This window comes from Parambassis ranga, chromosome 4 (genome assembly GCF_900634625.1).
Source record: "Parambassis ranga chromosome 4, fParRan2.1, whole genome shotgun sequence".
In the NCBI taxonomy this organism is placed as follows: Eukaryota; Metazoa; Chordata; class Actinopteri; family Ambassidae; genus Parambassis; species Parambassis ranga.
Window position 1 is genome coordinate 12829938 of NC_041025.1, and position 142814 is coordinate 12972751.

A 142814-nucleotide genomic window follows, 5' to 3' on the forward strand; every position below is an offset into this window, starting at 1 on the left:
AAGATGAAACACCTTCAGCTCAGAATGAGTTAAGTACTGTGTGTCTTGTTATTGATCAGGTGCGGTTGCCCTTGTTGTCAGAGGTAACAGCAGCCTCTTCATGACTGTCGGTTCAGTGGTCTGCTCCAGTTTACACACATGTACCTTATATCTGTCCTGTTCCCTGTGCTGTGTGTTGTTCAAGTCAGTGGAGTTTAGTCTGTGCCGCCCTCAGTCAATGTCTTTACCACGGCTTTCTTTGTCCCCCTCTTCCTCTTTTCAAGAATTCAAGAATTTCCCCTAGGGGATAAATAAAGTAAATTTCTGATTCTGATTCTGATTCTTCTCCTCCTCTTCCTATTTGTGTCTTCAAGTGTCTCTCCTCGGTGCACATAGGTGGTCCCCAGAATGCTGTGTGTGTAGTCTCACAGGATACCTCTTTTATTATTGTCATTTTTATTGCCGATGAATATGCTGATGTATTAATTTTTGGGATATGTTGTGTATACGTTGTGTTGAGAAGGCGGTGTGTATGCAGACGGCAGGTGTATATGTGTGTTTGTACAGTCCAGAAACCCCAAAAACCTGCAACCCACAGAGATCGCTTCATCCCTCACACTGGATCCAAATGTGCCATTATCTTTATGTATCACAAATATCAAGACACACACACACAGACACACACAGAGAAATACATGCATATTGTACAGGATCAAAAATGTGCCATGACTAAATGAACGCTTGACAATTTATTTTTTCTATGTTTTCAAAGGAGAGCCAAGTAGTGACATGTAAAGAAAATGTTGCAATGATATGAAAATAAAAATCTTGCTGTGTGTAAATTATTCAACAATTAACTGTTTATATTAAAATTATGAATAAAATTATTGGAGAATATGTTTGTTCATGTATTCTGTTATGATGATGATCATTATGATGAGTGTATTATCAGGAAGTACATAAAACAGTAATATCTTACACATCATGTCATAAGATTATTATGTTTATCCTGAGTGAATCATTCTTCTGATTGATTTTTCATCTATGTGTTGATTGTTTGGTAAAATACATACTACTCTAGTACTTTAGCATTACATTATCTGATCTATGTCTTCCTCATGCTAAGCTAAATACAAAGCCTGTCCATGGTGGCTAATCGTCTCTTAACAGTTATCATGGGCAGCAGTGGCTCAGTGGTAGAGCAGCGTTTCGACCCCAGCTCCTCCCTAGTCATTGTGTGTCCTGGGGCAAGGCAGTTTGGCCACATTGCCTCCAGTGTACTCACTGGTATATGAATGAATCAGCGGTGCCATAGGCGCACCTTGGCAGCCATGTGTCTGTGGCTACATCTGTAGTTTACCACTGCCACTATGTAAATGCGGTGTGAATGAATAATGCATTGCAATGTAAAGTGTCTTTGAGTGTCCTAAAAAGCGCTATATAAGTTTGATGTATTATTATTCTTATCAATCCATGTTCTTAACTTGCTTTGGTCTGTACTACACAGAGGGGGCTGCAGCCTATCCCAGCTGTCAATGTGCAAGAGGGGGGGGGGGGTTCACCCTGGACAGTCCATCACAGGGCCAAAACAGACAGACAAACAGCCAGGTGGCTCCTATGGTGACATGCATGTCTTTGGTTTGTGAGATGAAGCTGGATACCTTCCTGGCCGGACTCCAACCAGGAACCTGATGCTGCTTGATAAGGATAAAATGACAGTTACTGTAGAAATCATAGTTAGCTGTTCTTACATTTTTATGAAGTAATTGCCACTTTAAACTGTTACATCAATGTTTTTATTTAGGTGTGAACACTTTATAAACGTATTGTTGTATATGTTTGCAGCTTCCTGCTGCTCCATCCCCCTTCACAAACCTGTGTTCCTCTTAACTCAAAGCTGTGCAGTGGAGCATGAAGCTGCCATGTGAAGATGCAAAAGTCGGACTAAAGAGAGTCCCAACATGATAATTATGTCTTAAGGTTTAGTTCAGCAGGTGCTGTAAACACATTTACAAGCCACAAAGTCAAAGGTTTACTGTGAATGGGTCACTCATTGTCTGTAGATAACTTTGTTTGAAAACATGTGTGGTTGCACTTTAAACATGTTTCACGGCAGCAGCTGAGTGTGAAACTGGCTGTGTGGTGAGCTGTTCAGCTGCACAGAACGAGAAAAAGAGGAAGCTGCGCTGCTGAGGTCCCACGGCTGCTGGGCTGTCTGCCGTCAGTGTGAGGAGCAGCCTGGCGTTCTGTACGGCCTGATCTGATCTGAAGGACTCAGAGCCGTCACTTCTTCTTCTGTTTATTTTGACGAACACCTGTTACATCATGTGAGTAGAGTTCATGTTGCTTGTTCAAGCTTTTATGACATCCCAGTTTATTCTTATGAGTTGTTTATGTGAAATGATGTGGGGGTGTCAGTGCAGTGCAGTTGTGTGCCAGTGCTCGGCTCCCCTGTCTGTGGGAAAGTGAGGAGAGCTTTCCACTTGATGTGCAGCGAGCTGAACTTGACAGTCATCCGTACTTACAGTGGTGCAAATTTAAGAAGCACAAATGGTTGCAGGAACTGTCAGGCTCTGCGTCTGTGTCTGCAGCAGGCAGAGAGGAGCCCAGGTCTCGCTGCTCTGAACTCCTTTCTGTAAGCGTGTTTTTAGAAACTTCAGACGAGGGGGTCTGTGTGAGTCAGATCAGAAGAAAAACTGCATGTTTCATTGCCCTGTTCTTTCATTGCGTACACACTTCCTTCTCTTTTTCTGTTTCTGCACTGTTTCCCTAAAACCCTCACATCTTGAAACTGCTGTGAAACAAGTAAAAATGCCTTTCTCAGTGTTGGCTGCATTCTGACATTTGCTTTATAAAATGCTTGGCTTTGTCATAACGTTCATCACAGCTGCCCATAAACAGTAAGAGTCAGTATTTAAAGATGAAAAAGCAGAATTACATATAAAAAAACAGAACAATATTACTTCTCCTCACTCCTGGTTTTAGTGTAACTCTGCTTGTTACGCTGTAACTTTCAGAATGTCCAAAGCAATTAGCTTCATCCTCCCAGCCTCTATTTCTCTTCCTTCCTCTCTTCCCACTGTCATCTTTTTTTCCATTTTGGCCTCCCCTCTCTCTCTCTCTCTCTTAGAGTTTAATCCTCAGCCAGCAGCTCGCTGGTCCTAGTCTTCATCTCTCTCTCTCTCTCTCTCTCTCTCTCTCTCTCTCTCTCTCTCTCTCCCCTCCCTCCTTTCACCTCCTTCTTCCTCTCGCTGGGTGCCAGAGCTCCACTGTGAGTGAGCTCTATATTTTGAGCTGGCCTCCCCCCTCTGCACTGCTCCCATGGCGGACTCCCCTCTAAACAACTCCTGGCCGTCCTTCTCCAAACTCTGGATGAAGAGATGGTCCTTCAAGAGAGGTAATCCACACTGAGGCTCTGTTTCAGGCTTGTTGGATGGCACAGAGTGTAGACGAACACAGGTGTTTGTGTGTGTGCTTTTCTGCTCTGGTTTTTCTCGTGTTCTGGACTCTATTTAGTTAATCTCACAAAGGTGTTTTTAGCATGTTGACCTGTTTGAGGTTTGTGGTCAGTGACTGTGTGTCACTGCAGAGGTCAGTGAGTCATTTCATTGGTTATGTAAAGTGTGAAGATGCAGAAACCACCGTGCATCACTAAATTCAGAAAGAAACCTGTAGACATACTACTAGATTGATCCACACTCTAATATCTCCAGCATTTGAAGGGTTAATGAGCTGTATAGGCTGCTGTTTCTTTCATTTTGCATTGAGCCTGTGTAGCTCACACTTTGAAACAGTACTCGAGTGAATTCCTGATCAAAGAGGAATCTGTGAGACGACAGTTGTTTTGATGTGCGCTTCGACCACAGATCTAACGGCCTCTGTGTTCTGTTTTCACCTACACACCCTCAGCATCTGTCACACACACACACACACACACTTGGACTCCAGTCAACCCTAAATGTTCAGCCACAGCTTTAATCTATAAAACATTTTGACCCTAAATAAGATATATATTTTTTTAATATTGATTAATGTGTTTATGTTGGATGTGTTATGACTGAGGGTTATTTTGGCATCTGTGGTTTTTTAGTTGAGCAACAGTGTGTGTGTGTATGTCACATCAGCACCGCAGCACTGTGGTGTCTCGTGAAAATCTACAGACACCTTTTGTGTGTTATACATATTGTAATAAAATAACCAGTGACCTCATCACACGAGGCCCACTGCCTACTGTTCCTCTTGTGATTATCATGAAGTGTTGCACACATACGTAGCCTGAGCGTTCTGGAAACCACATGCCCTCATTTCCTCCCATCACATTGTTTCTACAGTGTCTTCCTTTAAACAAAAGCTTAAAACACACCGTTTATGGAGGGTTACTGTAAACTTGTTACTGATTACATCCCTGAAATGTTAATGCTAATGATTCTGCTAGGATACTGAAAGTGACTAATACATGATCAATACTTAATTACTTACATTTATTACATAATATTATTGTGTTTCTCGAACCAGAGTTTTACAATTTTGAGACACTGAACATAGTTGATCGATAGAAATATATCAAATATATGTAAATTTGGTGGTTTCATAGCTAGATCTGCTAAGCACTGCTGATTGACAGTCTGCTAACATATCAGCTAAGAACTTACCCTGCTTTGCTATGAAGCAGTTTGACCAGGAAGTATCCTACAATTATAGCATTTTTTTATTTTACAGTAACTTATGCAGACTTCTTTTTTAAAATGTGTATTTTGATGATCATCAATCAAACTTGTAACTGTAATAAACATCTGCTTACCAAGCTAACTACTATGCTACCAGATCTAACAGGCTGTAGCCATAGAATAGACCAACATCAAACCTGTTATACAAAGTACATGAATGACTTAGTGGGACACTTTAAAAAAGATTTAGCTAGGTGTTGAAGTGTTTATGTGATTTATTATTTTTAGTTTCAGAGTCAGCGCACCATTCATTATGTGGAGAAAACGGCTGACTCTGACACACACACACACACACATACACTTACCTGAGGCCACATGCAGAGGCACACTGATGCTTCATCCTTGTGTCACGTCTCAGGAGAAATGAGAGGCCGACCATAAAAGGCCACAGCGATTCTCAGCATCACTGCAGTGTCTCCACTGGGTGTCTTAGTTTACACTTAACACAAGTGTGACTTGGATGCAAACAAAAGTCTCCCTCCACAGGGACACTGCCACCCCTGCAGCCTCAGCCGGTGATTTAGTAATATAGAAAAGTAGATGTACAGTGTGTCTGTGTGTGTGTTTATATGAGAGCATCTCTGGCTGTCGCACTGAAGACTGAAGACAGGAGGGGGGGCTGCTGCTGGTTTATAGCAGGACGTGGTGCAAGACTCGGTCTGCAGTTTATCTCACTGAACAGCTGAGGTCTCTTACTCAAAAGTCATTGTTTGTCAGCAACAGTGAAATAGATGATGAGAGAGCCATTGATCTCACAGAGCGTCTAAACTAAATGTTCTCACAGAAAGAAGGTTAGTTAGCAAATGAGGCTTTATTTTTGCAGAAGGTCTCTGATACAAATCTAGAAAAACAACATGAGTTTCCTGGCAGAAATGTGTTCAGTGGTGAACCACCCCTCAGGTTACTGTCACACAGTTTGCATGAAGAACCTTTACAGCGAATCCATCCTGTAATGAGACCAAACTGAGAATGTAAGAACAACAGTAGTAAAAACACAAGTGTGTGATGCCCACTAAAGGTCAACAAATGAACTTTTTCCTAGAACTCAATGCATTTGATACATAAGCACACAAAGTTAACCTTTAAATCTGCATTATAAAAACACCTTTTATATTTAAAACAATATACAATGCCTGATCCATTTTGAACAGCATCCAACTATTTCACATTCAGACTTGCTGCTGAAGGATTAGCTGGTGAACATAGCTCTGTGTTTAGCAGCTAAAGAGCCGGGTATTTTCTTCTGGAGTTGTTAGAGCCCAAAAATAGGAATAAAATGTCAGATTAATGTTAAATGATTGATAAAATTGGCTTCTGCTTTATCATGGGGACAAGTTAGCAGCCTAAGGCTGTGATATCAGGAGTAGAGGGCTGAGCCACACAGTTAGCCAGTGTTTGTCCTCAAACTTTCTGCATTATCAATCTAATTTAGGCCCCTCACTCATCAATGATACATCATTCAGCTAACAACAATATATGATTTGCCATGATTTGTTTTTGTTTGTTGTTTTTGGTGATCACTTGATGAAAACTGAAGTAGCTTCAAAGACAAATCGCTTCATGATGCAGGGAACATTTTAATCCCATTTTTAGCTGCACATATTACTCAATGTAACGTTTTGTTTGCCAGCTCATCTCTCACTTCCTTCACTCCTAATGTCACAGACTTTATGTGACGTATACATGTTGGGTCATAGAGATGAACCCTCACTGGCTTGCATGTTTGAGGAGGGTGAGTCTGGTCCTGGGGAGCCAGGCTGGCCTAGGCTAAAACTTCACACGGAGCGTCCTTTGTGAAAGATTATGTAACCTGTTGTAGCTCTGACATATTTATATTTATCTAGGTACATTATTTTTGAACCTTGAAGTGTCCCACACTCACCTCTGCTCTGCAGGGCTCCGTCACACAGCGTGAGCCCACTACAGTGTATTATACAGTATTATTTACCACAGGCAGCCTCTCAGGCTGCTGAAAGCTCAGTGAGGGAATAATCTCCAGCTCTGCACTACTGACATGGAGACTAATGCTGGCTCACTGAGCAGTTGCTAGTGGTGACGGTGGTTTGTGGCATTATGTGAATCAAGGAATCTGTTTATGCAGTGGAAATGTAAAGGAGCTTTGAGTGGGAGGCTGGAGCAGGGCCTGCAACTTATCCCATTCTGCACAAAACTGTTTCAAGTGTTTACACAGGTGTTAAGATACAGTTCTGTTTTTCTTTGTCTCTAATTATTTACTAATCTAACTAACAAAAATCCCATTTGTGTTTTTTATTTTGTTTTCGCAGCATCCGAATGCAAGCCATGTAATCAGCCCAGTGGGCCTCCCAGTGCCCAGCTCAGTGTGCAGCCTCCAGCTGCCAGTGGAGAAGGATCCTCCTCCTCATTATCCCCTGCTTCTGTCACTGAACATGTCTTCTTTGGTAACACCAGTGATGACCAGGTACAGCTCTGAATTCAGTGTGTTGATGATCTTCTGTTCTTTAACATTTACACAACCTTCTTGCCTCTCTCTAACTTCTCTCTTGCAGGATGCATGTTCAGTAGTCAGCGACTACGACTGCCCCTGTGTGGAGGTGTGCAGCAGTGTGGAGGACCTGCAGGGCCTCAGCCCCTCTCTCAGAGACTCTGAATATTTCAAGGACTTGGAAGGAAGTGCACTTACGTCCACAGTGACCACAATCCTAGAAAACAAAACCCGGACTCCCCTGAGCACGCTCCCCCCACAGGTCCACCTGCCACCGTTCCCTTTCTATAAACAGCCAGCAGAGGAACCTGCTCGCAGCTTCGTGGTCACTCAGGTTGATCCTAAGTTGTTGCCCGGTTGTATCATTGACAGCAGTGACGCTGTAGGTCCTGCAGTGGGCCTGAGCTTGACAATTAATCTGAATGGACTATTGGGATCAATGGATACAGCCAAACCAATAACAAGACAGGAGGGAGCGATGGAGCAGGACTCAGTGGAGTTAGAAGGAGAGACCGAACTGGACAGCTTTCCCATTCTAGTCAGATCCATGTCAACATCCCGGAGACACAGCTGGGGCATACCTGTGTCCCCCATTAACTTGGGGAGGAGGTAAGAAGGATGTCACACAAACATGGCGGCCTCAGCTTGTTACTGAGCTGAGTGCTGGTAGTTTTGGTGGTCACTGAAGCTACTTTAGGTTGTGAAAGTGAACAGTGCACCAAAATACTGTGAGAAACAAAACCATAAACAGACATCGTAGAGTGCCAGAGCTCAAATGTTAACCCCCTCTGCTGTGTGTGAGCTAGACTCAGCCTGGATACCACAGCGATGGACAGCGACGGAGACAGAGAGGACGATGAGGAGCGACAGAATCGTCTCTTCCAGGCCTCAGAATGCACTGGAGACGAGTTGGATGGTCCCAGCCACAAGGTAACCTGTCCAAGGGTCATAAAGCTGTGAAGCAAAGCAAACAGTGCTTTTCACATTGGTGTTCAGTCAGTCTCCTCCGATAAGATGCTCTGTTACAAGTCACAGGCATAAGTAATTCCATAACACCACTGGATAGAAAACATTACTCAAACAGGGGTAACTGGCACTATATTAGTAACACACTCTGGAGTAACACACTGTGGGACTGAGTCAGAATAAGTTGCAGTGCCGACATGTCATCCAGTGCAGTGCAGCTCGCTTAATGTGTTATTTGGAAGATAATGTTAATCTGTGTTGACAATAAGAAAACTGTGGACTTGTCCTTTATGGAATAACCAGACAGCCGGCCATAACTTGATACTAAACAGCTAAACGCAGAGATATATATTAACCTCACTTTTTACAGCATAATAAAGGCCAGCCTGTGTATGATGTGTCTTCATGCAGGTCATGTGTCTGCTGTGTGTTGGTGTTAGGACAGATTAGATGTGCATGTGTGTTTATTCTTCACCGCTTTCAGGCCAGCCGTGTTCCTGGCAGGCATCTGTATTCCCGCACAGACATCATCGCCACGGATGAATGTTCTCGTGCCGCGCACATTTCTCGTGTCGTACAGACATCCAAACAGGCTGCGAGAGCGGCAGGAGGTGAGGAGGAGCGTGTGTGTGTGTGTGTGTGTAACACTCTGCAGCCTGCTGATTTCATATGTTCGCCTGTCTGTCCTGCAGCCGAAGAGTTTGACCCTGAAGAAAACCTACATTCTACTGAAGGTCAGAGTCACATGTGAGTACATCATCATCATCATCATCATCATCATCATCATCATTAGTGGCCCTTTAGTATATCAAAGTCAGAACAGTGCAGGTTTAAAGAATAAGTGCAGGCTGAACACAGTACAGTAGTGCACATACTGTTCTGTTGTTGTAAAGTCTGGTCCCTAACTCCCACATAGCACACACACAGGGGCTTTCCCCATTCTCTCCTGACATTTCTGCTACATGTCATGTGTCCGCAGCCTCCCCCTCCCATATTTCTCTGTCTCCCACCTCCTTAGATGGCCCCTTTAGTGTGTGTGTGTAGTACTATTCTGGCAATTGTGTGGATGCAGCAGCAGACAGGAGGAGGATTCTTCTCTAAATCACAGTTTGACACCCAACTCCCAGAAGTCTCTCCTCTCCTCTCCTCCCCTCTCCTCTCCTCTCCTCCCCTCTCCTCTCCTCTCCTCTCCTCTCCTCTCCTCTCCTCTCCTCTCCTCTCCTCTCCTCTCCTCACAGTCACCACTCAGTCTCAGTGTCTTGTTTGTCTTAGGCTGATGGTACAGAAAGTTCTGCAGGAGCTAAAGCTGTACCATGGGTAAGTAGACAGAGAGGGAGGTCCGTGTGCTCCTCAGCAGCAGATCTGTGGCCAGTGACCATGTGTGTGCACTGCATGTTTTTCAGCATGTTTACTTGCATAATGCACACTGTCAATGCTGCTGTAAAGGTTCAGTGGAGGATTTTTAATGTAACAAAATCACAGTTCCACTACCCAACCCACCCTCACTCACTCTCACACTGTTTTTGCTGCACATCTGTCATGTTTGTTGCTGGTTTATATTTGGACCACTCTCTCACATTGAAGCCGACACATGAGCTGGTATCATTGTCCGTCACAGAGTGAAGCAGAGCATCACCAGTGCAGACACCAAAGATTCAGGAAGTGTCACTTGGTATGAGTTCCTCTCTAATGAGTAAGTACTGCCCTTATACCATTGTTCTCTTTCTCTGACGTTGTGCACATAAAATTCACATTTATGAATGTTTTCAATAGAAAAAGTTTGCATGTTTTATGACCATCTTTAAAAACACCATGTGGTAAACATCAAACATCAACACAGTGAAAGCTGCTCTTGGTTCTGCAATTGTGTGGTTTGTTTTTATCCAAATATAACTAACTTTTCTGCACTTTTCATGATGCATGTCAGTGTTACCAAGTGGGGAATTAATGGGTTTCTATTGACCTTGTTTTGTGGTGATAGGAAGTACATGAACTCAAGTACTATTAATTTACATGGGTATTTTTTTATTTTATGCTACTTCATACTTCCACTTATTTCTAGAATAAGGATTTGACACGCTGTTAAAATTAAAAGTTAAATTAAAGGACATTTCAGATGTTTGAATATTGCTCCACTAAATACTAAGCTTGTAAAACATTCACACTATAATGATGCAATATTATACATAGGCCAGGATCAAACCAGCTCTTTTACCTTATCCTGTCTGCTAACAGGCATGTACATCAGGTGGGACTGTTCATGCTGCTGGCATGTTGTATTAAGTTAATGGTACTGAACAGATTTAAGAGTAACAGATAAGTAACAGATGTGTTCTCTTCTTCTCCTAGGAATGATGAAGAGGAGGATCGTGCAGAGAAGGTGGAGAAAGGCACCAAAGTGAAGAGGAAGCTCAGCTCTCTGAGGAACAGGATGACTGGCTCCTTCAATAAAGATAAAGTAAAGCCATACCACCAGCCATTTTTAGTTTATGCTGAGATGTTCTGCTCTACAGTTTCACACAGAAACTTCTGTGCTTCAGTCACTGCCCTCTTCAGTATTTTTCTAACATTACAAAAACAAACTATAAACAACTCACTGCTGCACACACAGCACCTTAATCTACTTATGCAAACCCTATTACATATCCGGCCTCTGACACAGTTTTGTGATGTCACACACATCCATGCAGTGTTTGTGCCACACTCATGTGTTTGCTTTCTTCTTCCTCTGCAGGGTAAGAACCGTGAGAAGGAGCAGCAGAAAGAGAAGATGAAGGATAAGGGCAGGGAGCCCCGAGAGAAAGTTAGCAGCAGCAGCATCAACGGGCACCTGTTGGAGCCGGGCTCCTTCTCCAGCTGTGCCACCTGCTCACTGTGCAGCAAGACTCTGCAGAAAAAGCATGGCCTGCAGTGCATGAGTGAGTAACAGCCACAGTCACAGGTGCACCCACGCTTTCCCTCATCCGGACACACCCGTGCACAGGTGCTGCGCTCATCTGTTTATACCTCAGTTACTGCATGCAGGCTCACTCACACAGACACACACATGCGAGACACAAAAAGTAAAGCTTGAATTCACTTAACATCCTGTGTGGCAGATTACAGCAGATTACAGCATCTGAGGGCATTTTTGTCCTGGATTTTATAGCTGAGATCATGACAGTATTCACCATTCTCCAGACTTCTCCAGAGACAAGTCCACAGGTTTCTCTTTAAGGTTGATGCCACACTGATCTTATCTTTATTCCATGTAAGAGTTGTTTTATTCTGATGTGTTACCTTCATGTGTTAGTAGTTCATGGGAATTTAAAGCACGGCATGAATTATATGTCACATTTCCTGTGTGCGCTATTACCACAGTGTCATGCACAGCTTCACAGTTTAACACCTCTCTCCAGTGCAGCCTACAGGTCAACAAGACATACAGTATAAAACGGCTTACCTGGTACAGGAAGTGATAGGATGAAGAAAATGGAAAAAAGGTTGGAAAAGGTTCAGTGGTTGTCTAGAGTTGACCTAAGATGTAAATGAACATGCAGACATATCAATAACAGATGTTCAATAAAATGAATGACAAAAAAAAGACTAGCTTGGACTGTAGAAAAAGTTTCATAATCCAGACTTTAGGTTAACATATGGCATTCCAATTAGTTTTTGCCAATAAGGTTTTAATTGGACAGTCTCTCTTTTTTGAGTATATATCAGGTGTTAATGGCTGTACATTGAAGTCTAGCTGTAGCAGAACAAAAAGTCCCAAAAAATGTGCAGACAAAGATTTTAAAAACATTTAAAGTCAGTGTAACGTTAAGTATTTAATAAATGTCGTCAAAACCAGCAGCAATTTGATGTCACAAAGTTAATGATCATGTATTGGTGGGCAGTTGAATCTGCGCTTTATGTTATTTATTTTTTGAAGATATCAAAAAACAATCATCAGTCTAATATTCAAACTTAGGACTGTCCACACACACACACAGCAATTCTTTAGTGTAACTCCAAACCTCTGATTGTTGGTATTTATTGTTTATTAAAATTAAACTTAGTGTCACTCTGTCAAGTGTAATACAGTTAATAATTAGTTACAGTTTTACATGATTGTTTTTCTATTTAGACAAGCGATGTAAAGTGATGCCTTTAAACTCCCACTTAGTATTTTTTTTTCATTGTGACACACACACACACACACAGTCTAGTCAACTGTGTGGACTTTTGCAACACGTCTGTTGACATTACTGTAATTCAGTGACTGTCTTCTCATAAACCATGTGGTATGTCAGGAGAATTTCACATCACCAAATAAAGGTTTCCCACAGAGAACAGGGAAACAGCACTGGTCTCAGTATTAGTGCCATTTTTCCCTCACCACCCTTGAACCTTTGGATCATTCGGAGGAGTGCAGGGATGAGGATGCAGTCCTCCTTTGCTTTCACTTCATTATTTCATGGCTGTGACCTCTGGGTCATAATGTGTCCAGAATATTTATAAACCCTGCAGCCTGGCAGCGGGGGGGATGTAACGTATGATTGTTTTTAATAGTTTGCTTATTAAACAAAGCTGCTCTGGCATATTTCACAAAGCAGTGCACCACACATTGAGTTTGATTCAGCTCGGGCTGCTTCTTTGTTACATTGAGCAGGAGACAATAACACATCTCTCTGATACATTTCCCATTCATCCAATTACAAATCCTACATTTTGACACTTGTCGCGTTGTTGGTACAAAGAGACAGGCGTGAGAAAACAAGTGAGTGTCCCTTTAATTTGAACCGAGCCCTGTGGGGATTCAGCCGAGAATCAGCCTGTGGAATGCGTCGTTTGTATGCCAGAGATTGTTCCCAGTGGAGAGCAGGACACCAAACTGGACAAAACCAAGAACGTGTGAGACGTGTTGCTGTGGATCTCAGTGGCTGATTTGAGTTTACGGACAGACTACAGTTACTTTCGCAGGCAGCTTATTGAGACAAACCCGAGTCTTGCTGGAACGGTAAGAAGCAGCTACTATAGCGGGGTCAGGTGGATAACTCCCGTTGTTCCACTCAATGGACTTTTCAGACATCACTGGCGCTAGCAAGCAAGCTAAACGCTAATAATGACCAACCGAACGTTTGTACAGAATTGGTTGTGTTATGTCAGATTTGAATTACTGTGCAAGTAAGGAAATGGAACACTTTAACTTTCTATGGTATTTAACCCACACTAAAGTGGCCCAGATGGGATCTCAATTACTCTTAACGTTTTGCTAACTGGCTATTAGCTTTGTGACGCTAGCGTGTTTGCCTTTGTAGCGCTTCTATTTGAAAAACAAGGTTAGTTGGGTAAGCAGTTAGCTTTAATTAGCTAAAGTGATAAAAACAACAACACGGAGCGTTGCCTGTTTGTGGTATTTGGATGTTTCACAACTTTACATGGGTGTGACCCGGTGTGCCGTTTGTGGAGCTTGTTTTGGCTGCTGATTGTAGACTTGCATGAAGCTCAACAGGTGATGCTAACTTAGCTTAGCTAAAGTTAGCTTTCAAGATAACGGCTGTACATTTCAGCCTGACATCATATATTACCCATAATAAGTCATTCCAGTGTGGCATTAATTGCATTCAAAGTTTTAGAATCAGTATGTAGTGTTTATTTGCCAGTGTATTACAGTCTGTTGTTTCTACCTTTTAGTTGCTTCAGAGACTGCGGCAGCTACGTACTGTATGTCAGTATTATGAAACCTCATGAACATTGATGTGCTTAATGTTTTTTCTTGAGAGTCAAATTCTCGCCATTCCTGAGCCGGGCAGGTGATTCCATTTGCCAGCACTTTATTAGCATCAGGCAAAAGGAATGTCCTAGGCTGAGGGGTGACCATTCAGCCTGTCCCCCATCACTCCCCTCTCTCTGTGTTCCTATGACTGAGCTTTCTCTCCCCATCTGACTGGGTCACATGGTGCTAATTGTGCTTGGCAGGTCTGCCAGTGCATAACAGCCCACTCCACTAACTTCGGGTCTCACCCACCTCAGCCTGTTAGCACACTGCTTTTCCATGCATCACTGCTCTGCCTTCCAGCTTGCATGGCCCTCTTTGCTGCCTGTCTACTACAAGACTGAAGGTTTTGACTTTCTCAGTGTCTCTCTTGTAGATTGCCCACACCTATAAACTGTTATCAGACATTTCTTGTGGTATGTAATGGCCCAGTTAGTCCTGTGAAGGACACAAGTACCATAAAGAGGTGTGTCACTATGTTTTGGGGGTGTTTTTTGAGTGAAAAAGTGACTGACAGAGATGTTTCACTTCTCTGTGTAAACAGCTCGCTGAGCCCCAGTTCCTCATGTTTCATTAGATGATGTAATTGCTTGGCTGGTCATTAAAGTGTTTGCCTCAAGTGTTTTTGTTGCAATTGTCTCTGAGAGTTCAGAGTGGCTTTTTGTATGTAGGAAGTGATGTCAGTTTTTGGCTGTGTGTATGAAAGTAATACACCTTTTTAAAACAGTTGTGACCTCTTTTCTTTTGGTTGGTTGGTTCAGATATTTGCAGTTTTTCATTGAACTGCAGAGGGTTAATGTAGGAACACATAACATGTTTTAGCCTAACCTGGTTATTGAATCCTTCCTGTACTTAGTTTAAGCTCAGACGAGAGAAAGGTATGGAGGAACACATCGCTGCAAGTATCGCTGTAAGATGACCGAAGGCAATACATTGGCTTTAGAGAGTGGTGGCCATTTTTGTATATTGTGAGTGACTCACTCAAGTGTACACCACAAATGGCGTACTTCTTACTTGATAGGGTATTTACCAGTCAGCAGATGCTGGGTGTGGTGGTGGTTTTGATGGGGGCTGAGTGTCTTGTGGATCAGCAGCTGACATGAGCTAGTAACTGGAACTTATCACATTGCTGTCAGAGCTGGTCAGCTCTCACCCACTACATCCATGTCCCTGATAGAACATCATCAGATACTCATTCCTGAACCATGCGTGCATGGATCTGATGGTTTTGACTTATTTTCTGTTGCTGCTTTGGCATATTTTTTTAACCCTGGGTACAAACATCAAGGTAGTCTGTAGCTACAGGGAGTGCAAGATAAGCTCAGTGATATCAGTGAACAGAAAACACAGTGTTCTTGCTTATCTTGGATTAATTTTTTACTTCCTCTAAGCAAAACTTCCTTTTAAATGCAGTGTGAGTTTAATCACCCCTATTACACATTCCTTAAAGATACGACTTACGTTGGGGTTCTGCAGTGCAGTAACACAGATTTTTACTCCATCTAGATCTGCTTACTTGTTAGGTCTGCTTATCTTTTCCTGTTCTTAGCAATACTTTCCCCAGCCTAGGAGATGTAGACTTTGATGGTTTGTTTTACTTCTTGTCTCTTATCTTAAATAGCCAGGCAAGTAGAGAGATGTGTTTTCTAGGTATAGTTCAAACTGTATGTATATAAGATTTGTTTCTCAAATCACATTTTATTTTTTATTTGCACATGATGGATTTGTGCATCCGGTTATGTCCAGTCTGTCTACACAGGATGCTGTGCTAACTACAGTCTCTCACCAAAGCGCTACCAGACAATGTATGTTGGTGTCTGTACACAGATTTTTCTCCATGTTGTCCTCCTTGGCACTCTGCAAGGTTTGCTTTTGCTTTTTTTAAAAATTTTATTTATATATATTTATCGCCATAGAGGCCAAGAGACACCAGAGATACACATAAGTGATCATTTGTGTCATTGAACAGTAAGATGAATATTTGTCTTTGTGTCCATTGTACCAGTGCACAGAAGGGGAGTTTTACAGTATGCTATGCTGTACAGCAGTTAGTGGAAGTTGCTAGTATGGCATATGTTTACATTGTGTTGCTCACAGGACGGGAGTGTCCACTTTTGTCAACAAGCCATACAACAGTCACTACACTGCTGTCGTCATGCCCCTTGTACCATGGTGAATGGTGGTGGTGTTAAAACTGAGACAGGCTTTTTTCTTAACATAGTCGTGGTATTGATGTTTGTGTATGTTTTTAACTAACTAAAACAAAACATGAAGATGCCCTTCATTTATTAGGACATACTCTGAATACTTCATTGTCAACCAATAAGTGACACTCTGACACACTTCTGATCTCACAACTTTTCTCTCTTCTTGTATTATCTTTAACAAATGACCTATTCTTGGCAGTTTTCTTCTCACTAGTTACTGCAAGGTTTTTCAAGAAGCAGCTCTCATGTCAGCGTCTGTATGCTTTTGTTTTTCTTGTCTAGTGCAGCCTGCTTTTCCCTTGCTTTGCATATTGATACCTTAATTTGTTTGGAGAGCTGAATCCCTGAGGAGAGGCTTCTCTTGCTTCCCTTATACAGTATGCAGCCAGGCTGTGAGATTGAATATATTCACTCCACCACTGTTTTTTTTTCTTTCCAGTAACTGAGAAGGCCATGGTAGGGAGAACTTACTTCCCGCAGTATGTTTTTCCATAACAAATCGGATTTGTGTTTGTGCGTATCAGCTGACTTACAATCAGTCATTTCATCTACATCAGACGGCAGTGGCTCGGTTTTCCATACAGGGAGGAAAAGCAGACAAAAAGCGACAGCTATGTGACCTGCCTACTGTGGGTGTTTATGTCACGTAGGCGTAAAGAAATGGAAGCCACAGGTTTTAAGCCACAGAGATATTGCTGCACTAGTCTCATGAAGCCTGAAGTTATTCTTCTACTGTGTCATGAGAAGACACATATTTGACATTGTGAGTGTGTGCAGGCAACAGAACAATGATCCCTCCAGCCTGTTTCTTTGTCTGGGTTAAATCACTGCCTTGAGGAGCTGTTAAGCAGTTTTAAAATGTTAAAGTTGGTTTACTGTTTTATTGTTCTCAGCCATAGAGAAGCCCTCACAGTTGCCTTTGTATACTGTACACAACAGGTCCAGTAAGACTAATGTTGCACTGACTCCAAGTTCCTGTCCTGCTGTTTTTCAGATTGTGCTGTGAACGTTCACAAGAGCTGCAAGTCTCTGCTGGGTGAGTGCACCAGCAGCAAGAATAAGGTAAACATGACACTGGAACATAGAAAAACAAGGACCCAGGCTATGGTGTGGTCACACTCAAATGCACACATTTGCATGACCAGATGAGGAAAGAAAAATAGCCTTGTTAACAGTCTTAAACTGTAAAAACAAGAGTGCAATTTTTAAGTTTTGTAATCTGTCAGTCAGATAATAAAAATGGCATCTGTATTTTCTCTACAGAGAGAATCTCTGCCAAGGCCTGGCTCATCAGGATCTCCTAACCTTGGTAAGCCAAACACTTCACAACAGATCATTTTCACTATAGAGAATGCATTGATGGATGTCAAGTGCCTTCATGTCTAATTTAAAAGGAGTTGGCCCCACTAGCAGCTCACAAACATGGACCTAATCTGTAGATGGACTAATCTTTCTCTTACACTACGTGTGTGTCTCTTTAAGGGTTTAGTCTAGATCTCGGTGGTGTAGGTGTGTGTCTGCCTACAGACTGAGTGTAGAGAGGGAGATTGGCTTCCAACAGGCAGCAGAAAAAGGTGATGATTAGCCATTGTTAAGAACAGTCGGGTGATTTACTTCTGGCTTACTTCTTGTCCAAAGATTTTCAAAAACAAAAAGCAGATCAATACAGATTATTAAAAAAAAAAAAGCTTTAGTTTCTACTTTATAGAGGGTTACATTAAATGCAATTTCACTTTTTAAAATGATTTGGATCCTATACATTACAGATGAACAATAACAATAAAAGTTTTCTGGTAAGTGGTATTGTCTGGTGATCAAAAGTTGATTTAGCTCATTTGTCTTTGACCTGAAGCTTAGAAATGCATCGCAGAGATACAGTGTTGTGCTGGGTGACATGGTTCCTCATTATGACAAATATAGGCTCTATAGTTTGTACCTTTCTAGTTTGCCATACACAGTACCAGGGTCATGAAGAAGACAGATCAAAAGCTCCAACCTCTTCCTCTAAAACGGATTAAAAACCTTTACATCACATCATGCAGGCCTCGGAGAAAGTAGTAGAAAAATCAGACTTGATTTGTTGATCATAATGAAACAGATCAACCTAAGCTTTAGTGGAGTAGTCTCTTAATAAATATGCAGCTTGCTTTTATTCATCAAAATTAATTATAGCAGATGGCCCATCATAAAACAATTCAATCAATGCTAATTGTAAGATTCAGCAGGTCCAGTTGCATGTGACTGAACTCATGGGAGACCTGAGCAGCAGCAGCAGCTTAAGTTAATCTCCTGTAGCAGTTGTTATTACCCTCTGAACAGCTGGAGCCCTGTCAGCCACACCTGATTTCTCCTCATGTCTTGCTCCAGCCAATCAGTAGCTTGTGTAGGGGGCCAGGAAGACAAGGAGCAGAAAGAAGTCAGGGTTCAGAATGTGTGAGAACTATTAAAGGGCGAGCATTTTCCAGAAGTTACCACAAAGGGCCACAAAGGTCTGGGTGGGTTGCATATAAAACCAGGCTATCCTCTGTTTGACCTTCTGCAGTAACATCAACATTGCGACAAAGACTTTTGAATTTTGACCTTGGACACCAGATTATTTCAGTCCTTCTGTCAGTCTTTGGAGTTTGAGACAGTCGTCATGGAGCTAGATCTGGCTAAAAACACTAGCCAGATAACGGGGACTTACAATACTTGCTCCAAGACTGTTAAAACAGCCTCCCCGTCTTTCTCTGCCTCATCATGGGGTCTGTCTGGACGCTTAGGGGTGCGGGTGTTGATGCACCGCGACATGATCACCTGCCGATTTTTTCGATCCCTGCCTCGATCTTGGCTAAAGAAATACTGCCGTGGACATGGACTTGAATCAAAAAGCTCATCCTCTTCTCCTCTTCGCTGGTCATCTTCTCCATTCTCCCTCTCCTCTCCTCATTTGTCCTCTGTCCCCTCTCGCTTCCGCCGTTCACCTGTTTCTCATCTTTCTTTCCCAGCACTAAAAGACCGGGAGAGAGAGCGGGATCAGGCAGGCCCAACTGCATCTCTGGATGGCCACCGAGGACTTCTCAGCGCCTCAGGCATGACCATTAGTCCGTGGGGACCTAGCATACATTCAGCTGCCACCCATAATACCAGCTCCACTACTGCCCCTTACTCCAGCCTTGGCCAGAGCCTCCGTCACCACAACAGCTCTGGGTGAGTACCTCTGCCTTAAAAGTAAGATTTTATGGTCCTTCATCTACTCCAAGCCTGTTTGTGATCTTTTTCGTTTTTGACGACTAGCCTATTCAAAACACTGCTGCTATGCGACAGGATTTGTTGAATAGATCAAAAAACTCTACAAAAGTGAGCAGTCTTCCTCTCAAATCTATAATGTAGTTTTTCTGCTGTATATGCAGAATATTTTTAGCTCAAATACTATGCTCTCTGTGCTGTCTAAGATGGGTATTTATAGGTGACGTTAAAGGCAACCTGTCTTTTCTAATATAGTGGTCTTTGAAACTGAATCTAGATGTTTCTCTGCTGCGTTGCTAACAAACAAAGTGTGTGAGGGAGGTGGAAAGGGAGGCACAAAGACAAAAGGTAGACGAGCAAACGACAGTCATAATGCAGATTGGAATAAGAAAGAAGGGAAGACACATGCTAGGCCTGTACATGAACCTTTTGGTTCCTGTGTTCATATAATCTATAAGCAGATAGTAGAGATTAGGTTGTATTAGTTTCAGCATGTATGCCACTCTGGACCTATGGTTGTCTTCCTTCAGATCCCTCCCTGGTGAGATGGATGAGACTGATGCTCTCCGCTCCAAACGCTGCAATGAAGATGCCATTTCCCTTGCTCCCTCAACCACAGAGACCATCATTGTAGAAGGTGAGCTGTGAGCAAGTCTAAAGTTGAACTTTACTGTTTTAGTCTGAGACACTGTTTTTAGATGAAGCTGCCTTTTCTCAGACTGTTGAGGCTGCTGCGGTCTGTTTGCCTTCAGGGAGTTTTTATTAATCCAGAGAGGAGTATGTGTGGAGATGGGTGACCTCACTTTGTTTGATTAAGCAGGAGTGTCTGGAAGAGAGATATATGCTTACTGGACAGTACTGGCCCATTTATTTATTTATTTTCCATGTTCCTGGTGTTAATGATCATATTGGACACGCCCTTACTGTGAAAGCACTAAAGCATGTACGGTGTGGAAGAAACGTTTAATTCTATTTTCATCACATTAAGATATTTTCATTTATATTAATGTCTCGTCAAGATTTATCACATGGCAGGACAGAAATTAGGGTTTTGAGCAAAAAAGCTTTATATTTCAGGCAGTAAAATGTTTGTTTGAAAGAGAATCTTAATTCTCTCAGTTCATATTCCTGCATTACTGTCTCCAGGCATCATTTTAAGCCTTGCCAAAACACAAAAACACAAACATGAAGTCAGCAGCAAACTATGCTTAAACTTGGATCCTCTGCACAGTATTTAGAAGTGTTTTTTTAGTTAATCATCTCTTGAACTATCTGCTAAGGCTTTCTGAGGACCCGATGTGTCTGTTGTCATTACAGAGGTACTTATTTGTTCACTGTTTGAGATACTAGTGAGTACCAGTGGGCATTTTTCTGCTAAACTTTAACTCCGACCTGTCTGACCTAAACATAGGCCCCTCAAATAACTCACAGCAGATGAGTTGTTGTTGTATTTTAGTGCTGTGTGTTCTTTTTTTGATGCCTTGGCTCTTGCCTCTCGTCAGATGCTCACTATGCAGCAGTGCGGGCTGATCTGGAGTCTGATGCCCACGGCTTGGAGGCGGAGTCATGGAGTTTAGCAGTTGACCAGCAGTATGTAAAGAAGCACTCCAAAGAAATGGTGAAGAGACAGGATGTGATATATGGTAAGGGTCATTTCTACCTATTCACACATGTATCTGTTCAATCTGTCACCATCAGTTGACACATCATTGGATGGTGATGGTGGTTTTACACAACATGCACGTATGTCATTTACAGAGCTGATGCAGACAGAGATGCACCACGTGCGAACACTGAAGATAATGATGCGTGTGTATGTACGAGAGTTGAAAGAGAACCTCCAGATGGACTCAGGCAGGCTCGACTGTCTGTTCCCCCGCTTGGAAAACCTCCTCGAGCTACACACACATTTCCTGTCTCGCCTCAAAGAGCGGCGGCGAGAAAACCTTGCCTCGCCCAGTGACAGGAACTACACCATCAACAGACTTGCAGACATTCTGATCACACAGGTAAGGGCGTTGACGTATGTTCAACAGGAACACACATGCACAACATGATATATTACTTTATGTGAGGGAAATTATCCAATTGCACCACAGGATTCTTTGCAGCCTGGCTGACAGTTTCTTTGTTCTTTCAGTTCTCAGGTGAAATAGGAGAGAGAATGAAGGAATGTTATGGAGATTTTTGCAGTCACCACCCTGAAGCTGTCAGCTACTACAAAGAACAGCTTCAGAACAACAAAAAGTTCCAGAACATCATACGGGTAATCCTCCGTGTGTTCAGCTGTATGGTATTTGTATACACTTGCAGTGAGTTTAAAGTAACATGGATTTTTTTTTCTTCTCAGAAAATCAAAAACCTATCCATCGTGCGGCGGTTAGGAGTGACAGAGTGCATTTTGTTGGTGACACAGCGGATTACAAAGTACCCAGTACTAGTGGAGCGCATTCTGCACAACACTGAAGGTCGCTTTGCTAAATAAATCACAGTTGCCTTCCAAGTCTGTCTAGTAAAGAGGAGGTTCATTCTTTCATCTTTTTTGTCTTTAGTGGCTACAGAAGAGTATGAGGACCTTACTCGGGCACTGGGTCTGATTAAAAACACCATTGTACAGGTGGACGCGTTGGTTAATCTCCACGAGAAGAACTCTCGACTCCAAGACATACACAACAAGATGGAGCCAAAGGCATTGGGAAAAATCAAAGATGGCCGCGTGTTTCGTAGGGAGGATCTCGCACAGGGCAGGAGACGACTCCTTCATGAGGGTACAGTCAGCTGGAAAGCTGCTTCTGGCAGACTCAAAGGTATAACATGGCATGAAAAAAACATGTTCTGTTCCTGTTATTTAATTGTATATAACAGTTATCATTTGCCTTTTTTAAAGGTGTATTTATTGATTGTGTTTTCTTTTAAAGATATTCTTGCGGTGCTCCTGTCAGATGTTTTGCTTTTGCTGCAAGAGAAGGATCAGCGATACGTGTTTGCTACAGTGGTGAGTGATTGATCTTAATTTTACTGTCATTATGCCACATGAAAAACACAATACATAATGTATATCAAATAGGAATGTACTAATTGTGTGTGGGAACTGCAATGTCATTGATTTTACCACATTCAATACTGTTTAACAAGCAGTATTTACACTTTTTTCTTTCTCTACTTGTTTTAATCCACACAGGACAACAAGCCTTCAGTGATATCTCTCCAGAAGCTCATAGTTAGAGAGGTGGCCCATGAGGAGAAAGCCATGTTTCTCATCTGTGCCTCTTCTAATGAGCCAGAGATGTATGAGATCCACACCACCTCCAAAGAGGAGCGAAACACATGGATGACACACATACGGCAAGCTGTCGAGAGGTCAGACAGATTTTGTGAGACACTTGTTTTGCCAGCATACATTGGTATAAAAATGTGAAATACTCTGTAAATATTTCACACACTGTGGAAACTGTACATAAAATGTACAGTAATATAATATGTAACTGCATGGTTGACCAAAATAAAACAAAGAATAGAAATGTTACTCATCTTCCCTTGTCTCTCCACCTCCCTACCTTCCCTGGCTTCCTTTAGCTGTCCTCACACAGAGGAGCGGCTGTTCAGTGAGGAAGAAGAGACAAGAGTTTCCAGGTTAAAAGACTTTCAAGGTAACTACAGTTCAATTATGCCCAGACACAAAGAAATAACCTTAAATATCATGCATCATAGACCACAAGGAGGTGCTAATAGCCTGCATTCGTTTGCTGCATAAGTTGTACCTAAAATGTGGGTTGTTGTTTTACAATGAAAGCCGCTATAAGGATTTCCCAGAAATGATCTAGTGAATCATGCTTCATTTCTAAGGCATCAATCTATTTAACGTTTCACTTGGTAGAGCGACTGAGCCAAAAGGATTCCGTGATTGTCCAGGCTCTTACCGAGAAGCTGCAGCTGTTTGCAGACATGGCAGAGTCTGTGACAGGTCTTGAGGATGCAGCTTCACATTCTCGACTGCTTCTCCGAGGAGACACCTCAGACCTCCACCAGGGGGAGGCCCTGCTCAAGGGAGCCATTACTGAGGGTAGGATAATGCATCTGCTTTAAAGCCAAGGCATGGCAGGCTGGCAGAGATAGAAATATTGTTGTTACAGTTTTCATGGTCTGTCTGTCTCGCCTTAGTGGAGAACCTCCAGAACCTGCTGCAGTCTGGAGTGAGGGGGGAGGCTCCCTCTCGGTTGGATGAAGGTAGTGGGGTTTTGCCTAGGAGAGCAGACACTTTTGGGGGCTACGACAGCAGCCCCACCATCTTCAGTAAGAGTGAGTCCACCACATATCATGCCCTGAGGAAGCCTGCCATCTAATGGAATTTCAGTTGTATTTCACTGACTTTTGTCTCAATATTAACTATTAACTATGAAAAATAAAATAGATCTTTCCTGAATACTTTTCAATTGATTTTTTTATAAACCATCCTGATATTTTTAAGGGTGTAGGTACAGTTTCATATAGTATATACATGTATGTGTTTATATATGTTTTCTGTGTATTTGAGTCAGTTTTAATTGTTTGTGATTTTTGTTGCTTTGTGTGTGTTTCTGTGTGTGTGTTTGGTGTGTTGTGTGTGTGTGTGTGTGTGTGCCAGATGGCAGTGTGAAGAAGAACTTTTCTGGCGAGTCCAGAAACAGAGACCGGAGCCAAAGAGCCAGCTCTGACCCTCAGCTCAAAGACCTCTGTGGCAGCCACACCCTGGAGCAGACGGTATGGACACTCACACATACAGAACATCTTAAGATGAGTCACAGTGTTATTTCCTGTAAATAGTAATAAGCAGACCAAAGTCATTTGGAAAGTTTCCATGTATTGATGGTTACTGTAACCCTGTTCTCGCAGATCACCTCATTTGTTTATAAATAGATAAAGCCTCATGAACAGAGGTGTGATCATTAATTTAATTCCAGTGAAAATCCTTATTAGTAATCAGGCCGATATAACAACATGTTGCTGACATATTTAGTGTGTTTAACCAAAGCTGCTGTTTGTTTTCATATTGATTCATACAACATTTGCTATGGTGTATGTATTATTTTATTTCTCAGCTCTCATGTTTGATTGTACAAACTTGCCATACAGAATAACACTGTAACTGTTCAGTGGAGTCTCTTTTGGATGTTAAGTGTGTTCCAAGGTGGACAGGTGTGTAATGTGCTCCGTGTGTTTGATTTGTTGCTCAGGTTGATGAGACCTGCTGCTCTCCTGCCAGATGGAACCGCATCTGGTCTAACTCCTTCCCTGAGGCTGAGGTAAGCTTCTCCTCTCTTGTCTGTGCTACACAGGACTGTTGGATTTGATATTCATAGCCATGGCTTCTGAACTGCACAGATGCACCCACAAGATGTCTGCTAATCCAGTGAAATGTTGCATTGTTTTGGTGATGCTGGTGGTTATTTGTTTATGATAACTATGCCTGTTCTTTGACTTTCTAGTTCTTTGACAGAGTGCTGATGCTCTCCCAGAGACTATACAGTCTGCAGGTAACATGTCCCCTCTGCTATTTATTCTCTGATGCATGACATTTAATTAAAAAATCACTCAGTATTGTAAAACACTGTTATTTTATGGCATTTTCTTTCATTCCTTTGTCATCCCATCAGGCAATCATATCACAGCAGGACAGTCACATTGAACTGCAGCGGGTCTCATTGACAGAGCGAGCCTCCCTGCCCAGCCGTCACAGAGGCAACGTGCTCCTGGAGCAAGAGAAGCAGCGGACTCTAGCCCTGCAAAGAGAAGAGCTGGCCAGCTTCCACAAGCTGCAGTCCCAGCACAGGCAGGAGCAGCAGCGCTGGGAGAAGGAGAAAGAAAGACACCGCCAGCAAGTGGATGCTACTGAGGCCAAACTACGACAAAGGGAGGAGGAGTGCAAACGGCTGGAGGTGAAGAGTTGTCTTAGCTGACAAATGGCAGTATAAGTATACACATGTTAAAGGATGAATAAGAATTGGGGCTCCATTTGTCAATGCCTGATTGACTCATTAGATGGAAAAAGGGAAAAAGGTAAACTTTACAATAATGCTTCTTTTGTTTGAATGAAGGAATATCTGACCAAGGAGAGAGAGGAGCTGGACCGGCAGAGAGAGATGTACCAGCAGGACCTGGAGAGATTGAGAGAATCCACAAAAACTGTGGAGAAAGAAAAGGAACGCCTGGAAAACCTGAAGAAGGCCAAGAGGAAGACAATTGAGGTAATACAGATTAGGGAGACAATTTTGAGATGAGGATAAGATGAGGATTCATCAAAATGATATAAAAAGAGATAGCAGATGTATTTGGGGTTCAAATTATGCAACACTGGGTGTTTGTTTACATGGATGTTTGGTCGACATGTTTCTCTGCACACTCAATACATCAGCAGATGGCAGTCATGTGGCCACACAGACAAGAAAACTATAGAGAGATATTGTTTTTTATAGACAGTTTTTTTGACAGTGTGAGGTTTGGACGGTTATTAAAAAAGCGTTTTCACCTCTTTAAAGTTGTGTGCAGGATAGATAAAATGATAACAAGGTAATACCAGAAGCACATTAGCATTCAGGTGGCACTCGGGATAAAGAATAACAAGGGACTTTCCAATCTCTCTGTCTTTGTCCTTATTTCACTGTCTCTTTTTCAAACCTTTATGTACCTTGGCTCTCCTTTTTTGTTCCTGGGCATGACTCATGTACCCACGCTCTTTTAGATACAGGAGTATCTGAAAGTGCCATGTGTGTTGTGTTGCACTACATCCATAGTGAGATTATGTTACATTCACATCTAGCAGTGTTTTTTTTCTTCTTTACATAAATGAAAGTCAATGCATGAAGATGGAAGTGATGTCTGTTTCCTTCTCCTTTCTTGTCACATACAAGAATGATATTTTTAGTGTTTTCTTCATAGGTCTATATTACTTCATATTTACATAGTAAAGAAGTGAAAACATGAATATAGTTGTGCTTTGAAGTTTCCTACTCTAATTCCCCTCTTTCATGGAAAAGTGCTAGTGATAAACATGTGGGGAACTGAATACATTTCTTAGAATCTACCTAGGTATGGAGCAGCCATCCTCTCTCTCTGTCTCTACCTCCCTTTACCTCTTTCTTCCTTTTCCTCCTTGTTTTCTTACTCGTATGCTCCGTTCTCTCCTTACAGTACAATGCAGGCCATTGTTTGTGAGTTTCATGGGAGAGGAGCTCTGAGAAAGATACACTGACTGTAATTTCATGCCTGGTGCTAACAGATCTGTCAAAGAGTTACAGTAAAGTTACTTAATATCAGCCTTTAGTGTTTTCAAAGGCCTGTATCAACACCTACAGTTTGGTTGATTGGCATTCTCTGTGACAAGCTGAGGAGAGGTAAGGGTTACAGTGAAGCCTGTGAAGGGTTATCTTGATACTGACTTTATCTTTTCTATCAAACCAGAGAAAAACACAGACTGATGCTCAATCCCCAAATCCTTTAGGCTTGTGGTGGTGGTCATTTCAAAGACTGGGTAGCAGCCCAGTCCTTTCTGTGGGAAAAGTGAAGCTGATTGAAGTGAAGTTACTATTCAGCTAGAAACAAGTAGAGAAATTATTAGGGTAAAAAGAAGACAAATGTTTGAGAAATAACTTTAATGTTATGATTTGTCACCACCCTGTCTTCTAGCTGTTAATGTTACATGACATACCTGCATTGTAGATCATACAGGGTCTCCTGGGCTTTCTGTCATTGTCCAATAAAAATGTGTTACAGTTTATTCAAGAATAAGCCAGGTGGATTTAATCTTAACCTATCCAAGTCAGCCAGTACACTTCAAAAGTCCTTGTCCATGACATCCACTGCACTCGTACTAAGAGATGCCATTAAGACTGATTCCTTGAAGAACATCAGGCTTTGAAGCCCCAAAGACACAAAAACTCCGTATCCCTAGTTAAAGTACGTAGCTTTAAGCTTGATATTTAGCTGACTCACACAAGTGACTCTGTCATCAGAAGGAATGTCACACCATCTTATTGTTCATTCTGACTCATGCTTTTATATATAAGAAGGCCAAAACCTGCTTTCTGTTTGATCACCGTCTCCAATTATGTCAGTAGCGTCTCTCTTCTGTCTGACATTAATACCCGACTGGTCCATCTCTTCATGCTGCAAAGTAACTGACAAATGACATGCAACTGCATTGCATATGTTTTAATGCTTATCAAGCCATCTTGTCTGGTGACCTAGCTGCCATCCCTTTTTCAGTGTCATCCCAAAAATTTCATGTTAACTAGACCTGTCAGTGCCTTGGTCCTCTGAACCTTAACTTAAAATGTACACAAACATAACCAGCTGACATGAATTATTGTACTTATCATGTCAATATAGGCTACAGAAGGCCTGTGAGTTGTATCTGGAATACTCACAGTGACCTTATTTTGCAAAACTGTCAAGCCTCAGGCTGAATTGACTTGATCTTTTGTGATGAGTAATGCCCCTCTAATTACACAGGCCCGCACCAACAGACTGATGTTAAATACAATTTCTGTGCAGGTTGTTTGTTACATGAACGAGAGAGAAGCCCTCAATTAGATGATCACATTATTAGTCATGCTTATAATACATGTTTTGTACATGCATACTGGTTGTATTTGTCAGAGTTCTGTGCTGCGTGCTTTGCTTGTGGGGCTGTTTTGGCTGTGGTGGTGGAAGATTTGGAAGTGGCTTGTTCCCCCTCCTCATCAAACACATCAAACAGTCTTTTCCTTAGCTGCAACCACAGCATCTGTTCCAGGCTCTGGGCCAGCCTGATATCAACAGACATTTAATCACCAACACCCAAAATTAAGACTCATCAGCAAACCCAGAGAGCTATGATTAGACTTCATAAAAGAGACTCCCTCCGTGTGTGTGTGTGTTTCAGAACATATGTGAGCAAAACTTGTGCTAGTTGTGACATGTTCTGACTTCAGAGGAGCTTTTCTTTCATCTGTTATCTCATCTGATCGGACTTGATTTTACTGGCTCTGACCCAGGACAAAACCTTGGGTGTGATTGCACGATAGTCTCAAGAAACCAGACTTATAAAGCACATGCACCATCAAGGTTGTAGCTGGAATTTGGAGTAAAAACATGACAAACTCAATAACATTTACGCCAAGTGTGTTGAATGAAAACAAACCTTAAGAGTGGAAACTGGGCAACAAGGTCAAAGGTTCATTCCCAGGCTTGTAAGAACATCTTGAGGACATCAATAATATATAATGAACCACTGCTTTTCCTTTAGACAAGGCACTCAACAACTGATTGTTTTTTTACTTCACAGCAGTAAAACCGAGTTACTGCCTGATGTGAGTAGCTATATGAACATGACAGAATACTGCTAAAACATGGGGAAACAGTGCAAAAGCCATGACAAATGTTAAATTGTTGCTCGTAAAACGGTGACCTGTATCTGTGAGTTATCTCTTTCCTTCCGTGGCCCTTTGTGATTTACAGTGCTGTTGTCTCACTGTGTCCAAAATCACTCCAATAAATAACTCTTGGCTCATCAACAACCTCACCATGTACACACAGGTAAATAACCTGTGACTGTCTTCTTCTATAATCAGCTGATAGCAGTTGTTTTGCTGAGCTAAGATGGAACTTCAAGCTTGAGGACATATTTTCTCTAAGCCATCTGTCACTGCAGCTATTCCCCACCTGTTAGCTGTACACTGTAAGCAAAGCTGTTGGACGAAATGTTGTGAAATTGCTCATAGGTGAAGTTAATCATTTCCATTTTCAGTGATAAGTACTTTCATTGAGGTGCATTTGTTTTGAGTCTTGGTATTTTTTTAAGACTCATTCGATAAGCATGTTAAGTGATTTAATTTAATTGTGTGATGCTTCAGTAGTCACGGTCATTTAAGAGTAATCAGTTAAATAACCAGATAAAATGGTTGACAAATGATGTTTAAATAGAGTTTGATTTTGTATTGACATTTTTAGCCTGCAGTGTTTGCTGATCTCATTTAATGTGGATCAAAACTGCACATGACCCATAGAAACCCCTTTTAGGTCAAAGTTTTAGTTTCCTTTCTGGTGAGATTTCCCCCCAACAAGAATCTCCTTCCTGGTGATGTCCATTGTGTACAGACAACACATTGTGCAGTGTTAGTTGAGATACATGTGATATTAGGGTATCCAGGCAGTTTTCAGAATGAGAGGAACCTGGCTGTATAATTAGCCCATCCAAACCTGTTATTACCAGAACCCTCTGGAAGGCAGCCAGTTCTAATTGTTTATGTGCTGTTAGTCAGAGCTCTTTGTGCTCTACAGCTTCTGCGCGGTTTACTGCTTGGGAAACCTGCTGTTTATGTTGCTGACAGCCGATCATGGTGTTCTGGGAACAATGGCACATCTGTGTACCAAGATGAGTGCTGAAAGACGAGAAATTATAGAAGGGTATAGAAGAAGAAGGAGAGGTCAAACTGACTTTCCTAACCATGGAGCCCCTCTCTGCCTCAGGTCATCCTCTCATGGTTTGCTGTTACAGCTGGAGGAAGTCAGTCTCCAGTCACAGTAAGATGAGTCTGCCCTTCATGCCTTCTAAAACAGAGCCATCATGCATTCCCCATTGTCACAGGTAATCTTCATCATTATCATCATTTTCATCAATCATATAGCATGAGGATAGAATACCAAGCAGATTATTGGCAGATGACCGACTTTACTTTCAGTCAAAACAAAGAAGGAAATTGGGGTAATGTAATGTATTGTGCCATAGTGAGATTATTTAAAATTAGTTACAGATCAGAACAAGGAAGTCTGTTCACAGATGTCCTTTCAAACATGGGAAAGATGTGTAGTGCAGGAATGTTGGTCCCCTGGCTGTTATTAACTCAAAGTATTATGTGGTTGTACACAGATTCTGAGCAGTCTAAAGTGTGTACTCATACAGATGTACTGTATATAATCTTATCCTCCAATAGTTATGTTTTGACTCCTTTTGTTTAATGTGTTAAAAATATCCTTCTGCGCTATTATTGAAGGGATTAAGGAAGTTTGGTGGTTCAGAAGTTCTTACAATAGCACACTAAAGGGATGCTTTTTATAGTCCTTGTAATGCAACACGCGGGATTACTAAAACCAACACTACGCCACCCTATTGTTGCAAAAATCCTCCTGGTCAATCTTCCTGAATGCAGGTTGGCCGCTAATGTTGACTGAATGTCTAGATCGTCTTTCCTTAGCTCTGGTAATTAAGTGGACAATGCAGTCAGTGTCTTCGTGCACTGATGTCATGAGAGCCATTTTCTTGTTCCGCGGCTTGTCTAACAGTCCTGAATGTTTTGTTAGACACGCCTTTATGTGCACAGGGACTATTAAGGGTTTTATGTTTCTCATTTTGTGTGTGTGTGTGTGTATACATTGTCCTTGAGCTTCTTGGAAAAAAAACTCAAAAGCTTGTACCAAACAAACCAAAGTGCATGCTCAGCAGAAAGAGTCCCATGTGTTTCTGATTCTTTCCTTAAATATCCAGCGTTTCAACAGATTTCGTTTCTGTAATGGCCCAGAGATTTATAGTGTGTGGGCATCTGTGTGACTTCTGTACTCTGAAGAAGCTGTTTAATGGCCTCACACATAATGCACATTAAAGTGCTCACAGTACACACCATCCACAGATTCCTTTAGGTTTCCAAATGAATCTGACCACAGATATGGATAATTACAGTGCACAGTTGGAAAGCCATCCTTTGAACTTGAATGCTGAATTTGAAGTCTTTTCAGATGATGTTTGCAGCAAGAAGACGATTCAGCTACTGCCTAGCAAATAACAGAGTCTTTTCCCTCCTCCAGGTCGCTCCTCTGTCTGGTTCTCTGAATGGGGAGCTCCTTGCATCCTCTGGCCTCAGCAGCTCCGCTGGCATCTCCGACTTACCTATGCCTCAGAAGCCCCTGGTACGCGCCAGCCTGTCAGTAGCACCAGCCGACTATACAGAGCGCCCGGAGGTGATGTTTTGGCGGGAAGCGAGCTCCTCCACTCTGCCACTAAAAACAGAAGTGCCCCTCCATCTCTTCAGCACTACCAACCAGCAGCACAAACCAGTCGGGGTGCAGCAGCAGATTCCCACCAAGCTGGCTGCAATCAACAGTGGGAAAGGGAAAGGAGGCAAGAGTGGCAAAGCTTCACATCGCACAGACAGCTCTGGTAAGCCAATGATAATAATTCAGTTTTCTAGCAAGAGCAATGCTAGGTAAGCTAACCCCTCAAGTGTCCCCTCAATACAACCTTTTTAAAAATGGTTTGGGAGCATTGCATTGATGCTTCCCCCTCTCCTGCAGTTGATGTTTATCAGTGCAGTACACAGTGTGTCAAAAGGGATTTTCGTGCTTGACATCAGCTTGACCCGTTCACCCTCGTTAGATGCACATTAGCCGTTTAAATTAGGGCAGCCCCCTGACTTATCAAATAGTGGTCTGAAAGATGCCAGTGCAATCTAATTTTACTATTGAATCACCTTCTGTCTCTGTTTGCGTCTTGTTTGTTTTTTGCTCCCTTCCCTCTCCTCCTCCTCCTGCTCTCAGCCTCTGTGGACATGAAGCAGATGCTCCCACTGAAACTGGCCACCAAAGAGGAAAACACCCTCAAGGCCAAGCGCTCCATCAGCCCCCACCAGCAGCTCCCACTGTCGGCCCCTCCTCAGTCCCACTCCCTGCATCATCATGCAGGTATCCACTGCTTGATACAGTATTAATTTTGGTTCTCACAGACACAAACACAAGACACATGCATTCTCCACCTGGGCGAACCTGACCCCACCCAATCACATTCCTCTCTAATGCTTGCTTTCAGGCCCAGTCTCACCCTGTGTAAACACCTATCAATTTCACATGCTTCACTATGATTAATGGCATACTGTACTGCTGAAACAGACATTTTAACACTTTAATCCTGTTTTCTCACAATAACAGCTAACAAAGACCTTGGCAGGATTTCATATGACAGATTACAGTGACAATGAGTAATCCCAGCTGTATTAAAATGGCTACAATGACTAATCTGTTGACTTACATGATATCTTTAGAGTAAACCATTGTTATCTAATAACCTTTCCTTTATGTCTGACAGATCAGCTGAGTCCTCCAGACAGCGCTGGTCCGGACGCCCAGCCCACCTCCTCCATCAGCACCTCCCATCCTCCGAATGTTCAGAAGCCCCCTATCCCTCCTTTGCAGTCCCATCTTCAGTCTTCTGGCATGGCTCCCCACTCACAGAGCACTGGATCTCTCCAGTTCCAGTCTCACATGCAGCCACAGGGCCTACCTGCTAACGCCCAGGTAAATGTTCCCGGGCTGAGCCACAGCGTCACTATGCCCGCAGCCTACAAGATCACTGCAGAAGACCTCAATAAGGAGGATGTCATCTTTTTCTGAACCCTAGCCTGTTGCTCTTTGATCAAGCACTGATTCCAAAACAAAAAAAAAAGAATATTATTTGCTAAACTCCAATCAAACATAAGACTCATTGAGAGGATAATGTGATGCAGATGTCAGTAGGTACAAACCGCACTGCCACATCACATTAAACTGCCAATAATAGTTTAGTTTTATTTAACCGTTTGTTTTTACAGGGAGGGAAACTTTAGGGGAGAGTATGGAGAACTCTACTTATAAGGTTTAAATGAAGTTGTACAAATCCAAAGACACTGGCTGCAAAAAGACATGACTTGAAGGAAACATTATGAAAGAGAACAATTATACCAGTCGGACATGAAAAGTGTGAAGTGCAGTGTTGGAGTCCTGGCCTTAACCATGTACTACTGCTGGACCTGCAGCCAACATGAAAAGATTCACAGGAACTCACAGCTGAACCAACTCCAAACACAAAAACACACTCTGCTCGATGTTTCATTTGCACAGTGTAAATACTCCATTCCAGACTAATGAATGAACTTGTATGGGCAGAATGGGTTTGTGTGGATTTACAGCTGCCATAGTTATAAAGTTTGATTTTGTTATTTGTCTTAATCAGTCTTATTAGAGAAGGTTTAAACTGTGTATAGTGTCACTGCTGGATGTGAAACTTGGTCTGACCTTAACAATACTTCATTTCAAGTAAGGGAAAGTTTGGTTTGCAGCAGATTGTTTTTATTTTATGTTTTTTCTAATTCATGCGCAACGAGACAAACTCAGAAAGTCCGTCTTTGTACCTGTTCTTACAGTCCTTTAGTATATTTCAACACTTTTTCAAGTACATGCAGTTTGCATGTACTTTTGTGTAGATTTGAGTAGGTACTGCAGCATTACATTTTTAAAGTGCAGGAGACTCTGCAGACATAAAGGTCTTTATTGAGTTTGTCTCTCATGCATTGCATTTCATAAAAAGGCATCCCTTTGAAGACATACAATTATGAAACATTTCTGTCAGTATTTTAATTCAAGTGTTTTGAGCTTACTTTTCATTTAATAACATTTCATGCTGATTTGAGAAAAATACTTTAAGCAGCTTCAGTTTAATGAACAGTGACTACTTGTGAAGAGCAGCTGTGCACGAATCTGCTCAGTTCATCTTCCAATGTGTTTTGTTCGGTGGGGACAAATATTGAACCATGAATGCAGAAGGAAATGAACAATGGCTACCCGAGGACAGTAATAAATCTTCCATCACATGTACTGTACATCATACTGAGACTGCAGCGTAGTACACAGAACTGAAGTAGTTTCAAGGGTATTCTTTAACAATTAAATCAGCGCAGTCCTGCTTTAAACGTGTGACAAGTTGTGCTTTTGACAGTCTACGTGACTGGACCTCAGCTTTGTAAACTTGCCAGGAAGGGTTCATTATAGCTAACCGGTACATGTTTTGGAAAAAAACATATGAAGATGTCAGTTTTAATTAAGGTCAGGAGCTCTCATTAACTGTGTGTTTTATTGATTTCTGATGACATTTCATTAGCTGGGTCCTAACTCTCTGTGCCTGACAGAAAAGCAATACTCTGACAGGCACAGCAATCCTGACTGTCGTCTTACATTTCAGCGTTTGTCTTCACAAAAGACGTATTGAGATGTCCATCCCATTCTTCTTCTCTGTGTACACTTAGGTCCCTTTAAATCATGAAGTGGGGAACACATCTGTGTGTTCTGTGTAGGGAAGGAAACGAGTCAGGAGAGCTTTTTATCTTTGTCCAAATTCACCTGTGTTCTTTGTGTATATTATGTATATTATTGTACATACCGTGTGTGTGTGTGTGTGTGTGAGAGAGAGAGAGATCTTCTGCATTTGTCGTCCTCCTCCTTCACATTCTTGTTTTAGCAACAATCATCCAAAAAGCTGGATGTCCATACATGTATACCGTACACATATGGGTGTGTATGTACGGTACAGTTCCCTCTCGGGCTCTCCTGAAACCACTCATCACTGCTGTGTATGAATGAACAGAAGTTCAAAGGTGTTTATATTTTGTCTGTGTTGTAGCATTGAAGTCAAGGTGCACTGTCTGCCTGCTCTTTTGGGTTTTGTGAGCGACGTTTCACCCGCATTATGTAGCAGTCAAACAACTAAATCACCTGCTAGTTTCTGTTGGTTAAACCAAAGAGACCTTCAGCTGACTGAGTTCTTCTCTGTGCTCTTACATGACGAATACCGTGCTGGTTGTGTGGTCCTCCACAGTGTTATTACATGTAAAAACATCCTGCAGGGAGTGTCCAAAACAGCTGTGTGTACAGCATATTGTTAGTCCAGCTCATATCCTGAGTTAGAGCTGTGGATGTGTTGGAGTCCCCGTAAGACGCATGAACATTAACAATAAATCAGTGAGGTGCAACAGTTTCTGTCTTACAGTGACAAACACAACTTATGTGTGAGATTTTTTATTATCAGACCGCAACATATTTCACACCCACTCCTCGCGGTCTTTAAGTTCAGCCTTTACGTTCAGTTCGGCACTAAGCACACAATGCTAAAAATGCTGTTCGACAAAGCTCCTACAGATCTCCATGACGACAGATGAAAATCTATGTGCTGATGAGGACCATGTCTGGTGGATCTGGAGTAATTTAGGAGTAATTCCCTGCTTTCTGTGACATTTCCATGGGACCATGTTCCTGTATTTTCAACAACAGGAAAACTGGTGTAAGAGCACTTTAGTTGTGTGACACCACAGCTTACGGTCTTAAAAGTTGCTTTGTGGTAAAAAAGAAATGCTTCACTTGTTTTTTCTTTTTGCTGTTTTATCATTTGGATGCCAGTCATTCACTTCACTGTGTATTTGTGCGCATGTCTGTGTGTGTGTGTGCATCGAACACACACTCACACACCTGTCGGACCTATAATGTGTAAATAATCATGAACATGTTGTGTTTCCTCAGCCATTTTTACACTAGTCACTTTGGATAGTAGCATACTTGAAGGGGAAAATGAATGTTTATAATGCCTATTATAATTTTATTATTATTATTGTCAGTGAACTATTATTTACCAAGTGCTGTAGCACACAGCTAAACTGATTTTTGTGCTGTTTTATTTTATTCACTGCGCAACATTAGAAAGACCTGTGGACACAAACTGCTGCCTTAGAGGACTTTAGTAATAAAATGTTTTAAATTCTTTTCTATGACTTTTTTTGACGTTTTGAATCGGTTTGTATCATTCCACTAAATCTGTATTTGTTCTCTTTTAGCTACCACGTGAGTGTGTGGCATATAATTCTGCCTCATTATTTGGATTTCTGTTCACTGCTCATCAAAATAATCCTGACCACCCAATTAGCTTGCAGCCTTGCTGTTTCTCAGTGTCTAGGAGGTGCAGTAACGGTGTTATTGACCCTGTGTTTAGACAGCTTAATAACCGTCTATTCCCAGACAAAGCTCTATTTTCAGGTGTTGTGGTTGTGGCTGTTGAATCCCTCGCTAACAGCAGGCCCGCCGGGTTCCTGCCTTATTGTCATTCTGGCTGGGAAGACGCTACAGTAGTGGCCAGTTTTTATTGTCTGCTGTCATTAGTGGCTTTCCTCTGTCTCCTCTCAACAATTATTTTTCCAGCCTGCTTCCCCCATGGAGGGAAGCTGCGTTTATACTCCCGTCTTTTTTGTTTCTGTGTCATTCCTTCCACTGCTCTGCCCATTTCATGTCTCCCTGTCGCTCCCTTCTCTCATCCGGCGTCTCCAGCCCACCTCAACTCGACCGCCTTGCAGCTCGGAGGCGTTTTATGTAATGCAGTTTGCAGGAAGTCAGGAGTCTGAGCTTCAGTTTTTTTGTGTCGGAGGCTGTTCTTCACCACAAAGTTAAACAAATAGATTCTCCACAAAGCCGGGCGTGCAGACAAACGTCCCTGTAGGCCCATAAAACGCGGAGACAAATTCCAATTTGATGGACTCTGTGTCAGCGGTTGTTTCGTTTGTTTTTGCTCCTCCATTTAGATTTAACAGCCCGGTACTTTGGTACTCTGCTGTTTGGAGTAAACCATTAAGATATTCAAAATGAATCAGACTGTTTTGTAATATAATGTTGTGTGTTAGTGTGCTGCCATTGTCCAACTATATTCAACTGTCAGGCTGTTTTGGTAGTAAAAAAAAAAGTCACAGGATGACCGATTCATCCTAAGAGAGAGACATGAATATTTTATTAAAATGCTTGTAAATCCTTCACATTTGACACAAAGCCGCAAACATGCCATCCCAAGAGTCTGTTTAAACGATGACCTTTAAAGGCCAGGAAGTGGTATTTTGTTAAAAAAGACACAGTAAGACAGACGTCACAGACAAAACTCACACCACTGCTGTCATAACAGATCTTGTAGAGCTCTTACTGAACCTCACGTGGCTGCAGAGCTCTACATGTTTCTAATACCTTGTACTTTGTTCTGAAAAGTGGTTTTACATCAAATAGTTCTTTAAAAACTACATCTTTCCCTACATGCAAATATTTTGCAATATTATCTTTTAAGTGCAGAAGATCAGACTGATGAACTGATACTATCATGGACACATGCTGCCTGCAGGACTCAGGTTAACCTTAGATATACAACAAACAACTTCAATTTGCAGAAACATAAATAAGCTTGCATCTTTCGGCCTGCTGTGGGGCCACATCCCCTTGATTGGGAAGCCTTGACTGTAAACCTGCCTCCTCGGTGACCTCCAGCTTCTTGTAAAGGAATGTGCTCGCTGTTTATCTGAGAGTTGTTTCGTTGCTGCTGGCTGCCACAAGGCTCCTCTTGTTGAAAAAAAAGACACAAAGAAGACTATCTGTCCTCTTTTCAAACACCCAAGGTGATAACAGGAAGACAGCCAGCAGTAAAACCCGTCTCTGAGCCAAGGCCGCTTCAGACTGCTTACATAACATCCTCGGCAGGCTGCCGTGTTTTCTGGAAAATATATCTCATATATGTTTCCGGATAAAGTATTTTAAATTTCTAATGGTTGGAGCCATTAATCAGTGATAAAGAGGAGAACAGCATCCATTTATGACACAAAATATTTCTCATGGGCTGAAAACGTTGATTTCCTGCCTGGAAGTTTTGCTTTGCATGAATGAGAATCATCTTTCCTCCAACCTGCTCAGCTGATTTCCCATCAACAAAGGAAGTGCCTGTGTGTGGGGGGTGGGGGCAATGGTGAAAAGCCCCACAGAAGAAAGCTTGTGCCAGAGTAGAAATCAGATCAGGAGGGCAGCCATTGTTCTGCCAGAAGAGACGCTTCAGGTGAATTGAAAAGAGAGAGGTGGAGGATAAAGGAAGCGTGCTCTGTGCTGGCTCGCCCCTTTGTGATTTGCATTTTGTCAGCTGTAGCCCAGTGACTGACTCGTCCGTCCAGTTCTCTTCCTGTGTGCTGATTACAGTGAATCAGGATGAATGGCGACTATTGTGGGAGATCAGCCAGTTCCACAGAAGAGTAAACATTGGAGTCTCGTGTTGTCGTTTCTATTTGAGGTTAACAACATTTAGTCCAGCATACCAGGAAAACTTAGATGAGAAGAACAGTTTAGTATCATTTCATCAAGTTTGATACCATGATTAAGTACCTACATGGGGTGGGTGAACGGAGTTTGATGCCTATTTGAGTAAACAAGCACATTTTACATCTTAATTTAGTTAAATTAGGATGTAAAATTCCCTATAATTAACAAAGCTAAACACATTAAACTGGCGTGTTACTTTCTGTTAAGCATTAGATGTGATTTTGTTTGTCTGAGCCACTTTTAAGGACTCAATCTAAACTCGGTTGTGCCTCACTCACTCCATTCCTTACAGTTTTAACAGGTTAAAATGCAAAAATACAGTTATTTATTTTGTGGCCTCCAGCCATCTGCAGGAGCCTTTGAGTTTCTCATATATTTGCACACATGCAGCAGCTGGATCCATACAGATGTCTCTGAAGCTACAGGGAGTCAATTAGTGTGTAATTTTAAATTATTCTGAACATACAGACAGAATCTCTGATTGATGATCTTACAACAGATTCTTTAATTTAGGCAGAACTTTCACACAGAGACAGTTATATTGATGTCGATTTTCAGCAGGTCCAGGTTTGCTGTTTATACCATCCTTTATGCTAAGCTAAGCTAACAGGTGGCTGTTTTTTCCATCTATCTTTTAGCACAACAACCATTTCCAAATGATTAAACTCAAGCTGAGTTTATGTGGATGGGTTAGTTTTGCAGTTGCTTGATCACCTCCCTACATTTTAAAGGTGATTGTCTGTCTGTGATGTTTTCCAAAATATAATCTGAGGGACGTCCTCAGCTTTAAGCGTTTTCTGTCTGCTTCTCAGGATGCTGTATTGTTTAAGGCTGATGCAGTGTGGGAGGTCTCTGTGGTATTTCCAGAGAATTAGAAGGAACTTCACTCATTCACACACATTCAAACATATTGTTGGTACCCTGAAGTTAAACACTGGGGGTGCCAAGACAAACAGCCTCCTGGCATTGAGCACGGAAAACACTCCTCATGTCAGAATATGGAGCAATTTAATTTGCTAGGTCTCCTCCTGGAAAGACCCGGGAACTCCGTGTAAAAGTTTCTTGCCATCATCAAAGTTTTTGTTTGAAAGTCTGGGGAATATGTGCACTGCTTTCAAGAAAATGGCATGAAGAAGTGGAAACTTGATGACACAGAGTGGAGGGAAGCGAAGGGCCTGAGGAGAGCCCTTCAATGCACACCGTGATGAGAGTAAAAAAGGAGCTGCGAGCGGCTGTCACTACATCAGGTAAACCACGTGCACTGCTGCTGATGGTGCACTTAAACCTACCCAGAGGAGCTCTCTGCAAGGATTGGTTGTGTCTTTCGGAGAATGTAGCCTGAGGTGGTGCACTTTACTCCACTATGGCTCCTTCAGCATCAGTAAAAGCAGCAGAAGTTTCTATATCTAAAGAAGATCATTTCATGTCCCATATCTGTGTGCATCTGTAACTTTGACGACTGCCTCTTTGATAGTCTTTTATAACTGTCATATAAGCTGATAAAGGCTGCCAGACCAGAAGGATCCTGCACACAGCCTCCTCTGCACATCCTTGTTTTATCTTGGAAAGAGCAGATCGCAGCGGTGCACTCAGTACAAGTAGCTCTACTCTACAGGGGGGGATCTAAACACAGCCTCCCTAAATTTGGGAGCTGGAACAGAGCAGTCGGCCGCCTCCCACCAGAGCTGGCAGGGTTGGATGGATGTCTGGGCCTGCTGTTGATGGCAGGATGGGGGGAGGAGCGGGGGAGTGGAGGACGCTTGCCAGAAGAGCAAAAGGCCACTAACTGCTGCGATGCCAAACACCAGAATAAGACAAAGCAGGCAGGGTTAGTGTGCCAGCACAGAAGAAGAAAAACATTTAAATGTGAAAGTCCTTTTATACAATCACTGAGAGGTCTGTACGGTTTGAAGACAAACAAGTGGAAAAAAAGGTTTTTTTTTTATAGGTAAACATCTCCATACTGTTCACAAAGTTCTCCAAAATCATGACTAAACATGTGCTACACTCTGCATGGAATATTGATTCAATCCTGGTACATACAGTTATATTGGAAAAAAATATCCTAACTTTATCCATAAATACAGCAGGCAGGTTCATTGTTTAAGTCAACTGAACAGCCACATTTCCCTCTGTAGCAGAATCTGAAACTTTAAACACTGTTGGGATGTTAAATGTATTTTAATGCCTCACTTCGGTTCAGGGTGTAATTAATAAAATATTATTTTGTAGAATGACCATAACATCTCTTCGTCTGTTTCTCTCAGTTTGAATCTCTCAGTCATGTGCTGAGGTTCTCATCACCTACAGAGGAGAAACTGCTGCTGCCAGTGAAATTACACATGGTGCACTCACACACACACACACACACACACACTGCAGGTCTTTCTTTTTTTATCCACCTATCTTATTTCAGACCATTTAACTTGTCAAAGATTCTTGGCAAAGTGTTGAAGTGCATTAAGAAGGATAATATGTTAATGTGACTTAACTTCCAATGAAAGCTCTGTCATCTACTGTAACCTGCTCCAGAACCTGTTCCACCACAAAGGAAGGCTATTGTTCACATGCAGAAAATCTCTTCCTGCCTCCTTTATTCTCTTCTTTATCTGTCTTTTAATTAACTTTCCCTTTGGCCCTCTGGGAACTGTTGTCTGCAGCCAATCAGGGCACAGCGGTTCGCCTTTGAAAACAACAAACAAACGCTTCTACATTTCACCTACAACCTGCAACAATGAAGCCCAGCTACAATCATCTCTTCACTCCAGTGTCATCATAAATCTTTCAGCGTGTTGATCTTGCTCTCTGCCTCCTCTTGACTGGGAAATGTGTTTTTGTGAGTGAGGAGCAGCAGACTGAGGCTCTATGGGGAGTTTGAAGATGAGATGTTGGTCATGATGTGGCAGTGTCTCCCCTTGTTGTCTTAGCTATGCTCTCTGTCTGTCTGTGTACATAAAAAGGGCGTGTGTGTGTGTGTGTTAACACAGCGTGTGTCTGCTTCATTAGTTTTGTGCTGCTCTCTGAATGAGGAGGGAGGACGACACACGTCAACTCCAGACAGAGACAGATGCTGCTGACACGTCCGAGCTTCCCTCTATTGTATTATTCATCCTCAGTGTCACATCTCATCTGAAGTAGTCAGCCGGACACAGCTCAACAGAAGGGGCCATCTCAAACACACACTCCTGCTTGTGGCTTATTTTCATAATTCTGTTCACTGTGACTTTCTGCATGAGCCACAGGGCGGGTTTACATCTGCCACACTCCGGCTCAGAGGCCTCCTCATCAGGCTCTGGATGTGGCTTTTGAAGTTTTTTTTTTTCTCTGAGCGAAAAGGGGCTTTAGGAGAAGTGTGGGGGGATGTAGCTGTGTGTGTGACTGTGTGTGTGTGTGTGTGTCACCTCAGGCTACATATCAAACCCCTTCATGCCACCCCAACCTTCAGCAACCCCCACTCTGAGCCTCACTCTAACCCAACTGGGAATTAATCTCTGTTTTATTAATGAGAGTCAGAGGAAGCAGCAATTATACTAAAAAAATCTCCTACACAATAACAAAGAGCTTTGCTGTGACAGAGAGGAAGAGAAATGTTGTACCTCGTGAATAAAAGTATGCCAGGCTTGTCTGGAATGTCCGCTGGCCGGGCTCTGCTCTGCCCACAGTCTTTGCTCATCAGTGGACGAAGCCTTTGTGTGCTTTTCCTGTGAATGAAGCTGTCCTCGTGTTGACTTTGTGATGCGATTGGAGATCACGGTGGATCTTCTACCACAGCGGTGCATATTTCAGATGGTTCTCCCACCTTTGTTTGCATGGCAGAGGAGGAGAGGCATCCTAAAAATGTGACTACGCATTCATGAAAATGTGGGTGGCAGTGGGAAAATTACACAGATTCCTTCAAAAAGAAATCTGTTATTATAATGTAGGAAAAATCATCCCATTACAAAAAGGAGTTTATCAATAACAATCATCATGACGATGTCTCTGCAGACAGATCATAGCGTAATATGTGAGGGTCACCAGTGCTCACAGCAATGAAGGGTCCCACGAAGAGTCTATGCTGACACAAGTGCACATCCACCAAGTAACATAATTTTTATGTTATTATATTTTAATTTATGGGTTCCACACAGATGTATTTACATGCACCACTATTCTGCCTGTTCATGTAACAAGAGCTGAAACATTAAGCCAAAAACTAAACATATTCAGTTATGTATCTGTGACTTCAGGAAGAGAAAAAGAAAACAAGTGTTCCTGTTCATCATCACGGCTACGTGGAATTTGAATCCGCAGGCAAATAGCAGTAAAGCAGCAGATGTTTGTTTGCAAGTTGGAGCCTGAGTGTGAGTGCAAGGCAGTGAATACACGGAGCAGAGCAGATCTCATCAAAGGCATCAGTGCTGAACAATCAACTCTCTGACTGTCAAGACCATTGTGAGTCTGCCAGAACCAGAATGCTCCACTCCGCTCCTCTCCTCTCCTCTCCCTGTAATTTACTGGGTAATTATTCCATTGTGAAAACAGCTATTACTGAATCCTGGCAGGCCTGAGAGCACTCTCCTGTCACAATGCTCACATTTCATTCTCTGTGTCAAAGCCACAGGTCCTCACAGCACACACAGTCAAAAACAGAACCAGTGACATTCATCTGGTGTGTGTGTGTGTGTGAGAGAGAGAGAGAGAGAAAGAGAGAGTCCAGCAGGTTGTTGAAACAAGTCTCTACCTCGTTATCCACTTTGATTGTAAGTTGACACCTCTGCCTCAAGTTATTTTAATTATACAACAGTATAATCTTCACACACAAAGTTCAGTTGTCAAATTGTCTCTTGTGTTATCCTTACAATAGACTGGTGACCTGTGTAGTGCGCCTCCTACTTCTTGCCCATTGAAAGCTGAATGAAACATTCACTTTCGATTAAATATAATGAATATTTGCCACCATATTCATGATTATAGCAGATTTAAAACTCTTTCCTGTCACTGCCAGAGTTTTAGGTCTGTGTTTTCCTCCTGGTGCTCTGACTTGTCAGCTCCTGTGTGCCCCCTCCACACACACGCACACACACACACACACCTCATGCTCAGACAGCAGACACAGGACAACCCCTGCATTCGCTCCAGTGGTTAGACCGTCTGACTGACTGTCTGTCTCACACTCTGTTTACTCCTCATTTGGTCAGCTCTGAAAGCTTAGAGCTCCAGCCAGCAGAGATGCCCACAGCCAGACAGAGGGGAAGACATTCAACACCACCAGCCACACAGACACAAAGGAGCAGTGGTTTTTTTTAAGTTTTGTGGTGTTTTTAGTACAATGAAATGACGTCAATCTGAAAGTGAGAATGAGAAATAAAACTGATGTTCACAGAGCTTTGCAGTCAGGGGGAATCGTGGAGAGAGGTTTCAGTTGTATTCTACACATCCTCTGTCTGAAGACTTTCAGTTAATATAAGATGTGTAAACAAATGCTGCCAGATATAAATGGACACTTGAGAAGTAAACAGTTTTTTCTGTCAGATCAGATCAGGCCAGAAGGTCTTTATTGATCCACCACTGCGGGGTTGCCTTCTGCAGCCACCTCCAGCCCCCCCGGGGAAGCTGAGACGAGGTCGATTCTCGTCTCATCAAGGCCCCCCTCCCTGTCCAGGACAGGCGGAGGCCCCAGCTGGGGTCTCAGCTCAGCAGACACACGCCGATATTTGGGTGGACAGGCAACGCTCCTGTCCGTTCCACCTCGTTGCCTCTTTTCTTATTCACAAGAAGCTGTAACAGCTCATCCCCCTGCTTCACTCACAAACACACGACCACGGCATAAATTCATAAGCACACAGGAAGCACAAAGCTGCACAGACACCCCCTCATATCCTCCCATCCACAATCCAAATGAGTAATCCAAATGATTGTGGCAGTTTGGCCCCCGCCCTCCCACCTTCCTTTTTTGGCAGCTTGTGTGGTTCTTTTGTCTTCAGCGGACCTTCAAATGTCTATTTATTTGTGCTGGTTTAATTGTGTTGTCGGCAAGATCTGTTTGAAATTGCTCAGTTTGCAGATTTTACATCACAATGAGGCATTGACTGACCAGCTCATCCGGCTGTCCAGTGCCAGGTCTCCTTTTCAGAAGGGAGTGTTTCATCTCTTTATGTGTGTCTGCTTTGTATTTAAAAAATCCATAAATTAACCTTTCTATGAATCCCGGTACTAACGCTGGCACAAACACGTCCACATGCTTGACTAGACATAACCCGTTACAGGCATGATGTCATGGCTGCGGAGGGAGATTTTTTTGGGCCGCCTTTTGTTTACGTCCAATTAGCTGTGCACTTTGAAGTTTGTTCGGCTGTCTTTGAACAGATTGAACAAAGCTGCTGCATTATGTCACATTTATATGGAAGACCCTGCAGATGTTATGCAATTTGATGCTCAAATCAAAAACAAATCAAATTTGATGTTTTTTTGCACTTGGTCTTAAACTTTATCTCAATTTTATGTGAGTATCTGGCCCAGCTGACAGTTCTTGTGTTTTTGGATTCTGCTGCTGCTCGTCCCCTTTGGGGGACCAGTGGGTCCTGAGTCTATAGATGCTAAGAAAAACTTGAACATTGATTCTCCTACACTGTGGTCAACAAGCTACATAAGTTTTCAACATTTTGCAACTAATGTTTGTAATAGAAAATGTGTCTGTTTACTGATTAGCACAGAAAATAAATACTTTTAATAAGGCATGTGTGAATCTCCATGATCAAGTTTGTCCACACATCAGGTGAGCTGGTGGATACACTTATAAATAAGAGGCCACATTTAGCGGTGGTGGTGAGCTGATATCTGCCGGCCAATCAGAGCAGAGGCCGCTCCAGCTTCCTGTTTTTACAGGAAACATGTAAACATGCATCTATTGCACACTGACTCATACCGTCTTTATGGTCTAAATGCCTCTGTATATTTGCATCTGTTGCTGGCACCCAGCATCTAACTCTATTCCCATTAAGGCCTCTGTGTTGATTCTACTCATTGTCTTTTTATTTAGTACCCTATGTTTATACTTTTTTTTATGCATGTGTGTTTAATGTCTATCTAATCTATCTAGCTTTTAAAGCAAATGATGCACCCTTTGGAGTAAACAGAAAGTAACATTTGGGTTAAAGTAGTTATTTTACCTCAAACCAGAGGTTTTAGTGTCACATGACCAAATGATGTCACATGACCTTGTCAGCTGGTACATTTCATGATCCTTTGTTTAAAAAGTTGCTTCCCTCCATCTTCTGATAACCACTGTAAAGGTGAGGAGTTGAATTTCCTCACTCTGTTTTATTAGCATGTTTATGGAGAGTGGCTGGTTGGACAGCAGTTTTAGTGTCTTTGTTTGATGTATATTTCCCCGCCTATAGCCAAGCCTAAATTATCAGTCAGTGGTTGATATTTTCCTTGCAACTGTGATGGCAATATTGCTGCTAATATTGTTTTTCTGTCACATAAGTAAAAAGAAGGATGATTGGCATTGTTTTTTCTGCAAGATGGTCATGAAACTCTGAGGACACTTTCTATAGACAGAAATTCCCCTTACTGCATGCATTGTCTTGGTCTTGCTAAGCTAGCGCCACCATTTAGTAAGCGTGTTTGTGTGTGCACGCTATAGACAGCAGAACGCGTTCTACTTAAGTATTAGCTGTCTGTAGTGACCATTGATGGATAGTGCACACTGTCCCCATAAAATAAATGTGAATCCTTTTCCTTTGTGTTTACAGGTTAGATGTCTTAATTTATCAAGTAAAAACCAAAGTAAAACTAAATGAAAACATCGTCTAATGAAATGTCCTGACCTGCATTAAGTGACATTTTGGCTTATGACTATAGAAAATATATTGTGATTAATGGCAGCCACTTTATGGAAACTTTAAACTGCAACACTCATTATCAAGTTTACAGCCATTTAGAACATTGTAAAATATTCATTATTCATCAGCCTGTCTGTGGAAATGTTCATTTGGTATTCAAATTACTCAGAGCACAACCTGCAAATGAATTACAAAACACTGAGTAGGCTGTATTCCTTAGTGTCTCTTCAGCATTTTATTTTACCCTCACTTCCTCCTCCTCTGTCTGAAACACACACACACACACACAGATATGCTGTAGAATATCTTCCAAAAAACACCCTCAGGGTGAGTTATCTTACTTCCACAGAGGCAGTGGAGAAAGAAATAGATGTAAGACTTGAGTGAGGATGAGAAAAGAGCAAATGTTGAATTTTTGGTTTCCCATCTATCAGAGCAGGTGATAGTCTGCAGCCTGGAGGAGGCGCAGAAAAGGCTGAGCAGAGAGTTTCTTCAATGTTTCAGTCTCATCAGACCATAAAACTGAGCCTCTTTATTGATTACAGAACAGATCCATGAAATGTTTAGTACAGTGTGTTTTTTTCTATTGGTTAATGTACCCTGAGCCTACTTCAGAGTTTTGAAGTTTTCTTTTTTAAATCATCTGTTGGCAGGTCCTCTGAGGACACCTTCAATGGATTTACCTTGAAAATAAGGAGAGGTGGATTATTTGGAAACCGCAGCAGTGATGGCTCTGCAGCTTCATCACAAACGTCTTTAAACTTCCAGCCCGCGTATATTCCTCTCTGGGTCTCCTCCCTGCCCGACTACACAAATGTGCCAACCAGTCGTCTTCCCGTCCGACGCCCATCCAGTCTGGTCTGCACCCGTTCTTCACATAGACGCTGGCAGCTGCAGTGTGTGAGGTATGGCAGAGCATCACCTGACCAACAGCGAGCAGCATTAGCACATTCTTGGAGGTTTGAGGGCTACAACGTATGTGTGCACATGGTGAGAGCCAGACACTGAATTTTCATCTCAGTGAATCTTCAGACAGGAGGAAGGAGACGGGTGTTACTGCTAACCACTCCTAACCTGAAGGTATTTGAAGCATGTACCTGTGTGATTATATGGCTGCCCCACACTGTTTAATGACACTGAATTACAGTTCTCTGGAAAACAGGACAAACTGCAGAATATGGTTTTCACCAAGATGATATTTATTGACAAGTTATGAGCTGGAGATGAAGTAACAGACTGTGTATCAGTACAAGCTTCTTATGTCTGTGTATCTGTTGTATACTTTGATATATTGGAGAACAAATGATTTCTGAAAGAGAAGCGACAATTTGCTACAAAAAGGCTTTGATTATTCACACTACCCAAACTGGGTTAAGACAAAGATACAAAATTAAGACCATTATGAGAATTCTTTGTACAAACTGTGCAAAATCAAAGGCTTCTACAAATTAATCATAGAGCAAATATACAAACAATACACGCAAAAGACTTCCATTGAAGAATAAAAACATTACAGCTACAAAGCTAACTAGTTAGGACACACACAAGTTTTGTTATTTAAATCCACAATTAACACTTAGCTATTCAGGTTTTGGCAATATTTATGTTTTCAATATACTTGGCAAAAACAACGTAAGGAAAATAAAATGAGCGCTTTCTATAAAATAGTACATTCACAAAAGGAAATCAGATGTAACCCTTCCTCGAACAAATACAGGCTAAAATATACACAACCCTGAGACACAAAAATAACAGAACAGAAAAGTATCTCCTTCAAGCTGTGATGGGCCACATTTTTTTGCGAACTTGTATTTTAAGCTGAGGAGAAAGATACGAATTTAGCTCACCAAAATTGAGGGAAGCCCAAGTCCAAAAAGTCTAAAAATACAGACAGGAAGATTGTTTCTGTGCACAAAATCATACACTTCCCCAAATGTCATCTCTCTTCTCTGTACAACCGACACACCAGAGGTTTAATTTAGTCGATCAGCAGTCCGAACACATGACACCTGAGTCAGGAGGGAGAGAAACCACAACACTTCCACAGTGAAACGTGTCTGTTAAGCAATGTTCAGGTTGAATGATGGAGAGAGTTGAGCAGTGCAGGGCTGATAAAAGTCACAGTAGCTTATTTTCCCCAGAGGTGAAAAGCTGGCAGGATTTCAGCTCACATGTTATAGAGAGGCGACTGTGAGGTCCCCCGCAGCACACATGGCAACGAGTCCAGCTCACACACGGGGCTAACATGGGAAAGTTACACAAGAAGTACAAGTAAACAGATCAGGTGGAAAGAGGCCGCAGACTTCCAGTCTATGTGCTGTTTCCAGGACCTTCGCTCCTGCTGCAGCTGAAGTTAATGTGAATAAGACTGGACGGGGCAAACACACAGACCCCTTCCTCTTTCCTCGGAGACACATGCCCGCATACCAGACGCCACGGCTCATCTGGGGAGAAGAGACAGAGGGAGATTAATGTTTAGGTCCTGTGAACTCTGCTGTACAAAGAGCCTGTATGTATGTGAAAGCCGGCCACATGACCAAAGAGGTGGCCTGGACATTCTCAGGGAGTGGAGAGGAACGCAGAGACTTCAGTCCTCCGGGCTACACATCAGCTTATCACCATGCCATTTTATTAGGCTTACCCACATAGCATTAATAATGCCTCAGGACGGGGCATTATTTAACCAAAGTCCTCCAAGCATGTGGGATTAAGCTCCTCGGGCCATTTGTGTCGCTGGGTAATAAATATCTGAAGGGACCCCACAGTTGCATAAGCTGTTCTGGACTCAGATAAGAACACATATTCCAAAACCATCTGCTTCATCCGCATATAATTCATGCTGAACGGGGGCTTCTTATGGTTCAAATTCCTCTAACACTGTAATGAATTCTTTTGGAATCTCTCATTTTCAGCTTTTTCTGCCACCAAAGATAACTCAGCGTCTAATTTTCTTTGCCTGCTGTTAAGGAGGAATGTTCCGCTGGATGTTTACGGGGGGCTGAGAGTAACCTGAACAGCATGTTTCCCTTCAATTTGCATATATTTTTTTTAAGATGATGATAACTCAGCCCAACTCCTCTGTAGTAAAGAGGAAGACAGTTAACATTCAGGCTCTGCTGGGGTTTGTTTGGATAACCTAATGAGCTCTCATTTCCATGGCTGACAAAGCCAGCTGATACTACAGAAGCCCTCAATGATCCATCTGTTACAGTTGTGAATGCATCGCCTGAAGCGTGACAGACAGACAGCAGCAACAAGAGGTGACTGAGCAAGCTTCAAAGTACAAATATGAAAAGACTCACATCTACTTTTTCCTGTTGCCAAATGAAGTTATGCATACAGCTATACAGCCTAGGAACAAGTTACAAGTTCAGAGCCAACACAAAAACATACACAACACAGCTTTTCAGGTTTTTAGGAAGCATGCTTGCACAGATTCACTTGATACTAGTCTTATTTCAATGAGCTGCAGCCTGCTCTGTCCATGTATTGCACAATCCAACTATAGGCAACACTTGCAGTAACATTACTGCAGCTCAGCCAGCCTGATCAAAGCAACAGTACCAACAGAGGCCTGATGTGAAGTTTCCACTGCTCGCTCTCTCCCTCTCTGTGCATGTGCATGGGTCACTGCCTGCACTCTGAGTTCTACTGTTTCTGGTCCCTCTGAAGTGCAGATGATGATGAGCATGGCTCTGAAACTTCAACGTGGTCTGCTCAATAAGCTGCATTAGAAAGACTGTCATCTGTCTCCACTGCAGTAGACTGGAGTTTAGGTGTTTTATTCCCCACTGTAGAAATTGTGCCATTTTTGCATCTACCAGGATCACAAGACATAACATGTCATGCATTGACTTGATAGTATTTCTCCATTTTCAAAGCAGGCTACTTTAAAACAGCCTGACAGTAGAAGTTCCCAGTTTTTCCTGCCAACAGAGTAATAAACTTTTTCTTGTCCTTTGAGTGCTGTTTAAGGGTTATTTAGCTGCCTTTTCAGGGTAGTTTAGGTAACTCTGGGCGACTAAGTTGTAGATTGATAACTTGCTGTCCAATAAACACCTTGGTAAAACGTTAGCAGTGTAAACAGGAGATCTAACGGAGGCCGAGAAAAAAAGCGAGAAAACACTCCGACTGCTGGTATGAATACAAACAGATAATAAGCCCTTCAATGCTTGTTGTTGTTTTTGGTAGAGCTCTATGGTGGGTATAGCTTTTCTCAGGAGAAACTGTCTGAAAGTTAGGTTGTGTTGTACAAGTCTATTCCCCAGAGAAACACTGTGACCTACAAAGGTTATGTACCATCATCGTCACTACATCCATCAAACAACACCCTGCCTGTCTCACATAATCAGACTTCAGCTCGCTCAGCCACAGTAAGGATCTTGCTGTCACCAGGAATGAGTCCCAGACTGTCTCAAAGCCTCGTCATTATTACCTGTCATGTCAAGGTGCATTATGTGCGACAATGAGCTGTATCAGTTACAGTGTTGACCTTTCACCTATATGTACACAAAGTCATCCTGATTTGCATTCAAACTTGGTCTCTGAATGCAAATTACTGTATAAATAAGTAAATTATCAAGGTGTGTGTGTGTGTGTTGACTGCAGGAGCCAGTGTGCTGCTGTTAGGGAGCAGGGTGTCTACGCGTCCTTCAACAGACCGAACAGATGGTCTGGGACTGTATAAAATGATTGGATCTGGTGCTCTGAGTTTTAGCAAGTCTGTCAAAGTTCAACAAAAGAGAATAACAAACTAATTTTAAACTTTCACACACTGCATATTTCAACACAAGATTTTAGACATTTTATCATCTATTTTTGAGTTGAGTCTTGCCGCTTGGCTCACATCTGCATCTTCTAGAGGCCCAATTACCCACAAAGTCTCCAACTCAAGCCCAGTCCCCCTTTCTTTAGCTGTCCCTTGTGTGCAACAAGGGCTGTGCCATGTTTACTAATGACCACCTACAACTCCACTGTATTGACCAGCGTATGAATCACAGTCACTTCATTTACATGAGTTTGCATTGTTTTCCAGGCACACGAGAAGGACTCCAGGATGAGCTCAGAGTCTCTCAGTCAGGATAATGAGGCATTTCTTGATGGACCCAAGCAGAAACTCAGAACAAAGAGCATCTCTGTGGATTTAAATAACCGCCACTTCAGTAATACTTCAAAAATTACGTAATTCAGATTAATTACAAGGCGGACGCACCCTGTCCTACCCCAGCTGGCTTTCTGAGGAGGCCCTTGTAACTGTATGACAGCTCGTCTCTTTTTAAGGGTGTAATCAAATTAGTCTGGGTGATTATTCAGCCATTTTAAGCATCGTCTTCACTTTTCCTTTTTGTTACACTCAGCATGGAGAAAAGACCAATAAAAACTCCATTAGGTTTATGCAAATTTGATCCGCCGTGCTGAGGGCTGTAATGTGGCAGATTGATTACTCAAGGGACCGGAGACGAAGTGTGCATGCACGTGCTAACTTTAACTGTGTATGTGTGCGTCTGAGCTGAGGAGGGAGGGGGGGAGACGTTGTTGTACACAGATGCCACAATAAAAGCCTCATTCAGCTTCATTCCTGGTGGCCCTCACAGCGTGGCATTAATAAAACATTAGTATTGAGTGACTGGGGGCCTTTGCACTCCTCCTCCCTGATCCCACTGTGACCTTTCCATTTTACAGCAGCTGTCTGGGGATGCAGAGAGCCCGCCAAGCGGTCCCTCCATGGCCCCTGACCTCTCCAGGTGTACCCTATCACACAAAGCCGTACCCACCTCATAAGAGCTTCGTTTGAAGCCGTTAAAAAGGAGAATGCGGCGTATGTGTGATTTTTTATTTTATTTTTGGGGCGGGGGGGATAATGGAGGAGGGGTAAGGAGGGAGGGGACAAAGGCTCAAGCAGATAACAGGCATATCAGAGCCATTATAGTTCAGTGGTTAAAGGAGAGAGGGAGACTGCTAAACTTTTGCATGGATCTCTGGTTTCATCCTGTCTGCCTCTAGTCTGGTACCAACTACTGACCCGCCTCTGCCCTGATGCCATTCTGCTTACTATTTCCAAAACACACACACACACTGAAAATCCTACTTGTGACCATAAATGCAGCGCAGGGAAAATTTTTCAAAATTAGGAATTAAATTCCGATTAGTTCTGCATGTTTTAGGGCTGGCTGTGGATGTTAAAAGGCTATTTACTCCCATCTGCACCATAACAAATACGACCCATAATGTTTTAACATTTACAAATACTTTTCCATCCACAGTGGGTTCTGGCTTGGCCCTGGAGTCTGTGGTTAGTCACATCTGCTGGAAACGCACAGGGCAACAAACTGTACAGTAGGTGGTGACAAAAAGAACAAGAACGTCTGGTAATCCCATACAGTCCACGCACGCTGAGCTCACAAGGCAACATTAACAAATCTTTACTAATGGGAATGCAGGCCACACCTTCATTCCTCCCAAATTAGAGTAAGGATCGCTGGCTTTTTAAAGGCTTGGTCATGCCAGCAATGTGACTGCCTCTGTCTGTGCGTGTGTCTGAGTATGAGTGGAAAACGAGTGGTTTTACAACTGCGTAAAACTCACAATACTACTAGTGAATACTTGAACAGCTGACTGGTGGTTTTCGGCAACAACAAAACCAAAGGGGAAAAGAACACACACACAAACTCTCCAGCTGAAGGTTGACAGCCTCGGGAGCAATGTATTTTTAGACAGGAGTTAGTCTCGGCTGCCAAATGGTGGAAAATATAGCTTTGCTTCTCCTGGTCTTACTAGCTCTCCACTTTATCTCCTCCTGTGTGTGTGGCTTCTCCGTCTCTTTGTTGCCACTTAACTCTTTCTCTCAACCCCCACCACATCTTGGGTAAAGAAGAGAATGTTGGTCAGAGTGAGGGCAGGAAGTCTGTTGACAAGCTGAGCTGGAAACCTGAGCTTTTTCCATCTCTGCTGTAATTAAACATAAAGGCAGTCGGTGGCGGGATGGTGGTTACCGTAGCTGCGAGAGTTCATAAAGATGCAGCGTCTTGATCTTTCACAGTCAGCCTGTCTGTCTCCATCTTGGCACAAAAACTCTTGGCTGCACCGTGAACACTGCGGCCCATACCAGCAGCCACATAATGCTAAGCCCCCAGCTCCATCATCTCCAGCTGTTTACTGTAGACACAAGTTACACATAAGCCTTCTGCTTCTCACTTGCTTCCGCTTAGCTTTGCTTTCCAACTCATTGGCAGTGCAGAGGAGCAGGATTTGCCCAAACTGCATCCCTGTCTGTCACAGAATATGAAGCAATAATGAGAAACACTCTGTTGCCTTTTGGCATCAGTATTTCAGAAATGAATGCGAACAGCAGTACACATGGAAACACTGCACATTTGTGACTTGTTTTGTGTCACACCACTGAGTAAAAAGTTACAAAAAACAAAGATTAGGTGGAGGAGTGTTTAAAACAACTTTAAGAAAATGGGACCGGGTGGCAGGTATGTTGGCACAAAGACAGTTGTTGGTTTTAGTAGGTACACCTCTGTCCAGAGCAGCATGCTAAAGGCTACTGGCTGTAGCATCATACTGTTTTTACTCTGTCAGTGTAATCAGTGTATATATGCAGACTATTGCTTCATGTGTAGGTGTTTATTTTCCTTGATGGCAGACAAGAACTTAATAAAAACAAAGCCACATTAAACCTTCGAGCCTGTAGGACAAACCAGTCCTTTGTGAAAGCTCTCTTTAATAAAGGTCTGTCTCATTTCTTCTCCTTTAATTTCCCTAATAACCACAACCCAACAATAAAAAGATGCAGCGATGCAAGATGCAGAGCAGAGTCTGAACTTAATGACGACTACAGGATTCTTTTGCAGTGAATAAATCACGAACACAGCTTATGCCTCTAACCTGACATTTAAAACTACTCCTACCACCACAGAACACATGTAGAAACAACCTGCGAAACTCTCAAATATCACCGCATTTCCTCCACCTGCTCTCATTTCAGCTACTAGCCTCCATGTGCAAAAAACAGAGAACACCTCAGGAAGCTGTATCACCTCTTATCTCGCATGAAACTGTGAAAACTGCCACCTGTCTTTCCCTCAGGCAGACTGAGCCAAGCAATTCTTCTGAGGTCTGGTACATTTCAGTCAATCATCCTTTCATACCCCGGAGAGGGCACCGTCTTTTCCTTTCTGCTTCTTCCGCTCCTGAATTCCTGATAAGATAACTGATCTAACTTTATTTAAAAAAAAAAAAAGAGCTTCTGTCAGCACATTTGGAACTGAATCTGGTTTTATTTGTACCTTTGTTTTAAATCATGTTTAAAAAAAGGTTAAAAAACTGTATTAACAAGTACAGTGGTTTAGGGGTAAACTTTAGTTTCAATCATATAAGAGGTTGAAATGTTAAGTGTTGTACTCGCATACAGCACACAAGCTAATAAAAGGTGTTCCAGATCTTATCTAAAGCTTACTAAATGAGACACCACGTGTCACTTCACCTTTTATAGCTCACAAATGTTTCAAAGTACTGACTCATGACAGGCTGTCAGTTAGCTCCGAGCCTTAGCCCTGCAGAGCAGCCTGGCTGCCTGCCTTTCTGTAGAAGTACAAGCACGGACCTGATCCCTGGCTTTCCAAACTCCTCCTGTCAGGGACAGAGGTGCTGCTTTGTAGCTCTGGCTCTGTAATTATCAGCACCGCTGACATTCCTCCTGCTCTCCAAAACAGGACTCCACCGTGTTTATTCAACACCCAGCCGTCACAGCAGCTAGATAATGTTCAACCACTGTAACCACTAGCAACCCTGAAAACAGCGAGGGGTTTTAAACCGGTCTCCTCCGGTTCAAAATGGCTTTCACCTGGGCCTCTAAACTATGCAGCAATGTGGTTTGAGTTAATTTAAGATCTTCTTGTTTCTATAAAGTGAGCTCCCATAAATTACGTGACAATATAAGAGACGCTCTGAATAGCACATGACTGACATTGTGTTTGTTTGTGTCAGTTTAAGGAAGCTACAATTACTCACCGAGAAACCTCAGAGTCAGTGCTCCTCTAGGCTGAGAGGTACTTCCATGTGCTGACGAAGGCAGTGGGAATGAGCGAGTAGGGCACACTGGTCACACTGTCCCAGGAGTCTGATGATGGATCGTAACAGTCTAGCGTCTTACACCTCTGCGCCCCAAAGTACCCTCCAACCACATACAGTTTGTTTCCCGACGCCACTGCGTGACAGCTGATCCTCTTGGCTGTTACATCGCCAAACTTTGACCACTGGTACGTCTCACTGTTGAACCGATATGCAGAGCTGGCTGAAAATTCAGTGTCCCCTCCAATCACCACGACATGGTTGCCAACCACAGCCGCCGCAGTGTATCGCCACAGCTGTGGACAGGCAGCTGGTACTGACCACCGGTTCTGACAGGGGTCAAAGCACTGCACCTTGGGGTATTTGTCTCTGTTCACACTGGTGCCCCCAAAGGCGAACAGTTTGTTTTTGGCACCGACGACAGCAGCGTTGCTCACCCCTTCTCGGAGTGGAGCTACCAGGGTCCATTTATTGGTCTGAGGGTCGTACTGTTCCACCTGTTTGAGGGAGACAGACGGAGATGCAGGGAAGGATCCTGCGAGAGAAGTGTGTCCTCCCACAACATACAGCATGTGGTCAAGCTCTGCAGAACCGTGTCCAAATCTGGCCACCAACATCGGCGCTGCTTTGGACCACTCATCGTGTAATGTGTCGTAGACCCAGACATCTTTGGAGGCTCCATTCTCAGAGCCACGCCCTCCAGTAACATAAACCTGAGACACAAGGGCAGAAGTTACAATCTGGGGTCATCCTCAGCATGTTTAAAAAAACAGCACAAGTTTAAAAACAGATGGCATACATACCTTACAACCGATAGCACAAGCACTGCACTCCTTCCTGGGGCTGGGGATGTCTGTTTTCGGAGTGATTTCCTTGGTCTTATTATCAATCATGTAGACTTTATCACACATAAAGGTCTGTCCTCCCAGCAGCAGCAGGGCCTGGCTCACTTTTCTTGGCCGTGCACAGAACCCTGTTACAATGCCATCGTTCTGGAGGATCCTCATCTTACACCGCACGGCGTCTTCAACGATCTCTCTGCCCACCTTGTGGCACATCACCAGCTCCTCCGAGGCGACGTTCTTTAGCAGGTACGACTCTGGCAGCAGTGCCAGGCGGACGCAGCGCAACAGCTCAGGCAGCTCACTGTGCCTCCGCTCCATGTCTGCCTTCACCCAGTCAATAACAGCCTCGTACACAAGGCTCTCATCCTCCACCTCCAGCTCCTCACTCAGGATCAGCTCCTGGACTTTGTCTCTGGGCAGGCTGAGGAAGTCTTCTGTCCTAAAGAGAGTGGCAAAGTTTGCCAGGCACATCCTCCAGGACAGCTCGTATAGTCTCTGGCACTGGTGGGCGTCTGACAACAGCATCATCCCCAGACAGTTAGACTGGTGGAGGTTCTTTTCTAGAAACTCTGCTGCTGCGTCTCTGATGTCGTGGAACTGAAGCATGTCTCCAGCCTCGAGGAGCGACTCTGCATTTTCCTCATTGATGATGACACGGGCCGAGTAGGCGTAGTCGAGCAACAGCTCCAGGACCTCCGGATGAAGAGAGTCGTGGAAGTTGACATCTGCATCGCGGCTCTCCCTGAGCCCGCCGCTGAACATGGCTTCAAAATAGCGGCTGCAGGAGGCCAGGACGGCCCGGTGACACGGGAAGGAGCGGTTGCCAGCCTTCAGCACGACATCTGTGAAGACTTTTCTCTTACGCAACAAGTTGAGTTGCGTCAACAGGCTGTCGGCATGAGACGTCTTGTGGAATAGCTGGATATTCATGGAGCCGGAGCTGGAGCGAGACTTTCTGTTTTCGTGGTTGCTGACAGACATCTTGAAAACAAGAAGAGAAGTTACTTAAACAGGTGGACAGGGAGAGAGGGACATCATAAATATCACACTAGCTCCTTTGATGTGAACAAACCCCTCCCATTTTATGATTGAACAAAAATCAATGTGGATGAATGGCCCAACAGAGAAATAAAACATATCAGCAACGGAAATGGACTTCAGACTTGGGAGAGAGATGAAAGAGGATCTGATATGAAGCGCTCCCACCAGAACAACAGTCTGTGTACGCAGAGATTTACACGATGAAAACATTCATCAGTGTCAAATGTGAGATAACAAATGAGCCACATTAGGACAATCTTTCAGCAGTGAGGTAAAGAAGGAGCAACACCTGGGTGTGTTGTCCTGTATCAAACAGCTTTCCACCCCTATAAACATTTCAGGGCTGTGAGTCACCTCACAGCAGAGCCAATAAATTCCTGCCAGCCTGTTCTGTTCCTCAGCTGGCTCACATACAAGATGGTGCCAAAGGCAAAGCTTTCAAGCCCACATATGATGTGACACCTCAGACCAGCTCCTTAAAGATAAAATTATGTAACCACAGAGCAACAGATACAACCATCACTTCTCTTTTGATCGTGTTTGGAGGGTTTGGAAAGGCGCTGCGCAAAGTGGGAGGATATAATAAGATTCATGTATTTGGATTTAAATAAATTCTAGTTAATAACGAGGCTAAAATTTCTATTTTATTTGTTTGCTATGATGATGGCAGGAGCGCAGCGGACTGACAAAGACTCTACACAACTTGAAAACGACCAAATAAATATCTTCCGCTTAAAAGCCCCCATTGTTTCAAAGGAGATATATTTAAGTCGGCTATTCAATCCCACTGAAAAGGGCCGGTGGACTTCCGTGGAGGGACTCAGCGTGAAATCCAATTCGTTTTGTGCAGTAAATGTGAAACTCTGGTCAGCACTTCAGCATGCGCTCAACTTTCCTCCCAAGTTAGCTGCAAACACCCAGACAGCTACAAACACCCGAGGATCCTGAAACCCACCCAACCCTTCCAGTTACGCATAAACACGCACAAATCTCTGATCGATACTTTCTCAGGAGGAAATCGTCTCAATGCTCACCTTGATAGCAGCGGGACTTAACCCGGGTTCCTTTATCTGGGCTACAAACTTGCTCCCGTCGCCGATTAGTTTGAAGTTGTGGGAAAATTCAGACAAATCCCGAGTTTAAAAGCGCATCACGTCCTAAACTGTGTGGTAACAGGTCAGCCATCAGTCCGAGCGGCGGACTTTAAGACGTTTTACGCGCAGAAGCCGACAACAAAGAGACAAAGTATAAAGTTAGTGTCTTTGTGGTGGTGGAGCCACGCAGCCTGCAGGAGAGCAACGAGCACAGAAAGAGCCGAGGAAGAGCTGCTGTTCAGCCAGGCTCCTCCTCCTCCTCCTCCTCCTCCTGCTGCTGCTGCTGCAGGGCACCAATGAGCTGAAACACCACCGCAAAGCCTTCCTTTATTCTCCATCCAACTGCAGTCAATGTCTAGTATTATTGTCAGGAATCATTGCTATAAATCAACAGAAAAAAACACCTGTCACTACCTGGTTCACCCACCTGCAGCCCGACACAGAAAAACCTCTAATTATCAGTAAAATGCTCAATTTATTCTATCTTTAAGGCAAAAAGACAAAAGACTAAAATAATCCGACAGAGCACCAACACAACACAGTGCCACATATACTAAAGGGTACAAAAGGCCCAAGAAAATACATTTGTTTGTCATTGAAAACTTTTTTATTCATACATGATCTTTTTGTGTATAAAACATGAATCATGTGACATACATATGTGTCAACATGACTGCATTTTAGCTACAAATATTATTTAAACATCGCATAAACATTAATGGGTAAAACAATAGATTTTCTTTGAGGTAAATAACACAACAACAGGATAAAAATACCACCACCGACATGATGGAACAATCCATTTGTTGTGGTGCTGTGAGTGACTTTGGCTTAAACTGATGCCGGGTGATGATTTAAAACAGTGAATTCAGTCTTAATTACCAGGATTTTAAACCACGGTCACAAAATGAGAGGATATACATAAGAAAGCACTGACCGATGGCCTGTAGCAGTGATGATGAAGGTCTGGAGGCCATCCAACACACACGTCCCAACCCTGACACAGAACCAGAAACCTCACAGAGTAGAATTATTTAGATTTTTCATGTCATTTTTTATTTAATCAACCATTGTAATTTTTAATCTAAATGTCTGAATGTTGCATCAAAGGCACCAACACACTGCAGAGTGTGAAAATCCTGATGAGAGATCCTTCAGTGAAACAGTTTTGTTGGTTTAAAAGTTGTAAACATATAAGATATACATATATATAATATATACATACATCAGCCAAATTCACAAAGAAACTATTCATATCAGAATATTGATCAGCATGGCATATAAACAAGTGATCATATGATGGCAGGTCAATGAGTCCTGCAGGACCATGAGATCATTGTTTTTGTTTTTGTTGTATTTTTGCTCAGCTGAATTCCAGGAATTTTCTGAAGGATTTAAGTACTCGTGAGGTTTACAGGAATTTATCAAGAATGTCTCTGTGTTCCAGGCAGCCTATCAGGACAAGAATCAGGTCAGTTAAGAATCAGCTAAGTCAGCCGGCCGCACACATACAAGGACAGTCCAGACAGCCTAAAACACGACACAACGCAGACGCTGCAAAGTTGCTGTTGAGGTTTTTTATCCAGTATCCAAATACTTTGTTGGCACATATCCGAACATGTCTACAGGTGTGACTGATGACATTATAATGGCCTGTTTAGGTGTGTCAGGCAAGCAGCTTCTCATACTGTGTCAATACTGGGAACTTTCCAAGAAATCATGACTATTAAAAAGATCATAGAAAGTACATGGATTTTTTAATTATTTGCTAGTAGTTTTAAGTATTTTTTTTATGTATTCTTAGTATTGTGCTTAAACAACAGAGGTTCTCTGGGGTTGTTTACTGTTAACCCAGTCACACTGACTAGAAGAGCCTGTCTGTGACTGAACTCCAGGCGGAAGCCTTGTGTCTCAGGTTCCCCCTCCTCCCTCTCTCTGCCTGTTTTTCACTCCCTCTTACTGTCACTCAGCAGCTGCTTTTGAAGATTAAACACTGCTGCTGTTTCTCAGCTGTCAAAGTTTGTGTGGACAAGTGTGTGTATGTTTTTTTTGAGTCATCTTTGCATTTATATCTCAAGTTACCAAATGTCTTGAAAGTCCTGGAGTAAACACTGACAGTCTGCTCTAACCTCAAAATTTGACACCAGTAAACAAACTCGTTGGTTTTTCTCATAACCATTGTGCATGTTGAAGCCTCCTTTGTAGCCCGTCCAGGCCAAATGCTTTCATACACACAAGTGTGCCTAAAGGAGATTAAGAATTTAAGCAGATTAGATTAATGAACTCATGATTGTAATCTAGGGTTAATTCATTTTGCTGCACTTTAACCTCCCCTTCCCCCTCATGGCCGCATGGCTTGAAGCCAAACATGTCTGAGGACTGTATGTGTGTGTGTCTGTGCTGCAAGCATTGTATAACTGGTCATTAAATACTGTTAGGCAGGCACGCCACTAATCAGACCCCCCACAATTATTCTTCAACGGCCCCAGCATTGCAGCAAAGGGCTGTGTTTAGATGACAGTAACCGTCACTTCATTGTTGCCAGCAGACTCACTTATACCACATATTTGTTCGCTCTAAGCAGGTGGTCTCCTCAGTGAGGTCATCCTGTCTGAAACACAAGTTGAGGGGGTCCTTGGAGGGGGTCGTCCTTTAACACACCCAGGGCCTCGACAACAAACAGTGCAAAGGTTCCGATGACTTTCTATTTCTGTAGTCCATTGCTGCTCGCTATGTTGTTTTAGTGTGAGATTGACTCTTTTAATTGTTTTATTTTTCCATTAGGACAAGATGGTGCAAAGAGGACATGTGTTTATTTTTTTTTTTTTTTTTTTTAAACCTCCTGCTGTGTAGGATTGGGACAAAACTCTTGTTCAATACATGTCTAAGAAAAATAGGTCATGTTTCTATAAGAAATATCAATGTATTTTTTAATAGTTATGTGTTGCACGTTTTAAAAGAGCTCAAATTACAGTCCACATTCATAGTCAGAGATTTAGACCTGAGGGTATATTCACTGGAATATATCGCCACCGTGTGGCAAACGTGCCCGGAGCACTGCTGCATGCAACAGAGCGCAGACCACAAATCCTCTTTTAACACGTAAAGACAATTACTGTCTACATTATCAATGGCCTTAATGTTATTTAATAATACACCTGTCTATACTGGACTGTCCCTCTCACCCGCTCCACACTGTGCTGACCAGCTACAGTCAGGCGCTTGTTCAGCAACAGACTCCGACTCCCACGATGCACCACTGAGAGACACAGGAAGTCATTCCTGCCCGTCTCAATCAGACTACTGAACTCTATATCTAACTATAACAGTAACTCAGACACTGTACATTCATACTGGTATATTCATGTCATGCTCTTTACTATGTGAAGGTTTTTTATACAATAGTAAATATGTTCTTATTCTTTAGATACAACTCAGGGATAGGTATTTAGATATTTATTATATATTTCAATTTCATCTTTGATTTCTATTTGTCTCTAACAAAAAAGAATTTCCCCTTGGGGATAAATAAAGGAATTCTGATTCTGATTCTGATTCTGTCTTCACGGCTCTTTAATTCTATTCTATTCTATTCTATTCAAGTCAGTGGTACACTTTGTTTAAGATTTACTTATGTCTGCTAAGTGTTTTTGTTCATTTTGTTTATTTGGTGATTATCTACTACTACTATTAAACTCGGACAAGACTGAGGTCATTGTTTTTGGACCTAAACATCTCAGAACTAGATTATCAGATAATACTTTCTCTCTGGATGGAATTACTTTGGCCTCCTGTGAGGAACCTCAGAGTTATCTTTGATCAAGACATGTCGTTTGTCTCTCATATTAAACAGATCTCCAAGACCGCTTTCTTTCACCTGCGTAATATTGCTAAGATCAGGAGCATCCTCTCTCAGAGTGATGCTGAAAAGCTCATCCATGCTTTTGTCACTTCAAGACTGGACTACTGCAACTCATTATTGTCTGGATGTCCACATTACTCCATCAACAGTCTGCAGCTGATCCTGAATGCAGCAGCTGGAGTTCTGACAGGAAGCAGCCAAAGGGATCAAATCTCTCCTGTTCTAGACTTAAAACTTTTCTGTTTAGTAAGGCGTATAGTTAGCCTTAAACATAGTGTGTAGAGCTGGTAGGTATAGTTACAGTTACTGAGCCACAGGTATAACAGGTGTCATAGGGCTGATAAAATCTTAACTTTTAGCACAGCTATGCTGCTATAGGCCTATGCTGTAGGGGGGCACAAACATGATCCACTGAGCAGTTTTCCTCTCACCCTCTGACCTCTCCTCTACTCTCATTAGTCTGGCTAAAAAATACACAAAATATACAAAATATACAAAAATAATAAAACAATATAAGTCACCAGGTTTGAGCATCAGATGTAAAGATGAAATGCAACTGACAACAGAATGGTTTGCATATCCTGTATGTTTTAAGAGTTAATTCTACGTATTCTGGTGGTTAGAAAGCTCATACTAATATACCATGCCAATACTTTGACCATCTATCAAGCAGCTTGAGTTGCATTTTAGCACAAAAACCATGCAGGATGTGTTTTGTGTCTGCAAAGAGCTGAAGTCAGTAAAGAGGATCTAGGTGTATAAATCTCAATGTGTGCCAGCGACAGGTGAAGTGTAGTGGAGAAGTTAGTGACACATGTTCCATCGCCAAGTGATAATTTATCTGCTAGAGACAACAGATGAAGCAAATAATATCACACAAGCCAAACTCTCCTGGAAAGTTAAAAAAGATGGTACTGTGACACTATAATAGTTATAATCTCACGTTTGCTTTCTTTTTTTCATCAACTAACGATTTTTTCGAGTCAATAGGGCCAGAGGCTTTTTGTAGCCGCATTTCCTTCATTTCTTAGCGCCTGCCGTCTCTACTCACTAGAAACTACATTTCCCATGATTCAGCTTCTGCGGAAATGACGTGTCCTGTTTTCCGCTTCTGTCAAGGGCAACGAACACTAACGTTAGCTAACAGCGACTGACTGCACGTGTGTCGAAAGAATCGTAGAAAAGCCGAAGTTTTGGTAACAGTATCGATAGAAATGGACAGCTTCGGTTCAGATTTCTCAGCAGGAGGTTCGGGCGGTAAAATGGACACCGGCACAATCATGGAGCAAGTGAAAGTCCAGATCGCGGTGGCTAACGCACAGGAGCTTCTGCAGGTAAATGAATGGGGAAAGTAGCAGTCCTGAGCCTTCGGACCGAATGTGCGAAATGTTAACTGCAGCAAAGTTTACTGAGAAGATATTTGTCGATCTTGTCAACATGGAGACGGCCGGCATTATTTAATGATATGTGGCTCATAGACGTTCACCAGCAGTCACTGACACTCTCTGAAACCAGATGTACTTTTGACCCTGACTGTTCAAACTTTGTATTCCCTCATAGGACAAAAAAGAGTTAGTAATAAAGTACAACATGTTTTGTGTTTCAGAGAATGACAGACAAATGTTTCAAGAAGTGCATAGGTAAACCTGGGAGCACACTGGACAACTCTGAGCAGGTATGTGATGACCCCCAAATGTGCAGATTTTAAAAGTTAAAATCTATGACTGGCACTGACTGTATGCATTTGTCTCTGCACTTGTCGAAACGTGTGGTTTTCAGCTGTATTTCTCAGTCTATTTATGCTCTTTTGTTGTTTATCCTTTCTGTCCCTTACAGAAATGTATTGCCATGTGCATGGACCGGTATATGGATGCCTGGAACACCGTGTCCCGAACATACAACTCCAGGTTGCAGAGGGAAAGAGCTCACATGTGAACATCCATCTCACCCGTACCTTTCCTCAGGCTGCTGCTTACAGCGAGGACCAGCACAGTGCTCCACTGGAGGTGTATTATGGCAGCAGCACCAGTCTGCTGTGGTACCTCACACATACAGGCGGGCGGAGCCTGTGGACTTCAGCCATTACATTGTCTTTGTGGACATTTTTATTTTTGCTCTAAGAACAGTTTATTGAGTTGTATCTTGTGTTAGAAATGTATTCTGCGTGCCCTTTTCAGGATTATTGGAAACTCCTAGTTGAACGATTAACCCCTTGTGCCCCCTGGATAAGAGATTATGAAAGAAATGATGCTGCAGCACCATGGCCTCCATTTACTGCAGTGTTACTAACATAATTTACTCACTCTTAACTGAAGTTCAGTGCTTCCCGTGCCTGTACAATTAGGATACATGGTTGCCATAACTGTTAGGAGAATGCTTATCAGTCAAAACAAATGCCCCTTAAAACACTGTTTGTATGTCTTTATGTGAATGTGCTCAGAGAAACTAAACATTTGCCACCATTGGGGAGGAGGAGGAGCAGCCAGAGTGTTTTCACAGCTGTGAATCTGACATTCACAAGCCTCCAATCAGTCCTATATCAAAGTACACCTGGAGAACAAAACTGTTTTGTCTGAGCATGTTTTCTAGTTGTCACTCTATCTGCTGCCCTCCACAGTAGTGGGCTTGTTTCGGTGGGGTCAGACTTGCTCTAGACTGAAAGGTACTGCACCTTTTCAGCTCTGTGTGCACAGTTTGTCAAACGTCTGGGAAACTCAGACTCAGACTTTCCTGCTGATTTTGTGATGCAAAGTAAAAGCCAGAAAAGCCTCATTTGCTGTGTGTTTGTGTGAGAGACAAAGAACTATGGTAGTTTTCATAAAGAAATAAACCAATCTTGAAACATCAGGTCACTCTCATTAATGAAACATGAATACCTTCATCAAGCTCAATCCAGAAAACCAATGTTTCAAAAACAACCATTTTCTAATAGAAACAAATGTACCCATTAATGAACCACATATATTCTCAACCCCTCACAAAATGAAAAAAATACATGAACAGTGTGTTTACCAGCCAGGAAAATAAATAACTGCAATAAATACTCATGCATGTGTTAGCTGACTGTCCATTGACCACAGTTCAGGATTTTGTCTTGTATGTTCCCAGATCGGATGATTGCACAGTACTCCAAACAGCACCCATAACCAGCAGGTCACACAGGTCAGCACTGCGTAAACTGAGTGTGTGCTTGACATTTAGCATGACTCCGGTCCTTGTACAGTACATTACAGTACAGTTTTGTGGAAAAGATGCAACATTAAAAAACTCCACTGTATCCACATGGTTTGTTATTTCTCTGCAGCTCCAGTTTTTTCTTCTCCTTCAGAAAGGTATGTATGTTGAGATCCATTTCCTGGCAGATGTCACACGGGTGTAAACCCCTGGATAACCGCTTCGCCCACATCCGTGTCCCCAGCTGGTCACTCCAGCAATAAACCACTGGCCAGAGAGCTGACGACAAGTCAGCGGGCCTCCAGAGTCTCCCTAGATGATTGAAAAGGAAGGAAAGTTCAACAGTCTAGTTATTGGATTTAAAATTAAAAATACTTATGTTGAGCCTCCATTAAATAAAGGGGAATACAATATTTAAGGAGGAGGCAGAGGAGAAAGTAAGACAGAGCAGGTACAAAGAGAATGTCACTTGGATCGCTGCTGAGATGCCAGGTGCTCTGACCGAGACAGGAATGCATGTGGGTTCCCTTACATAAGAAGATTACAGAAAAGGAGCAGGCGAGGAGGGGGTCTGTAGTTTTAGAAGCAGGAACATACATCTCCATGCAATAAGCATGTCACACAGCATTGCAGCCATATTGCTTTGGTTTTCCACATTAAAAAGGCTGTTTCAAAACCTTCATATATCTACACACCTTTACTTTTTTCCAAAGGCAAGTCCTAGAAACCTTTAAAGAGTAAAGGGCAAGATTTACTTTGCTCTGACCTGGTTAACCATCCACTGTAAAAAGATGTATCGGAGCCATGGCCCTATTTCCCAGAGCCTGAGCACTAGTGTAATCTTTGTCCACAATCTTTGCTTCTCAGAAGCTGCCGAGACTGTGCCATCCAGATGTCCAGCCCATTTCCTGACTGGGAATGAGCTATTTGTGTCACACAGAGTGCTGCACAGCTTCTTACCAAGCAGGTGTCCCTGCCTCCTTCCATGAATCCAGCACACATCATGTTAGGAGTCAGAACGTTCCCATATGACTGCTGGCAGTCCACCTGGTCAATGATGTTCACCGCAGCTTTCTGCAGCAGGTTGGTCAGGGAACCTGTGGAAATGAATAATATCACTTTTTTCCTGATACTGTAGGCAGTACACAGACACAGGATCTGGTGTCAGTGGGAGTCCACAGTTCATCTCTCACCTCCTTCCCTCATGGATCCCCAGCCTGTGATGTAGCACTCTGCGTTCTTCAGGAAGTGGTGCACTGGTGAGGGCAGACAGACAGACTGGATGGTGTAAGACATGGGGGCTGGGACTGCCAGCTCCAGCAGAGCCACGTCATGGTCCATGTTGGTACCATTGAAAGCTGGGTGGATGATCACCCTCTGGATGGGAATGACCAGGGCTCCCACCCCAGATCTTAGTACAGATCCCAAGCTCACAGCCCAGTTAATGGGACTTTGGTCACTATAGATGTGAAGTAAGATAGAACGCTGTCAGTAGCAGTGAGTAGAATGGAGGTGATTTATATTTAGCTGTATATAATACCTTTTGAAGCAGTGTGCTGCAGTCAGTAACCACTTATTGTGAATCAATGTGGCGCCACAGCGGTGAAGCCTCTGGTACTGAAGACTCCCAATCCATGGCCATTCCCCTCTACGAGCTGTTACTCCACCCACAATCCTCTGGGAACCCAGCGCAGGGCGCAAACCGCAGTCTGAAAGAGGAACACACCTCAGGTCCATTCATGTCCTTTAAATCAAACACACACCGTTCTTCATGAAACTTTATTTACCACAGTTCCTTTCGTCCGCCCTGTTGGGGCAGTCAGAGACTCCATCACACTCGGGGTTAACCTTGCTGATGCAGGAAGTTGAGCTGCACTGGAAGTTTCCACTGCAGTTCACAACTATACATGAAGAACAGATCAACATCAACGTGATACTGTGTATACTGTATAACTAAGTAGTTTCTATGCTGGCATTACCAGGTAGTGCTAGAGCTGACGACACATCCATGGCAACGGTTCTGGGTGCTGGCACATTATTAAAGGTCACTTCTGTCACAGGAACTGGCACAGTGGGAACATACTGAATATAGTCCTGGACCAGGCTGGGGTCTGTGTGGCTCAGAATCCAGTTGCGTAGCCTGGTAACACGGGAATAAACTCCAGGTCTGTTGACTTGGGCACAGCCCACTCCCCAACTCACCACTCCGGCCAGGAAGAACCGCCCCGGGGCCCCCTCACACACCAGAGGCCCTCCAGAGTCACCCTGCATGACACACATGATTTTTTATTCAGAAGCAGAAAAGCCCTCTGTCCTGACTGACAGGATATATATTATAGTGAATGGTCTGTGTGCATCAGTTGGTAAAGAGTAAATATGAATCTTGGCAAAGTAATTCCACATTTTCTTCCTGTAATATAACCAACATACAGCATGTGAAAATAAGAAACAAAGCCAGCAGGCTTCTATTTATAAGGTGGGAACAGTGTTAACACAGAGGTTTATAGTTTCACTGTAGAATAGAAGAAGAGATGTTCCGTGTATGTATACACACATTTTCCCCTCACAACAATAATGTATTGTATGAACATGTAAGATGATATCTTATGTTACTGTACACACCTTACGTGAACTGTTATTACAGAGCGGTGGAAAATCCACTGACCTGACATGAGTCCACTTTGCCCTGCAGGAATCCAGCACACATCATATTGTGAGTAACAGCACCTCTGTACACTGAGGACTTATTGCACACCTTGGAGTCAATGATCTTCACCAATGCTTTCTGCAGCATGGAAGGAACCTCAGCTGAATGACACAGGACAAATGAATCCCAATTACATACACTGATCAGATTTTAACATGCAGTTCAAATGCAGAGCAATAATGTTACAGAACACAACAGTCTAAATTCGTTTGTTGTGCAGACTCACTGTTAAACTGGTGCAAAGCCCCCCAACCTGACACCATGCAGCTCTGACCGGGCACAAACACATGAGACAGGGAGGGCAAGCAGACAGGTTGGATGCGAGAGCTGAAGGTGAGAGAAGTCTCCAGCTCCAGCACCGTCACATCGTTGTCATTGGTCATGGGGTTGTAGTCTGGAGACACAATTAGCGACTTGATGTTAATTATTTTGGCCTCCAGCTCCTCGCCGCTCACCAGCTGTGCTCCGACCAGTGCCGTCCACTCTCTGGGGTCATTGTCCCTAAAAATTGCAAAAGTGTACATTTATTATTTATTACCTCATGCTCGCTCTCTTTTTGTTGTTAAAATTAGCAAAAAATAAATAATAATAATAATAATAAATAAACTGGAGCCTTTGCTCTCAAGGAAAACACTATTTTATCCTACATCCCTAAAAAGAAAAGGAACAACTGCAGCTGCCTACCTCTCAAAGCAGTGTGCTGCACTGACCAGCCAGCGTTCACTGATAACAGAAGCTCCACAGGTGTGCCGCCCATGCAGCCTCAGGCTGACCTGCCATGGCAGCTCTCCTTGCCGAGCGTCCTCGCCACCCACCACACGACTCCCCATGGCAGGGCGTGTACCACAGGCTGAGTGGGACCATGACAGAATATAATAAATTTACAATAACATAAAGCAGGTAATACCACAGCTTCTCTGTGTCAGTAAATTCTTTTTCAATGTTGCTGCTATGAAAAATATTTCAATTGTAGTTTGAGCAATCATTCACCACAATGAGCTTCATCTGATCCATCTGCACAGTCAGGGGTGAAGTCACACTCTGGATTTATTTTGGTGACACATTCTCCATTGTCACAGGTGAAAGCATTGTCAGGACATCTGGCTACAGAGCCCACACAAGAAAAAACAGTCACATGAAGGCTGGAAAACAAGGTATAAGCACTAAGGGAATAAATAAGAACATTTTTAAAGGGAAACTCAACGTGTGTTTTATTAAATATTCAGTTGTCAGTATCTCCAATTAGAGAGTTTTCTTTTTTGTTGTGAGATAACTTACCTATCATCTCATCTCCAATAACATAGAATGACTTCCCACTTGCTCCTGAGGAAGTAGGTGGAAAAACCATTAGATAACCTGATGACTATAAAGGAACTGGGACAACACATTGTCATAACTGTGTCCTATTTTTGTCACTCACACACTCACACACACCCACAGACAGTCAACTGATGACAGTATGGATGTAGTACCCAGTACAACGATAGCGCTGATCTGTCCAAACCCTGGCACCTCCAGTGGGTTCCCGTGCATCACTGAGCTGAGCCCTGCTCTCAGCAAGTCCTGAACAAAGTTGTCTGAATACTGCTGGATCTTGGACACCCTGAAGACCAGTCTGAATGTTGCCATCACGTCACCATTAATGTTACTGGGAAGAAAAATCCTATCAGTTTAATGCTTTTTGTTGTTTTATTAAAATACTTCAGCTTTCACTTACCCATAGGCAACAATACTGCAGTCAACATAGTGATGTGATATAGCTGAGGCAGTGAAGACATTTTTAATCTGAAAAAAAGGGAAAATTGCCTTTTTAACATCTTTTAATAGGAAAGATTTTGCTTGTTGTCAATCAGCACCAACCTTGGACTGTAAAACCGAGGACAGTACAATGGAGAAACCGGAGTTCTCATCCTGCAGGGCAACATCATACTTCAGACCTTTCAGCTGCACCGTCTCCATGAAATAATGCTGCTCCTGCACCAAGTATGCTGCCAGTAAAGGGGGAGAGACAGTTAGTGCTCAAGGAGGTGGCATCCTTAAGCTCTTTACTCGATCACTTATTTACAAATTAAAAGCACCGTGGTGTGCAGACTGACCTATAACAAGGCCTACAAAGATGCCAATAATTAGGAACAAAATGAGGAAGATTATAGGGTAGCTCCTTGAGCAGGCAGAGCTGGAGGGCGCAGAAGATGCTCCTGAAGGCGACCAAGTCCCTCCTCCACCTCCTCCCCCATCCTTCTTCACCTCCATGTTGGATTCAGAACACCAACCTCACAACTCACATGAAGCTGTCTTCAGTATCATAATGCCTGACAGATAAAGTGATTCAGGCCTGATCAAAAAGAAAGAACAGAAAACATAAAAATCCCTTTAAGTCCCTAAGTCCCTTCTCTCACTACGGTGAGCTGTAGCTTCAGTTTTGTTGTCACAATAAAAGAATCCAAAACAAATATTTTAATCGTCCCATGAAGCTCAACCTAAAGAAAGTTATTCTATGACATCAGATTTCGACTCTCTATAACATTGAAAACAGCATTTCAAGGCGCGCTCACAAGAGCTGGAGGTAACCCAGAGGAAAAGTCTCAGAGACATCAACTGCAACATTTCCACTAGCAGAGCTGGCTGACATTGTGTGTTGCGGTTGTGCGTAAAAGAGACCAAAGAGGCCATGTTGCTTGGCATTCACACACATCAAGTGTGGAAAAAGATCACTATTAAAAAAAGCAAACTGTCCTTCTACACTTCTACAGATTATCTGGACGAGGAGGACATTTAGTGGACCTGTGCGTTACGCACAGTGACTCCAGGTGCATCACGCTGTGCGGCGTCAAACAATACAGGCTTTATGTTCTGAAGTAGACTCACTCACCTCTTTCTTCTCTCATTGCTGTGACATTCACGATACGTTTAAGTTCTCGGCGGACACAAGAATAAGAGATAACACCGATGGAGGACGAGGCTACAGGGCTGAGCGGTCCGCTATTTGTTCCACCAGCCAAGGGGCGTGCCGCGTCCGAGCCGCGGGGATCTCACCTTTTCTGTTTACTTGAAGAAATCTACTCGGCTCCAGAAAGCCTCGACCGAGCCTCCTTCCATCCGTCTTGATCCCTTTGGTCACACCCCTATGTGCACAGGCATTTCTTATGTCACCTCAGAGCTTCCATTGTCTCCACATGAATAATAAACACCCGCTAAACCTTCATTACATCGAAATGGATCCAAGAACTGATGTTAGAAGCGCTGCTGAGTGGAGCTCAGTACTCCCCTTATGCGCTGTGCTCCATTGACACAGTGACTGAGCAGCAGAGGAGGGGCGAAGCCTGAAGGAATCCTGCCTTTTTTATTCCTGACTCCCAAGTCCCGGCCTCACAACACCTGGCAAACCATGGGGGTGCTTTCAGTGGGACACTCCAACCAGTTCAGGTGCCTTTCTCTGACTTAATTAATCTACCGCACTTTAGCTGGCTGTGAGAGAGGGAGTGACATTAAAAAAACAGCTCATTACGCACAGTATCACCACATATTTTACACTCAAAGGACTGTATGTGGTAATTTAAACTGGGTGCCTTATTCAAGATGCATTGTTCATAAAAAAAAACCACAGAAACCAAGTGCTTTTTCGGTTGAATTCAACACCTAAATGTAGTGTTTGTCTAATGTTCAAATGTCCAAATCTCTCAAAGGAACAACCAAACCAAAGGTAAATAAGTTTACTGAGACTATCCCCCCCACCCTGCTTAAAGCTGTTAATACCACTGTCCCTCTATCAGTATGCAGACAGCCAACACACTTTTTCAAAAATCACAAATTAGAAAAAAAGATCCAGTGAATATGGCATTGGTCAGGAAATTACAAGGATGACAGTAACTATATGCTAATTTTCCCAACATTTCCTTACAATAATTTAATGTTGACCAGGTTAGATAGACAGTGTATATATTTCAGACTAACTGTACAAGATTCAAGCTGATCTGTTTAACACAACTGCAGTGGAGCTAACCAAATAATCAAAACGATTGTTTTACAATGTTGTCACCCACAGATCCTCATACTACAAGAACAAAACGTACATGGTCCAGCATCCTTTACGTTATTTTCCACTTTATTTTTTTTTATCAAAACAAAGAACAATAAAAATGTTGTAGATAAAAAGAAAATTTTACTGTTAACACTTCCCAGACTTGTGGACTCCTCAAACACAAATCTTTGTAAATTTGTACACCACATACAGAAATAAAAGTGAAGTGCATTCAATGACGTTTTGCTGATGAACACAAGACAGCTGCTTTGTTGTATGAACTGCTACAGTTATTATTAAAAATAAATGTACAAAAAAGAAAGAAAATCATGTGCATGGTGAGTGTATGTGTGTGTGTGTACAGCTTGCGTGTTAGCCATCCTGCTGCTGTATGAAGGGGTTTGGAATGGCCTCCATGCCATCCTGAGGACAGATTAGCACAACGGAGGTTCCTCTGCAGACCACCAGCCCCAGCTGCCTGGTGTCTTCTGTCAGCTTCAGCTGGTCATCTGGATCTGAATACATGAGAGAAACAGGGAACACATTCAAAGTCCACATTTAAAGGAACGTGTAAAATGTGCCCACCAGCATGTGCCACAAAGTCACATTCAGCCTTCAAAGGATAGAGCCACAGAGTTCAGGCACAAATGTGTGTTTCAGACCTTAATGACAAGAACTACAGCAGGAGCTGAAAGCTGAATCTAATCACACAGTGTTGCCTTAAATCAGCAAATCTGCTGCAAAAGCTGTAACTCCTACAACATGATTTAGGATGTGTAAATATCAATCCGAACAATTATCCACTGAATTTAAAGTCCTTTAACTTTTATGGATACGTTATTCTGGAAATACACATATTTAAAACACAACTGCAGTTGCAGTTGCAATCTAGACTTTACTCAGCTACAATCGCCTTTTTCCACTGTATCCTGTGGGGTTGGGAAACACAAATAACATGGAACAAATGTACTAGTACGTTTGTTAACAATGGGTTTTTGTCACATAAAGCACAAACTGAACCAGTCACTACTGCATTACCTTCTCTTTAACACATTATCGACCGTGTCTGAGTGCTTGTATCCACTTACCGCGCATATACTCGATTGTGCCGTCCAGCACCAGGTTCAACAGAGGATCAAACCCTTTCAGGACACCGCTGGCTGGGAGGGAAAGACATATCCGAGCATTAGTTAGAATAGATTCAATTGACGAACCACAAACTACACGAGTAAACTACAACCAACCTTCTCGTCCTCCTTGAAACTTCACACGAATCGTCTTGTCGATGTATTTGGACAAGTCGAATATGCTCTCCTTTTTCTTCTTTTCTTTATCCTGCACAGAGCAGAAACACGGCGTTTGTTCACACACGCATGCAAGCTAACAGCACACAAACTCAGCCGGAGCTTAGCTTAGCATGGCTAGCTACGTTAGCAAATAGGAGAAAACGGGGTAAAGTAATTTCGTATACCTGTTCAATACCTCGGGTCATGATTGGTATAAACAGTTACTGTCTAACAACAAACCAGATACTATATACGGATTAATAGGAAAAGAGATGTCTGAATAAGAGCAAAATTCATACGGACTCACCGCCATGTTAGCTGTTTGACACGGAAGTTAAACTTTGACCTCAGAAGGTTCCACCAATCAAATCGTCGAGCGCCGTCAGTGACGTCGCCAGTATGTTTGGTATCAGTTTATTGGCTTCTATAACATGTCAGTGATGTTTAGTTTAGTACTTTAACAGCAGTTTAACAGCGTTAAATTATACATCTTTGTCATCCTGGTGTTATAATTAGCATCTCGTGGACCCTTTTCCTGGGTGTGTTCAGCCAGCAGTCGGTCAGAGGGAAACTATTAATAACTGTAGTTGGTGTGTTGTGTAGCAGAGGAAGGACGGGACACTCGACATGGCTGACACTGAGCTGAAACCAAAAAGCTTTAGACTGACACTTTCTTCAGAGCAAATAAACAGAGTAGAAGAGGATGAAGAGGGTGTGGGGGTAATCCCTGATACTGTTCTGCAGGTAGAAGGAGAGCATTTCTATGTCAGTCGTCAACTTCTGGCCCACCAGAGCCCCTACTTCAGGGCTCTTTTCTTTGGCTGTGGTGTGGAGAGCAACAAGAGGCAGGTAGAGATCAGAGGTGTTTGTTTGCAGCACTTCACAGTCTTAATGAACTACACTAAGACGTACAGCCTAAATTTAGACAGAGAAAACGTTCTGGGGATCCTTGTGACTGCAGACTTTTTACAGCTGGAGCGAGCCAGACTGCTGTGCTGCAAGTTTTTAGAGCGTGAGCTGCACCTCAGTAACTGTCTGGGAATGATGGCGTACGCCTGGCAGTTGGGCTGCACTCAGCTGTACACAGCAGCACGGCTGGTGGCGCTCACACATTTTTCTGCTATCTCCACTGAAGAGGATTTTCTGTCCCTTTCAAAGGACGCCTTAGCAGATCTACTCGCCAGTGATGACCTGGGCATTCATAAAGACGACCAGGCCCTGGAGGCCATCCTACACTGGGTGTCCTTTGACCCTAAACGAGAAGAACATTTTCTGGAGCTTGTAGAGCTGGTGAGGCCTGAGACTCTATCGCTATCATTTATCACTGAACTTTTGACCAGAATGAAAAGCTCTGACCCCAGAGCCAAGCTCATCAGCAAGCTGAACGAACACTTCCCAGCATCCTGGTCCATGGGCCGGTCATTGAGGAGGACCAGGGCCAGAGAGACCGTCTACATCCTGGGCGGGCCTCATGACCAGGAACAACAGGCTCTGTACCAGTTTCACCCGCTCAGTGGTCGGTGGCAGGACTGTGCACCTCTTCAGAGGAGGAACCTCACACAGTACTCTGTGGCTGCAGTAGGTAGGATGCAGTGTGTAAATGCAGAGGTTTCCCTACTAGAAAAGATAACATAACACACGCTATGTACATCTGATGTATTGTTTCATTATGCAGGAGACAGTGTGGTTGTGACAGGCGGCTACTTCCGGGACGTGCTGTGGTTCAGTGTGGACTGGGTCAGAATATATGAATGTGAGAACCATCGCTGGTTAGATGGGCCAGCCCTGCAAAAGTCCAGACACAGCCACTGCTCTGTAGGGCTGGATTCAGTGCTGTATGTCCTAGGTGGCAGCATGGACGAAGGTCTTGTGGCCGATGTGGAAAGACTGGTGCTTGGATCAGAGGAGGGTTGGGAGGTGGTGAGCCCCATGGTGAGGGCAGTGGAGAGGGCCGGGGCTGCAGTTCTGGGATGGTGCATCTATGTGGCGTGTGGCCTGGATGAGAACGGGGAGGTGTACGCTGGGATTCAGAGGTATCATGTGAAGGAGGATCAGTGGGATGTGGTCTCCTTTTCTCCATTTCCAAGGTAAGTGAATTTTCATCTCACACATCAACTCATTGTTCTGACATACTCTTTCAAAATAAAAGTATCTGGTGCACCCTTCTCCAGATATGATGTGGTTGCCACCGAGCTCAATGGTGCCCTCTACCTATTTGGAGGCCAAGCCCTGCGTTTTGATGTGGAGACAGATGAGTGGACTGTGATAGAGGAGGAATGTCTGGACAGGAAGTTCTTCTGTGGCTGCACCACAGTGAGTGGTCAGATATATGTGGTCAGTGAGAGGAGGAGTAACAAAGTATTCCCAAACATGATTCTGCTGGACCCATACATAGACACCTGCATTGAGGTAGAAGATGCAATGCCATGTCCTGTGCCCATCAGAGGCTGTGTCACCATGAGACTTGTCACGTGATGGTGTGTGTTCTTTCTCTGGATCCCAGGTCATCTTTGGGTGTTTCTCACTGCTGGCATTTTTTGTCATCTTACTTGTAAGAAAACAGCACAATCATAGTCAGAAAAAACAAATTGAATTCCTTTGATTATTATTATAAATTAAAGTAAACCAGGATCTGTATTTGCTACTCAATGTTCACATGCTACAATAGGCGTTACAATATTTAAAAAGGTTTGAGCTCCACATATTGAACGCATTTAACTATTTACATTCAATCAACCAAAGACAGCCTGCAAAAAAAATGACCTTCTGTCACAAGACTGCTGACTACAAGCCTCCCTGCAGGCTTTGGGATACACAACAGCCTACTTAATTTAAGAGAAATTAATTTAAAAAAAGCTTTATAAAAGCTTTATAAAAACTTTTCTGATTAACATACAGTCAAGAGATCGGTGCCAATTTATTAAATAGGAGTCATTTATTAAAACTGTTCAACTGGCCACACAATCAACAAAGCATTCATGCGCACTCACAAGTGTAACTTTCACGGAAACATTTCTCCTGCTTTTATAGTTAATAAAAAAAAGAAAAACACAATAAATCCTAGGGGGTCTCTAAGTGAGTTGTTCAGGGGATCAGCCCTTTAAGTGCCCTATTACTATTACAGTCCAGATTCTGGACTGTAGTGCTATTTAATACAGACACAACCTTGTTACTACTGCTATCACATACATGTCTACATAGAAGACTATTAGATGCGATATGTGTTCACAGCAGTCTCTCTGCAGTGTCATGGTAGTAACATACTGGGTATTCTATGATGTCTTCTGAGCAATATCTAGGTTGCACTGTTGAGTATCATAAGCAGCTTGTAAGCAGCACTGACCCATGTATTTCACTTCATATACACACATAGAAATCACATTAACGCATGTTCTTAGTAGAGCATTAAAGCTCTGACTAGTCATGTTAAAATACGTCATTAACATTTTTAAAAATCCTCACAGACCCACATAGACCTTTCTTTAAGGGACACATACAGCATTTGGCCCTTGTAAAGTATCTTGCCAATGTGTTCGTAAGCACACAATTCTCCAGGCATTGTCGCCCTCATCAAATTATCAGTGGCTCTTAAAGATCCTACAAGCACACAAACTTAATATCAGAGTGCATGTCACAAAACAGTGTAAGAACAGCAGCCAAGGCACAAAACAACAGTCCAGTGGAGCAAAGTAAAATCATGCTGCCTGTGACAATGATTTTCCAAATAGAAAAAGAAACACAAACATGGCTCGAGTCCATATTTTGTAGGAGCAGTACTTGTTTTTCTTTCTTTTTTTTTCTGAGGGCATCATCATGTGAAACATGGGAGTGTCCTCTAGCTAAGGATATGTTCTTTGTGCACCAGGGGGCGCCATATCTACTCTGAAGAGTGAGTCCTGTCACAGAAAAATATAACTTTATCACTGCTGAGGGACTTCTGCAGTAGCATTTTTTATCAATAAAATAACATGTTAGATAATTCATAAAAAATAGTCTATAAAGTGGTTTATCTACAGAATTTCTACAATCAATGCCTTTAGGAACAATCAACCTCCATGTCTATGGATATAAAGATAAAGCTGTGGGGGAGAATGTTGTCCTGTTATACCACACATTACATGATTTAATAGAAAAACATTTAGTGTCTGTTGACCCCAACAAATATGAATGAAAACAAAATGTCAGTCCTTATATACAAACACGCGTTATTATAATACAATGAAAAAAATCTTAAAACTGTGATTAGATGGGAACCAAAGTATTTTTACTTTAAGCAGAGGCGTGGAGGTTAAGGATGGAGTTTCTTCCTAATGTTACACTTGTGAAGTCATACAATCACGTGTGCTTCTTTGCCCTGTTCGAGATAACCAGAATGCAAACTCACTATGACCTGAAATCATCAATGGACCAGGGAGGATGTGTGTAGAGGCTCGGTAGATGCGGAAGGCAGCTGCTCCACTATCTGGCTTTAGGCTGCCTGCTGGTTATATTTCTCTGGTTGGTCAGGTTGTTCAGGACGCAGTTGTTCGCCAATGATGCCAGTTTGGAGTTAATCGCCCCCTTCCGTTGCTTCCAGCTGTACTCATCTCCCTCAGGCTCCTCCTCCTCTTCTTCATCTTCATCATCCACCTCACTCTCCTCATCGCTACGTTCATCGCGTTCAACCTTAAAAAAGTAAAAAAGGAGGCAGATATGAAAAATTCTGCTCCACGTCCACTGTAAGTTCCTGGTTTATCAACTTCTCACCTTTCCCATGAAGGCAAACTTGTAGACCATGCGCAGGATGAGATAGGCCCAGAAGATGTGCAGCCCTTGTAGCACTAACAGCAGAGCGTTGAAGAAATAATAACCAAAGAATGGCTGGAAGAAATCCAGAGACACCACCAGGGTGGTGTGGACCACTCTGGGACAAGCAAACAGCCATAGTGAGACACAGTCTGACCCAGTCTGGAGTTGATTTAATGTTTCACACACTCACAGGAGCTGATTTTTGATTTTACTGATACACTGTATCTATTGATACACATTTGGACAATGATTCACATTTAAACAGTGATATGTCTTGTTCTTTATGAGTTGGCAGGTTAGCAGATATCAATAAAAATGCAATAAGATGAAAGCTTCCTTTCATCCTAGTCCTTTTTGCAGCACAGTGTCTCACCTGCCCGGGAACACCACCAGCCTTGTAACCAGGAACACCAGAGCGAAAACCACAAACAGCGAGTCACACGTCCTCGTCCACACCGCATAGTGAAACATCTTAGCAGACTGTCATGAGGAACAGGAAAGAAAAATCAGGTTTAGTATTGCTAACAGTAAATGAAGAGTAAATGCACTAAGAATCTTTATAATCACATGTATCACTGCAGATTAGCGCATGTAAATGTAATCTGGATGTAACAGTATTGCTACTAAGACTGTAAATGACTGCACCCTGAGTGTATACATATGAAATGTATTTATCAGCTACCTAAATGTTTAAATTAACTCTTTCATTACACGGTTCAAGCTTATGTTTCTTGCTCTCTGACCTAGAAATGACACCAACATCATTGTTTTCTGATTTTTATCCGAGTGCAGACAACGCCCGGTCACACCTGCGGTCACATGACTAGCTCACAACAATCTTGATCTTTTAGATGTTATCAGTGAAATGTGACACCCAAGAAAAAACTTAAACCATGACGCATTTCACCGATTGTCTTACTGACAGGCGAGCAGGTGAAACTTTTACAGCCATAGAGTGTATTTATATTTTTAACTAGAGACGATGTTGTTTTCTTTGCTGTTTACGTCAGCCCGGATGTGCATAATGTGCTTCAGTGTGGCAATATAAGGAAACTTTCACTAACAACCATTACACAGGACCACATAAATGCATTTTGTATTTCCTCCTTCCCTTTCTTCCTGCTGAAACTGTTTTTTTTTCTTTTTTTACATTTTCCGGCTCATTGTTCCTCCAACAATATACACAAACATTGAAAGGAGGGAGGTACAGGGAAGAAAAAAAACTCCCCAGAACACAACTGAGTGAATCATTGTGTCATTTTAATACAGGTGTGGTGTGTTCACCTCGAGCAGGAAGTCAGAGGAGTCATGCACCAGCATCACCAAAGTGCCGACTCTCACATAGTTGGCACAGTAGGAGAAACCAATGAGGAATAAGGTTGCGATATGATGAATGACCTGCTCCTTAAAATCCTGGAACACACACAGACCACAGAGTGAGAAAAATAAACAGTAGCATAAATATGACATTTTAGCTGCTGCTTTACTGAACCATACAGATAACAGAAATTTTCTTTCCAACTCGTCCATTTAAGGGACAGGAAGTGGATAACAAAACTACTCTAATTGACACCATTATGGCCTCAAGTGTGGTCACTATAGTGGGCCAGCTGATCAAATCTTCTGCATTATATATTATGTATCAAATACTCATTTACTGATCAAAAACCAGCTGTTATAAAATTATTATTTTATTTACCATATTATTTTCAATATGTGCTAGTCATTTATTAGAATATTCAAAATCCTGCAACAGTCATAAAACGAGACAGGAAATATGCACGCATGCAACCGGTGTTATAGTTATATAATATAATTCATAATCCATATTAAGTGTAATCCTGCAATCCTGGAAAAACAACATTCGGATTACACTGTGCAAAAATAAAAAGGCCAAATGGCTGAGTGATGACAGTGTTTAAGAGTTTAACATTTCATGTTGTTGATGGGGGTTGTGTTGTACTCACTTTTCTCTTGACGTCCACAGAGACGCACAGAAGCAGGGACAAATAAAAGCCCATTTCAAAGACGTAATACCAGTAATGAGCCTCGGCCACAGGCTGAAGAATGAGAGGAAGAGGGTGGTAAAGGTTAACATTTACATTCAGCAGTATGTAGTGTAAACATCATGCTTATCCATGCAGTCATAGTGATGTATACAGTGCTGTACTGTGGAAGGAAAAACATGTGCCCCATATGCTGTGAAGTTAGGGGATACTGCATGCTGACTTTGGCCCCTCCTGCAAGTGTTTGAGAGAGAGATCTGAAGAGGTGGGAGGTGTGTGTGTGCAGGTAATAGAACCCCCCAAAGAGCCCTTTGTCCTAAAACTATGCAGGATTCCTTAGTGCAGAACTTTTACAGCTTCACCTGTCTGCAGTGTGTGTGAGAGAGAGTATAGTAGTAAAGCTGAGGCAGAGTACAGTGCTCCCATAAAATGCCTGTACTGTCAGAAAGAGGAAATGTGTTCCTCAGAGGAAGCTGTGGTGATTTATCTTACATGAAAATATTTGCAGGAGACATTCGAAGTTGACAGCAACACAATAGTAGGAAGTTGATTGAGCTCTTTAAAACATAAAAACACATCCTTTTTCCTCATCAGAGGTTGCAAGACCTCAGTGAAAGAAACAAGGTCAGCAGCAGTAACTGCCAGCAGGAGCTGTGATCAGTCACAGTGCAGATACAGAGAGCTGCAGCTTTAAGGGCTCCGTGTGAGGAATGCCGACCTGCATGAATACCAAACCGTCATCCAAACAGCAGCGATATTAGATTTCAGATTGAAGGTAGAAGCAGCTTTAATGTAAAAGGAAGTGAAGGGACGGAGATGAAAGCTATTTACAGGGTGGGGTGAACAATCTACAACCTACGCCATTCACACCTGCCAGACTCAATGATTTCTCATTAAGCTTGCAAATGACAACTATTTTAATCATCTGTTAATCATTGTCAAATAAATCAAAAGACAAAAAAAAAATACAACAAATCATTACACTTGATCAGTTTTATATTGATCTAATCAAATTATTGATTCTAGTGGATCAATCAGATGGATAATTATTAATTTAATTAATTTGATTTTGGAGTTCAAAGGTCACTTTAACATCGAGTCCATCTGGGATCTTTTGAACATGATCTAAAAGACAGTTTAAGGGAGTTACATTTAAATCTGCTGAAACCAAAGATGACAGATAATAATGAGATGGTCAAAGGTCAAAAGTCACTGTGGCTTCAGGAAACACATTTTTGGACTAATCCATAACAACAGTGATGATGGTGTACAGCCAGAGGCCTCTGGGTCCCTCTCGCTCTCTGTTATGATAGGCTGCTGACCTGTTCCATGCTTCTTAACCATTGACAGCTGGGAAATGTGCCCCTTCACATTGTCAAGTGTGTTAAAATAAACGGATGGATGGGTGCAAACTTAGTGAACTCAGAGTACTATGAATACACTGAGCACCGAGGAAAATGTAGTTTTTTACACTTCAATAGTCCCAGTTTATACAGAAATCATTCAATATTGAACTCATGCTTCTCATGCTCACCTGTTTGGGATAACCTCTCCAGCACTCTCTGTGATCCCAGAACCACGGAGTCTGAAAGAGGAAACAGCCGTTGTTATGATTTATGCTACATCTATAAAACACACGTAATAGTTAATCCATGATAATCCCTGTGATTGTAAACAACACTGTGCAACAACAATTTGCAAGTGTTTATTACACGACAATATATTTTCAAAAATGTGACACTTACATTAATTAAAGATGCCAGCCCTGCTATGAAGGCTACAAGGTAGAACGCAAACCGCCAGCTGCACAGATAAAAACAAGCACCAGAGGTCTGAATTAAAGTGACAAATTCACAACAAAAAGTCTAGTTATCATACATATGATATTTGAAGGAATTAATATAAAAATGTTAAAAGATTAAAAACAACGCTAAAAACAATACAGGACATCACCAAACAAGGTTGAAGCACAAAGTTCACCAGTCACTGATTTATAGGCTCAAAGTCAATTCTGCAATACAGACGATCCAAACATGCGACGCACAGTGTACAAAACAAGACATTAACTTAATACACAATAATTTAACAGAAATACATTCAAAAGACAGGTAAAGGTGTGGTAAATGTGCAGGATGAAATGTAAGAGTTTATACATGCACTGTAATCTATAAACATTATGGTGTGAACAGTAGGAATGTACACAGTAGTGCAGTGATACTACTGGCACAAAAGACAATAACTCACGAGGCCTCGCAGAACTTTTTGGTGTTGCTGGGTCGGTCCTGGTTCCTTCTGTGTCTGAACCAGGCCTGAATCTTTCTCTGGGAGAGTCCACACTGCTTCCCCAGGCTCACTATCTCACTCTGAGTGCATACAAACACAGAATATTATATTTTATATGCTTACACTGAGTGAAACCTGCTGCTCTGACAGCTGTGCCACTGCTTGCCATGCCAGCTGGGACACGTGTGCTTAAGCTGACCCTTTATTCTGTGCTGATGAGTGTGGGCCCTGTCCTCTGTCTGCACCCTGATGATACAGGGTACTGTTACTGTTGAGAAGGTCCCTGTGTGGTGTCAAAATTTATTAAAGGTGTGTTGCAGAAAAACAACATATGCTTCTTTTTTTCAGCTACCGTACATTAAATATCTAGTTGAGGTAACATATGACTGCACACCCCCATTGATGCATCTAATTTGTGTGTTCTGGAGTGTGTTCGTGGTTCAGTTTTTACATGGCAGGGTCATCAACAGCCGTTGCTGTTTGTCTGAGCAACATGGAAATCAAGAGGTTTGCAAATAAGTCTGAACACACTCAACACATTCAAAAATATATAAACAATATATACATGCACAGGAGCACACATGCATGGCTGCACAGACACACAACAGTGACGTGTGCACATGGAGCAGTGCATTTTCATCTGAAATGCTGAGTCATGTCTTGTCCTGACAGGTGAACAGCCCTGTTTGTCAGCACAGGAACGTCGGTTTGCAAGGAGAGTAAATCATTTCCATGAGAACCAAATTCTCTGCTGTCTGTTCGCACCTTTGTCATCAAGTTAGGACACAATAAAGTGCAACTTTAACAAAGGAACAGCACTGTTGTTGTGGTTTTGTTTTTTTAATCAGACATACAATTTTATTTCTGATTCGTGGATCCTTGAAAGGAAATGACAGTGATAAAAGTGATCTGAGGTGAACCAACCACATTTTTTCTCACGCACCTACCACAAGACATTTTGAAATCACATGTACCTTATGTTACTCATGAATTTAAAGTCTCAGGGGAGTTTTTTTTTTTTAAGTTAGTTCCTCGTTCTGAAACAATAGGTTTTTACTCATAAATCAGCCACACCCAATTTATCTGTACTCCGTTTGTTTGGAAACAGATACTCTCCAACAGTTTATCTCTTCCTGTTGTTGTCAAAGCATTACATTTATGTTAGTCTATAAAATTTCACATTATGACGTGACTGGTTAGTATGCTTATAAAACCTACCACATTATTAGTGCACTGAAACCACTTGTAATAACATGGTTTGTGCTGTTGTTCATCATCATCATTTGATTTGTCTATAGTGGAGTTTTATAAAATCTGCCATCCAAGCCATGGAGAGCTGCAGTAAGCACCAAAACTTAAAACAGGGCCCAGCTTAATCATAAACATCATCATAAAGTAATCATCATAAACAATTTCAGTCACCAGACTCCACTAACTGTTTTACCTTCAGAACGTGGAGGCTGCTGGTCCGTTAACACATACATTTGATACAGACTGACATATAAAATTACTCTTTTTGTCCACAGATCCTGACAGAACACAGATCATAGACTAATAGAATGGTTTTGGTTCCCTGTTGGAAAATGGTGCCTGACGCTAAGTAAATTGATGATAACATATTGTTTTCGGACAGCCTTGTTTTAATTGGCTAATCCTGCTGACTAAATCAAATCATTTCAGTTTGTTACTCCTGTCTGCTTCTCTAAACTATCATCTATGTTCTTGTTGTTCTGCATGCTTCTACATTATATTCTGAGTTTGTTTACCTCAGGTGTCTGGCCAGGTGCCACCACGCTACAGTTCCCGTTACCTGCATGAATATTTTTTTTTGCATCTTCTTTTGTTGGAATAACAGCAGTACATAAAGAGGAGCAAAGCTACAAACCTGTGATGGCTGCTGCCTGCTCTGTTTGTAGAATGCCTCCAATTTTGGGTTTGAAGGGGCTCGAACCCGAATCCGATCCTTCACCCCTAAATATCTGCTAAACGGGATGGCAATGATCCTGAGAGGACAGAGAAGAACACACGTTTTATATCAACCCTGATAGTACAACAGACTGAATTATTTCATTTCATAACGTGAGATGTCATAAACAGCTGCCCTCTATGATACTATCACAATACAGTACGGAGCACAGCAACCAGATAGCTCATTATGCTGCTTCTGACAGCCCGTGGGTGCATTGTGACATTTGACCAGACAGCCTTTGTCATTAGCTGATATGGCATCATGAGACACTTGATCTGTGTGTCTTTATAGCAAAGCAGTGACAGAAAAGAAGAAGGACAATGTGAGTTTATCAGCACAGGAGAGATGTTTTTATAGAGGTGTGTGTGTGTGTGTGTGTGTGTGTGTGCGCACATGTACAATCATGATGGTGTAACTCCATCTGAGAGATAATAATACTGAAGGAGGAAAAGATCAGAGAGAATGAGAAGGTCAGTGCAGCTTTACACTCACAGACACACACACACAGTCTCTGGTTACAGGAAACTATAATACACACACACACTCCATAAACCCGATGTAGTAAACAGCTGCCGTCTGAGATGATCAAATGAAGACACCTTTTCTATCTTCCAGCTGACTGACTTCTCTCCCCCGCCCTGTCCACCACTGCGACACGCACAGGTGCGTGCTGCTATTCAGCATATGCCACATGATCCTCTAATCCATGACTAACTCTGCTAATAAATACCTGTTATTGGTACAAATAATGGTGCTTATCTACACACCTACCTCAACTTTTCAGCCCACGTGACGTGAATAATATACAGCAGCCTATCGGCTGATCCATCATGTGTCTGCATCTTATCTCTGTCATCCTCACTTCTTGTCCTGCTACCAGCAGAACTAGTTAAGTGTGCACACAGGGTGACAGTGACGCTGACTTTGACTTGTTTTCAAGCATTAGGTTACAATTTCTGAAGCACATCCTGCTGCAGTCTGATGCTGCAGGTATTTAATACACTGAGGGACTCCTACAAACTCCTGCAACCAACAAAGTGTTCATAATAAACAGGTAATAACCTAATGGCCCCAGTCATTGCATGACTCCTTTTGCTGTCTCAATTCTCAGTCTCTGGACCAAAAATGTTCTATAAAATGAGCCAGTTATGTACAAGATAATATCTGAAAAACAACAATCACAATAATTTGGAGTCCAAGGTGACTCCAGGAAATGTCTGGTTTCGCAAAAATGAAACCAAATTTGGTTGTAGCCAACTGCCTACCTTTCCAAAAAACATGCACAGAACACAGGCATCAGGAAATGAAAAGGTGCACAGGCATGTATATCTATATATCCATGTCACCCTGGGGTTATTGAGAACCTGAAAAGACAAGTCTGGAATTTGCTTTAAAAACCGATTTCACAATGAATCAGCTTCCAAAGTAGCTGATGGATTTATTTGACCAAATACCAAAATATTCATAAACCAAACAGTTTTTCAGGTATGCCTGTTGTTATCTCACACTGGAGATAACATTCATTACCCTTTTGTCATCACTGAAGAACTGTTTTGAACTCTTCTTCTTCCTAGAAATATCCGCAGGATTCTCGTAATAAGCACAACTAGGAATTTGCAGTCTGATTTTTTCCTGCTGATTGCTCTGGTGAACAAACAGAGCGCTGAACATTAGACCATTAGAAAGTTTGGCCTTTTCCGGGTGGTCTGCCACACACCCTCTCCATCAGTGCCAGCACAGTTATTTTCCTCATCTGGACCAGTAGGGGAAAGAAATGCATTTCACACTGTCAGCAGCTAAAACTGTCTACTCATCCGATCTGACCATACTGATCTACACCCTCCATTCAGAGCAGGCACTAATAAAGGGCAAAGGAGTCATTATCCAGAGCAACACAGGCAGCTCAGCTCAGCCAGCCAGAACAGCCACAGCAGCTCATACAGAACATCTGAATACAGCTCAGACCGTTGAAACTGGCACAGCAGACGCTGGTCAGGCTCACCTCTCAAAGACATATCTGAGGGCTATGAAAGCAAAGGCCAGTGGTATGGTGTAGATGAGGTCCCTGGGTAGAGGAAAGCAGCCCTCGTCTTCCTTCATCACGATATCCTTCCAGCCGATGCCAGGAGGAAGCCAGTACTCCTCCTGCCACAGCCACTCATTCAACAGGGCCTCCATCCTGAGGGGAGGAGAGGAGTGTGAGTGTTTGGCTTTCCATACACACTTATTTATATTTACACTAAAATGACAAAGTTAAAATGACACCTTCACATCCATCTAAATGATGCTTTTAACATCACATGTCTTTGTGATTGACACATTGTTGGTACAGCTTTCCAAGTAAAGAAACCACAAGAGGACACAAATGTTCACACACGTCATTTTACACATGCATGTATATAGCCTACAGAGCATGGTCTGGGTTTAAAAGCTGCCTCCTATTGAGCCACTTTGATTGGCATATTGATATGGCTATATAGCCTGGCGCTTCAGGCTAAGTGAACCTCTGCGCAGCCTGCTGGCAGCACAAGCCCACAGCACGCTGCGAATAACAGCGACGCCCTGTCTGCAGACACACTGTAGGCTTTTTCAGAAACAAATATCTCAGTATATATATATATATACATATATACACACACACATATAATATGTCACGTATAAACAGTAATATTCCTGTGACTGCGCACAGGGTGGGAGGAAGCCCACCTCTCACATCTCTCTGAACAGCCTCATCAACAAACAAACAGCCTGCCTTTCTGACCATTTTGTTTAGTTTGTACATCAGATGACCCACAGACAAGACTCACTCTGCGCTAATGACAGAATATCAACGACAGATTGCGCTTACCTGCCTGCGCTCCTGTGATAGGGATGGGGAACGTTCAGCGCTAAGTGTAGGAGGGGAGGAGCGAGTGACGCACCGTGAGCCTGCTGAGGGCGGGGAGAGGGAGACGCGCTGTCATCATCATCATCATCACCATCATCCTGTCTGTGGAGTCGTTGTCAACCTGCAGCAGATAATGTTATTATTAACCAAAACATGATGTTAATGGAGCTGAAGGCTTGATGATGATCTCCTCAGATATTTATGTGACCTGCAACGTTTTTTATCCATCTAGAGTGGACATATGTAGAAATTGGCTGCAGTGATTCTCCAGTATTATGGAGCTGCAAGCAAAAAAATATATTACTTAAAAAAAGCTTTTGTCTACCTCCAGAAAGCCTGACCAGATTTTTTAAGAAACTTTGCAAATACTGCTGAAGAAATTTGGTTGGTGGGTAAACATAGATTCCTATGTAAGGTTGGGCAGAGGAAGGTCTGTGGATTGTTTCGAGTTTATAATTCCTTAACAGAACAGGAAAAACAAGGGCAGCAGAGACACCCAGGCCTCCATGTCTCCAGAAAATACCTCATGCTCCTCCTTGGAACCCCAACTTCTTCTGGGCCAGCCGGGAGATGTAATCTATCCGGTGAATCCTGAGTTGGGCCTCCACACAGCTGGCCACACCTAGTAAACCTCTAAAACTGAGGTGCCTAAACCACTATTATAGGTCATTTAACACATTTACTGTACACTTTAGGCTGCAGGAACTTTCATCAACAAATCTCTTGTAAAACTCTGAATATGTGAGCATTATCAGATTTTGGATGAGCCGTTTGTACTCACCAGCTTAACCATTACAACACTATGCCTCAGGACACACTGGCACCGTTTTACGAGTCAAGATATAGCTTGTTGCTGTTAGAAAGAAAATGATACCATTTAACCTTGCAGCGTTGATTCAGGAAGTGGGCAGAGAAAGAAATGCAGGTTAGGATCCTGTCACTGATATGATTAGTCAGTCAACGGTCACGTTAAGTAAGCTGATAAGACTTGATGGTTTCTCTCATACCAATCATACCCCTGCAGGGTACTTACACAAAAAGAGAAAAGCCGCAGGGGCGAAACTTCCTTTCTCTTTTAATATGACATATCTCAATAGTGACGCTAAGGTGTAGCTATAGACATCTACAGTAAGATTAAGTAGAACTCAGTCACACGATGCATGTGTAAATGTAATTATTGTCCTGTGTCAGATAATCTTTAATCTTTAATCCTGGAGGTGTCCTCATCACCTCTGCACAGACAATGACAGGTATTACTGTCTCTGCTGAAGCCTCTCAAACCTAAAGGGGCAAACCAGGAAGGAAAATTTAAATGGTGGATATTCACTGTAACCTTATATCTGTCAGACGTGTGTAGCTCAAACCAACATGACTCACTTTCTGGATTCCACACACTAAATGTAGCACGGAGCATTAAGAAGACAGCAGCTCCAACTGTGCTCACAGGGTTACATTGTTTTGCTTTAATAAATCAAGTCCAATATGAATGCCTGGCTCAGTGAGCATTCTGCAAACTCATCAGTACATCCTTCTTTTACCGGTAGGTATGTTTTACAGGACTTGTTTACATCTCAGCCTTTTGAACCTGAGCAGGAGAATGTGGCTGGCAGAGTCGATATTATGAAGAGATGAACAGATTTGTCTGTCTGTGTCTGTGGCATTCTTAAGATATGTATGGCAGTTTATTCATGAGGTTGATCGCATGCAATATAATGTTGTGGGAACCTGTCAGTCTGCACGTATGCACACACAGCTCTTTGGAGAGTAAGTTGAAGTTCAAAAAATGGCATATTTAACTTAACTGTTGCCTTTTCACCACAGAAACTGTGATAAGCCTTTTTGTTAACAGGTTTGATGATAGCATCTGTAAAGTGACAGACGAGACCACAAGTTCTGTTATTGCTGCGTGCTTATTGTGTTGATCAGCCATTGTTTTTTTAATATTTTCCATGCCAGCACTAGCGCTTTAAACGCCTTCATGCCTGCAGCATGACCTCTTTCCTATAGGCTGACACAGACACACCCACAGGCCTGGACCATTATGCAGCCTTTGCATAAATGTGCATCTACACTTTCATGCCATCATGCACACAATGTAAATATTTTTAATATCTTTTTTATTTTATATCTCTTTTAATATATTGCTTTTTTTGCACTGCAATGACTGACGGCTTTAATCTCATTGTACATGTGTTTAGTGACAATCAAAGGTATTCTATTCTATTCTATTCTATTCTATTCTATTCTATTCTATTTTTGACATAATTAGCTTAACACTGGTGTCCAAACAAGTATAACAAACAGTGAGATCATTTTCTGTAATTACAGTGACTGCACAGTGTGTAAGGTGCTAAATATTTATCACTGCTGAACATACAGAACGTCAAATCGACTTTGTTCCACTTATACATAAAGTGGCAGAGTCTGCATTAATAATACATACTGTATAAGCACATGCTCAGAAAGACAGCGTGTCTGCTACCTTTTATTGTACTCTCTGTGGAGTTTAACAACCTTTATGGCTTTGTACTGTTTGAATGCACCCACTTGTGGTTGAATGCAACTCTTTGTGTGATCTCCACCATAAAGGGGGGTTACAACATGCACAAACAATTTAGATAAGAATACAGCAACTGTACTCTGTAAAAGCAAAGTGATGTAAGAGTCACTTGTGTGAGAACATATGTTTGTTGGGCCTTACAAGGACAATGGATTTTAATAAGACAATTTGGATGTTAATAAGTATATGAAAGAAATTATATTTAACCTGTTCTCAACGACCGGAGCGCCGACGCTCTGGTCACACTTTTACAGAGTTCTTGTCAGTGTGCACAACATATACCTCTGTTATATCTTTGTCACTATAGGCATGTTATACATTGCTAGAAAGCTTAGTTTATCTAGAATTCAACTATTAAGCTCATTATGTGCACACAATGAGCACTAAAACATAATTCAGTAATATTCATACGTATTAATATTAATAATAATATTGCATTCCTACCTTTGGAGAGGTCCTGAAGTCTTATTATGAATCCAATCCACAACTATTTATATTCCTTTTCATCGTATGAATCCACAGATAAAGAAAATAAAAGCTTGTTTCCATAAAAGTATTCCACGTTATGAAAATATTGTTGTAATAATCATATTTTTGCGGCATAAAAATTTTGATCGTCCAAACATCACTGAGCTATTAGCATATAGCCGCTATTTTCCAGCGTATGTTTAGGTCTGTGTTGGGTGCGTTCGTTTTTATAACTTTGTTACCTGTAAAACAAAACCTTTCGCAATGTTTTCTGTTCAGGTTTGACTTCAGGACACCCCCTGAAACATAACAAGCGCCCCCAATTCGAAACGAGATTTGTGTATAACCTCGTGAGATTCCCTGCACTAGTAACGGCTGCTGTTATTGGCCAACGATATGAGGGTTCGTCAGCGTGTAGCCAATCACGTTAGCTTTCAAAAGAGGGTATGCATGCAATGTTTGTTTGTAGCAATGGTAGCACATTTCAAAGCATAAAGAGAAGAAGCAACCCCCCTCCGTCTTTTTTACGCACGAAGCGAGAGGTGAAACTCGCGTTCACTTGCCGTCTTTGTCACTCAGCCAGACTTTGATAATGCCAGGTGCTAAAAGAATCATGTTAGCTGCAAAAATGACGACATATTCGACTGCAGAGGCTTTGGAGCTCATTTTAGGACAGTGATGACAGCGAATATGACTCGGACAGAAAAGAAATGTTTGCTGACGGGCTCCGCGGGCTCCATGACGACCGTGACTCAAAGAACAGTACTAAAGCACTAAAGTTGCACTTTTTATTTGTTGCTAATTGCTCATTTCAGACAGATAGTTTTGCTTTGTAATAAAAAAACATATTTGAAATTCATATGAAAACTGTTTTTCCATGTTCTTTCAAATATTATACATGTTATATGTGCCTAAATTGACCACCCGGTAAATGTATGGTGACCACAGCGGTCAAGCTTGATATAGACATATGAGGAAAAAAAGCCAATGCAAGGTTTTTTTAGTAATCAAAATGCTTCATTGTGAGTTTCAGGGTCATAGAAGTGAGAAACCGCATTTGGCACAATTTGGCCATTTGGACACATTTTGGAGACGCCAGTGACACCACAGACAAAACAGCCCACAGCTTCCATACAGTTTGGTTTAGAGGTGTGAAATTTTGTACAGGTGTGGTTGACAAGATGTAGAAGACCTGTGTATAATTTCAACTGACAACTGTCAAGCATGTCTTTGTCAGGCTTTTTCAAATATATTACATTATTTTCGAGCACCAAAAAATGAAAAAATATCACTTTTTGAACAGATGCAGTTTAAGATGTGCTCTACTCACACTTTTATAATTATTTTTGTCAGAAACTAGAATGAATTATCTTTCAAAAGATGTCTCTCACAGGCAGATTGGTCTTACAGTTCTCCTGTTATAAGGTTTTTCTTTTGGGTATGCAAATTAGGCGAGGATAGCAAAAAATAGGTAGATGTGAAGGGGTTAAAAGCCACCAGGAAAAAATGTTTGAAAAAAACTAGGCTCTACAAGGCCTTATTTTAAAAAATCTGTTCCAAACCAGGCGAGTGTTTCTGATTTTGATTTTCTGTCCTTCAGCTGATTTATTTTCATCCATGAAGTCAAATTTAGCATAGCCCAACAACCCTACACTCAGAAGACCTGTTGCATCTCTGCAGGCACCTCAGGTCTCGTGGAGAGGTCCTCAGCAGTGCACCCCTCCGTCTGAGCCAACAATAACACAGCCAGGGAGGTGGGGAATGTGCACAGGAAACCAGTGCTTCACAGCAGCAGCAGTGGCGGCGGCGGCTCTGAGCCTGGCTGAGCCGGGCCGAGCTCCAGAGGACCTGGCTGGAACCCAGTCACGTTTCAGCCAGGGACAGGAGGGGAGGCAGGCTCCTCCAGGAAATACACACTCTTTCCCAGGAGACCCTGACCTGGGATTACAGTGTGCACATGTGTGATACAACCATGTCCTACCTAAACTCATTAGCTGTTCCTCCAGACACATAAAAGCATGGACAGCCATTTTGTATGTGATGCAGGATTTCTTCAGGAGTTCTTTATTAGAAACATTGATGCACATTAACAACAGGGCACACTCTTTTGATCTTCCCTTTTGTCCAGTATCCCTTTTGGTCCCTCTCCCTGTTATCCCCTTCTCTTTTCTTCTGCCAGGTGTTTTGTCGGCACCCCGTGGCTGCCAGCACAACAGGACCTCTGTTCCCAGCTGTCTGTGGAAGACTCCCTGAAAGCTTTCACTGCCTAGCCTCTTTCTGATTTCTTTCTTTAAGTCTTTCCTTTAACTCATTTCTGTCTTGGAGCATTCCTGATGCTCTCCACTGTTATTTCTCATTCTTATGTCTGTTGTTTTTGGCGTCACTTTCCCCTTGGACCCCAAGAGTGAAGCCAGTTAACCCTGCAGCTTTAAGCTCTAAAAACAACAGTGCAAGGCCTCCTTGTCTTAACACACTCACTCGAACTGAGACCAGGCTAAAGTAACAGCTGGAGGCGTACAGTAAAAAGTGTGCTTCTGGAATAATTGCAAATCTCCTCAGTGGTCAAGGTTTGACCTCATTCCAGCACTGGAGCTGATGTTATTTTATTCCACCAGAGGGCGCCAAATATTACAGCATGTAGCGCTTTCTCATTACTTTGGTCACACAGAGAGAAACATAACCAGTGGTCACTATTATGACACTGACAACAGCAGTGTTACTGTGAACCACAATCCAGGGGTCATAGAATCCTACTAAGAAAGAATCAATATGCTTTATGACTGCTGAAGTCCTTATATCTATATATAATTTGTATGCTTCTATTTACAATATATACTTAATATGAAAAATAAATGTTTTTGTTGTTTTTTTGAGTTCTACTTGACACATGTCAAATTACTACATGTAATTTCCATCAATACGTTTTGCAGTTCAAAAGTTCATCTTCAGTTCAAGAGTGCACACTTGTCTTTATACAAACACACACACACACACACACACACACACATGGATAAATGTAAATATACATGCACCTATATATATATATATATATATATATATATATATATATATATATATATATATATATATATATATATATATATATATATATATATATATATATATATATATATATGTGCATGTATATTTCCATTTGTATATCTGCAGCAAAACTAATTAAGCCATGGACAAAAAGCACCACTTTCTCATGCCCAACTGTACAATTTAATTGTTATTTTCAGGTGCTCGTGTCTGCCAAGAGAATAATGGGAACATTACTTTATTTAATGAATTTCTCCTGTGGAGGCAACAATAGAGAAAGAACACTTGATCTAATATACCCACCAGCTGTATGGGTATTCCTCACATCGCGTGTGTTTGTGCGTCCGTGTAAAGACGAGTGTTTGTGTGCTTGGTGATTTCCATCCTTCAAGGGGACCTGAAGAGGTAAACATCATTAAATGTTGAATGAGGAAGTTTGATTGTCAAGTATAAAGTCAGCTACAAAGCCTCTCTCACCCACCTGTTTACAACCTTAATTAACAGGCAAACTCCAAGTCAGATGGCAGCTATTTCATCAGCCGTGTCAGGCTGGGGGTCAGGCTCTCATGGCTTCACTCTGGAAGTATTTAAGAGACCCTGAAGTCATAATAAGACATGACCTCCCAGAGAACCAACCAATGCTGAGTATTGGCATCATTGTTTCACAATAATAGGACACAGTTTGGAAAGTTATTGTTCCCATAATAAAACAAAAAAAATTATGGAAATAAATAAAAGAACAAAAGGAACAAAAACAGCACATCGACTTTATTTTGTTTCTTCTAATTAAAACCTTTATTAAGATCAAAATGTTCCTTTAATTGTTTTTGCAGGTGTGTTCTTCATGTTGGGATAAACAGAAACAATGTCACCCACTGATACAGAACGCAAGCCTGAATAATCCATAAAACCAAGCTGGTAAACAACAAAAGAATTTCATTTAATAAAACATTCAACATGGCTTGAAATGCTCTGTACTTTAAGATCTTTGTCTATAAAAGGACATTTCTCAAGAACACAGCTTTACCAGCGCTTACAGCAACAGGAACACAGTCAGAGGCTACAATTAGCAAACGATTTTTTCCACAGACTTTAGCTTTTAGTAGCAGTATTTACTACTAAATATGTCAAAAACCCTACTTTTATATGGTTTTAACACATTTTTTAGTCAAAAATCTCCAAGTCCAATATAAGCTCAAACACGTGAGCCTCATGTTTCATATTTGGACACTTGGTGAGATAACAGAGAGCCGCTCACCTCCTACACCTGGTCCTCAAGCTGCTCTACAACTTCTGGAAAGAGAAACCAGGTGAAGCTGAACAGTAAAATCATTGCTATCAGCCTCTTTTCCCAACGGTACACCTCACTAATGACCTGCTATTATGCAAACCTGGTGTTTAGCTACTTTTGTTCAGGGTAATGCTCACAGGTATACGTCTGTTTTAAGGCATTCCTCAGCAACGAAAGCTGGCTCATTTCTTCAGCTATTCACACCTGTCCTTTATTAAACATTGTTTTCTGAATTCTTTATACTCCTGGATCTAATGATTAATGATGCATCTCAGTGTATAATGATCAAACAGCGTTTTGTGGATGGTCCTTGTTTCCTGTTAAAACAGAAGTAAATTAGGGGACTATTTTCAGGCCTGGTTGAATACACACATTGACTTTCTTTGTGTTTATTCAGCAGCAGGATATGCAGTACACAGCATTACGGAGAATAATCTGCCTTGTCACCCACTGCAACAGTGTGGCTCATTGATGGGTTTTTAATAGTTTCTGGACAACAGTGATCAACATCAGGCTTTATCGAGAATTGTTTGTTAGAGTAAATAGTTGGTTCTGGTTTTGACATGGGATGTGCTGACAGTAAGATAAATATACAGCAATGCCAGCCTCACTCTTGGAAAGCTCTTGTGTGCTCATGTGTTTTTCCTATTATTCAATGCAGTCAAACAAGAAATGTGTACAAATCTAACATCGTAGAATGTTTTTCCACTAATCCTGACTTCTTACTGGACAAACATTAAATGTGTCTCTTTGATACCCTCCCCTGGGACAGAGAGCGGTCTCTGTCTTGTCAGTCTTCCTTCATCCCTGCTGCCCTCTGCTTTGTGCTTTGGCTTTACAGGTCAGGGCATGCACAGCTGCCTCTCCAGACCTCAGCTTCTCATTGCCTTCCAGTGACATCACTGAATTACTCACAGCAACACATCTTTCATCATCATTTCAGTAATGATTATCATTATCATGCCGCCATTAAGGTCTCTACCTTTGCATCATATCTGGCCAACGTCCTCCCCAGCTAGGGGAGTAATGGGAGAAAGAAGTCAGGATTGGGCATTGCTGGTGTGTGTGAGGTGGAGGGTGGAGGAGGAAGGAGAGGTGGTGGGGTTGCACAGTTTAGAGGCCAGTGGAAACTAAAGGCTGCAGTTGTTCTGTCTGAGGAGCAGCATGTTGCACCTGTGCACTGTGGTCACTGATTGTCCTTCCCTTATCACGTAAATAACAATCAACTTTATTATCATCTGATTATGATTATCTGTCCCACATCAGACATACCACCTACTTTTACAGCATCTTATCACCAGCTGCTGGTTTGATTCTTTTTCCACCACCTCACTTATTTGTCCTTTTGAGGTTTGAAGTGGTTACAACCAATTAGACGCTGCGTCCTTGTATGTTATCTCATCTTACGAGCCCGGCTCTTTGTTCAAGCAGGTAATGACTGTGTTGTTTTTACAATGGGCTGTACTGACCACTCTGTGAGACAGTGATGGCTGAGCAGCACTCTTATCAAGCATCAGCAATAACAGCCAGGAATGTGTTGAAGCTGTGACAAACCTATTGTTTTCATAGCCTTGCTATATGTTGGCGAGCGAGGCTGCTGTGGCTGTCTGTATGCTAAATGTTCTTGGTTGTGCAGATGCTGAAGGAGAAATTATACTTGTACTTAGATGAGATTTATTCTCTGCTAACATGATATGTCCTAGGAAACACTTCGAATAGGATGGACTCAAAAGAAATCATGGATCACAAACTAATTCATCATCCAATCATATCAGCAAATTCTAGATTTGCTCAACAAGAGTATGCCAAAGAGAAAACTTTTCAAACAGCAGACTACTGTCACTATGGTAACCTGCCACCATACCTGAAACATGCCAACGAAACACAGCTTGAAGCCTCACAAAATGGTTTTTGTCCCAGATTCTACATGAATCATCACCGTTCAAGCCTCAGCGTCATGTGCAACATTAACACTGCATGGGAAACTAACCAGCTATTTTGTCAATAGCTTTCGCATGTTCTAAATCATTCACACCAACTTTATTTTCATCTGGGTTTCCTCCCATTAAATACACATCTTCAAGCTTTTAAAGAAAATAAGCAATGTCACGCACTACAATTTTGATGTGTGCTTTCTTGGGTTTCCCACTATTTCCACCACCTGTCACACAGTGTTTATTAAGGCACTGAGTGCTGAAACATCAGAAACAAGCTATGAATCCAGTTGCTGTGATTTTAAACAAGTTTATATTGAGGCACTTTTTTTAGTTTCAAATATAAATCATGTTTTAATATATGATTACCGTAATAGGGATATGTTGTATAGAGTGGTACATATTACATTTCAATCTGAACACTACCACGGCAGTGGTGTGGCGCAGCTGGCTGTTTCCCTCAAGCAGTCTGCAATCTCTGCTGAGGTCTTGTGTCAACAAGACTTGGGATTTTTCAAACACTGTAAAACCTCACACCTCTCAGAGAAAACCCTGCACTTGGAAATGACTGCTGCCCTGTGAGGGCTTTTCCACTTGTTCAGTCTCATTTTGTTAACCTCCTCATGTATTTTCTTTCTTTCCCCAATGTGTGTTAGTGCTGTCTTAAAAATAAAAAAAAATCAATATCTGCCATTCACACATTATTTTTACATGTATCTCATACTGACAGTGTAACAGTGTCATGCCAGCAGCCACACACACACACACACACAGACAAAAACAGGTCTTATTTTCCTTTTCAGTTCCTTTGTCCCAGCTCCTTATCTCCTCATCTCCTCTCCCCTTTCCCAGCTCCATCCCTCCTCTCATCTAGGCTCCTGACCCCTGCTGGGTATGAAATCTGACTGATCCCAGTCAGGAATTTGCCCTATATCACCAGAGTTGGGGCCCGTAGCTGTAAGTCACATGACCAGTATAAGGGTATGTCCATAATGAAGATGGAAGGGCTGGAGAGAGCGCTGACAGTAGGAGTCACATTCCTCAGGCTTGTCCTGCAATTATGGTGATCTGAAATTTACACACACTTAATAGCACTATAGAGTGTTTTTCTACACAATGTTACCTACTTTATATAACATTTAATAATTTTTGGTTAAAACTTAGAACATAGTTGTTTGCATTTACATTCGTGTTCCAACCTGTTTCCAGACTTTGCTGTGTGCTGCGTATGGGAGTGCTGATTATGGACATGCACAGGCCTAGAAAGCAGGGAGAGAGGTGGATACTGTTTTTTTGAAAGCCAAAAGGTGCTTGCTGACAAATGTGTGCTGACCTTCACTGCCTGTTAATTGCCTCTGCAATATCTGTGCACTGCCCACACGTGGAGTCTTTATTTTATTTGGTGACACAAAATAGAGTAATGTATGCTAATCAAGTCAAACACTGCGCTGCTGCGGCTGCAGAGTCTTTCAAAATCAGCACAGCACAATCAAACCACCAGCCTTCAAGTAGTACCAGATGCTGGAGACCATGTTACAGAGAGCCTTACACACTTCCTCAGTCAGACCACACAACTCCTCTGTCATGTCTTAGCTTTTTTTCTATTTTCAATTACCATTGCAGGAAACCTTGGAGTATCGATGGCCAGTATATTCTGCATTAAGGATCTACTTTGAATCTATTTTTCACAGCTTTGGAGCAGTGAGTGTTCAAAGAACCATAGAAATGGTGAACTGGCAGCTGAAGGACCTCACAGACTCTTTCAAGAGTTCACTGAGTCTATCAGGACTCCACCAGACACACAAAGCACCAAATATTGACTCTTCCAGATCCTGTGTCTGTCTTTAGTGTTGGGCTGGCAGAGCAAACAGCTGGACTGCCACAGCACTGTCTTTCATCCTGTCAAGCCCTCCTCCGCTCCCACCCCCAGGCCTGCCTGTCTTCTCGTACACCTACAGTACTGCTTTCTCCATGTGGGGGGCCCTAAGCACTTCAAAGTGCCCTCTGTTGGAGCTCTGGTAGGGTGAGAAACAGCTATAGCCCAGCTGAGCAGGATCGCACTTGTCAATGCAAAGGAAACACATGCTGGATACTGGGTGTGAGCAACTTCTGGTTTGGACGGTCTGAGGGAGTGAGAAAGTCAAAATACAGGTTACAGCCAGGAGTCAGATCAGGACAGGGACAGGGAATGCATTTACATGTGCCGTAGGTTACATTTAGTTTAGTTATCCTAAAATAAGCTGACTTTGGTACTAAAATATTTTTCTTGTAATTGCATAGCAATGCAAATGTCCTGGATGCTGTTGAAAAAATATGGGTGAAACCTATGGACGTCGTCCATAGGTTTCAAACAAACCATTTGGAGTTTGTGTGAGAGGCTTCAACTGCTGCGACCTTGGCAGCATTTGAGTAAGCTTAAACTCCCAGTTAATCCACATACAGGCATAAACTACCCGCATAACTACATAAACTATTCTGTGTCAAAACAACATTTCACTATCATTGTTAAAGGAAAAACAGCATTTGATAACATGGTATGAAGACATTGCAGTACACTTGTCTGTATAGCAGCACATTTTTCTTTGAAGATCACCGTGACCCACCAAAACAGACAAAAACGCTCCAGATGCTGTGTACATGAGTCAGTCATAGACAGAAGAAGGCAGTATCATCATGTTTAACACACAGCTGGTCACCCGATGAGTTTGAACTCTGATGATAGCGACCATGTAGCTTGTGTCTTGTGTATGTCCATGCAAACATATGTGAGAGGGCCATTTGTGTATATTCAAAGTGTGAAAATTGACTCATCATCTCTTCAGATCTTCCCCTTTGTCTTTACATATGCTCCACTCTGTGTTTCTAGACTAACCCCCAACCTCCCTGCTCTTTTTGGTTTGTGTAAAACTCTTGGGTGGTCCATTGATATGCAGCTTTAATAGGCCTCACAACATATGTATGTCTTACAGCAATGGAAGTTTGACCCTAAACAAATGTGTCAGAGACACAGGGAACAACAGAACATGTTTGTGTTGATAGAGAGGCATGACTTCAGTTTCCCATAAAGAGGATGAGAGAGGCATTTTCTTCATTTATTTTATTAGAACTTATAAAGTATATGTTTTGACTTCTCACTCTTGTTTTTGTTGTCTCTTTCTCTGCCCCTCCTTTACTTTCACCTCTGTGAAAACAGCTGCAGCATGAGCCCACAGACGGAAGCACCAGAGGGATGGATGGATGAAAGGTGGAAGGAATGCTGATAGGCAGGTAGGTAAAGAGGATGTTCCAAGTATAGCGTCTATTTTCCTGATGTTCACAGTGATGCAGCAGCAGCAACAAAGCATGCCAGGCTGCTAGCTGGACACCCTGTTCTCCCATTTGTCCAGTACACCTGCTTTACCAGACTGAAGAGTTCATGAGAGTTTCACACTCATAAAAAAGGTTTTGTGGCTTTTCCAGCCCACAAACTGACAACACAAGGAAACACACTTGTGCTTCTATTGTACAACACATGCACACTTGCTATATTAAGGCAAGAAGAAGAAGCAGCAACTTCTGAGGATAAGAAATAAAGCAAACACTTAAATGTAAAAAAAGGTTTCCAATAGTTTAGTCTTGTTTTTATAATGCACAGGGTTGACTCCACTCTATATGCCTTCAATTATGCATGGTTTACCCTGGTGTCTGGGTGTGATTTAAATGAGTGATTTACATACAGATTCTGCCTGGGATCAATAAAGTATTTCTGATTCTGATTCTGATTGAATGTAAAAGAAATTGTACCATCCTGTAAACATGTTTCTGTTGGGAATGCCTTGCCTTTAGAAGCCAGGATCAAGTTGCCATTCAGAAAAGTGCAGTTTTTGGCACTTCAACATCACCCTCATATCTCAGCCCCAGAGGTTGCTCTTGTTCGTCTATCACCTGGTCCATGACCTGTCTCTGATTAATAAAAGCCATTTAAACAGCTCTACAATCTAAGCACCACTTGGGTCCTGTAAAGAAACTCATTCCCATGCTGTCATGTCCCAGTTGACATGACAGCATGACTCACTTTTTCTCAAATAGAAATTTGCTCTTTGCCTTGTTAATGTTATCACTGCGTGTTCTGAGGACACGGAGCAGTAATTTGCTGTTGACTGGAAGAGGTTCAGATGCTCTCTGTCGAGTTATTTCTGGAAGATGTAAAAAAACAGTAATTGAAGAAGTAAATTGATAAAGTTCGTGGCACAAAAAATGCAAATTACAACATCACAAAGAGGGTGAGTGTGAGGAAGCAATCAGTCATGCAGATCCTCTATTCTGAAGTTACTGTGGATTTTTTAAATTTAAACAAACATGTAAGTCTTTTTAAGCAGTAAATCTGAATCCATATGTACTTCAGCATGAGGCAAATTATCGCTCCACTGGAATGGAGATGACAAGTTTATGGCATGCTAAAGTGCAAACATTTTAAGAGGAAGGGAGGAAGTACATATCAAAGTTATTACTCTCAGGTTATGCTTGACAGATTGTTCCAAAAGCCAGACACAATTCCGTATTGCACCACTGCCCGTACCCCCTAAAGGACCCACTGAAAGAGGGGAAAGGAGGCTTCATTTTTCAAATCATTGTAAAGGACCATACCTCAATATGCTCTCGCCACAGAGGCGGGTGAGAGGTGTTCATTTAGTTATGATGATTTATCAAGAATATTGATATAACGTTTAAAGATTTGTTCAATACTATTGCATCTTCTCTGTCAGGTGATGATAATCCATCTGTCCATCTGTCTTAGTGCTTGTCTGAAGGAATTGAGACATGAACATCAACCCAACTCTCTTGTGTGCCCAATAAATATGCAACATATCTCATATCTGTGAGTTAAATTAGGCTTCTCCCCATTTCCTGTTCAAACTTTAGGGGGCCCTGGGACTGGGAGGAGGTGAGCTCATTACTCAGTTGCCAAGCAACCAGGTCCAAGAAATTTAGTGCTCCCAGCCATGACTCCCTAAAAAATAGTTGCTTTTAGTTCAGTTTTTTTATCTTCATATCAAACATACCATATATTAAAGTTGGCTTTAGATAAAGGGTTTGTTACAGTTTGACGACTTCCTGAATCACAACCTCTACGCTCAGCCAAGCCTGATATTTAACAGCCAGATTGGAGTGCTATCTGGCCAGGTTCTTTTGGCCAGACGGCACAAGAATGTTTCTGAAAATGCCACAGATCATATGTTTGTTATTTACACTGAAATGATGATAGAAGTAGAATAGATCTCTAATAATGGTGTCAGTATCCGTCACAGAGCACCAACATTGTGCCTGTGGCTGTGAATGGACGGGGAAACAGCACTCCTCTGTCTTCCCCTTTGCAGTCGACTTTACAGTTGGAACAAGAAATGACCTCACCTCATCCAAGTCCCAGCTCCCCCAAGGTTTGAACAGGAAATAAGGAAAGCACCACCCCCCCGCCCAGCCCGTTTGCGCCCATTACAGCACTCCCAGAGTGAAACATCAACATTACAGAACCCCAAAATGAAAGATGAGTTCAGGAAAATACAGGCCTGCTTGTAGATGTGAAACATATAAAACTTAAAACATGAGCAAACATGAGATAAACATTTAGTTATGCTGCTGTTGTAAGATTTGAGTCTGCGAATTCCAGCCGTTGTTTGGATTCCTCTGAGGGGGAATGTTTTATGCTCCTTTGAAAATACAAAAGACGTTGCACACATCTGAAAGCCATTAGCCTCTCAAACTGTTAGCAAGCAGTCTGAGGATTCTTTCCGCTCTCTTGGAATGTCGCTACATTTCTATCTTTGCCTCTTTTTGCTTTCTTTCTTTTTATTCAGGCCTGGAACCTCAGTTACAAGGGTTATGGAAATTCACAACTCTTATCCAGAAGGTTGTTACTCCATGGCCTTTCTCTCCATCCCTCTTCCCTACTGTATGTTTTAACAGTCGTTTAACCATGGCAGAATGAGCTGTGCAGAGTTACAATGTGCTTTACCACTGGGGAACAACATCACGTGTATACCCGCCTCTTCCTCCTTGGTTCCCACAAAGCAGGCTGGGGACATGTGAGGCAGGTCTTCCCTACTCCTCCTCCTCCTAATCCTAATACTCTGAATGTAGCTTTACCTCGCATAAATGGACCAATGTGTTTGTGTGCTGTTTTATGAGATCACATATTCTCATCCCCCATGAACACTGACATCCTTTGTCTCTGCCTGTGTTATACTTTGAAGTTCTGCATTCCTCTCCCACTGCATCACAGGGCAGCACAGCTGCACAAGGCCAGCTCTTTACAGGGCTGCGCTCCAGGTAAGGTGAGGCAAGACATGTTGCCTTGTAAGCAAATGACGGAAAGAACAACGGAAAAAATACTCTGTCTGGGTTACCACTTTAAATGTCTGCGTGAATTTGTTTGTCTTTCTGTGTGTGTGTGTGGTGCAGCGATCATATTTTCATCCACCCAGGGGAAAAACCACCAGTGGGCCACAGGATTCCCAGCTTGGATCATCTCTAGAGTCAGTCACACTCCACCCTGACCCCACAGACTCAAACCACAAACCCCAAGATCATGATGACACTCTTAAACCAACCTCAAACCCACAGCCCCACCTTACCATACCACACATACACATACATACACACACACAGGCAGCTTATGCACACAGATACACACCTACAAGCTCCCATGACCTTAAGGTTACCCTCTGCCAGAAACTACAACAAGCTGAGAAAGACCTATGCCTCTTTCTGTCACTTCTGTGATGTCTGGATGAAGCTGCGAGGAACATTTATGTGAAAGCATCTTATTTGCATGAATGACAATCAGTGCAATCAGTTTTAGAGATAGAGGCATAATTTGCTTGGTGTATATCCAGCTTCAGCACCTGTGTAAGTAAAGAAATACTTTGGAGATTTAAATCATCTTACACTTAAAGTGAATAGGCTTGTTATCTAATGTCTTTTCATGTTTTTGTCCAAACTATTTCCCAGGAACAAAAATAAACTGTGCATGTGGGAACCTCTGTATAGAATGAATGATGACTGCATTATAGCTATGTTATTATTTAAATCATTAAGGAGAATATGGAGTTGTGTAGGCCGGATTTGTTGCCTCCATGGGGATATGCATAGCAATAAAACATCTCTATATAAAAAATCATAATTCCTCTGGCCCTGCTCTGCCTCTGCAGACCCACATATATATGTACTGGTTCACCCGTATGGGCAGCAGTACAGTATGACTAATTCTGGCCATTAATCTCTCCCTGCTGAGAGGCTGTCATGGAAGTGATTTGGCTCAGGGATGGCTCTCCTCGCTGGGATGAAGACAATTGGAAAGCCCCCACCAGGCACTGGTGGTCTCCTGGTTCTTTCTTTCCAGATCCCTGAGAAATTAGGCATTGCTTCAAGAATTCCGCTAGTACCAAAAGTGCAGCTCACTTCAGTCACAAGGATACATCACAACATATTCTCCTGTCAGTGAATGATTATCGTAATCTAAGTTGACACACATGCACGGTATCTAGGCTGTACATGTGCGTGTGCATGAAAGAGTCTGTGTGTTCATGTGAGGACAGCCCAAACCTCATCTGGTTTCTGTATACTGGCTTGTCATTTTTTATATCAAGTGAGCTACAAAAGGGACCCTGAGTTCAGCACTGCAGCGATGACTGAGCCTCCACATCCCTGCTCCTGCTGGCCAGGCACAAGTAATAATAATAATGCTGTCTGGTCCATGTAAAACAAATGACTTGCTTTTCTCAATGTGAGCCCATGTGATCACTACAACATTCACCACTAGTCTTACATGGAATATAAAGGATGAAACCTGGCAGCTTCCAATCTGAAAAAAGCACATGAGATGCTTTTTCTCCTAATGAGATTCCTGTTGTCTCTTGTTTAGATTTTGTTCTGTATTTTGGTGTTTCTTAGCCAACTGTTGTTCATTCCCACAACAAGCACACATCAAAGTGTTTGTGTCTACCAACACCAATCACCGTGAACCCACTGTTGGGACTTTGGTAGAAAGAAGTGGTACTAGCAGGGTAAGTACCTCTGAATCCTGATGACTAGTGCTAAACTTTGATTGGTTGAACACAGCATGATGGAAAAAAAACAGCAAAAAATTTCTAAATTGAAAATGAAATGTACTGACTGACATTTTCTTTAGGGAATGCTACAGACTGGTGCTAGCTAGCATTCTAGATATGTCAGCAGCACAACTTTTATACATCTTTGGCACGTCAAATCGTACATATTTCACCTTTACTCACCAGTGAAACATGCACTACAGGCCTCCTAGGTTCTCTGCAACTCAGGTCATATGCATACAAATGTATGTACTGAAGTGAGCGAGAGTGCAAAGAGAAAGAGGGAAAGGAAGGGCTAGTAAAAGTATTTCCCTGGGCTTTGAAAGTACAATGCACTCCAGACAGTGGTGTGTAGCTAGATCATTGCTTGGCGAAATGTGGTTCTGTTTAGAGGGTAGAGGGAGGGACTGCTGGGAGGGAGATGGAGGAAAGAGACACACACACACACACACACATACAATAAATGAGCTTGAAACTTCTCTAGGGTTTAATTCTTTGTTCCTATCCATCCTCAGTCTTTCATGGTGTCAGTGTGAGACTGCGAGACTCCCTGAGAGCTCCTGCAGCAGACCACAAATCATCCTGCATGACTCTGCTGCATGTCAAAGGCTGGTCGTACACCACAGTGCATGTTCTCCACCAGAATAAATTGCCTAAGATGAAGTGAGGGGGTATGAATGCACAATTGGATGTGCGTGGTTGTGTCCAAGTTCAAGAGAGAAAGTTACAATTCTACAATCTGATTTAAGAAGGATTTCCCTTTCAATGTTGCTTAATCATGTGGTAGCAACAAAGCCAAGCACTCATTTATTATTGAACACAATGTGGAAATAAATAACAGTTAAATATATTCCTTGGTAATTAAAAGTGGTTTAAATCATTTCTTCTCAGGAAATCCTTGTCCCCTGCATTGAGTTTGGATAAAATTAGATCAAGCCAAGTCCTGCAGAGACAAAACGAATTGTGCATGGTTGTAATTATCTAACTCTGTTAATCTTTCTCTTGAACACTGGCCGAAGACATTACAACAAGCTTTTAGGCCCTTTTTAGGCTCATCAGAGGATGTCGAGAGGAATAAATGAGGATTTCCAGGCACCTTCTGGTCTACATAATGCCCTATTGTGCAAAAAAAGTATTTATGACCCTTAACAGGAGACAATTTGTGTCACCAGCAAACACTGACTCTGCTTGTTCCCCTCCAGAGAGACTGTAGTGACAAAAAAAGGTCCCCCCACTCTGAAAAGCAAGGGTTCTTCAGAGGGCCTTCAAGGGCTGTGTGGTGCTCATCACTCACTGAACTATTTAAACAACAAGGATCATCAGTGACACCATGTAAGCATTTAGGTTACTGAAATAGAGCTTCAATAAGGATGCAATGAATATATGATAAGCCCGCTGTCAGAGGCAAGAGGGAGACACAGTTAACATGTATGCACAACTAGATTATACTTACTGGCGCACAGAAGAAGAAGAAGATAGTCTGAGATAGAATTGTTTGCTTTCTTGTCTTATGGTCATATGTGATCAATACCTAAATCACCTGAGCTCTCATTAGCTGTGTTGACTTGACTATTTGGTCTGTGGTAGGTATCTACTTGGAAAGGTTTGAAAAAAGACCTAGCCAAGGGGACTCTTTCACATTGGTACAAGGGAAACCATCTGTGATACACATCTCCACCTTTTCTGCACTCGTCCACACAACCACAGGAGGCTAAATGTGAACACTGGTTGTTTAAATAAAGACCACTGGTGCTGTTTGTCTGGTGAGAATGGGCTAGAAAAACATTGAACCCAAGTTTTACAAAAAAGAAAAAAGAGTTAAATCTTTATCGTCAAGTCAATGATGAAGCTCTAATAATAGGAGGGTTTACTTAAAACAGGTTATAGTTGTGAAATACAAAGTTTTTCTGTGGACAAGTTTATGAACTTTACAAAAATATTTGTCAGATCAAAAAAACCCCTAAAATGAATTACTTCTATCTTCACAGTATGTAGATGTTTTTACCTTCTACACAACCTCCACCAAACCCTAAGAACACTAGAATATTGACTTCTTTTGCCACATGTGACAGTCTGGTCTTGTCTGCAAATGGCACATATGGTTGTGGTTTAATTACAAGTGAAAACAAAGTTTGGTCTTCACTTAACCTGCAGGCCTCTCTCCATCACCTGGTTGTCGCAGTTTGTTTAAGCCACAACAGTTTCCTCTCTAGAAGCTACACTGAACCGTTTTTTTTAAGAGTGCTGAAATCAGCCCAGCAGGTAGCAACATCTGAGATGTGCTCAGCTGTCCTCACCAATATACCACCCAGATGGCGTCTCTCTCTCTCTCTCAATGTTAACTTCCTATCAGCACTTGCGGCAACAAAGCACAAGGATGTGTCAATCACAAGCACCGGTGGGCCGAGGCAGTAAATAGCAGGACTATTTGAACAGCAAGCGTAAATTTGACACGCTGAAGCAACATGTTGGTCATTGTGTCTGTGATCTGCAGCTGACTTACACTTCATTTCATTTCATTTTATTTTAATGAGCCATCATGACCTCCTCACCTTTGAAAGGCTGACATTAGTGTCTCTGTTGATTTGGCATTGTTGGCTAACTTTCCACAAACTCACGTTAATGCAAATCACCAAAGCTCATTTGACCTGGTCAGGCTCTTATGTCATCCCCTGGTACAGCTGGAGGAGTGTTTTTGGCAGAGTGATGATAGTGAAGCCATCTTGGCCAGAGTGTGAAGGTTTAGCTGCTTGGCCCCTGTTATAACAACTCTAGGAGTCTTGAGGAATGTGGGTTTGTCCTGCAGTCCGTTACTACCCCCTCTCCCTCTCTCTCCCTCTGTCTGCCTGTGCCTCTCTCTGTGTCCCCTCCCCTCTTCCAAACAGGGCAATTCCCTAACTTTTCTCTTTTTCACACAAGGCTATAGTTCAATATTCCATTCAGGGGCACATATATCCTGTCTCTAATTCCGACTGGTCTCCACGACACCACGGCACCCCAGCTGCTGCAAGGTATTGTGCGCATTATTGATCTCTTGACAATACAATAAAAAATATCAATGGCTTTGATAGTGACTATTGTTTAAGAAGCCCGTTGTTTCACGGAAGATTATCTCCTCATGCATGGCTGCTGAATACACGGGGGGCCAAATAAAGAGTTTAAGCTGCAGAAAGGTAGATAAAAAGTTTTGGTGGATGAAGCGCGGAAGCTGCACTATTTTTTACCGGCTTTTGTGGAAAACACACTGGAAAAAAAAAGGTCGTAGTCACGTTTTACAGTTTGATGGCTTGTGTTGTTTGAGTGTGGTTTAAGCGGATTTTTTTAAAGCAGTTTTTCCATCTGGGACTATCTTATATTTCAGCGAGTGGGAGCTGATGTTGCGTTTTTGTCTCCATTCATAAAGTTGTGCACACATGCACAGCTCGTTTCTGCGCTGCAATATAGTGGAAAATCATATCTGTTTTTCTTCCAGCCTGCAGCAGATGGCTTTAATGGCTGGTTTACACTTTTTTTTTCTTCCCGCAAACTGAATTAGATATAATCTCATTAGTGAACTTTCAGCCCTTGATATCCCTGAAGGAATGTTAAGTTGATTTGCTCCAGTGATTGGGTGTTGGATTGATAATGCAGGCTGTGTGCTTTACCTGCTTTATTGTGACAGCACAGTTGGAGAAGTGCTCAGCAGAGCTTCCATTCGGGAATTGATGTAGCATATTTCTTTTGTTCGGCACTGATCCCGCCTCCAGCTGCAAGAAGACGTTTTTTCGTGTTTAATATTATTCTATAAAAAAAAGAATAATCGATACAACATGAGATATCAGGCCACCAAAGAGTACGTGTGCTAAGTTTAAGTGCATTTAGTTCTGTTTAGAGGTGAATTACTATATAGTTCTATATACTTCTCCTCTCTGTGTCTGTTCCTCTGCATACTTGACTGAGTTCCCTCATCATCTATCTTTCCTCTTACATTAAAATGAATCAGTGGGATCTGGGACCATATTTCTTTTTCTTTCCCCCGTCCAGCTCAAATATGTAATGTGGTCTGGGCCATGGCTGGAGCGTTGGAGGTTGGGTCTGCTGAGGTTGTATATCACCAGGGGCCCACAGTTCTCTGTTAAACCTGCGGTCTGTAATGAGGTGGAGAAGAAAAAAATAAACCTCTTGGCTTTCTAATGCAGTTGGAGGTTTTTCATTTTAATATACTGTAATGCTGATAGGACATGCTTGTAAGACTATCGAGGCTGCAAATGGAGTTAGCACATCAAGAAAAATAATTTGATTTACAATCGCAGTCTCCATAAATCACATAATGAACAAGAGTGGGAGTAATTCAATTTAGTGTATTTGTATGGATGACTAATTGGTCATTGTTAACATTTTGACACTCATTTTTTAAGCTGAATCTGATTGAACTGTTACCTCCTGTCCAGCCTTGTTCCCCTCTCTAGCTCCCTCTAGTCCCAATGCAACAATTTAGGCCAGTAATTCCATACATTTAGCTCCCAGAGTCCTTGAAAATGGATGAACACTGCAGTGTTGTGTTGCAGCTAAGATTATGTGTCACTGTCTGCACATGTTTTCATTTATAACAACTTTGATTGTAATGTCAGAATGCTTTACTATTGAACAGACCTGGATTACTGACTCTGACATGTCTTTCTAATCAGTGGCTTCTTCTCGCTGTAGTCTGTAGTCACTATCCAGTATTTGGTGTCTGTTGAGTGATAAACCACTTATGAGACTGCTTTGAAGTGCAGTATAGTGAAAACAGATTGCTAGAAGTCAGGATGTGAGTGTTTCTCTTATTTCCTTGTGTGTTGTCCTTTATTCATCCCCTCAGCTCATGTGTTTCCTCCTTTCTTAATGAAACCACTCTGCATGTCGCACAAAAAAACATCAGTGGGTAATTTAACTGAAAAGCATTTTCCACTGGAGTCGTATGTTTGTAAGGGTTAAAACATTTGAGGATGATGCTGGTGTAGTAGAGCACTCCTCTGTGAGAGCTGATGAAAAAGGTGTGTGAGATGAGCCAAAGTACTTTCACACTCAGTGTAAGTCTGATATGTGTTTTTTTTTCATCATCCTTAGCTTTTATCTTTTTTTTCCCACTGTCTAGCCCCGACTGGAGTGCACACCAGGACTTGGTCTGGATCCAGGTCTAGCTCTCGCTGCTCAGTCTGGGTCCATACGGTGAGCAGAGTCAGAGAGTGAGCGGTAGCACGGCGGTGATTTGGTTGGAGGGATAGCCAGGCCGACCAATGGGATCAGGGAAGCTGGCTCAGGTGCTGCTGGGATGGGTGGCAGTGTGCCTTGGGGTGCTTCACGTAACTTGTGATCAAACTGGGAATGGACCGTACCAAGCTAGCCGCTTCACTGGCAGCGTGGACCAGAGAGAGGTGCAGCGGGTTCGTCGGCGTGGCCAGGAGACACTGAGAGGGTAAGCATCTGTGTGTGTCACTGTCTTGGGCAAATACATAGCATAATGCAGTTTAGTTTATCTATAACACTATATACAAGCTTTTATGAAGAGCTCTACACAGAAAAAGTGCATTAAGTTTGGTTTTGCATAAACAATGTCTGTAGCTGTATCTGGAGAAGGTTTGGAATGGCTTCCCTTCTCTGCTTTCCTGGCAGCTCTCTTTCAACTGTTGTGCTTTCTGGGCTGAGGCCAACCTTGCCTTATACCAAATTATGCAGCTGAATACTACCACATTGTTTTCTCAAAAACAGCACATGTTTGACCTTAGCAGGCCGCTTGCCACACTGAAATCTCCTCGTGTACTTACAGCAAATTGACATTTTCATGGGAACAGGAAGAAAAAGCAGCTTTCTATACATCAGGAGGGGATAATGGGTGAAAAGCATGACCCACAAATCCCTCCCCTACCCGACTGTATTAGTTAAGTTGGACAAAGTAGTTCAGGACTGCTGCAGGGAGATTAGTGTGTGTATGTGAGAAGGCACACATGTTGTGTGTTCATGTGTGTGTTTTTAAAGTTGTTTATTTGTCTATATGTGGGGAGTATCCAGTGAAATGAACAATGATCACAACACCACCACTCACCAGCTGCAAACCCCACTACCCTCCTCCTCCACTGCCTGTTCAGGCCAACTCTTTCACTGTGTTGCCTAAACACCATGAATCTGTGTGTGGAATATATGTCAGTGCAGCAAAGAGTTTTCATTGTATATTTCGCCTCTTCTTGAAAAACAAAGGATGTTTTGTCAAAGCCCGCTTTCACTGTCTACATCAGTTATTCCAATCAGACTCCCATCTGTCCTAGCTTATAGTTTCCCCCAGTGCCAAGCCACAGGAAATGAGGTATTCGTATCACCCGAGGGGGGTATGAAAAGGGGCATTTGTTTCACTGCTGTAGGTGACAAAGCGGCAGAAGGAATAACGGGGAAGGTAGGAAAGACAAGGAGCAAGTGTGGAGATGAGAGGAAGAAGTTGGGAGCGACGGTGAGACGGATAATGACAATAAATAAAAAACAGAGTTGTATTTAGTTGTGGCATATTAGTATTACAGGGTAAAGCTCACATTAAGTCAAAGAACTGATATTTTCTCTAAAAACAGTGTACAGTGAGAGTTCCTGCTGTGTAATAGAAATAGATTTGGCTGTCTTGTCAATCATTCTGGTTAATGTGGAAGGCATGTGTCCATGTTAAACAAAGAAAAAAATGCATTTGGACATATTGGAAGGAGACATTTTATACCAAAGTTTAAGTAAGCATGGCAATCCTTGTGTCTACTACGACAGAGTGATCCTGTCTGACACATCAAGTGTTTAGAGCCACAAATTCAACCACTAACTCAAAACATGATATACACCAGTTTACTGAACAATAATTCACATTCACAGGCTGTGAGCAGCCAGAGTCAGAAAACCAGGAGAACTTGCACAATAGCACATTATTTGTGGGGTTTTGTTTGTGGGAACAAGTAAGAAAAGCCTGGAGACTTTTTCCATTACATTGTTAAGTTTTGGAAGCACTAGAACATGAAATGCTCATGCAGTGATAGTTCTGTGAGATGAAGTAGATAGATGATGAGATTACGCAGCATCTTTGAAACCCAGCGAGCCAAAGTGCTACCCTGGACCACACGACACAAATCTAAAAGTGTTATTCTCGGCAAGACCTACGTATTACTGCCTAACCCTGACGAAACAGCAACAACTGAAACTGATAACCTAATCAGAAAGACTACACTTATTTTTTTGGGATGTGATCACTGCAGCCAAGAAAAAAATGCAGAGAAGCTTGTTGCAGATGGGAGAAGCTTGTAACACATACTCAATATAGTGAAAGGGTCTCTGTTAATCTGAACCATGATCTTTTGTTTAACCAGCAAAGTAGTTTTTAATGTCTTTACCAAAGCTTGAGTGAAAATGAAACTGGAGCGAGCTCATGTTTCAGTAGCCCGGAGTAATGTTATTCCTATCATCCAGCCCTCCACTCCTGTTTACTGAGTTTTGTTGCCCTTTATAAACCACATGACATTTTATGATATTTTTACTCAAATGGCTGTGTATGTCATTTTTGTGTTTATATCTGTATCTATATCAAAACAAAAGTAAACAGCAGGTGAAACAGCTTAAGTTTTAAAGGGATAATATAACAAATAAAGCAAAACCATAGGACAGCTGTTACATTTTCATGCAAGAAAGAGTTTATTAGATTTCTAGGTGTTGTGTGGTAACTGCCTCTTGAATTATTCTGACATACCTCCCATCAACTTTGTCAGTCAGGCCAAATGTGTTGTGAATTTATTTTCAGTTACTGTTTGAGTCATGTTGGCTGAAAATCACAGAGTTTTCATCTGAAGTTAGTTAAAATTAGTCATCTCTGTGTGAGCATGTATCATCTAACGTCCTCTGGACAGAAGCCCTGAGGATGAAGAAAGCCCATGATGAGTAAGAGTTTTGGCTGTTTATTATTTGTACAGCGCAGGCCAAGTGTTTTATACAGAGGAGTTGTTGAAATTTCTTACAACACATTCACTCATTCAAATTAACTACAATACATGTGTATCTGCACTTCTATGTGGACTGTCAGAAACAGTATGGGCTCTCACAGATTCTCTGTGTGGGAGATGGAGGTTAGTTTAATGATGGTCATTACACCGGCCTTGGGCTGGGGTGCACTGTTTATTTGCTGGCTCGAGCACCATATCCCCTGGTCTGTCTCTGGTAGCGCTGGGTCTGATGCTGACTGACTCTGATTTATTGGCTCCCACTGCAGACTGCAGCCTGGCATCAGTCCACTCAAAGGCGGTATCTGATCAGACCTCAGGCAGGCTGGTTGGCAGTCTGGGCTGCTTAACTCGATGAGTGATTGACTATCTGGTGGGTAGGACGAAATCATGTGAGGCAAATACACAGAAAGGCTTTTTATTCTTTCTCCTTGCCAACTAAAAGAAGTTAATATTTATTGTTTAATAAGATCGCTTGCATGTTTCAGCCAGTTTTTTTCTTTTCTTCAGATGTCCAGCTTTTTAATTTAGCCATGCCTGGCACAACTTCACCAGGCTCTGCCGAGACGCCTTGAATGCTGGCTAACTTGGCAGACAGTCAGCCCTCAAGCAGAGAATTACATTTAATCACTGGAGTTCTTTCCAGGACAATGTCAATACCACCCTGATGGACTAGATGGGTTACAGTAGTTAAAAGAATTCCACCATAGGACAAACTACTTTACCTCAGACATACAGGATCTTAGTGTTTTTAAGACAGAAGGAAGAGCGCTTGACTAGAATTTATATTTGGCACAAGTAAACTGCCAGTTTCCTTCTGTTTTATGTGTATTAGTTCCATTTTGGGTTTTTATGTGTCCGTACTCTGTGCTTACTATATGTGCAGGCTGAGAGCAGGATTATCCCAGACAGCTGATTGGCATGTGGTCTGTGATTTAAGTGGTTTCTACTTAATGTCAGTCTCTATGAAAAGACTTGCATACATTTATAGAAGCTTCATTAGTGCATTTATGTGCAGAGCTGCATTTTGTTTTTACAATCACTTGCTGAATGTGATGTCATTATCACAAGCTTTGTGTTAAATCATCTCGGTTAAGAAAGTCATTTATTTTATTTAATAGGACAATATCCTGTCTGGGGTTTGTGTGGTGGACCACAATATAAGATACAGTGGTAATCTCCTGTCAGTCAGAAGGGTCATCAAATGTACATCACCATAATATTTACTGATTTACTGCTGTAGATGTTGTAATAACTTTAGCCAGTCAATTCCAAATGTTACATACTCACTTATAGTGATGGATGAGTTACTCAGTACTTTGCATATTGGGATCATGCAGTACATGGAAAATGAGGTCATCTCCTTCTCCTGCGTGTTCTGTCTTCCAAATGCTATATAAACTGTATATAAACAATGTAAACATAGCAAATCCCCAGTGACACCCATACAGACATTCATATATGGATATTATTTTACTTGTGATAATGCTTGTTTTATGTGAAATAATATTCACAAACAGAACTTCATAGGTGTTTAGAGTGTATTTACATCCTTTGTAGTTAGGTCATTCTGTGCACTCGATCCCTTCCTGTTGCTAGAGGCTGCAATACATAACATTTCTCCTGAGGGTGGGTCATATACCAGACATATGACCTTTGACCCATGACCTGTAAACTGACACACACATGCACAGGCACAGACACCTGACCTGCAGTCCTGGCAACTGTGAAATTCTGGTCAGTGTCTTTCTGGAAACAGACTGTCTGTAGTCATTGCCTGCCCGGCTCTGGCCCTATCCTTGTAGGTCAGCAGAGACCGGCTGCTCTCAACTGCCTTAACCTTTGACCATATGGATTCCTGTGTGAAGAGGACCCCTCAGGCCAGAGCTACAAAACTTGTTTATTTTGCAGTTTCTAATTTTATCTAAGTCTTTGCTGAAACCACAAAGAAAACATATCAGTCTCAGGAAAGCTTGCAACAAATCATTCTTTAATTAATCGGTTGTTTTTTGTTATACTGTTTCTTTGATTGCGGTACAGTATGTAATGATTCATCAGTGGTTTGACCAACTAAGTGTCATTAAATCTATGTAAAATGTGGATCTTTTTCAACTGTGATTATAGTACAATTCTTCGTTTATTCTTCACATTTCCTCTTTGATGAAGTGGCAGCTTTAACTATTATTAATGACAGTTAATGGGCAATCCACGGACTGGGAAGCAACTTTAAAGAGAGTGACATGGCCACAGAAGAGTTAATCTTCTTTAGATTGAGCTCTGAGAACAGTAAAACATTTCAATATTGAGGAAAACCCCTTGAGGCTTAAACTCATTTTTATGGCTGTTTCTCATTTTGTGATACTTTGGTTCACCCTCTAAAGTCTCCTTTTAGTGATAGGAGACCAGGCATTCACCTGGAGGAAAACGTCAGAGAAAAAGGGGGAAAAAAGAAAAAAAAGTGTCTGACCTCTGGGTCAGACTCTTATAATCCTTCATATATTGACATGCCCCAGGTTTGTAAAAAAAGTGAAAACATCTCAAACCTGGTGTGGAGAAATAGATCAGGGAAGAATTTTAGCTAAAGGTTAAGTGTTGAAATACAGCACTCTCCATTTCTGTATTTTTTTAAACAGTGTTTGGTTAGTGTGTTTACCCCAGAAATTCTACCCCCACCAAGGTCTCTGGCCTCTTCATGCTCATGCTGCTCACCACTTCGTTTCCATATCTCAGTTTTCCGCTCCCACTCCTCCTCCTGCTTCCTCCTCTTCTCAACATAAACTTGTTTTGCTTTCTCTCCCACTGATCTCCTTTTCCTTTCCCACCGCCCAGTCTTCCCTCCTCCTAATCGCCATTCCTCTCTTTACACTTCCCCTCTAAGCCATCATGTTTGACTTGCTACCAATGTTCTAATAAAACGTCCTACTTCTATCTATCTATCTATCTATCTATCTATCTATCTATCTATCTATCTATCTATCTATCTATCTATCTATCTATCTATCTATCTATCTATCTATCTATCTATCTATCTATCTATCTTCTTTTCTCTGTTTTCTCTGTTTAATTTATATCTTCCTTTTTTGTCTAAGCACTAATTCTATCTACATAAATCTTGTCTGTCTGCCCACCTGTTTGCCTGTCCGCTTTCCCCATGTACCATCTGGTAATGTTGTTAGAGGTGTACAATGCTCTCCATCCATCAGGGACTCAAGCTCCAGCTGTCATCTACCTGGTGACAACCCAGGGATAGTATAGAGTCTGTCTGGTGAGGAGGGGAAGAAAGTCATCTGTTTCGTAAAGGTGCAACTTCAGACGTTCATTAGAGTGAGCCCTTCATGCAGCTCTATAGTGAAGAAATACCCCATGCATATAACTTCTTGTCAAATCCCTCATTTGCAGTCCTAATGTTAAGATAAGCTAAGCTAACAGGCTCCTGCTATGAATGTCAGTGAAGAAATATAAAGTCAAAATTGGAAAGAGTGGGGATGAGTTGGTAAAAGAATCATTTGTCTATAAAAGTTGATCACAAGCTAATATCAACCAAACTGATCACTTCTCACTGTTGTCTCCCGACTGTCCTCACACACACACACAGCTGTCAGCAGTTCTCCACTGAGCAGTGACTGGTCTGACCGACTGCTATCCAAAAAAATGTTGATGACGTTTATCACTGAAAGTGATATGACATATGATATGACAGCAAATGTCTTATTTGCTCTAAAGTTCTGAAACAAAGAGCTTTACTGGATGGGGCATGAGCATCAAAATATTTGATAGAAATCCTAAACTATACATGGAATTTAAAAGATGGCATTTTGTAAGTCAATAAGGTCAAATAAAAGATGCTATGCAGCTGCATGGAATTACAAGCTTGAGCATTAGGAGCCTTTACTCTGCCAATCTTTGTATGGTTGTAATTTCATTAGTTGGTCATCATCAGAAAACACTGGGTAATCTAAATCTCAATCCCAGGATATCATTTATTATGTATGGGTTCAGAAATTGTCTGGACCAAAGAGTCATGATCTCTGTGGCAAATGACTTTACCATGAGTTTCTGTGTCAGGCTTTGTTCCAGTTTACAATATGTGGTCCCTCGATGCAGTCAAGCCATCAGCAAATGCAAACAACTAACCACCAAGACAGATGACCACAAACACTCGTCATTATACGCTTTGAAAGGTCACTAAGGATATCATTATTGTGACCACATAGTTTCTTTCAGTTTGTTAAAAAACTGCATACAGTGGTGGAGTATTTCACTTACATGCATTTGGGCTGATGCAAGATGAGGTTTTACTCAGTTTCTAAATAAACCGAGTTATAAGTGAGTGTGCAATTATTCATCAATTACAAAAAGGCACACATTAGCGTGTAAAGCAGCTGCAGACCTCAGTCCCACAGCATGTTTTTGTGTGTGTTTGTGCATGTGTGAGCAGAGCCAGTCAACCCGCGATGTGGTTTAGCCATTTCCTCAGAGGAAAACTTTGTGGCTAACCTGTCAGGCCAATCGAGCACTATATAAGATGTGATGACTCTTACATCTGTCAGGCAGGGTCAAAGATTGTTGCAAAGAATCAGAGCTCGACTGAGAGGGGCGAGCAGGAGATTCACTGGATATTTGCCAGAAAGGACAGGACAGCAAGGCATGGAATTCTAGAGAAAGGAGGACTTTACACATCCTGTCTTTCCAAGTTTACAAAGCAGCATTGAAAGAAAACAAAATGCTACTACTTATGCCATAGGCCCCTCACATTTCCTCTCCTCCTTCCCTCTCTGAAAATACCCCATCCATCATTTGAGAAGGCTTTGTATCAAAGTTTGTTTTGTTTATTCTCAAAGCAGAAGCTATGCAGGTCATGGCAGCTTGGAAAATAACTCATAACTGTGTGTATTTATTTAGGGATTTTGCTGAAATATATTTGGGAGGTCTGGGTGAGTAGTGAGTTTGTTTGTTCTTTTATGTTTCTGTCAGACCCAATGTGTGTGGCTCTCGCTTCCATTCATACTGCTGTCCAGGCTGGAAGACTCTGCCGGGAGGGAACCAGTGTATTGTTCGTAAGTGCCTCCATCCTCTTTGATATAAGATAAGAACAAATTAGGATAAATCTGTTCATGTTATGATTTATGGCAGAAGATATTAAATACACTCTTCTTTCTCTCCACAGCCATTTGTAGAAATTCATGTGGAGATGGCTTCTGTTCCAGACCCAACATGTGTACCTGTTCGAATGGTCAGCTCTCTCCCAGCTGTGGAGCCGGAGCAGGAGGTCAGTAAAAACTATCAACACACACATCAAACCCCTCACATAGTAATAGATAGTAAAAATTGCAAAGGCAATCTTATATTAAAATACAACGTGTAACAAGATTACAACCAAAACACAACCAAAAAAGAAGCAGACTCCTGGATATGGACAGGGTTCACAGAGAGGTAGGAATGGGACATGCAGACGGTATGGTAGGAGATACAGAAAGGTCAGAATGACCTCCATTTATGTGAAAAATGTGGCTCCAATCATGGGCTGTGAGGAACATGTGACCTATGCCTGCATGGCAGAATGCTGCGTCATTAACAGAATCAGCAATGTTATGTGTCTCAGGTCTGAGGAATGTAACTTAAATTTCAAGCCCCTTCATGAGGTGAAAGTAGACCAAATGAGTACAACTGGACACAAATGAGGGGCAATTTGGAGTACTAGCACAGCACTAGTACGCATAAGATTTTTTGACATTTACTGTGTGTTTTGAGATTGTAAATTTTGGCAGTTGTGGTTCAGGTGGTAGAGCAGGACCACTATCCACCAATGACAGGCTTCAACTCATGCTCCTTTTGCCACACTGAACATGAAGCTGCTCCAGAAGGCAGTCAACCCCTTTTTTAATGGCAGGTGTGTGAATGGCTGAATGAAAAACACTGTAAAGCTTTATGTTTGGAAAGGCTTAGAAGATTGATACCACTCTCTGTGAAATTGAGCTTAACATAAAGACTGAAAACAGAAGGAAACAGCTCTGTCAGAAGATAATAAAGATGCATACCAGCACCTCTAATCAGCTAGAAGCGGTGAAATCCTGGCTCTCAACTATTCCTAGACATAGTCCAGCTCTCAGTGCATGTAAAACAGTGAATTGCCATTTTTACACTTCAGTTTTCTACAAATTTATTAAAAAAAAAACCAACAATATAAATCACAAATAGTTGCCTTTAGGATCACTTCCAAAATCCAGAGGAAAATTTCCAAAACACAGGATTCTAACAAACAGATACAATACACTGAGTAGGTTCAGTGCCTCTGACTATCAAATGGTCACACCTTTCTCCTCTAAGAGAAACACAGAATAGCAGTGCAGCTAATGTAATAGTAATGAACAGAGTCCAGGCCTGCAGGTCACAGGGTTTGTCAGGATTAATGTGGAGAGTCTGGCTGCCCAAGCTAAGTCTGCTGGGCTTAGTTACAGGCCACTCAGGATGTGTGTCTGTGTGTTTGGAGTGAAGTGTTTTACTGCACATGCACAATGTGTGAAATCACATTTGTGAGATTACTGCAGTGTGTTCAGGGTTTAAATATGAAGTTATTATGCTGCATGACATGCTGAAAACACTGTCGTTAAGCACCGCTGTGGGAGCATGCACATTGTGTGTCAATGTGTGTTTTAAGTAGCGTGCAATGCGTTCAGCTTCACTGCTTTAGTAGGCCAAAGTCAGCTCGTCAGTCACGCCTGGCCCCTGCCAGACCCCTTTACACATGCTCACATTCCATTAAGCCGAGTAACACACATTTTTACTTCCTTTTGCACTGTACACACAGCAAGACACTTCCATAGACACTCACACCTAAATTCAAACAGACAGAAAAGGCATCATCTGGCTGTGACCCAGAGGTGTAAAACAGGATCTGTTCCAGCCATAAGTGAGGACAGGCTTTAGGGGAAGGGCAACACACAGGGCGGGTTGGAGAAAAAAAAAAACGCCTCTGACCTGTATGGCAGGACAGATGTCTTGCAGAGTCAGAGCTTTGGCAAAAGCTATGAAGTCATGTTCCTTAGGGGCATGAACGGCCCGGGAAAGTAATAAATTAGAGCGAGAGAGCTTGGCAGAACTGTCCAAACGTCTTAGTTTTAGATTCTTAGCTTTACTCAGCTGGGATGTAGGGTAGCTTTTCTATAGGTTTGCATTCATGATTAGCATATAGGGAAGCTGTTAAAACAGCCTGTGTCAGCTTTAATCAATGTCAGAGGTCAAACAGCTTTATGACCTGAGATAAAATAAAGCCCCATCAGTTTACCAAATGCTATTGGATGACCCGATGTAACCACGGAGGTCATGTAATTTGGTTATGTTTTTGCATCTCTTCTAATCAAATAGTCTGAAACGACTCCTGATTTGTAATAGGATGCTTGAGTTTGTGTTTGCTTTGTCAGTGTTAGAGCTTCAAACAGGGCAACTGACCACCAAGCAGTCAGAACTGATGAGGCTGCTTGGACAGGCAGTAAAATGCCCTCATTAACCTCTAACAAATGACCTGGATGACTGGGAGTCTTTATCAACATATCATAAGGCTTGGGAGGGTTCTCTGAGCCAGACTCTTTGTTTTAGGTGTGTTTAACAAATTACCATGCTCAAAATTATTTTTCACACCGTTATTTGTCTCAGAGGCTTTACGCCAGGCCAAGAAAAGGTTAACACTCATTGCAGATCTTGTATGTGCTTACCCCCAAATTCAGCTGCTGGCTAGAGTCCACCATTTAACAGGATAATTCAGTGCAGTTGGAAACAAATTGCAGCACTATGGTGATCCATTCTGAAACAACAATTTCCTCTGCCTTAATTATACAGCTTGATTCTAGCACCCTGGTCTTCAGGATTATAGATAGCATCTTTATGCCTCAACGTCTTGCTCATGGAATGCAGAGGCTGAAATAAATCGGCAACACAGTTGTGATGGTTGTGTTCATACTGATGATTTTCTTTAATGACTCTTCCTGGAATCTCTGTTAGCCAATGAACATTACGGCACATGTTTCTGTGGAATGCCTGGCAGAAATTTACACACTTCCAGAAAGAGAAAAGTAAAAACTTTGCAAAGCCAATGTGGCCATGACTCACATTTCCTGATAACCTGGGCTGTCACTTCCCAAACTACAAGGGTTCACACTCAAAGTCACCCTTGTAATAAACCTACAGACAATTTAGGGCAGAGCAGCTGTGCTGAGGATTGTATAGGGTTGTCTTTATAACCTTGTCTTCCCATAACCATAATTACAAAATCATTACCAGGGATGTTCTCGCCCTAATGCTGAGAAACAGCTGCCTTCAGACTGACAGGCTTCCATTGGTGATTGACTAGGAGCAGCAGTGAGCCCTGGGGAAGTTTTTTTAATTAGATACCATGTTACTTCAAGCACATCCATCTTGACCACAAAGATGTTTGTTCTGTTAGGTATAAGCCAGCAAACAAGTTAGGCAAATAAAATAAGATCTATCATCAGTTTTTTTCCTATAATAGAAGACTTTAACATGCTTTGACAGCGTCTGATACAGCTTTCGGTTTCACTACAATGCCCTACCATGAAACAGAGGCTGACCTGTCACTGGTCCCTGGCGCATGTGTAAATCAGGGCAAAATACAGCAATAAAGCTCCTTAGTTTTCCATCAGACACACATGCAGCCACAGATACACACACACACCAGCTGGCACTTCCTGTGTTTCGCAGCCTCTCATAAAAAACGCCCAGATGTGAGCAGCCTACCGACGACACCGCCAGAATACAGAGGTGCATTGTAGCTTCTCTGACACTGCACCCAACACTTTTAGCTCGACGTCTGGAAGATACACGTGCACATAAACTCTATAACAACCCCCTCCATCCTGTTGCTCCACACATGCAGCTTTTCAGGCACGGGTCATTGGGATGGACCATGTCTTTCCACCTTAGTGCCACAGAGGAGGCAAAGTCACTGAGATCATCTCCTTCTGTGTCCAAATGTGCCTGTTTCCTTCCTTCCATCCTTTTACTCCTTCCTCCAACTATTTACTGAGCAAACATATAACATGGACCAGTATCTCTCCATCTTTCCAGTCACTTGGTGATCATCCTTTATTCCTGGTGGCAAACAGAGACTTTAAACCAGAGTCTTTCCTCATGCATCCTTGACCTATTTAAAATGTTTTTGTGGGCATACAGGCATTATTGAAAAATTCAGGAGTTTACCCAAGTTGCCCTCAGTTCTGGGGGAGTCTATTTTGGATTGTGCTGGAACAGTTTTCTCCATGATTTGTTCCATGGTTGGGAAAACCGTAATCGCTCACTGTGATCATTATTCATCTTTCACACAACAGCTTCTATTGCTGGCCTTGAGTGAAGACAGAGAGCCAGTAGTTTAGCACTAAACACATGTCATAAATACAGCTGAAAAAAGAGAATCTGATCTATCTCCCATTAGAGTAAAGAAGAAGAGAGAGACAGCACCCTACTACACTGACCTGTAAACCCAGACCAAAACTGTTTGTTTTAATTCATCACCAAAGGCCAATATTGCCGTTAGACAAAAGCAGCTGCTGCCAAATCTGTACACAGAGACAGCCAAGTGCGCACATGAGAAAGTCAGCAGGAACTCCTTAGACTGCATTAAAATATGTGGAACAAATGAAAGCTTTGTTGACTGTTTCAGTGAATTACACCTCTTGCCTTTACTAAACTACAATGAATCCAAGATTCAAGTTTGACTCATGTAACTGAACCCTGTCCTGTGTGAGCTTCCAGTAAGAGGCGTGGCTGATCATAGTGAGTTAAAAAAGTTACCTAAAGAAAGTGTCCACCTATTATCACTTACACAAGTCATAGTTAGTGTGTCTGGGTACAGTCAAAATAGGTGGCTGGATGATAGTGGCTGGAATACCTTCTGTTGGCAAGTGTGCGAAATCAGAGAGTCTCATTAGACAAACTGAGCTATGAGGGAAGCTCAGTCATTTCCTCCCTACTGCAAAGCTCTGCATGCCAGAAATGTTAAAGAAAGAAAGAGATACAAACAGGCAGATGGTGAGAGAGTGAGAGGCGGAGAAAGATAGAGAGAGAGGAAATTAATGTTGAACTTGAGATTAAGACATAGACAGAGGAGCATGAAAGGCACAGAGGTTATAGGGGGAAAGCAGAGGAAGGAAGAAAAGTCAAAGCACACAGAGACTAAAGTATAGTAAAATATCCCTGTGAGCCTCAGTGAGACGGCAGGAGAATACAGCTCTTTAACATCCAGTGCTATAGATGTCTTCTCTGCTCTTGGTTAAAAGCTGGCTCAGCAGAAGGCTGCCCGGAACACCAATTAGTTTGTATCAAGGAAGTGCTCTTACTTTTTTGAGACTGATTGGAGTGACCCTTTCACTCTGCCTGCAGTAAGGTCACATAGTTTCACATCACTACAGCTCTGATCTTTTTCTCACCTTACTTCTATGTGCACTTACTTTTTTATTTCATTTTTTTGCCATTGTACCAACTCCCTCTCTCCCTCTCAGCCCCTAACCCAGTTTTCCTCTCCTTTCAGCAAATTCCTGGCTGGCTGACTGTAGCATACAGCTGGCTCGACTTATTGCCTACCAGAGTCTGCTTGATTAGCTTTGGTTTTGTAGCCTGGGGGCTTTTAAGCCTTGTCCGTTGATCTATAGAAAGAAACACTGACATTGTACAAATCTAATGGCAAGGCAAAGAGCCTCTAAAAGTAATCTTTATTTATTTAACACTTAAGATGTTTTAAAGGTAACTCTTAGGTTTGCCTGTTACTGAGTAATAATTCCCTGAAGAAAAACCTTTTTCTCTCTTTCACAGTTCAGTCCTGTAACGTCAGGTGTATGAATGGAGGCAGCTGCGCAGAGGATTCCTGCTCCTGCACAAAGGGATACACAGGCAGCCACTGTGGACAGCGTGAGTGCAAGCTGCTGCAGAGTCAGCTCAACAGGGTGTACATGTGTGTGGCGGGTTGGACACTGTGCTGCAATAACAATGTAGTTATAAAAAAATGGAACTGGACATGTCCATACAAAACTGACAGAGTAAGATGATTGCCAACAATTCCAGAAACAACATATATGGTTGTTTGGCTGACGTCACATCCCAACTGCTTGATTTATATGTACTTACACACACAACCACAGGTTTTACAGCCATGTTAAGACTGGTTGCTACAATAGCCCTAAAAATGTTGCCACCATTTTCAGTTCCAGAATTATTTATCACACAAATATACAGAATGTGGTATGCCACTTCAAACTTTGTGAGACTGTGAAAACAACTGAAAGTGTATGCTAAGCGTGTAATTCTCAGTGAATAACCCTTTTTCCCTGTGTCTCTTTTAGCTGTGTGTGAAAGTGGCTGCCAGAATGGTGGGCGCTGCATCGGGCCTAACAGATGTGCCTGTGTCTACGGTTTCACTGGCCCGCAGTGCGAGAGAGGTGAGAGCTCATCCTCATTCCTATGTGTCATGATTTTAAGTTTGAATGGATATTTATGCTGTGACAGCCCTCTGGTACCTTCTGACTGGAAGTCAACCCAGCCAAGATGAAATTAACAGCAAAGAGTCAGATATGAAGAGTGTGACCCTGCCCTTTTATCAATACACCCCCTTCCCACACACACATTCTAATGTTAAAACTTTGATCTTGCCATGTGCCTATGAGTGTTGTTCCTATCAGTCCAGACAGTTCAGGCTCTTCTGGATGACTTCATACACCTAGCTCAGACAAACAGTGGGTGTTCATCTCCTGCACTTTGAATAGTAGCCCGTGGTATGTTTGTAGTGGCCAGTGATGGCAGGCTGTTGAAAGTAGGTGGTGCAGTCTCTTGGCAGTTGAAAAAAATGTCTGAATTCATGGCTGGGCTTAGTTTCTGCTCACCTCAGTTCACCTTGTTGAAGAGGAGGAAAACCTTTGCACCTTCAAACAAGTTCTCTTCTGACACTTCTGCTGCTTCCAAGGGGTACAAGATAAAAAACACAAAGCCCAGATCTGAGAGGGGGGGACAGACAAATCCAACCAGTTAACTAAAAGTAAAAATGTTGATGAAGCTGTGTTGGCTTACTGCATATGGCTTTTTTTTATAATGATACTTCAAATACACCCAAGTGTCATCATTACAGTCTGTAATCCACCAAACAGGATATTTCCAATAGCAAGAACCTGTTCTTGACCTGCCATTGCTCAGCTTCTAGCTGTCCTCTGCATCCCCCCCATTACAGATGTGTGTGTATGCAAACAGCCACAAATGTTCCGTTTCTTACTTCCACTTTTCTTCTTTTGTCCTAATGTATTTAACTTATCACTTAATTAAATTCTTTAACTTTCCTTTCCTACCTCTCACTCCCTCATGAAACTCATGGGTCTTGTTTTCTTGGAAAATACAAAATTTTGGGCTTGTCAGAGGGAGCCTTAAAAACATCTGGTAATAAATACACCCCCCTCCTTTCCTACAACATCCCACCGGACTGACAAAATAGAGTTTCTTTGTGAAATGGTGGTGGACATTTCCTGATGAGGAACGGAACAAGGTAGGGAGGCATCGATAGAGAGAGAGAGAGAAAGGATGGAGGGAAGGCAGATGGAAGGGCCAGAGTGAAAATGAAAAATGGACTCCCCAGCTGTGTACACAAAGCTTGTTGAACAGGAGAGCAAACTCTCTCCTTGTTGGAGGAGTGAGGAGACCAAAGAACTTTAACGTAATCACAAGGGAAATGCTTGTAAATCTTTGTTTGTGTGTGAGTTTTTGGTCCCAGATATTCTTCAGAGAGAGAAAGGTGATAGGCCAAAATTACCAACATAATTCAGTCAGAGAAGTAACAGACATTAGAACTTTTATCCTCCAATAACATAATTAGCATAATTATCACACTCGCCCAAAAATAACTGTCAAATTTAGAGACTGATTATCATAGAGAGTTCAATGATTCTGATTAATGACCACTAAATGCCTTTATAATGGAGTTTGGCTTGAAAACACAACAGCGTCCCTGGTGTATCCTTGGGTATTGTGGTTTTAGAGTTTGTGTAAGTGAGGCCATGAGTCAGTCGATTTAGAGTGTGATTCAGGGAGAAGACAGCTGATGAACTGTGATTGTGAAGGCAGTGAAAGTCAACCAGTGAACTGGGCGTGCGGGATTAAGTCATGGGAAACCTCTGCGTGTGTGGGGAGGGTGTGCAAATGCAGCTTTGTGGGAATTGCTTGTTAGTATAAATACAGTTGGCATTCTTATATCATAAACATTTTCCAGAATGTTGGGATGGTAACACATTTAGACTATCTAATGCTTTTGTTAGTATACTTTGTATGTATGCTTAGTTGAACACTGTGTGTGGCTCTTTACGGGTTTGTGTTGTTTTTATATCAAACACAGCTGTACATTTGCCTATGCTTTATACAGTGCTACACTTGACTAAGCTAATGCAATTTTTGTGGTCTAAATAACAGGAATACTGCAAAATTAACATGCAGATACAACTACAAAAGAATACAATCTGACATAGCATATGTGACGTCAAGTTTAATGTGTGCAGATTGTACTATGACCATTTATTGAATCGCAGGCGATCGCAGGTTATGACGTATGTCAATATGCAAGAAGGGGTAAGATGTGGACGTAACAGCTGTCACACTGAAGCTAGAATTTTATCTCAGGTTATCTTTGTTCGCAAGATGTTGACAATGACCACCGTCAAACCTGTCTCACAGTGCGACGTAAGACCACCATTTTAGAGCCACGGCCAAAGATATTGCCATGATTCTCCTACGATGGTTGTCTTTCGTCTGGGACAGCCCAAAATCGCACAGTGTATACCCAGCATTAGTCCCACATTTAACTGTGCGAATAGCTTTTTGCATGCATGTACAGTAACAGAACAATAACAAGAACAGACACACATCAGCTTTGGTTCAGTAAACAAACTCTGTTCCAGCACTGCTCTATCCAGTCTGGCTTAGTGAACCTCTGCAGTCTCTGGAGCCAGTTTCTATTTAGCCCAGGCCAAATGAAACAATAATCACAGAGCAATTTTGTTCCCTGGCGAATGGTGACGTCATGAGCTTTTTAAATGCAGGAAGTTGAGCTATTTCTGCCCTATTGAGTATGGATATGAGTGGACAGAACATGGCTGGACAGAATGGCTGCACTGGGACTTCGGGTGGGACTTCAGAGCAGGCACGGGTCATTCTGTGGAAAATATCCCCAGTGACAATTTAACATGAGTCAGCCAGTTCGGAGCCTTGCTAAATTTGATCTACACCAAGTCTACATTGTTTTTTAATAGTGACCCCATATATGTGTTTTCCATATGCAGAAGTTTCTCCAGCAAAATCTGCAACAAACCACAAAGGGGCAAATGTTAACTGAGAACTGGTAAAGTATTTTAAAATCCTGCAACACTGCTTTAGTCCATGTCTGAAATTGTGTCTCTCTGGGCACTCCTAATATAATGAGGCCTGTGGTTTATCCAGATATGATTATCTGTTCTGAATTAAGTCATCATGTTATGAATCAAATGTAATTAGGTGCATCACATTTCACAAGCTGGTTTTAGGGACCGCTCTTCATGGAGGCTCTAAAATTTGATGATCCATCTCATAAACAAAAAGTCAGCCCATTAAATTTGGAGGCTCTTGTTTCTCCAAATCAATACTTGAGTAGCCTCATAGGACGGTGACTGTCTTCGATTTACCAGATGATAAATGGACCAAAATACTCTTGGTTAAGTAAAAAAATCACCAAAGACATTGCTCTTTGTTGAGTAAGTAAAATGAACGCCCCATGAGTGGTAGTTGTTGATGGAGACTGGAGACCACTTGATAGAGACCGCATGATTGGCCATTGTGCCGTCTATTGCTGGACAGTACTGTGACGGGAAGTTTCCCAAAACAGACGAAAATAGAAGTCAAGACAAGATTTAACAATACAATGGGTCAGATACAGAAACAATGAGAGAGGAAGGGCAACATCTGCAACCTGACGCCACATGATGTAAGATTACTTCAACTTTCTGAATTACAAAATGTCCACAAAGTGTATGTAGCTTTTTCATGAGGCTCTTGAATGCTGAAAAGCTTATCTCTCCCATGCAGTTCTCCCACAGTTGTTACCCTTGTACTATGTGTGTGTTTATGTTTGTGCTGTGTTAAACATTTAGTCACGTTTGAGTGGCTGCCTTTGGAGTGGAAGAAATGAAAGGAGCAGACTCCTTGAGGAATGATTACAGCTAAGGGAAAAGAGTGATTTCAAGCCTGTTGATAACAGCACTGATAAGACTAACAGAGACTGCTATGGTTGGCTAGGATGGAAAGAAATGTACACACACACACAACACACACAAACAAACAAGCCAGCACATTTGAATCATTTATTTATATCCACATCAGCAGAAGGATACACGGACACAAACAAAACGCTACAATCAGAAATTCCACAAGAGCCGCCAGACATGTGCTCAGTCTGCACACACCAACCAGGCTTAAACACACACACACACACACACACACACACACACACACACGATAATTAGAACATTTCTTAACAGGTGAGTAACGGCATGACGTTTAGGCTCAGAGTAAATCTTCCAGCTGTATAAAGTCTAGAAGGGAATCCGGTTGAAAACACATGCATGTTCACACACATTCACCCACAGCATTTGTATACAAACTGTACATTTCTTCTCTTTATTTATTTGACTTGCTGAACTTTTGTCAAAGGAAAGTTTGCATTAATGATAAAAGCCTCATTTCGAAGCACTAATCTCATATTTCAACTTTCTTATCTTAGCAACTTTCCCCTCTTGCGAGTTTTATAAATACTTCATCTGTTATTGAGTCTGAAATGAGTTTTCCTCTTCTCTTGTGCCATTTGTTTTTTCCTCTCTTTTCCCTCCAGTGTTAAAATCAGTGCCCCCTGTCCTGTTTCTGTGATCTTAAAGCTGGATAGGGTTGATGGGAAAATGTTTTTCCTAGAAGGCTTGAAGTTCCAGACAGGATTGAATGTGTTCTCACTTCACCCTTTTACAGTGTGTTATCTTCCTTTAATCCTACTTTCATCAGAGTGGACAGTAAATGGTTTTGATGAGTGATCACAGCTATCAGATGGGGTCAGTTTGACTGCAAAAACAGCTTCATATGTGAAAAGTCAGATCCAGTTAATGTTGTCTGACATGTCTGGCTGGTAAATTAATGTGAGAGCGCATTAGTTGCTTTAAGCAAGTTCTGAGCTGCATTATCGTCGGCAGAAATTCACTAAAAGTCCTGCATTTTACACAATAAAAGACTTGTCATTGTGATGTATACCATGAGTGTACTTAGCATCAAGGTTATGATGAAACTGGAGATCTTTGAATGAAGACAAGGGTCACTAACTAGTGGATTCAGGTGAAATCATTGGAAAGAGCATAGCAGAATGTTTTTGATCTATTGAGCAATTTGAGCTCTAATTAGACAAAATTGCTTCCGAGTGCTGTCAGCTCACTGACTCAGGATGTTGAATCACTCTTGTCTCAACCTGCCAGTGCTCATACTTGCATGTGTCCACTAAATTTACATGTATAACACACAGATGTGCATGGTCTGACACATGTGCTAACCTCTGGACTGAAACCTACTTGCATGAAATGTCCTCTTTTCCCCACATTTGTGCAAACAAAAATGTTGCACAGATGGGGCGCACACGCTGAGTAGCTTTGAGACAGGCAGGCTTTATTCATTCTTATTCTTTGCTTTTAAAGAAAGCTTTGAATGCTGCTCCAGTCTTTTGTTTGGCTCGATGCTGCGGCTCAGACGGATGCCTTGTTTTTGCTTCAGGAGTGTGTTATGTACACAGACAAGTATGTGCATTCTTGGGTGCACACGTGTTTCTGTGAGACAGACAAGAGTGGAGCAGTGTTTGAGAAAGAATCCATATATATTTAATTAAGCACACGTGCATACGCTGCTGAACTTGGCTGCTGTGTTTGGCTGTCTAGATGGTCTGAGTGTGGGAAAGTCCATTTGCCCATAGTAATAGTGAAAATCAAAAGCCAACTTTTTAAAAAAAATGTTTTTTTACTCATTTCTCTACATCACTGTTATCCAGAAGTCATTACAAGGATGGCTTATTCTTTACCTTTATATATAGGATAAATTCTAACTTGGCTATAGTATGCAGTGTTTGTCCAGAATGTGAAGAAACGCATGTGGTGTAGGTTGCCTCTCTACAGTGCTAAATGGGTCATATGAAGATAGAAGATAAAAAAGCAGCTGATCGGCAGGCAGGCATGCAGGCAGACAGAGAGTGAAAGACCTGAAGTGGGAAAGAGAAATAAAGACAGATGGATGAGAGGAAGAGCTGGCTTGAGCCTAAACCTGAATGCTCAGTTTGACCTACTTTCTTCTCTCGTTCTGTTTTTTTCCTTCCCTGCTCTTTGCCCCATTCTCTGTGATCCCCTTTCATATTGCACAAGGAACTAATAAGTCTAGAGAGCAACTCCCTCCAGACACTGCCACTGACTCCTATCTTTCCATCTTATTCTGTCCTCCAGGCTGCCACATCTCACTGTCAACAGCCTTGGCTAGTCAGCCATGCATAAGTTTGCCTTTCATCTCCACTGTGACAATCTAACAATCTACTTGTTTAATGAAGGCTATATTAAGTTTGGCGCCACTGCAGAGAGCTTAATAAGGGCTTCTCCCACAAGGGAAGCCGTCATTAGGCTGTATGTGATTGAAAGGACGCACATCGTATTGCTGAAATTGTTTCAGCATGAGGTCATTGTGTCTGATTTGTGAAGTGCATTTAACAAGATTATGCCAGTTCCACTGGCAAGCAGCCGTGCAGCAAGAAGGCAAGGTGATTGCTGAGCTAAGGACATCTGTTCTTTTAATGTGTGTGTGTGTGTGTATGTGTGTGTGTGTGTGTGCACACCATTCTCATTTCACATGGCCAGCGCCCATGGACAAATTGTCTGTGACATTACCCTCAGTTTTATGAAGAGCCAATTTGAGTCCTTGTCATAAACTCCAACCCTCACCATGTTGACAGCATCATACTCTGCCTAAACTCCTGCTTAATCCAAACACAGGCATAAAAACAGAACTTCTATAGGTGGCCATTTTAACACGAGAGCAGCAGTTTGGAGCCAGTACCCAAAGGCTACTAGAGGACTTACAATTTCGACACTTCCACCTAGGGACCATTCTATGCTCTTTAGATTTTCACCATTTTTTGTATTGTCTGAAAGAAAACATGTAGATGTCATTGTTTTTTAGCATTGTTAGGTGGCTACGCTGTCATTAGCTGCTTGTATTGTCACTGGTCCAACACACAAACCACCACTGTTTAAGCACTGGAGTGTGCTTTGGTATGCCAGTCCCTCTGGTTAATTCTCACAGAAATTTACAGCAGTGATTCAAAACCTATTCCATTATCCCCTGAAAGAAAGTCTAAATGTTTTTTCTAATCTGCACTGGTTTAATAGGATGATTTATGAAATCACATGCCTCACAGGATCTGTTTTGCTGCTACTCTCTATAGTTCTGATAAAGCTTGCTGCTTAAAAGCTCTTCTTATAAGCTGGTTGTATCTAATTTAGTCTTTAATGTTATCTAAAGACTAAACATTGGATGTGATTTAACTGTGAGGATGTGTCTAAGTTGTTCACTGTCATTTCCTTCCTCCCCATCCTCTTCTAAAGCAGTGCCATTTATTTTTCCACTCTTGCATCTGTTGTAAAATTTGACAAAAATTAAGATCACTGACGTGAGTAAGATGGAATAGACCTTCCCCATCAAAAAGAAATGTCCTATTTCTGTCCTCCAGATGTGTTCGAGGAAATGAATCACTGCTTTTTCATTTGGGAAGTCGAAAGTTCAATCAGCCACCAACTAACAAAGAATATACATTTCCCTCCCACCACAGACTACAGGACTGGGCCATGCTTCACCCAGGTAAACAACCAGATGTGTCAGGGCCAGCTGAGTGGAATCGTCTGTACCAAGACTCTCTGCTGCGCTACCATAGGCCGAGCATGGGGCCACCCTTGTGAGCAGTGTCCCGCCCAGCCGCACCCCTGCAGACGAGGCTTCATCCCCAACATCCGCACCGGCGCCTGCCAAGGTCAGACCTCACTGTTTTTTCTTGTATACACACCTGGCAGGTCTTCTGTTCAGGTCTTCATTTTAAAAGTGATGAAGTAGGACACACATAATAACACACGCAAAGACGATGAAATGCACCCACCAGCACACACAATCCCTGTGATAAACATTCTAACCATTACTTTATCCATCATCATCTCAGCTGCTATCACTGTTGCACAACATCCTCAGACTAGTGTTAACAACACAGAGCGTGTTTACACATACACAGTAGGCCGGATACAAGCTTGTTTTTTTCCTGTCAGAAGCTGTATACACACATTTCTGCATCCCTGCATAGTCAGAAAAATCTTTAAACAGTGGGCAGGTTTAGGTTCTGCTGTCAAATCTGTCTGCCTCAAACTCATGTTTATTCCCTTCTACAAACATAATGACTGGCATACAGAAACAGATGCCTGGGGGTATTAGCTTTAAATCTCACATTTACTTTACCAGACTACTGGGAGTAATATTAAGTGTATAAAAGCTGTTGTGTAATGTAGAATGACATCATTTGATTTCTGTAGCTTTGGATTTGGCCCCAAATCGTTAGAAAGGCTGCATGTCTTTTGAAACATCAAACCAAGCTATGGAACAAGAAGAATCCATTTTTAGTGTCACTTTTTACATTAGATATGTAAACATTTTTATTGCGGTGGCTGTGAGATTTCAATTGTATGATCAGAATCTCTCATTCTGTTATAATCATGTGTGTATAGTGATTACCAGAATTTACATTTCCTTTAAGCCCAATGTTCTAACATGATCAAAACCAGGATAAGACACAGAACTGGGAGAGTTATTTGTATGCAAACACTTTAAAGTGCTATTCTATACCACTGCAGTATGGTGAAAGATAAACATGAGGTGGGACTTGTCTTGTCTTTTTCATCAACATTCCTGCTGCTGGTGTCCCAGAACGCCATCGGACAAGCCCTGATTCTCTATGCATGCCTTTCCAATAACCTATGGCCTCTTACCAGACTAAGCAATAAGCTTACATCAATATATGACACATGTGGAGGTCATGTCCGTTAAATGAGTCCAGCCAGGACCTTCAGTTGTTGGATAAACCCAACATTACCCCAGGCAGATTGTAATAGCTGATATCTTTGTGTCGTCATAGCATGAGACTGTTTTTGTCTGTGAAGTATTTTTACACTGATCTCCAGCCACCTGGTCACACTTCAACACTGTTAGCGCTAAAGGGGATTTATGCAAAAATTCATGTATTTTGCATTTAAGGACTTATAGATAACAAGACAGGCCAGATGGTGTGTTACACAGAACCATCTGGAAAATTGTCCTATAAAACAGAATACTCAGCAGTTGATAGGATGAACCATCCATCAGTCATCATCTATCAGTGCTACCCCTCATTTGGTCAGAGCCCAAATCACTGAAAAACAAACAAAACATGTTAGTGAGGATCTTTAAAGACTAGCAAGTATTAGTATCTATCTAATACATATCTGCAGGTACTCAAAGGGCGCCATGTGATGAAACTATCCATGGTTCAGCCACAAGCACATAACTTGCAGCCTGAAGGATTTGTGTGAGTTTGTGATTGAACTGCTTCATAAGGTAACTTAAAAAAACCTCATGTCTTAAATGTGAGGTGCTCTTCCTTTCATCAGGGACAAAGCAGATCTTTGTTACAAATCTTTGTATGTATCTGTTTGTTTTGTCACACAAAACAAACCCAGGTGTGAGAAATGAATGGCTGAGCCCAAGCAACAGCTCATTTTGGCAGGAAATTGTGCAAACAAGAGGTTTTCATGGTTTTAGTTATGGTGACACAGACCTTTTCAAACTACTGCTGCTAGAAACTTGGGAAGCTTTGTAATCAGTTTTACAAATACAACTTTGGGGAAATTTTGTATGACAGTTCTAAGAATGTATTTTACTACTTACAATTATTATAAACACACCCTATTCACAAAAATCATAATAAGAGAAAACATACTGCAAGCACTAATAATTATTCATGTACACACTCCTGGCAAACAGAAACAGACATGCGTTCCTAAAGTTATTACAGGGAGCCTTCCATATAATACAGTAATGCCAGAATCCACACAGCCATATGTACAAGTCTGTATATTATTTATGAGAATAACTGAATGCACTGCATCTGGGAGCAGTAAATGATTTGTATTTGGCTTCCTTTCTTTTTGCTGGGGTTGCCAGGTTGCTCACATGTTATAGGTATGCCAGTGTGAGAGAGTAACTTATCTCTACAGTGTGTCACTGCCATATCTCCTCTCTGCCTCTCTTTTTCATTGTCTGTGCTTCCTTCTCTCTCTAAATGTCTGTTTCCATCTTCTCTCTGACTTTCTACTCTCTCTCTCTCTCTCACACACACACACACACAAAAACACTAAAGACACCTAATCGCCAGAGAGCCTCGAGCAACGTCTTGCTGGCAGCAGTACAAAGCACACATGACCATGAAACCAAATGTAAGGAGTGCACTCCCGGCTCCACATCAGGATGTTGGCCGGTGGTTGCTTTTTTCTCTCAGTTTTAGTGCCACAGAAAACTAGACATTTCTTTCAGATTTTCTGTGATTGAATGTTTTAAGAATATTAAAAACATACTGTTGATAAATTGTATTTTAAGTATAGGATTATGCTCAGTGACTTTAACTGAGGTGAATAGAAACCCATTGTGTCTGCCCCAGGGTAGACAGGATCAGAGGAATCCATAATTTTATACAAGAACCCCACCCACTGACATATTCACAATGCTGGTAAATGTGAGTCACATTGAATACCGGGAAAAACGTACATTTAAAAAGTCATTTCCTGTTCAAACAAGAGCGGGAGTGGGTCTTTCTGGATTTGGTCTTAGACATCAAAGCCACAGTTCAGTTAATGCCCATTTTTAGCCAATTCTTAATGGTAAAACGTGGAAATAAAAAGGAAAATTAAGAAGATATGTGACAGAATAAATGCAAAAAACCACTGAATGATTATGAACACTAGAGCATGAACTGCATATTATTTGAAAGTTTGCATGTGTCACCAGATTCTATTTTTTTTTTTTAACTTTAGATGTGGATGAGTGCCAGGCAGTGCCAGGTCTTTGTGCGGGAGGCAACTGCATCAACACTGTGGGATCATATGAATGTAAATGCCCTGCTGGCCACCGACAGAGTGAAACCAGTCACAAATGTGAAGGTGAGTCTGACCAGAAAAAAAAAATCAAGATTGTCAATAACAGAGACCATTGCCTTAATTGCTAGCTAGAGGCCATTGCATGTTGCTTATATGTAGCCAATATGGAGGAGGAAAGAAAGTTCACCCTGTAAAAAAAAATATGTAAAATTAGTGCATCTGTTGCACATAAGCCTCAGGTCTAACTGCAATAAAAGATTCGATTTAATGATTGTGTTGTTTAAGGCCAATTGTTGATTTAAAAGTGTAATTAGCAGCCAAAAACATCACTTAATTCATTGATATGAATCACTAACAGAAAAAAACATGTTTTGCCACATTTTGAAGCTTTAAATAAAGTACAAGACAACTTAAATTAACAGGCTTATTGTCAATAGTCCCAAAGATGCTTAAATGAGACGTTGTTGAGTTATTTGTGAGACAGTCATAGTTTGTACATTTATGAGCTTGCTGTGATTAGTTTGACAAATCTCCACAGGGACTTAAAGAGTGGCGATGTGCTCGGAGTTAAAGCAGAGTGGATTCACATTACAATGTGTTGATTGTGTGGAATTTAAACAATGCCCTAAACAGTCTGATAGTTAGCCAGGCAGGGGTTGTGTCTTTTGGACCAAAGCCGATGTGTTTTTAGTCTTCTGAGAGGATTACAGAAAGCTCAAGAATTGTTCCAACCAGTTGACATTTATTCCACTGAACAAGGCCACTGGATATCACAGTTTATCAGTGTATAAATTATTATCTGGATTCTGCTTTTATTAGCTAGTAGTAATTCTAACAGTTTTGCCAGATACAGGAAGAATACAACTATTTGTATTCACTGGGAACTTGTGTTTCCACTGTTAGATTCATGGGAAGCAATTACCATGACACACCAACGACTGATTTATGTCTCAGTAAATGAAGGAGGAAATGGGGAGGATGACTTCACTAAACTCACCAGAGTTTCAGTTGTGGTTTTAGAGTAACGCCACCTCAGTTCAGAATAGTAATGTAAGGAGTGTTTCCAGAAATGCTAAGAGAGCCCAATGCAATTTGGGTGTTGGGATGTTATAACTAACATTCCAAGTGGTATCTTAGACTGAAAAGAAGCTTAAGCAATTACTTAACACCCTTGAGTGCCTTGTGACCTTTTGACCTCTGTCTAGTAACTGGAAGTCTATTCTACTTTACTATATTGATGAAGAAGTGGCAACTGATGATTATGTGGCTACACATGAGAGAAGATTTGTGGAAATCCTGAGGGTTATTCAAGCCTCCCTATATTCAATGTGAAAGTGTGATTATCACTAGAGCTTTCATGTAGATTATTTACAACAATCACTGAAGAAGGATTTAAATTTTCCACTATAGAAATAAAAAAAAATCTATCTGACATCTGACATCAGACTAGCATCCTTAGTGGATGTTTTAATTTAAATGCCTATGAAGCTAAAACACAAACAGCCTCACTAAAAACTTTGACAGTAATATAAATGAGGTTTTGGGGCAGTTAAGATGTCATGGGTGTCTGATTGTCTCAGGGACACCAGGGCACCTGGTTTTCCAGCCAGCTTTTACTAGAGACTGTGCTCAAAAGTCTCTCCTTTTTAGCCTTCTCCTGCTCTTCTTGCTTTTTCTGCCTTGCCTTCCATTTTCCTTCCATAAATACCGTGCTTTGGCTGAAAACCAGCTGTTACTGCTGAACAAAGAAACACTTACAGCATCTGGGAGACGTTCTCATTACAGACACAGACCTCCCCGTTGCTCTGACACTCAAAAATTCTCACTCACTTACGCAGTGCAAATACACACTCACTCACAGTTTTACATACAAAGATTTAGATGAGATGACAAGTTGAATTACGTACATACCTATTGGTGTTTTTTACGATCTGATAAGTGTTATACAGCTGCTATACACAAATGGCCCCACTATAGACATTTACATTTACACACATTACCCTTTTCACATACAGGGAGTCCCTCAGCGGTGCGTCTGTGTGGAGTAATGTCTGGCGTGCTGTTGTTGCTGCTGACACAATGTTTATTTGGCTGGGCTTTTACTGCCGCACCTAGGCCTTCTGCCACTGCTGTCAGACAGGAGTCAGCAGGGGAAGAACAGCCGCTTAGCCATGCCAGACACACGCACACACACAAGCTAAGAAAACTAGGAGTTGCCCATTGAAGACAAACACTAAAAGACACCTTTTACTTTTCTAACTAAATGTACAGGGCACACACACATTACCATGTGCACCACCTCTGACTACTGCTGTAATTATGCCCCATAGTGGTGCAGTAATTACATATGTAAGCGTGACACATCATAAAAACCCAATACTTTCTGCAACTTCTTTCGTTCCCCATCATGGAACAGCGAGGCCCAGACTCATGAAATAATTCCACCTAATGCCACCATTAAGTGTGCCACACTGAGTTGGGTTCTGCCAAGGACTTTGCTCGGGTACTCCCATGCACCACAGATGTTTCTGTGTAAGACCACAGAATGCTTAAATCAGGTCATTTTCAGCTTGTCAATTGGAAACAATACTGAAGAAATTACTCGCACAACCACATCTCTGTTCTCATCATTTATCTGTGCATCTCTTTATCTTTTAGTAATGCTAAAGTGCTGATCCCAGCTTTGGGTGTTTAGGTAGAGTGTCTCAATCCATCATCTCCTTCACAAAGGTGAGGACTGTCTGGCAGCAGCAGCCACACATAGCAGCTAAAAACTACATCCTCCCATCTCCATCCTCACCATTTGATTGGAATTTCTATGTAATACTTTGTATAATTTTGCTGCATGAGGTTACACGTACACCGACACCGTCAGTGCTATATGCTGCTTTGATAGTAAAATGATTCCTTTTTGGTGGACTGCAGATGCATTTGGTTTACTTAATTTTACACAAGAGATAAACTACTGCTCTGGTGTAATACAAATGTCTTCTGCATGCTACTGCGTCTTTCCAAACAAAGAAGTATTGGCAGATGTGTTCCATGATGTGATTAGGTATGGTATTTATGATGTCATTGTTTGTTTCAGATATCGATGAGTGCAGCACCATTCCTGGTGTGTGCGATGGAGGAGAATGCACCAACACTGCTGGTAGCTACGTCTGCACCTGTCCACGAGGCTACATCTCCAGCACAGATGGCTCCAGATGTGTGGGTGAGTCACACACACTTTTTCGTTCTGTCTGTGCATTTCCTCACCCCCTGGCTGGCTAAAAGCTTCACATCTGGCTGGAACTTCCCTCCCTCGATCACTGTTTCCTGTGAGTGCAGCACTGATGAGTCAAGCTGGCCTGCAGACCTGTAGTCACCATGTGCAGACACACTTGCACGCACTATTAGGCCTTGACAGCATTAATCTGTTCTAATGTTAGTGCCCCTCTGACTCATTCACACACACCCTGACCAACATACAGTGCATACCTTATTGATATCCAATGAAACACTACCAGGTGTAAACGTATTGCTGCAGTCCTCACAGCTCATGGCATATACACAGCCAGCTGTTATTATATGATTTCAAGATTTGGCTCCAAATGGATGATTTATTTAAGCATCGGAGAGCAGCTCCTATAAAGCTCCTGCACTTTCATTATAAAAATATTCCCCTATTTATTCTTATTTCCTACTTTCCCCATGTGGTATCCATCATCTGTAGAAATATTTTGTTTTGGAAAAAGGGCGAGAGAAACCAGATCGATTTCTTCATGACGAGCCAACTCCATATTACACGTGCCCACATTTACATACACAAAGTGGGAGTTGATCTTATAGATAGAGTGTGAGTTTGCCTGTCATGTAGTGGGGTTGTTAAACTTCAATTTGATAAACATATGGTGTTGTTTAAAGTGCAAACAAAGAGGAAAAAGTAGAAATACAAGATGGCATCAATCTGGAACCTAGCTGGCAAAAATGTATATAGTGAGCCAACATGTAGGCACTGGACAAGAGGGGCCCTTTGGCTTTATGAAAACGAAAAAATGTATGGAGATGCAAGTAATTCAAATGATCTTTGCTATCTTTAAGATAAAGCTAACAAAAGACTCACTAACAGCCTAGAGAGCTGCAAATTGACACAGTGCTCCATTCACTAAACTACAAAACGTCTCCATCGGTCTGTGCTTATGTGTGTCCATATTCATATTTTTTCTCCCTTTCCACTTTAACAATTTCTTCTTCTTCTCTCTAAAGTGATATATCACTCTCTCACTTTATTTCTGTCTCTCATTCTATCTTTCTTCTGCATGGATTACACAGCAGAGCTCACTTCGTCAGCTAACAGCTCAGTGATTTACAGTAGAAATCCTCACTGTTTACTCTGGAACTGTGCTCATTTCCATCTCTGTTAAGACTTTGTCTCTTGTTCCATCTCGTTTGGCTGCCTTTTAATTTTCTCTCTTAACTTTTAATCTCAGGCACTGTTGCACACTTATCATGATTATCTTACCTAATGTTTCCTTTTGGCCTAGTTGTCCTCACATACTGTGACATCTGGATCTTGCACCTTGTTTCTTTCACTAAAGTTTTATGAAGGGAAAAAAAGAGTGAATAAAACAGCTCCTTCCTCCATCTTTGTCCCACTTACATTATGGACTAGCCAGATCAGAAAGGTAAACTAGAACAGAACTAAAGCAGACCAAGTCAGGTGCATTCCACCTTTTTTATCAATTCTGAAGCAGTGATCCAAAGTCAGACAAAATATGTTAAGTACATTTTAAAAGGGTTAATCTATGCTTTCTTAGCCTCGTGTTTGTTCTGGTCTGTAAGCTGGGCTTTGTTGGATGTACTGTAGTGTGATGAAGTAGGCCAGTGGGAGTTGTTGGGGTACCTGACAGTAATCAGAGCCTAATGCCCTGTCACACGGTGAAAGCATGAAAAAAACACAAGACCTGTCCAGTCAGTCAGTCTGTAAAAACACCTCACCAAATGAAAGCATATGCTTTGTGCAGTGGAAAAGAGCAAAACCTGGGTCTGGATCCAATTTAAGTCATCATCATCCTCATCAGCAATCACCCCTCCCCTCCCCTCTACTCCTTCTCTCCTCCACTGTGCCTCCAGCTCGGCCATTCCTATGAGACTTTTCTCTTTGTGTTGTGTTTATGTATATTTATGCACACATGGACATATTTGTACAATCATACTGTGCATACTTGTATAGTGTTTACCTGTGTGTCTGGTTACATCTACTGTAAGAATATATATGTATATGTGATAGTGTACTGTATGTGCTCGCAGACACAGCACAGCCCCCCATATTCTATCTAATTGGCAAGAATTGCTCCACATGGAACTGATTAATTCCAGACTGCTGGCTCATTAGTGAGTTAATCGACTTGTGCTCCACCCTCCAACCCCCTCTACGCTGCATTTCGCCACTTTCTTTCTCTAGAATTTTCCTTTACATGCTTTTTGCTTTCTAAAATCATAACCCTGAGTTCAATCCTCCTTTGGGTATTTTCGTTAAATACCCAAACGCCCAGGGACTTCCACACATTCTTTGAACTGCAGCCCCATCCCCTGCCCCATTGACCCTGACCTGGCAAACTGTAACAGATAAGACCTCCTTTTGGAGGCCCTTCAGATGCTTGCAGTTTGTTGAGACCCTAGGCAACCCTTTCCACCCCTGGCCAATAAAGAAGCTTCCTCGCAGTCACCACAGATAGGGCAGCTTAGTCATCCTACTCACAGCTCTGCTCTCTTTGTGGAATCGGTGGCATCTGTACCCACAACCTACAATGATGTTATACCGTACTGATACACGAAGTGCAGCCAGGTGAGAAGTTAAAGCCACAGTCCTACAGGACCCAAAAGTGCAGATCAACACAGCTGAAGAAAGTGCGTGTAAATGAATCATTAATAATGCATTGCAAATATAACACATAATAACACCACTTACATATATGTATGTAAACTACTATCTTTACATTTAAACATTCCTTTTAACATATTCAATGTTTTGTCTTTGAACAAATGCAGTACACCAATCTACAATCTGTATTCGTGTTGTTTTGTAGAATGGGGCGCTATTGCTTCTGTTACATTGCTCTGACATGGAGCCATATTTGTCATGATGTGCTATGCTTTATTCACAGATATTAATGACTCAAAAGGTGAATAAAAACAATGTAGGATCATTGGGAGGAACAAATAATTCAATCTTACTGCCTACCGCGTCGTTTTCTTTCTGTCGTCATGATAGAGGTTGTTGTTGCAGCTGAACAGCGCCATCCAGAGCTTACCGCGCACTCTGCTGGATTACAGAGAAATGTTAGCATTTAGCATTTAGTTTTTAGCCGAAGCCAGGAACCCCCCAGGTTTCTTACTTGGCCTCCTCCGCACCGTTGAGAAGAGTCTTGGTCCCCGCACCTAAACAAGTAGCTCATCGAGTGTCAAACAGTTTGTTGTCCGTGAAATTGTATATTTAAACTATCGATCTATGATTTTAACTAACGCGGTAACGCTTATTCTTCTTCGTCTCCTGTTGGCCTGATGGCAGAGTAAAACGTTGCAGTGGCTCATTAGACCACCTAGTGTATAGAAGTGATACTACAAGAGAATGCCGCTAGCATCTGTGCAACACATTATATCATGATGGCAAAGTTTTCACTTTTTTGAATGTTTTGAAACGTTATCAAACCAAACTTTCAACCCAAACTGTTCAAAGTAAATATCTAAAAGATCAATACCACCAAATACAACTTAAATATTCACAACCACATCCTGAAACCCCTCAAGTAGCAGAAATAACAGGGGAAATGTTTCCTATATCTTTATATGCAGTGCACTATCCTTCTTAGTGTTACATGTTTTTATATACAGACGTATCAGGGTGTGATAAATTGTACAGCGTTTTAGTAAAAGTTGAGCTCCAAAATGTAAAGTTAGTCTTGATACCAACATGTGTTAAAGATGATTCTCCAGCTCAGCACATGAAGTTGTCCATTTCTATACAGTGCCATGTTTATGTGTATATTTTTAAAATGTTTTTTGTTTTTTTTTCATTGTCCTGTTCTGTTATCGTCCTCAGATCAGCGAGTGGGCTCCTGTTTCTCTGCTCTGGCTAATGGGCGCTGTGCTGCAGAGCTGAGTGGCCAGTACACCAAGATGCAGTGCTGCTGTGACACAGGACGCTGCTGGGCTTTAGGGCAGATCCCTGAGATGTGCCCTGTCAGAGGATCTGGTGAGTAATGCAATCCTACCCTAATCATATCCTTGATGTCCTGTGCACACACAGAACATCAAGGCAGCACGCATCAGCATTCAGGGCTAACAGTGTCAGCTGATCCCCGTCCAAGGAACGGACATGATCTTAAAATTAGGACGCAACATCCATCATGTTCTTCCTATGCTGAAAAAACCCTGGCAGCCTCCACAACAGACTGCTAGAATGCTGGCAGTAAATAAATCCATGACAGTGTTAATGGTTCACATGAATTCAACACAGTAATGTAAAACTAGACGTGCCTGTTGGAGTGAAGCTGCTTCGAGTTTGTGTTTGTGCGTATGACAAAGAGGTTAGAGCATCCACTCAAACTGATGAGCATGATGTCATGAGCAGCGTCCAAAGAAAGAAAGATGGAAAAGATTTGTTTGAAGATAATTATTCTTCATCTCTTCACTCAAGCTGGAATTTTCATCTGCGTGAGAGCGCCTGATCCATAACTGATCTATCACAGAGTGTTCAGCCTGTTTCACCATCAAACTGAGATGTGTGTGTTGATTTATCATGACTGATAAAGTATGTGGAGAACATCCATAAAAAGCATGAAACACACTGTGGTCTTTATAATAGAGAGACATGTACATCCACGTATATTGCACAACTATACAAATACATACACACATACTAGAACCAGACACCATAACATTATGTGCATATGTGTTTTCTCTAATTACATAGTCACAACATGTCTGAAACTGCAGTAACATTATCATAAGTCAAAGGTTAAAATTTGACCTCTGTCTCTCTTACAGATGAGTACAGGCGTCTGTGCATCGTCGGTGTTCCCCAAGGTCTCCCTCACGGCTACCCTAACGGACACTTCCCCAACAGCAA

At 42.0% G+C, this 142814-nt stretch overlaps 8 protein-coding genes across 10 annotated transcripts in view; 4 read left to right on the forward strand and 4 right to left on the reverse strand.

The window, feature by feature from the left end:
• The first annotated feature begins 3264 nt into the window (after positions 1-3264).
• On the forward strand, positions 3265-34613 carry arhgef18b (rho/rac guanine nucleotide exchange factor (GEF) 18b). Of its 3 annotated transcripts, none has more exons than XM_028403217.1 (32): positions 3265-3376; positions 6992-7146; positions 7235-7779; positions 7977-8100; positions 8621-8747; positions 8829-8883; positions 9409-9453; positions 9755-9829; positions 10486-10594; positions 10871-11054; positions 17081-17148; positions 17350-17395; positions 19074-19275; positions 19845-19951; positions 20817-20957; positions 21073-21323; positions 21455-21580; positions 21665-21782; positions 21867-22121; positions 22233-22309; positions 22496-22674; positions 22891-22964; positions 23192-23377; positions 23476-23613; positions 23939-24054; positions 24528-24596; positions 24780-24827; positions 24948-25229; positions 25389-25538; positions 31132-31483; positions 31861-32004; positions 32405-34613. In XM_028403217.1, the coding sequence occupies exons 1-32, from the start codon at positions 3301-3303 to the stop codon at positions 32707-32709; spliced, it is 4929 nt and encodes a 1642-aa protein (XP_028259018.1). In that variant the 5' UTR covers positions 3265-3300; the 3' UTR covers positions 32710-34613. The 3 variants fall into 3 exon arrangements, with proteins under 3 accessions (XP_028259018.1, XP_028259019.1, XP_028259020.1); XM_028403218.1 differs by having other exon boundaries at positions 21876-22121; XM_028403219.1 differs by lacking the exon at positions 9409-9453.
• Positions 34614-47283: 12670 nt separating this feature from the next.
• enc3 (ectodermal-neural cortex 3) lies at positions 47284-58353 on the reverse strand. The gene is made up of 4 exons (XM_028403877.1): positions 58057-58353; positions 55940-56962; positions 55077-55849; positions 47284-48505 (listed from the first exon to the last, which is right to left on the reverse strand). The coding sequence occupies exons 2-3, from the start codon at positions 56960-56962 to the stop codon at positions 55103-55105; spliced, it is 1770 nt and encodes a 589-aa protein (XP_028259678.1). The 5' UTR covers positions 58057-58353; the 3' UTR covers positions 47284-48505; positions 55077-55102.
• A 4726-nt stretch (positions 58354-63079) lies between these two features.
• timm13 (translocase of inner mitochondrial membrane 13 homolog (yeast)) lies at positions 63080-64825 on the forward strand. The gene is made up of 3 exons (XM_028403710.1): positions 63080-63312; positions 63585-63653; positions 63815-64825. Exons 1-3 carry the CDS (start codon positions 63193-63195, stop codon positions 63911-63913), a joined length of 288 nt encoding a protein of 95 aa, XP_028259511.1. The 5' UTR covers positions 63080-63192; the 3' UTR covers positions 63914-64825.
• Positions 64826-64955: 130 nt separating this feature from the next.
• On the reverse strand, positions 64956-70112 carry tmprss9 (transmembrane serine protease 9). Its single transcript, XM_028403708.1, has 16 exons — positions 70085-70112; positions 69956-70054; positions 69720-69847; positions 69577-69644; positions 69332-69507; positions 69138-69182; positions 68850-68963; positions 68544-68709; positions 68086-68360; positions 67818-67960; positions 67132-67417; positions 66940-67053; positions 66693-66861; positions 66346-66611; positions 66113-66249; positions 64956-65464 (listed from the first exon to the last, which is right to left on the reverse strand). Exons 1-16 carry the CDS (start codon positions 70110-70112, stop codon positions 65303-65305), a joined length of 2376 nt encoding a protein of 791 aa, XP_028259509.1. The 3' UTR covers positions 64956-65302.
• A 1831-nt stretch (positions 70113-71943) lies between these two features.
• Positions 71944-73532, reverse strand: lsm7 (LSM7 homolog, U6 small nuclear RNA and mRNA degradation associated). Its single transcript, XM_028404122.1, has 4 exons — positions 73474-73532; positions 73125-73215; positions 72969-73040; positions 71944-72395 (listed from the first exon to the last, which is right to left on the reverse strand). The coding sequence occupies exons 1-4, from the start codon at positions 73477-73479 to the stop codon at positions 72253-72255; spliced, it is 312 nt and encodes a 103-aa protein (XP_028259923.1). The 5' UTR covers positions 73480-73532; the 3' UTR covers positions 71944-72252.
• Positions 73533-73634: 102 nt separating this feature from the next.
• LOC114434848 (kelch-like protein 23) lies at positions 73635-76209 on the forward strand. Its single transcript, XM_028404279.1, has 3 exons — positions 73635-74748; positions 74842-75253; positions 75338-76209. The coding sequence occupies exons 1-3, from the start codon at positions 73794-73796 to the stop codon at positions 75639-75641; spliced, it is 1671 nt and encodes a 556-aa protein (XP_028260080.1). The 5' UTR covers positions 73635-73793; the 3' UTR covers positions 75642-76209.
• A 79-nt stretch (positions 76210-76288) lies between these two features.
• Positions 76289-91599, reverse strand: LOC114434849 (ceramide synthase 2-like). The gene is made up of 12 exons (XM_028404280.1): positions 90104-91599; positions 87061-87220; positions 86215-86391; positions 84129-84246; positions 82205-82323; positions 81706-81763; positions 81495-81545; positions 79922-80014; positions 79239-79367; positions 78328-78434; positions 77913-78069; positions 76289-77831 (listed from the first exon to the last, which is right to left on the reverse strand). Exons 3-12 carry the CDS (start codon positions 86388-86390, stop codon positions 77625-77627), a joined length of 1215 nt encoding a protein of 404 aa, XP_028260081.1. The 5' UTR covers position 86391; positions 87061-87220; positions 90104-91599; the 3' UTR covers positions 76289-77624.
• Positions 91600-107358: 15759 nt separating this feature from the next.
• fbn2b (fibrillin 2b) overlaps positions 107359-142814 on the forward strand; it is a 55107-nt gene continuing 19651 nt past the window's right edge. The window contains exons 1-11 of the mRNA XM_028403978.1: positions 107359-107492; positions 109598-109918; positions 117432-117514; positions 117625-117726; positions 123279-123374; positions 123806-123901; positions 131365-131562; positions 134639-134764; positions 137790-137915; positions 141786-141938; positions 142733-142814. The exon at positions 142733-142814 is cut by the window's right edge and continues 158 nt beyond it. Of these exons, the coding sequence (XP_028259779.1) occupies positions 109740-109918; positions 117432-117514; positions 117625-117726; positions 123279-123374; positions 123806-123901; positions 131365-131562; positions 134639-134764; positions 137790-137915; positions 141786-141938; positions 142733-142814 (1241 nt within the window). The 5' untranslated portion in view covers positions 107359-107492; positions 109598-109739. The remainder of the gene's footprint in view (positions 107493-109597; positions 109919-117431; positions 117515-117624; positions 117727-123278; positions 123375-123805; positions 123902-131364; positions 131563-134638; positions 134765-137789; positions 137916-141785; positions 141939-142732) is intronic.

Bases quoted from the DNA above. Each gene is read 5' to 3' on its own strand.
- timm13 (XM_028403710.1), top strand. From the start codon at position 63,193: ATGGACAGCTTCGGTTCAGATTTCTCAGCAGGAGGTTCGGGCGGTAAA. The intron at 63,313-63,584 runs GTAAATGAATGG...TTTGTGTTTCAG, and splicing joins ACGCACAGGAGCTTCTGCAG to AGAATGACAGACAAATGTTT. The intron at 63,654-63,814 runs GTATGTGATGAC...TGTCCCTTACAG, and splicing joins CACTGGACAACTCTGAGCAG to AAATGTATTGCCATGTGCAT.
- arhgef18b (XM_028403217.1), top strand. From the start codon at position 3,301: ATGGCGGACTCCCCTCTAAACAACTCCTGGCCGTCCTTCTCCAAACTC. The intron at 23,378-23,475 runs GTAGGATAATGC...GTCTCGCCTTAG, and splicing joins CAAGGGAGCCATTACTGAGG to TGGAGAACCTCCAGAACCTG. The intron at 23,614-23,938 runs GTGAGTCCACCA...TGTGTGTGCCAG, and splicing joins CCCCACCATCTTCAGTAAGA to ATGGCAGTGTGAAGAAGAAC.
- LOC114434849 (XM_028404280.1), bottom strand. From the start codon at position 86,390: ATGGAGGCCCTGTTGAATGAGTGGCTGTGGCAGGAGGAGTACTGGCTT. The intron at 84,247-86,214 runs GTGAGCCTGACC...CTGTCCTCTCAG, and splicing joins CTCAGATATGTCTTTGAGAG to GATCATTGCCATCCCGTTTA. The intron at 82,324-84,128 runs GTTTGTAGCTTT...GTATGCACTCAG, and splicing joins GCAGGCAGCAGCCATCACAG to AGTGAGATAGTGAGCCTGGG.
- lsm7 (XM_028404122.1), bottom strand. The intron at 73,041-73,124 runs GTTGGTTGTAGT...TTTCCCTCCCAG, and splicing joins GTTTCAAGGAGGACGAGAAG to CCAGCGGTGTCCTGAAAGGG. The intron at 72,396-72,968 runs GTAAGTGGATAC...TCATGTATTCAG, and splicing joins CACAATCGAGTATATGCGCG to ATCCAGATGACCAGCTGAAG.
- enc3 (XM_028403877.1), bottom strand. From the start codon at position 56,962: ATGTCTGTCAGCAACCACGAAAACAGAAAGTCTCGCTCCAGCTCCGGC. The intron at 55,850-55,939 runs GTATGTATGCCA...CTTGTGTCTCAG, and splicing joins CTTGTGCTATCGGTTGTAAG to GTTTATGTTACTGGAGGGCG.
- LOC114434848 (XM_028404279.1), top strand. From the start codon at position 73,794: ATGGCTGACACTGAGCTGAAACCAAAAAGCTTTAGACTGACACTTTCT. The intron at 74,749-74,841 runs GTAGGATGCAGT...TTCATTATGCAG, and splicing joins GTACTCTGTGGCTGCAGTAG to GAGACAGTGTGGTTGTGACA. The intron at 75,254-75,337 runs GTAAGTGAATTT...ACCCTTCTCCAG, and splicing joins TCCTTTTCTCCATTTCCAAG to ATATGATGTGGTTGCCACCG.
- tmprss9 (XM_028403708.1), bottom strand. From the start codon at position 70,112: ATGGAGGTGAAGAAGGATGGGGGAGGAG. The intron at 69,183-69,331 runs GTACTACATCCA...CTACTTCCTCAG, and splicing joins CAGCGCTATCGTTGTACTGG to GAGCAAGTGGGAAGTCATTC. The intron at 68,710-68,849 runs GTGAATGATTGC...GGTCCCACTCAG, and splicing joins ATCAGATGAAGCTCATTGTG to CCTGTGGTACACGCCCTGCC.